This window comes from Adelges cooleyi, unplaced genomic scaffold (assembly GCF_023614345.1).
Source record: "Adelges cooleyi isolate 19-005CV unplaced genomic scaffold, UGA_ACOO_1.1 ACOO_flye_CR_arks_rails_tigmint_CR_PRNA_247, whole genome shotgun sequence".
NCBI lineage: Eukaryota > Metazoa > Arthropoda > Insecta > Hemiptera > Adelgidae > Adelges > Adelges cooleyi.
The window spans coordinates 10,801,108-10,923,441 of NW_026095912.1; the positions used below are offsets into that span (position 1 = coordinate 10,801,108).

Here is a 122,334-nt window from a genome sequence, read left to right on the forward strand (position 1 = left end):
AATTATAAAACGTATTATTTATTTGAATTGTATGTTCTGTTTAAACATTTTTTTTACGTTTTTTTTATAACTTGAAATTTAATTTATTCATCAAGTTCAAGTACCCTATTTCAATCCGCGACACAAATTCAACCCAGTTCACCTCTAAAAACGCTGTATACACTCTAGAGCCTAGTTCTGTCACCACGTTTCCGGTGACTTATTATTGAGATGTGTAAGGTGGACTATCGGTTAGGGCATATCGTCGAAATATATTTATTATATTAAAATATAAAATAAATGTATAAACGCACATCCACTAGCGTTGATACACGCAAATAATAATTGTAATAGCGGTGACTTTAACGGCCGGACGAACGTGCGACCGAACAGGAGACATGTTTTATTCTATACGCTTTAGTATAGACTAATAATTATGGACTAAGAACTAAGGTCATGGCATATGGTCATCATATTATATTGGTATGGCGTATTTGCGTGGGCAGTTGGGTGCATTGGCGTTATTTAAACATGATTCGGATGGTGTTACGGCGAACAGAATACAGCATAATATTATGTCCAATATGGTTTACACGGTGACGGCGATGCGGATTCGCAAAACGAGTATTTTTTTTTATTCAGAGGCGTTACGCAACGGTGACGTTATATTATACACGGCAAGGTTCTTCCTAATATGGCGTTCGCCTACGGTGCACGGACCGACAACGAACGGAGGCGGACCGTGTGGTAACAATCATCTCATTCGCAGCATTATTATTATCCGCGCGTACACCTATTACGACAACGGTACAAAGCCCCCCAAGGTAGAAGCCGTCGAACGGGACCGCGAAGAGAGCAAGGTAAGTGTCCGTTCTGCCTCCACCTGGTCCGCTGGTTTTACCTCCACGGCCATAATAATAATAATAATAATAATAAACTACAGTTCTTCTCGCGTTCTATCTCCAAATATTGCAGTGTTATTACAGCCGCGGAATGTCGAGTTAGATATTAGAATAATATAAAGGTCCAAATGGCCTGGCAACTTGTCCAAATCCTATTTTTTTCGGATCCATTCGGACGCGCAATGGCGTCCGTGTGATACGACTGATAAGAGCGGCTAGAGCGTACCTGTCGTCACGGTGCCCCGTTGTCTTGCCGAGTTGCCCGCATAGTACACACTAAAGCGTCTAGCAGTGTCCGCAGGTCGAATCACTTGTCGGTCATTGTGCGAAAACTATGATACTTACGGCTGCTTCCTTGTAATAGTTTGGTGATTTGGATTTTGGTTTTTTGACGTACCCGCCACGAGAACGGTAAGCAATACACTGCTTTTTAGCCCAAAACACAATATTATTACGTTCTACAGTTAATTAGGCAATAATGCACGTACTCAACAGGTGTGCATACTGATAGGATTCACGTTCGATTCATAAACTCTACACTGTTATTAGACCTATGCATTATTACTCGGTTACTTCATTTGGACCACTATCGCCAAAATACAATTTTTTTCTAAACCGTACTGCTTGTTTTCATCGTTCTTTTATTTTCTTATTAAGTGTAGTTTCAAGGTTTTTTTTTTTTTGGACGAAGAAATTTTGCTGTTCAAGGTTTAATATTGTTTAACGATGCTTGAATCTGTGTACCATATTCGTATTTAACTGTATCGAAGCGTATTTCTTTTTTTCTCCTTCACATTAAATATATAAAGTATACAAATTTACATGTCCTTACAAAAAGTATGTTATAATTATTTTGTTTCTACATAAATATAGGTAGTGGATTTTTTGCATCTACCAAATTTTATTTTACAGTACAGTCATTTTTGTATTATCATTACCGAATGTATAAATCACAATATAATGTAAATAGTTGTTACAAACTTTAATTAGTTTTGTTGTATTTTTTTTAGATATGATGCTACCGCGGTGTATTCTTCTGTTCTCAGTAAGTTAAAATAAAATTTATATTGACATTTTCATGTCTTAGCTCTGGTACATAACCGAAAAAACTGTTATAAAAAACTTGTTTTTCTAGTAGTGAAAATTTTTTTCACATTAAAATAACTTAAGTTTCTAGTAGTTTAAACCAGTACAATTGTAACAGTTTTATTAAATCTTGCTTAAAACTAAAATCAAGCCACATTATATAAAAATCTAAATACATTTTTTAGTGGGCAGTATGGTGCATAAGTGCTCAAGACAATACAATCAACGAACCATTATCAGGTAATTAATGTGTCAAGTATTTCGATTTAAAATTACTTCAATGTCAAGTGTTAAACAGTTATAACTTATAATTATTATAAGCCATACCTCATTCTTTGACTTACCTAATTTGTGGACAGATTGCTAAATACAATTATGTTTAATGAATACTTGTGATGATATTCATTAGATTTGCCAGTATAACTTTATACAAATGTATTCATGTTAAATCTTCAAACAAATGCATTTAAAAGGAGATTTTACTGACAAATTTTTATGGACAGACTAAATAAAAAACATAGTTTAAAACGGGTTGATACCCTTATAATATTTTCATAATTTTGTTAGTATTTATCAGTGAAGGAGTGAAAGGATAATATAATATTGCATTTTTGTCTCGCTGTAAACATTTTTAGGCTATAACACTGCTTCTTAGTGTTATCTACAAAACTTAAATTAACCACTTGTGTACGTAGTATGTTCAATGTCAAAAAAATTGTATTTATAAATTTATTTTTATACAGATTTGGATGATGACATGTCAAAAGATATTACAATAGAATGTAACAACAAAGAAATACGTGTAAATATTGACACAACATCAAAATCATTTACTGGAATCGTCTATCCCAAAGGATTGGCAAAAAACTCTAGTTGCATGGCTGAGTTTAATCATCAAAAAAGTCCTGTAGTTTACAGGCTACCATTAAGATCTTGTAATACAATGAGTACATATTTGGTATGTACTAGCTTATGGACTTTATATTTCGATTTTTTGGTTATTTATTTCTTATATAATTAATTTGTAAAATATTTTTAGAACGATGGTATTGTTGAATACTTTAACACAATAGTATTGCAGCCTCACAGGAAATTAGTGACTAATCAAGGCAAAGGTTTCCATATTCGTTGCAAGTACCAAACAAACGAACAGTCACTGACTAATGTAATGAACATGAGGTTTGTATTATTATTTTATATACCATATCCAAACCAATGACTTCACTTTTCAGATGTATCCATGTCTTTGCTATTGTGCTGACGTTTTGGACCTATTAGAAAATCTATCATCAGAGCAATAGTCACCATTCCATTGTCGCAATGGGTCCGAAACTTCAGAATCCAATCAAAGATATGAATACATCTAAAAATGATCAAGTTTATATTGAAATGTATGAAACTTTCAACACATTCAAATGAATGACGATTTGTAGCACTCCCGAAGAAACATCCATGGTTGAAGGAGCTAAAATGCCAACTTGTATTATGAAAATATTTTCTGGAAAAACTGTCAAGCCAGATGTCGCAGAAAACGTTAAAATTGGCGACCCGTTGACAATGGTTATATCAATTGACAGTGAAGATACATTTGGTTTGTTTATCACAGATTGTTTAGTTCGTGACGGTCTTGGTTGGGGTGATCAGCGCCTGATTGATAAATACGGGTAAACATATATTTGCAGAAAATCGTGTAATTCTTTTTTTAAAATGTTTGATACAAGACGTTAACTCATTAAATTTATATTTTAGATGTTCAATTGAAGATGAAATAATGGGTCAGTTTCAATATAGTGAAAACAAAACTACCGCTGTAGTTAATTTCCAAGCTCATAAGTTCCCTTACACAACATCAGTTTACTATCAATGCCATGTTCATCTTTGTACAAAGGCTAACGGTGGATGTGCTAATACTGTAAATCATCTATTTGACATTAAAAAAAATAAAAAATAATTGTATATTTATACATACATTTTTGTTGTAGCCACCAAACTGTAGTAATAAGAAACGTATACGCCGTGAAGATCAGCCAGCTGACGATGAAAGTCCGGCCACAATTGAAGTGTACAGTGGTCTTTATGTCAATGAAGCTGCAGATAGTGCCAGTCCTGAACAAATGGATCAAGTAGCAAGAGAAAAGGCAAGTTTCAATTTTTAGAATTCACTTAAAATATTCTTTGAGCAATTGATTTAGAATTCTGTTAATATTTGATTGATTTTATTATTGTAGTTAATAAAAATAAAAATAAAAGTCTGTTGCTAATATTTCTGAATTTAAGATTATAAAATATTATATTTGTTCTTGTTATAGATATCAGATGACCCGTACAGCATTTGTATTTCTCAACGCAACTTTGCCATAAGTATTGCCATAGCTGGACTCATACTCATGCTTTTGACTGTAATAACAGCACTTATATTGTTGACAAGAAGAAACAAGAAAACTCTTTCATCCAGTGGAAGTTCTGTTTACAGTGGACCTTACACTAACACTGCTTATAGCCACACTAGTTAGATAAGTAGAAATAGTTTTTTGTAAAAACAAATACAAAATATGTGGTGCTTTTACTAATACGTCATAACAAAAGTATTTTTTATATGGATACGTTTTATTTTCCTTGACATTTCGATGTCAGTATTTTTAAATTATGTACAGTTATTTTCCATTCAGGTTAGATATTTAAAAAAAAACATCTATTCGTAATATTATTTATTATAGACTATATTTTTATAAAACTATTTTGAATCGCGGACGTATGTATAAATTTAAAAAAAAAACTATTATCTATTATCAATCTAATTATTTTAATTTTGTGCTTGTATTTTAATCAATCGTCATACTATTTTTGTGACTAGAATTTCTCATATGTAATTTTTATCTTGTAATAAACATGCTTATTGTTGTCTGATGTCTTAATGGTGTACTATGGTATATAAGATTTTTTTTTCAATATTAATACCATGTCAAAACTGTGTCACAGTACAACCATAGTCAAGACCTGACGATAATGAAAACATAACTCTTTCCTAGGGGCCAAGTTGATTAATGTTAAAGTTAAAGGCGTTTAGTGCAGGTGATGGTTTGGGAAATCATTAATTAAATAGATATTATTTTAATTACTTTTGATCGTTATTTCTAGATTTTCTTAATGTTTAAGTATAGTTTAGCCTATAATTTTAGTATTTTGTTAAACTGTACTTAATTTTTAACACAACTGGTAAAAATAACTATTCCAGCGTTTTCATTGTTAGCTATTAGACAAATATTTGTGCAATATTTTATATAATTTAAATCATGTTAAATATTAGTGTTTATTATTGTAGTATAAAGTTACAACTTTTTCATTTTGGGTTGATAATAGAATAATATGTTTGCTATATTATATATGTCCTCGATTTGAATATTTATATTAGATTTAATTTAGAAAGCATAGAAATTATTAAGTAAATTGTATTACAAAGTTAAATGTAATTAATTAATGACTTTTTAACTGGATGTTTTAATAATTTCTGGTCAAAAAAATAGTTAATATATTTCTATTTACTTATTTATAAAAAAAATGTACTTATTTTTTAAAGATAAATTTTATTATATTAATACTTGCAATATGAAATTTCAGTTACTGCGTATGACAATTCATAATTATTAAAACCATTTCAATCTGAATAAATTGTATAAATAAAAAAGCTTTAAAATATGTTATCTCTGTAGGTAAATCATCAATTTTTTTTTTTTTTATAAGCCACTTAGAAATTGCAATATATTTGTTAATTTAATTATTATTATATTGCTTTCGTCAGTGACATTACAAAAAGTCAGTTTTAGAAGAAAAAAAAAATTATAATTAATTAGTTTTATGAAAATTTAGTTATTAGAGGATTAAATGAGAATGATTATGAATGAATTAATGATGGAATAGGTACATCTAGAGAACGAGCGTTTAGGAGATTTGAGTCAAGGGAAATATAGCCTAGTAAGGAAAAAAAGAGAGAAAGAGGTGTCTGTTCGAAATAAGGTTTCTACTGTATGTTGGTTTATTATGTTATATTCGATTTAATAAAAATACAAATGAGGCAGTAGAAACCTTTATCCTCTAAAAGAGACACTGAGGAATTCAAATGAGTTTTCAGATTTTTTGTCGTACCACTTGATATAAAATACGTAAGTTAAGTAAAAAATAGTCTAAATTATTACATAGTGTGTAGCAGTATAAAGAAAATAAAAATTGTATGTATTATGATTTGATTAGTATGTTACATTTAAATATTTCTAATTTTATTAAGGTACGAGTATATGGTAATGTTACCGGCTGCTAATATATATTTCTCCTAATTTACTGTTTACATTTTAGTAGTTGGTTATTTATAGTCAAATAATAATAATTACATGATCATAGAGTATTGTCAATATTTGCAATCTGGTTGAGAAATACTATGGAATTATTATGAAATGGACAAACATTAGCAATGTTTGTCTGTGATAGCATCACAGCTAGATAAAATAATAATAATAAGATATAGACATATTATATTGTAATATAAATATGTGCTATTGTACATAATTCATTGGTTTTATAATATTTTTTTTAAAATGAGTTGTATAGTTTTATAAAATTTAACATTTAGGTAGGGTTTTCTTCACTTAGGCTTGTATATTAATACATACAAGTACACAATACATATATTCGTAATGTCGACAGCACGACTTTTAATTTCTACTGAATAATGAATTACTCACGGTACTTAAAATCCTTGTAAATGTTCTTTTTCGTACAATTATAGAAATTAATAAAGAAAAATCGCTATTTAACTTTCAAATTTGGCGCATTCCAGTTAGTAGCGCCCTCTATGGTCGCTTGTAGCTTCCGCCAACGCCTCATTCTGTATTGACTTTTTGGTTTTTTTTTTTTTTTTATAAGCAAATGAAAAAACCATACAGGATGAGGCAAAAAAATAATCACACACACATCCAAATATCGTAAAGTGAATGCTCAATTATAAATCGTTTTTTTCACACAGACTAGATTTCATAATACTATAATTTGTGATTTAATCCCACGGTTAATAGCATTAACATATAAAGAAAGGTCTTCTTTATAGGTCTATGGTGAATATATTTTCTATATATTATATTATATAATTTAATAATATTATTCCTGGTTTAACCCTCAATTACTGTTTTTTCCTCGTCTCTCATTAGGGACTATTAATTTTCCCCTATCACCATCTCTTCCCTTCTCTCCGCAAAATTTTTACCAGAGTCTAGAAGGCAAAAACCTAACCGAAGCTGTATATTCTCTACAGCCGGTATATATATATTTGTATATATTATGTATTGTATAAACTATAAGAATACTGAATAGACATGTAAATCGAATGTTTGGAGATCAGGGGTTCTCGAATTATAAGTCCATTCACGGGCAGACAGATATTATGTTTTTAATAAATTATGTAATATTACAGACGGTGATTCTAAAATTCATGTAGGTGTAAACCTTGCATTCGTTGTTGATGTCGTGACCCCGGTCTTATCACACACGAGTGAGCGCTCGTTCACCGCTGTTATCTTTGTCCCACATGGGTGACGCTTTTTGTAAGTTATATGTTTTAACGTCAAAATCAGTATTGTTGGTCTACACCTAGTCAAAATCCGTCCATATTTAAACGTAACTCATGTCCGGCACACAATCGTCGCACCATTGAATATTGACAAACGGCCCGTGCCTTTGAACGGCTGTTACGAACGGCACATGGAAATTCAAAGGCCAACAACGTTTTTCTGTTAACCCTTAACCCCAATCGGGTTAGTGTAGAAACACATTTCACTGTTCGTCTAACCGTGTCTACACAATTAGACTGTGATTCGAATTCGCCAACACTGAACCAAAACTACAGACCGATGCCCAGCAAAAAGAGAAAATACAATTCGAGATTTCCCGCCGTAAGCATGCGATTTTACTTTGACAGTAACATTACCAATGTTTGACTAGTATATCAATTGGTTTTTCTTTTTTTACTTGTAGGGGCGCATTAAAAAGATCATGAGGATCGACGACGACATCGGCAAAGTAGCGTTGCCCGTACCCGTCATGATCTATATCCTTTTTCAACACACTGTAATGATGAATTTGTTATTATAATCATGATAGAAGATTTTTAGTGTTCACTGAGTCTCCAATGGAGTGATGCTGTTAAAGAAAGCAAAGATTAGGATAGTTACAATAATACGGATGTATATGTCATCGTCAACATGAAGTAGAATTGGTCATAATTAAGTACATGACGTAAGTACGAGCATGTATTAGATTGTAATCTAATATCGAGAAGAGAAAGATTGGAAAAATCCTCAAGGAAAGTCATAACAGCAACAGTAAAATCAGACAGTCTAAAATATCAAAAAACCCTTCAGGGATTATTGAATAAAAGTGATTTTAGAATTGCCAATAACATTACTTTTCAATGGTATATTTTTAAATTACATTGCGTAAATTGACTTAAAATGTAATAATAATAATAATAGATAGTATTGTAGTAAAAATATTATATTTCACATAACTGGTGCTGCTAATATTTTTATACTCATTTTGGTATCATTAGTATGTTTGAAAGTTTTTGTTTTGAATTATACCATGGTTAGAAGTTGTTTAATACAATTGTAACATCTCCCTCTGATCTATAAACTATATATTATGGAGAATTCAGAAGGCTGATGAAAAAATTGTACAGACAATTGACAAAACATTTAAAAGAATAAGATGACTTTAAATAATATTAACTATATCCAATTGTAACCTTTCTATTATATGTTACTTAAACTAGAATATGATTGTTGTAAACAATTTTATATTATTTTTATTTTTATTATGAAAGTTAATAAATTTCCTTAATGTCATGTTTACCTCGAGCAGTGGAACTCTTTGTATCGTCATTGTTGACCAAAGCAGGTAACATAACTACTCAAAGGAATGCCAAAACTCTAACTCTCACCCATTTGTGAGTATTTTGTTATACCTATTATACATATAAGTTTTAAAGAAATTTTTAAAAATCTATTCTTTATAAAACACTTTTAGAAAACAATGCATCTATGCAGATAGTCGCCTTGAATTTCTCAGAGAGCTCGTAAAAAATATTCCTGACATTTCTGAAGAAAACAATGACGGAAACACTGTTGAGCAATTTGTTATTAAAAGAAAACCATTTGAGAACAATGAGGACGATTCAGATGAAAAGTATGGTATACCTCATTATGAGTTCATAAATAGTCTTTTAGGTTAAAAATTAATACAGTATTATAAATTAAGAAATAAATAACTAAAAAAAAAATAATATAAAACAAAACTATTTGTACAAAGCAAAACGTTAAAAAAAAAAATTAATGTAAATCTATAGTAAAATGATAAAATAAGCAACAGTATTAATCAAAGAGATTTTAAAATTATAATTTGCTACAAATTTTATGAAATGTGTTTAAATTATGTAAAATATAACTTTTGTTTTTAGCCTGTTACTTAAACAAACAAAATAAACTGTGAGTTCCTTAATTGTAAGCTCTCTTTTATAAGTTACTTAATATTAAACATTTAATTATATTCTGAGCCCTATAATCCTTTAAGTTGAAACACGAGTTACTATTAATTATAATTTCAACAAAATGTTGAAATTAAAATATGTCATTAATAAGAAATTTGATAATGAATTTGTAATTAAAACCATTGAAGGGTGCAAACATAATGTAATGACTAAATTTCAAGTGTAAAAAGAAAATTATGAACAAGTAATTCTTTTTTTTAAATTGTTTATTATTTATAATTTTTATTCAACTTCCATACAAAATTTTAAACTTGATGATATTCGACATTTATTTATAGTATTGTTTTGTAATAAACAAAAAAGAGATATGATATGGACTAATCTTTGTTTTTTTAGTTTTCTTGTATTAAGTATAAACAAGAAAACTATTGTAGACACCTTTAGATATCTGTAGATTTCCTTAAATTAGTATGACACCTATAGTTTTAAACTTAGTCTTTATTCTGAAATTAGCAAAAAATTGGCGATTGGCAATGAAATTGCACTTCTGACATTAAGAGAAAGACCTAAATGGGAGATCCAAATATTAAATTATCAAGTTCATCTCGTAAAAGAAGGCAGTCAGCATGGGTTTTAGTTTTATAAAATATTTTTATATTGTCAGCATAGAGAAGGAATTGAGCTTTCTTAAGATAACTAGAAATAGAGTTCACAAAAAGGCAAAACAAGAGAGGATTCGAGTGTCCTCCGACTATGACTTGTATTCCAGAATAAATTTAAGATTTCTACTAGAGACTTACTCTTGATAACGCAAACATGTGATATGACCTAAAAAAAGCTGTTAAGTATTTAATTTTTTGCATACCAGTTTCTAATTCAAAATAATGATAGTGTTTCATCGCAGTACCCACAAGAGTGTTCCACTATTGTACCAGTGTTTTTTTTTATCTGAAGATATAAACTTCCAGTTAAGAGTTGTAAAATAATAGTTACAAATTATTTTAATCATGTCGTTTTCATCATTATTGCTATCTGTGATTTATTGACACTATACTAATAAAAAAAGAAGTTGGACTTTTTGTATCGAATTGATTAAGTTATGTAGTATCAAACTTGAAGCGATATTAACATAAGTTAAGTATTATTCAGATAATAAATTATATAAAACTTTTTTTTACTTAAATTAGTTTTATTAGCATTTTTTTTTTTAAGTGATAGATTATTATAGTATATTTATTAATTAAACTTTAGTTCTGAATGTGCACAATATTATTTAGTCCATTACACAGTGTAATAAATATCTTTATGTATTGCATCTGTATTGCATCGTCCTAGCTTAATAGTAAATTTACTTCTCTCATTTATGCTTGTATTTTAGTTATTTTAATTTGAAAAACAATATTTAAAGGTACATTCATATTATAACTGAATGAGAATGACAAAATGTAATATATTATATTTATTTATCACTTATATAATATATGTGTACCTAAGTTCTAAAAATATTTTCTTTTTTGTAACATTTGGCTCAGTCACCTTTTAAAGTTATTTTATTTTCCTAAGATGTTGTTGTTTAGTCTTTATAAAATATTCTTCACTAATTTTTGCTAACATTTTTCATTGGATTTCACAGATATTAAGTACAGATATATTATATATATTTATAGCTTGTATGTAAGTTATTGCCACAAAAAAATTAGTTTTAAAAGCATCGCATGATCATCTAACTTGAATCCTATTAAAAGGTAGTTGAATTTGTACGCATCGTCCTCGATCACTTTAACGATAAACCTTCTGTCTTGTCCAAATTATAATATACTAACATAACATTTATATTATTTGTTATCATATTATCAATGGCGAATTTTTTTTTGCAGATTATTAAGTTAACAGCAGTAGCAGAGTAAAACTATGCTAGTCAAATTATGGATGTTTGGCATACTAATTACGTTGTTTCAAAAAATCGTTTTGTAGATCAAAAATACAATGCGTAACATTTTTCTTTGTATTTATAAGAAATTTGTCATTGGTTTTTTTGTTCACTTTCTTACCAGACATTCATTTAATATCGTCCCATGGATGACGTGATATATTTATATTGAAAATTAGTTATAACAAGTGAAACATTTCGTTTACATATTATTTTCTATAATGTGTTCATGTCCTGTTTTACTCATTCCACGATATATTTTTTGTTTTTTTGCATGTGTATAATTATCAAGTAGGTACGTGTATTTATTTATTATACTTCACTCATCTATTTTGTCATTACCTAGCTCTATTATTCATTTTTTTTTTTACCTACAATTTTGTACGTGTCACGCTATTGTATATTCATACCTGTAAATAGTAAAGTAACAGGTTATGAATACTCTCGTATCCTATTTATGTATTAATAAATGTGATATTCGACGTTGACTTCTATTTTTTTTTTTTTCTAGTCCATACCTTTTACCCAATTCACTATAGTGTTTCATATGTACAAGCAACAGGTACAGTTAAAAAATAGTACTTTTTATTATTACTATAGTATTTTACACTTACTCAATTAATTATGATCAGTTATATTGTTTAATTGCTGTGTAATGCAAATACCTCTACTTTTTTGTACCCATAAGTGTGCATGGTAAAAATAAGTATAGTTTTCTAATACCGGTCATCGATGAGCGATAACTATAATTTGAACAATAACCTATATGTATTTTAGGGTGGCCCTTTTATGGGGTTTTGGTGAATATAAACAACTTTTTCTAATTTAATTATTATATTAGAAACTGCACACCTAATATTTAAAGTATGAAAAACGACTTAATTTTAATTTTGTGTGTGCAATTTTTCTTTTAACTTGTTCAACAAATATTTACATAATAGTGTGTCCAGTCGTTCTTGATCTATTGTGGACTGTAACTGTCTTCAAAACGCTCGTTTACAAGTAAGCTAGTTTACTGGCACATTCAAAAACAATTTTATTAAGTTTGAAAATGTAATTAAAACATTAAAACGATCACTTTCATTTAACCAATGTATTCAGTAATGTTTTATTTTAGTTAATGTTACTTAAATAGTCAATATTCCTGTGTAAACCATGTTATTTAGCATTTTAACAAAATATACCATTTGATTCTCAATACAACCACAAACCGCTTTCAGTCACGTTAGTTAAAAGCAATGGATTAAAAATATGAACCAATGAAATGAGTACAGAGTATACTTATCTACTACACTGGTGTAATGTTTTTCAAGTCAACCGAGGCATTGAAGGTGTTACTATGATTTCAGAAAAAAATGCATTTTCAATTTTATGATAACATTGATAAAAAAAGAAATATATTATATTTTCGGGAGAAAGTATATTTTTTGACCATTTTTCAGATATCTGCCTAAAAAAATCCTCGGGTGTGCCTTATAAGTCACAACTCACACCTGTGCGTACGCCTATAATTATTTTATTAACCCAAACTTATGCGCTTTTTTTCGAATACATTTTGGGCCTACAAATGACAGGCGGAGAGGGGTAGAGCTTTCCTGATTGACCCTACTTTTGTGAAATAACATAAAAAAACAAAAGGATTGTTCACTTTATAGTTCTATTATTTTATAATAATTCCGAAAGTGAGTAGTAGTAACAAGGGCATTTACAGTAATATTTGAACCAATGGGCATTCACAGCCAACTTTTAACTAGTGGTCATTCACAACTTACTTTTAACCAATGGGCATTCACATCCCACTTATAACCTACGGGCATTGTCTCATAGGTTAAAAGTGGGCTGTGAATGCCCAATGGATCAAATGTTGCTGTGAATACCTTTATTACTATTACTAGAGTGATTTATGACATTTTAATGGGCTTACATTTTTTGGTTTTTGTTTAGGCGGCGGCGTTGTAAGGAATATGAAAAACATAGAAACAAAGAATTAGTGGTCGGAGACGACATCAGCATAGTGACGAGCCGATGTCTGGCAATGGGCGGTGGGTGTTTGTGTCCCGTTACGGCAGACCCGACACTATGGGTACAGCCAAGGAACCGGAACAGCGAGGACGCCCTGCTCGCCCTGAGCTCGATGCGTTTGTTGTTGTCCACGTACCGGCGGCAGAGGAACGGCAGCTTAGTATGCCCGGCGGTCGAGGAGACCTGTCGTCGGCTGTTTGAGGACAACGGACGATCGTCCACCATCGAGTACCTGGTTAACGCGTCCACGGACCGAGACGCTTTCGTGGCTTACGTGGCCAGATGTGTCCTGTCGGACGTGTACGTAGCGTATTCGTGTCGAAGTTGGCGAATCCAGTTAACGGACAAACTGTGTGTCTCGTTCGCAAAAACTACAGTGGGACAGTCGGCGCTGGCCTCAACCGTGGACTTCTGCAAACGAATACTGGACGACAAGGGCGTTTCCGGGCCAGCACCCAAGTCCGGTTTTTGCGAACGCGCCGTCGTGCCCTTTCAAAACGGGGACACCGTCGACGAGGCGAAGATAGAACTGTTGACGGCTTTGCACGGACGATGGCCAAACGCCGTGGACGCCGTGGAGGTACAGATGAGGGACGACGGCAAAGCACCGGTCTTCGTGGAGTTCGCCAAACTATGGACGTCCATATTGACCGCCGTCGAGTCGACGGAAGCTGTTCCCGCCGACCATTACGGTTCGTGTTTGTTTCGTTTGCGGCGCGTGTTGTACGGGTCGGTTGGAAAAGCTCCCCATCCGGGAGCCTGGACGAACCTCGTACGGTTGTCGAGCGCTTGTCTGAGCTGTGGCCGGACCGCAGCCACCGCTGTTCCCACGGTAGAAGCTATCGTGGCCAACGTCCGGCCGTTGCTGTATCGGCTGACCAAAACCAGAAACCGGTTGCGAGACGACGAACGCCGTGGCCACCGAGCGCTGCAAGAAACCGTTTTGCTGGTGTTGAAGTGCTTGCGGGTCGTTTCTGCATCGGACCGGTCGGTCGACGAACCGCTCGAACTGCTCGACTCTTACATCAAGTCCACCGGCGAAGTGGACATTGCCGTGCCGTTCTGTCGCTGGGTGGTCTCACTGTTCCGGGACCACGACGACCTGATGGTGGAGAGCGCGCTGTGCGCTCTGGAAACTGTGCAAGCCCGGTCAGATCCCAAACCCGCGGCACACCTGAACCCATTCACGAGCTTCGCAGAGTTCATGTCGTGCGTGTCGTTTCAGTCGGACGTCCTGTTGGACTTCTTGATTTCCGACGAAAACACCTTGTTGCTGCGGTATATGTTGAAAATACTAAAGGCCATTTGCAACGACCCCGATGGGTTCTTCGAGGCCTGTACCGGAAACGCATTGGACAACATCATGTCGACACTGATCAGGCTGCGTCTGAAAATACTGAGCCTGGACGACAAACACATATTTCCGTACAAAATCACTCCCATCATCAACCTAATTGAATTGTGTGATAATTTATACTCTGCTCGAATTTGAATATTTTATTTCATGTAAAAGCTGTTTAATTATTTTTGTAATTAACGACCAAAAGATTAATATACATATAACATACTAATATACATACATATATAAGATATCTGTATATAAAAGATTAGCTTTTATAAAAATGAAATATTGTCAAGAAATAAGAGTTGAACAAACTTTAAATTATTTACCAACATATGGTATGACAAGAAAAATGTCATAATACAAATAATATTTCAGAGTTGAAATATGTCTGATGATTGTTCATTTGAAGTAATAACATATAAATCATTTATACGTTTTTACACATTTGTTTTGTTTTTAAATATTTATAAAGTGTACAATCAGTGAAAAACAATAACAAACAAATGGTTCAAATCAATTTCAATAATTTTAATAATAATAATAACACATACAATATACCTATACAATAAACATAAATTACTTCAGCAATAAAAACATTTTGTAGAAGTAACAAAAAACAAAATATTATATATACTTATTTATATATATGTATATAAAGTTTAATGTATAATCTTATAGGTTCCATAAAGAGAGATAGAGAGAAAGAGAGGAAAGTAGATACGCTCAACGCAGGAATAACTGTTCAGAGCGATAAATTTGTTCATGATCAAATAAAAATTATGCTTAAAAATCAATACCAATAAGACTATAAGTTTAAAAATAATTGAGTGGAAACGTAAATTAACAAAATCAACTAACATTTTTCAGTAATCATCATGGAGAAATAACTAATGCAAAGTCCATTACGTTTATGTAATATATATATAAGCTAAATATATATAAATGTATTTTACGTTTTTGTTTTATATAATGTATATATTTTAAAATTAACAACAATAACTGCTTTTGGTAAATTCAACTGTCTAATTTCACACTTGCAATGCTCGTCGCCGCCTGCGTTAAATTATGTATTAAGTCAAGACGCTGCATTTCTGACAGACTTGAGAACATTTCCATGATCACATCTGATGTAACTTCAGGCGTATCCTTTATAACATTGGAAAAAATAATTAAATACAATAATACATTGTTTTTAAAAAAATATGTAGTCAAACTTAATATCTTAAAATGTGAACATACATTAACAGTGGATTTGACTTGATTAATGACCGCATCCTTTCTAACACTCTTTATATTGTTTCCAATCAAAGAATCGGACACAACAGTACCCTCGGAATCGTCAATTTGACTAGATAGCCATTGTACGACGGCTTGATTATTGTCCCAAAGGTAAGACTAAAAAAAGCAAGCGAAACACAACAATTACTTTAGATCAAACTCAATAACAATTTTATAAAAGACTTACAGCTGTAGTGCCCTTATCTTCAACAAACCATCTCCTGAGCATTTCATAGGCAACTTCGTCGGGTATATTTTCGTTGGTGCGGGTGATAATTTTCTGGATTTGATTTTGCATCAATCGTCGTTTCATCCGCCAGTATAATACGTTACGTGATTTCTTCCATTCCACAATGTCTTTGATCACTCCCTTGCTCAACATACACTTGGGCGTGTCGTGCAGATCGGCAAAGTGCACTGCCACTTGATGGTAGATTGGCTTCAACACGGACACTCTTTCGGCGACGTTTTTCTCAATTTCTTCGGCTTCTTCAATGCTTGGGTTCAAATTGGCCTTCAAACTCAGTATATCCGTGTCGATTCTGTAAATAGACTTTAGGATGTCCTTTTCACGGAATTTGATCTCGACAATACCTTCTGGCTCTAAAACGCCTCCCCTAAACAACAGAGAAATTGAAAATAATTTAGAAAATGTAATATCGATATAATAATGTAATACAATAAGGCCTTTTTTTAGAATAATACTAGATTATTGATACGTTGTGTGATATTGTTACCTGCTGTCTGGGTCGGCATACATTTCAATGTGTCTAGGATTGATTGTGGTATCTACAACAGCCCATGCCCCTCCACGTAGCTCGCCGAACGGTGGAATATATGTAATGATTGGTTGATTATACTGTCTCAACTCGTCGACGATGTATGCACCGAATTTCATGATTTGTTCGTACATGTCTAACGATTAGACAACATAAATGATAATACAAAATAAATATACCATTAACTCGACCTTTTTTTTTTTATTTACCTTTCATTCCTCCTGAAAATCCTCTCCAGTTCGCAAAGATAAACAATGGTAGTTCTTCATGAGCAAAGTCTTTTATTGCTTGTGATGTTTTGTAAGCAGAGTCGGGGAACCATACTTGACCAGCTTGAGATACAGTCTACAAATAACAGTAAAATAAAATAATTATAATACAAAACGAACAAGCACGTTGCTTAAATTCATTGTGAACTTGGCGAGTCGTACCTTTGATTCAGAATCTAAATTGGCCGGATCAGCGGGTAACGTCACTTCTACAGTTCTTGTTTCGACGGCAATAACTCCGACTGGAATGCCTCCTAGTCTTGCTCTTCCGCATACGACAGTTTGGGCCCAAGGTCTCATGATTTCGTCCCACGATCCTTTGTCGAAAAAGCCTGATTCCCAGTGACCATCTATACCAACACAAAAGAATTACAGTTTGTCCATATTTACGCTAACAACCTAAATTAAACTGACTCGAGTCTTCTCGTCCGGCTATCATCCAACGAGGATCATAGGGAACTTTGGTTGGCACGTAATCAATGTCTCGTTCGATGGGATCCACCGACTTGACAATAGGTACTGGCGAGTCTTTTGTTTTTGGAATGTATGAGAGCCACTTCAGTATACGGTACACACCGTCCAAGTCACGGCTTTCGGTTTTGTGCGACACACCGTTGTTGTACATAATTTGAATACCACCCAGTTGATTGTTAGAAGCATATACTTCACGACCGAGAAGCTGAAATATTTATAATAAAATTAAAAATCATTTAACATTCTAAAAATAATCAGAATTAAAAAACGTCATAAAAAGAAAATTAATAACAAAATTACTTTGTTCAAAGCACTGTATCCTGTAAGGATAATGTGAGAGTTGTCGATTTGGATTACCCGCTGACCAAGACGTACGAGATAGGCTCCGATACCGATGGCACGGCAAGTTACCATTGATATGGTTACAATATCTTGGTAGGCACGAGACGTCTCACCTGCTATCATTCCAGCGAATTTCAAATTTTCAACACCGTAACCAAAATCTTTGCCTGTTTAAAAAGAAAATATATCAAAATTAATAAAACTCACAAAAGTACAACGGTGACTATATAAGATTACTAACCAATAATGTCAGTCAATTTGTATCGTGCTTCACCTTCGTCTTCAATCAGTTCTGTCTCGACAGAATTTTGACCAGCTAATTTACCGAAATCATCCGGAGTCAAGTACAAATATTTGAAACCCTACAAAGTAAAAAAAAAAAAATGATGTTAGTACAAAGCAGGATATCATAGAGTCAGATTATTCGTACTTTTTCGGGATCGGCTGGGTCATCCCATGCAATTTTGAACATGCCCTTGATTTCTTCGGCGAGACCAATACGAGCTCCACTGTTGGCTGATATATAGATACGTGGAATTTTTCTTCTTCTCGATTCTTTTGAAGCTAAATCGAAAACTATGTCTTCTTGTGGTCCAAATGAACCGATGTTCACAGTCAAATCATTGGCAATCACAATTATATCACGGCCGTTAGGATATTCTGGAGTGTGCATTGTGAATCTCCAAGCAACCATACCAGCCTAATAGGCAAGAAAAAAAAAATAAAAACATATATTCAATTTTAGGTTATTGTAAAAAGTAAGAAATTTGATTAACAACTACTCACAGAATTTTCACCAGAGAAACGTTTTTGTTCAATCAGATGATCGTCTTCAACGACTAACTCGACATAATCAAACACTTGATTGTTCTTTAAAACGCCATCTGCAACAATAGGACATAGTTTAACGAGGTATATAATATATAACTTTATGATGTTATTACCATCTGGATGTTCAGTAATGTACTCTTGCCACAAGACTTCGACCATTTGTCTGAACATATCGGGTATGTCATAAACATATGAAGTTCCAGCGCTCTGGGCTTGGAACCGTTTTTGCTGTAGGAAGTCCTTTGTAACATAAGGTGTAGAAACTGCGAGTCCGTGCAATGGTCCTTGCTTTGATTCATACGATTCAAACTTGATCTGTAGAAATAAAGATCACATCAGTGTTTTGTTGATGACGATTATAATGAAAAATAATTAATTAATTATTATTCTACGTACAATTCCCAACTTGGAGTCAGTTATTTCTTTGTACAGACAAATATCCAAGTGATAACCACTGCCGTTGGCAAGACTCAGACGGACATTAGACGTCTTTGAGGTTGGTGTCGGTCGAATTGTCATTCTGAGCTCGGCTTGGAGTACACGTAACTTCCATAGACGTGGTCCGTAACGCATTACCATATTCGTGACACTCTCTTTAATCTACAGAGAATGAAATTATAATTGGAAAATTATTTCTAGCATACATCAAGATGAAAAATTATAGGCTCGCTTACTTTAGCGGGATCCATAATGACAGTGGGAACAAAATTTAAGAAAATATGGTTACAATCTGTCCTGCGGGCATGTGGATGACTGAAAGCCACTTCTAATTCATCCATCGCTTCTAACAATACACGTTCACCTTCGTTTTGAAGGTACTCAAACGACGCTTCTTTAGTTATCAAGTCTTGATGTCTAATAATTGATCGAATGAAGAACCTATAATCAGTCACAACTTGACCCCTGGGCACCTATGAAATTAATTTGATAAAAATAAATAAAACAAAAAATTATAAAAATTAGTAATGTTAAAAGTAAAACAACTATTATCTGTTTGCTAATACAATATACAGTCAATGTTGAAAAAATAACTCACTTTAGCTTTTCCTAAGTACAGATACATTTTTCTGTTCGATGTAGGCAAAGCTTCCAAATCGTAGGTACGCATTCTATTTAATTCCAGCTGGAAAGCCATGCCAGGTTCCAAATGACGGTAAATCCTATCTTCAGCAAAGCTATCATAGTTTCTGTAGGTGAATAACTTGGGAAATTGTCGCCTATTAAAAGAACAACAGTAAGTATTAGTATTTATGAGTTCTCAACTTTATTATAACTGTTACTAAAACGGGCAACTGCATACTTGTTTAACGCCAAGAAAGTTAATCTACGGATTGATCGTTTTTTCAATTCATCTCGCCGTTTTTGACAGAACTCCTCGTACATCTTGCCAAGTTTGTCATCTTCCATATTACCAGTGTCTTTCATGGCTATGCACAATATATGACATGGTTCCATCTGAAGAAAAACAAAAAATAAGTCAAATCGTTTGTCGTCAGCGATGTTGATACGGATAATTTTTTAAAAGTATATAAATAAATACTTGTAGGTTTTCTTGAGGAGGACCATCGCCAAGAGACAAGCTGACATTAAGAGAGGAGCTCAATCTAGATTCACTGCCACTTTCCACAGCTTCAATGATTTTAGGAGAAATATACACTGGTGAAGAAAGGTCCTCCATTATGTCGAGTATTTCGTCAAAATATTGTTCAAATTGACTAAACGATTCAAACGCCGCCATGCAGCCAGTTCTTTGATAGGTAGGTATGTACGGGAACTGTGTTTTAGTAGGCGATTCCGGATTTTCAGGACCGTTTGCTTGAATTGTCTTGCTTTCATTCAGACGTTGACTACACACAGACCACATTTTTTTATAAACATAAATTATAAAATATTGTATTATATAAACTGAATATAAATTATTTCCTCACCGATTTGGATGGGACGACGGTAAAAGAAATTGGAAGTGTACTAATGGTATTTCACCCGATAGTTCAAGGTGTTGCAAGCATGTCAGGTCATATGATATGTAAACACGTCTTACGTAAACCTATGAATAGTTTTCGCATTACATAGTTTGTTTAAATAAACACCACTTTTATTTTTTTAATTCTCACCTCTAGTGCAGCGTTACACACAGCGCGGTTAGAGTGATAAAAGAAATCGTGAAGAATATCAAAAATAGAGGTTTCAGATTGAATAAGTTTTTGAAGATTTTCAGGATGAAAATCATGTCCATACATGTCAACAGCCGACAAAAATATAGATTCCATTTGGTTGTGTCGCAACTCATAGGCGGGTTGATGAGCTGCAATGAGAACCTATAAAATAAAATAGAAAATGTTACTCGAATGAAATGTGGTAGTATAAAGATTTTCAGAATTAAGAAAATCTAAACTTACTTGACGGGCTCGAAGAGCAACTCTGGAATGTTCACTGCGGTTTAAAGATGTCAATTCGTTCAGCGTAGCGGCCAACTCGTCAGTGAGACCGGGCTCGTTAGACCATAAGTGATCAATTAACATTGTAACAAGCATGTTTTTTTTTGCTACTTGTTTATGTGAAAATATAGTGTTAGTCACCGCGGCCATATCGTCCTTGTAACGGTCTCTCAATGCAGTGGCACATTTATCGTAACTTCCTGTAAAACAAGAAAGTATTAAGCTTCCAAGTATACTGCAAGTAAACTTATTACAGACAACAGCAGGCAAACATACCATGTTGAAATTGGCTTTCTACTTCATAATATTGCTTGAGCAGCTCGTGGACAGCAGACTTCATACGACCTCGAATTCCATTTCTATACCTTTGGACTAGTTGTACGATGCCTTGGGTTGTCTGGAAGAAACTGTCACGGTCTGTGCGTTTTTGTAGTGTTGCGGCGTGTCTAAAATAAAAAAACGATCATAAATAAAAACAACACACATTTTATATGGGAAAATAAGTACCCGTCAATGACTCCGGCTATTTGTTGACTAGGAAATTGAGCAAGTACTGAGGTGATGTTTCTTTCGTAAAGTTGTATAAGAGATTTGATTTTTTTATCGACAGGTTTTGGAATACGACCAGATATAGATGAGATAACTTCCTGAAATAATAATATATATTATATTCATTTCCTATATGGACTATGGGATTTCTGTTTGGGAAAAGTATCAAGTACTTGTAGCTCCAATAGTGGTAAACTTGGGTCCCGTAGAGAGTTCATGAATTTTTCAATAACTTCCCTCAAACGGCAAAGGTGATAAGGTTCTGGTAGACAGTAACCAGCGAGAATATTATCTAACATCGCTCTATAGCTGTTATGAACATGATTGAGATTTTCGTTGTAAATATGTGAAGTTCCGTCAAGTTCAGGAAACTGGCCTTTGTACTCGACAGCCTTAGTGACCAAAGATGGGTCGTCTAGTTCAAGAGTAGCAATGAGTGATCCAGCGTCAAGTACGGCACCGGGACGTTTGTTGTAAAATACACGACCATTTTCGGTCGCTGTCAATGTCATGACCATTTTCATAACCTAAACAGATACACAAAACCTGAATTAATTTTTAAACTCAATTGAAATGTAATTTAATCTCAGAAATTGATGCATAAATAACCTCAATTTCAGCGTAAGCTTGACCCTTTTTAACTGGACCACCGTCTTCGACAATGAAGCTTATCAATTTTCCGGCAGATGGAGAACGTAACAATGACGGATCATTTTCTTTTTCAAAAACACAAGTCTGATTACCGATAACAATTCTGTACCTGTCTACTTCTTCACGCATGTAAGTAGTAAAACTAGATCCATCCAAGGATAATAAAATTCCTTAAAAATAAAATATGTTCATTTTAAATTAGTATATGAGTATAATTTATTATTACAATAGATAAAAATAAAATCAACCTCCATCACTAAGTCGATGAACCTCGATTTCCTTGAATGATCCATTCATCATTAAGAAATATGAATTTAAACCAGATTTAGTGACTTGAACTTTATACTTGAATCCTTCATGAATCAATTCAACGGATACAATGTTATCTAGTGTGCTAGCGCTTAAAACCTGACCACTGTGAAAATTATTCAAATTAAAAAATAGAAATGTAATAACAAGAAAATATAAAATAATGTGATAGATAAACTACCGTTCTAAAGAAGTTTGGAAATTTTGGAATGCATCAGAAATTTTACGATCAGCAATATGAAGTCCACCACAAATAACACCAAGTAATACATTTGGTTTTTCAGACTGCACACGCTCGGCTATCAATACATCTAACCAGGCTGTATCGATAGTGTTGCCCTAAAATAGTTAACAATGTGAAATATCAAGTTTAAAAACATAACATATGTAAACGTACTTGGAAAGAATCGGTTTCGAGAAGAGTAATTAGATATTCAACAGTAGTTCTGAAGTCACCTCGAATCGAAAGTTCTTTTAAAGCAATGACTAGATTTCTATAGAAATAAAGTATTATTTAATTATGATTAAAACAGGCACTGTTATGTATAATCGGTTAGGTACACACTCTCTAGCTTGTTCTCGGTTTTCACCCCACGAGAAACAATGACCAAATTGAGAATCGGCAAATTCGTGCAAGCCACCAGAAGCAGCTACACTGAAATAACCCCACACGTTCTTCGATGAACGGAAGTTGAGTTCTTGTACGGTACCAGAACTGGGCTTGAATCCTATAACAGAAAACAAGTTTTTTAATGTACAGTTTGAGTTGTAAACAAATTTTAGAGTAACAATTAACGTCACAATTGATTACCTTCGTCGGGATTTTCACTAGTAATACGAGCGGCAATGACATGACCCCATGGATGAGGCTTGTGTCTAGGTGCATCAAAGTCAATGTAACTGTCACCCCAAGCGGATTCACTGTAAAGTAACCTGATGTCTTTAATGCAGTTCAGTGGCAATCCCATGGAGATTTGCAATTGAGCAGCTGGTAAATTCACGTCGGACACCATTTCTGTGCAAGGATGTTCGACTTGCAGCCTAGGGTTCAGCTCCAAAAAGAAATAATTACCGTCGGTATCATACAGGTACTCTACCGTACCAGCGCTGACGTAACCGACCATTTTAGCAATACGTACAGCAGCCTAAATAGAAACGAGAATGCTATTAGTACTGGATCGTTGTAGTTTAATCGTGTTCAATTAAAAAAAAAAAAATAGTTTATTACTCTCTCCATGTCTTCAAATACGCTGGGTTCTGCTATAACTGCAGGAGCTTCTTCAATGATTTTTTGATGTCTTCTTTGAATTGAACAGTCACGACCGAACAACGATATGGCATTACCATATTGATCAGCTAACAGTTGCACTTCTAAATGCCTGGCACACTTAGCTAATTTCATTATGAAAATTGGCGACCCGGGGACTTCAGCTTGCACCTAAACAAACAATATGATTTTAAATAGTTAAATATTATATGCACACAAATAAAAACCGATCAAAAATGTAGTTAACGTGTACGTATTAGATACCTGTTTGTAGGCTGCTGGGAAATCGTCAGGATTTTCTACTTTACGAATACCTTTTCCACCACCACCCTCACTAGCTTTTATCATAATTGGATATCCTATTTTATCGGCTGATACCAGACCTTCGTCAACGTTAGCGACACATCCTTTTTTGTACAATTCTGGTCCGATTTCTATCTTTTTACCAGAATAATGTCCAACCACATCTGCAATGGTACAAAAAATAATGTTTATACAAATATAAGACATAGAAACTATTTTTATGTTATTGAACACAATTAACATTTTACATACTTGAACCGGACCAAGGCAATGTGGGAATTTCTGCAGTTTGTGCGACAATACTTGAAGCGATTTTGTCACCAAGAGCAAACATAGCTTTTTCGGGCGGTCCGATAAATGCAATTTTGTTTTTGTCCAATAACTTGGGGAGCTCTGGATTTTCTGATGCATGTCCCCATCCGGCCCACACAGCCTGCACAGATCAATAAAATGATAATTAACAACCATTATGGGAGTATTAATTTTTTTAATATCAGATACATTACCTGAACCTGGGCTCGGATAGCTATGTTGACGATAAGTTCTACGTTGGCGTAATTGTTATTGTTTGTGCCACCGGGAACAGGCACGTAATGATCAGCCATCTTGATGTATTCAGCATTTGCTGAAACGCAATAGATACATGTTAAGATGAGATAAGTTCTTTTTAAATTAGTGCAGCAATCTCACCTTTAAGGTCTTCCGGTGTTACCATAACTACAAAACGGACGGCCCTTTCGTTTCTAAACATCTCATACGACCACCGACGGACAGATCGCATGCATTTGACGGCTGCAATACCATTGTTGGCGATCAAAACCTAAAATACGACCAATAGTCATGGTTAGCATAGGAATCTCAACTAGATTCGAGAATCTAAACTACATAAAATGCAGTCCGACTGACCTTATTTATGACACGCGTTCCTTTGAAACGTTTAACAAACTCCTCCGGTGTGCTTACACTGAAATCTTTTTCTTGTAGTCGTTGATGGATGACAGTACCTTGTGACATACTAGGCCTGGAATTATTTCAACAAAACGTTTAAAATACTAAATGGGATAATAATATTAGTACGTTTATATTATAAAATAAAATATTCGATTATTTTTTATACCTAAAACAACATACTTTTTTCATGTCCAAAGTTAAAAATATTTTTTAATTTCCTGTTTTCTGAATTATTCCTACTACGTAAAATTCTAAAAAAAGATACGATAATAATTTTATATTGAGTGTCCTACATATAGGATACTGGGCGTAAATGGGTTATATTTCAAAGTTTTTAACATCGTTTTCAGACAAACATAATTTTTTCATTAAATAAATTATTTATAAATATTTTACAGTGGAACAATTTTTTTTTTTTATATTGGGTTATTCCCTTCTGTATACATTGGTACTTTAAAGCATTGCTCAACATTAATTAATTAAAACAAATATCAGCAAGCTTTATATTTGCTACTTTTGTAGATTTATTAGCTCAGTATATATTCAAGGTACAAATTGTATAATTTGCGTTATTAAAAAAAAGATTCATTATTTATGATAATATAATAATTTAATATAAATATTTATCGGGCTTTCTAAACAGGATTACAAAAAAAAACCTATAATTACAACTACCAGATTTAATTGGAGAGTGTCTAGTTTATAGATAAAGATAATCATAATTGAATTAATTAATGTGATTGTATGTACACAGCACAAGCAACGCCAGTAAGGAAATGCAGTTACCGCGTAACCTGTGTCAAGCAAATAGTACCTCTGTCGGCTACTAAATTAACAGTAAGTACAGTAATTATGTACCATAAATAAGATAACGTCATGATCTGATCCCGCAATTTTATAGAATGTTATTATATCCGGTAGCGTTATTGCAGTGAAAATGATCAATGGATAACAATATGAAAACAAACATTATATACGGTTTGCATAAAACCATTTTGACGGTCGTTCTAAGGTTTTTTTATTTTTTTTTTACAAATATTTAGTCCTTGGGCGGTGTTTTTTTTTGCATTCTTTAAACAGTAACGTGGTCAGTTAGTATTTCATACCACACGAGTCGAATGAACTTGTATTTGTTAGTATTATAATCGAATAAAAAAATGGATTCAAAAACATAGAAATTGGTATGAAAAATACTTTACATATTTTTTAGTGTGTACTATCGTCAATAAAAAAATTCAAACAAAACAAGAGTTATCAGTTTACCATAACTTGGTAGATTTAAAAACCAAACAAAAGTCGATAACCTTTTGTTTTTCTTTTTAAACAATATATACAAGAGTTGACCATTATTGCGCTATAGAATAATAATAATTGATATGGACTATGGTCATTGACGGTCAGATCGTGTGTACCGACGTTAAAACATGGGCATACATAAGAAGGGGAAATAAAATAATAATAAATTTAAATGATTCATGTCCAAAAAAATGTTCACAAGGTCATAAAAACCATATAAATTATTAATGTAATGTATTTTGTCTCATCACTTGTCTAACGATGTGTTTTTATAAATAAAAGGTGAGAGTAACCAAGAGAGGTATTGGTTTCTCAGGTTTTAGCTTAGCCTTCGAACAATACTTAAATAATAATAATAATAATTGAATAATTTTTCAATTAAATTACGAATCCAGTACACTGATTCATTTTACATAGGTTTATTATATGTAATCGACGTCCAACGAGTAAAAAGCGATTTATTAAAATAGGAATGGCGTTAATCATTTTTTGAAATTCTGTTTTCGAAAGACCCGTGGACAAAGGGTGAACCTTACCTCCCCCTCTCTAATGGGTTGTCTTAGGGTAGAGGGTTTTCCAACACTGGATTGAACAAGAAAATAATTAGAAAAGGCCTATAGACGGGTGACAAAAACGGCGGAGAACACCAAGTTAATAATATTCTGCTACCCTTTGAGAGTCTATTCGTCTCCGCCTTCTCGATTTCAAACAAGATACAAGAAAACATCAATAAGACACTTCGAATACTTCTGAATGATGATGAAAAGAGTGGGAAGCTGATCTCGCAATTATGCAGTATTTCAATGACAATAATAAAACATTTGTATAAAAGCAAGTATACTTTAGTTAAAAATGTATTTGTTTCAATATTAACTTGTGTTCGCCTACTCCAGTTGAGCCGTGAACGAATAATTGATTAACCTAACCTAAACCCCCACTAGTTCAAGTTATTCCAACGACCTTTTTGAAAAACTAGCCTATTTAAAATATAATGAAGATAATATTTAGTAATTATTATTGTGTTCAATATATATAAATTGAAAACTGTTACAGCTACAAGTACAACACGATTTTTGAGTAAGAACCAAATTGATCCTTCAAAGCTGTAAGCAACTTGCAAAACAAAATTCAGGAATTTCTTATTTAGGAATATTAAAGTTTTATGGTGTATAAAAAACTGAATAATCTACATTAACTATTATATCTAATCTGAATTCAGCAGAAAAATAAAATATAAACGTTTTATTTTTCAAACGTACAAAACACATTAAAAATACCTACTACGTGTTTTTACATTTATGGAGACGATTTAAAAAAATATATATATACTAAATATAACCGTATAAATAATACTACGTGATTTAAATGATTAAATAGTTAAAATATGAACATAACCAAAATTAAAAAAAACCCACATGGAAATAAAAAGTCTTGCTAAAACAACTAATATTGAAAACACTATTTTTAAGGGTTATTTTTATCTGGGTTTCTTTTTAGAGGCGTTTTAATACAATTTCAAGGAGCGTGTTCATAACTCATACTATAAGCAGGGCCAGGAATTTTATGCATTCGCATGTTCCTTCATTTAAATTAAAGCCATTAACCAAACTTTACATATAATATACTATATTGTTGTGATGCATGACCGGAGGACTGAAGCATACTTCAGATTGTTTATTATGTACACGAATCACTGCAAATAACATGCATATTTAGTGTGCTCTCGACGACTAATTTACATGATAAAACATGCTCCCTCAGTTTTCATCAATGATTTCCAATAATATAGTTCTATACAGAGATTACATCGAAATTTTCAAGAAGATAAATTATCTACCATAAAACTATTTTGGTCAAATATGTAACTTGGGTCCCTTTCACAAATTCCCATTCAATTAAAGAGCAACATTTAAAAACGTGTTATTGCCATTTAAAAAAAAAATGTTTTTAAAAACATTTAAACATTTTTTGTTTAATACTATAATTGACGGGAATTTGATGTTTTTAATATTAGAACTCAAAACTTAAGTTTTATGACAAAAACTTAACTTAATTACTAAAATGCACTTCAAAACATTCTATTATGTATGTTCGCTTATCCATGTTAAAAAATTACTCATATGTTACAAAACTGTACTGTTGCCTCGTTTGTATATAGTAGTATTGGTCTAGTTATATGAATAACTCATGAGTTACTAAAGAAAACTATTTATAAAGTCTTATTTCATTTATTCATTCTAAGCCATTTTGAGGATTGTAATGTGTTAAAACAAGTTTTAGTAGTACTTATTAAGTTTTTTTTCATTAATATTTTAAGGAGTTTACATTGTATTAGCAACATTAAAATCAACCTAAAAAATGAAGAGTATTATCAATTATCTTGATACTGTAATAATGTAATGATATTTTTAAACCATTTACATAGGTAATATTAAAACTGTTTATATTGGGATCATAAGTTTTTAGGAATTATTATTACTAAAAATAATATAAAATCACTTTAAAACTTTAAAGTCACTTTAAATCACTTTAATTCTATGCAAAATTAAATAATTAAAAGCATTATAAAAAAATATATTATCGATTTAATGTTGTATAATAATAATAATGTGTAATATGTAATGAGCAGAATATTTAAAAAATAATAATACCTAACAGGAAAGCATAGACAGCTAACGGAAAACCCTATTACTCACTATCTTATTCGAGTGATACTTCGGTCAAGTGTTATTGTTGCTTAAACAGTCAATCCATATTGTGCATGTGTACATACAACAATACATAATAAGTGAAAACAACACGATTAAGACACTGACCATTTATTTTAATTAACCAATTGTCATTGTGGCCTAACCTATGGAATATAGACGGACATTCGAAAATGCAAGTTATAGTAATTTCTTCACCCTAGATTTTTTCGTTTTATAATAAGCATATTACAACTACAAAAAAGTAACAAAAATTCTACATATACATTTAATAATTTTGCAATTTAGCGTTAGATTGCCTTTATATCAAGAACAGCTTTAAAATTGACTTTGATTTAAGAGAAATTAATTGCACTGACAAAGTAAATAAAATGCAAATAAAAGTTGCCTGTTATAGGAAACTATTACAACAGTTATTTTAGAACTTTAATTAAAGAGTTTTAAAGTATTAGTCACTTAAAAAAAATACTTAAGGAGAGTATAGAACAAATTTAAAAGTAAAATTGATGTTACCAACATCAAGTACAAATTACAATAAGGATAAATATATTCGATTACTTTTATTACATAATGATATAAAATATAGAAAAAATATATCATTTTTGTTTGATATTATATATTGATTATTGAGTGAAAAGGCCAACGACATTTATTTTTTTATAGTATCTTTGGCCATAAAAAAAAATGTATTAAACATCAGTTTCTTATGTGAAATAATCTTAGCTTTCTGGAAAAAATATTGATTTATTTTTCGAGTAACGGAAAGTCTTTAAAATTGAGTTTATAATCTAAAAAGTTGGTTTTTTCGTGTTGCCTAAAGTTTGAGAATTCTTCTAATACTTTTTTTCTGTAAGCCTAGATAATTTTCATAAAATAAACATATTTCAAATTGGGTTCTCCATAAAAACAGTCAGAAAGAATAAAAAAAAAAAGAGGTAAAATTTTATAGAAAAGTCGAAAAAACGGAAAAACATATTGTTTTAATTATACATAATTTCAACTATTTTGATTACTGTGGTCGTTTTTTTCGTTTTTTGATTTTCCTATGAAATTTCACCTCTTTGTTTTCAGAATTTTTTTATAGAGAACCCAATTTGAAATTTACACATTTTATGTAAAATTAACTTCAAGGCAATCTGTATGGAGTTATAAATCTGTATGACACTACGAGAAATTATTTTGTATTATTATTTTTTTTTAATTTAGATAATTATTTTCTGCTTTTTGAAAATTAAATCATAGATTTAAAATCGATTGCAAAGTTTGTACTTCACAAGCAAACAAACAGACTTACAAGAAAGCAAGTTAAATTGCTTGTCAACCAGTTCTAAGCTATGTTTAAAGTTTCAAGTGTCTAGCTCATCGAAAAGTTTAAAATCAATTGAAAAATGTGTACCGAACAGACCAAAAAGCTAGTTAATAAAAACGTGGGATATTTAAAGCGTATATTTTTATATATGCTAAAAATATGAAAATTGTTAACATATTTCAATGTCGTTAGTATTTTTAATAATACGTATTTTGAATAATGAAATTTAAATGAGTAGTGTTTTTATCCATACATTGTTTGCGATAAAATTAGAAAATTATTTATTTAATATATTATATTAATAATTAATTTGACCATTAGGGCGGGCGTGTCCTTCTCTTGCTGTCTCTCCCTCTCCCAATGACGCCAATGCGTTTTACTGGATTCGCAAGGACATGTTTTGTATTAGCTCAATTTAAAAACTGGATTAATAGTTCGCCGTGATGGAAATATCAATATCATTACTAGCGTCTAACTCCTACTTTAACGGTAAAATTAATTTTGTGGAATCCGAAAATTCCACGTTGCCTTTGGGTAACAAAAATTAATAGATTTACAGACCAAATCCTAATTGGACGCGTAACTAACATTTGTATACCATATAACGAGGGGAGTGTTACGATGGGGAAAAACTAGACAGCGTTCGGTGTTAATAAGTAATTCCCAGAAGGTCATCAGAAGCTCTAAAATTAATGTACATAAGTCATCGTCGGCTGACTCGACGATAGTGTAATTATCGTTTTACACAATCATTTATTTTTATTATATACATCAGACTAACAGAACTCATTTACAACGCCAATCAGTGAAAATACACACCAAAACAATACAAAATAAAAAAATACAATTTCTGAACAGTAAAAAGGCCATGCATATTAATATATTATTATAATATATGATATCCTAAATTTTTTACATGCTATGTAATTTAAATAAATTATATTCTATTACAAAATCAACGGAAAATTAAGGTATTCATATTTTATTAATGTGTTATTTCTTCGCATAAGTTAATCTTGAATAACGTTGCCGAAATTACCATAATTCTGCTTTTTTTTTTATAATATATGCATATAGCTTGGTGGGCTTGGAAGGAAAGGACTGATATTTTGGATCTATCGAATATCAAATATTAAATATCAGATACTATATTTTCACAAATTTATAGAGATCTCGCAGTTGGTAAAACACAAACGGGCACTATTGATGATGGTTTGCTCTGATGTTACAATTAAGCTCGGCGTACGTACGATAATTGCATGCAGTGCACTGACAAAGAAAGAGAGAGAGAGTATTTATAATTTTACTTAACGATTTCGACGACCAACGATGTAGACAGCGTTTTTAATCGCAGTTTTATGACTTGTTAGTACAAGCGGAATACAAAATGTGGTTTACCCGTCACCGCGGACACGATGTATATCGGGTTAGCGCGATTTCCGTTCCGAATATATTACACATTATTTTGGTAAGTTTTTTTTACATATAATCTGACCAACCAACGACCTTTGAAACATTGCTATTACACGGTGTTACATTAACTTGAGGACAGCAACTCCGTTCGCGCTGTGAAACAATCGCCAATTGACGGCGAGCTGATCGAAAAACAGAGTGCGCTCTGGGAAAATGGCCACTGCACTGTCGGGAAAAACCACCCAATTCAATTACCCCCCTTTAACCGGAAAGAAAAACAGGGATAAGGTCCTGCGGGTGAGCCCAAGAATCTCTTAAGACAGCGACGTTCTAACCGTTTACTTGATCCCCGTACGATGGTAGGGGGGTCACTCCACTAATTAATTTATACAGCAAGTGAACGTACCCCGTAGAGGAATACTGAAAACTGTTTTTAAATGAGTTAAAAACATAATGTAATAGTATATAAAATAATTGTTTTTTACACTGTTGCGACACTCCGACGGTCCTTTGCGGATGGCGCCGGTGCTTACGTGTCATCTGTCCTCAGATTTTACTGTGTGTAAAATGTAATAGTCATCATCTATCAAATACTTGTATTGTTAACAGTGCAGATATTATATATTCGGCGCTACTACCAAACTATATCTACATAGGTAGTGTAAATTATTGTGATGATCATTCACTAACCAAATTTAACGCACGGGTTAACTAAGTATCTACTTGGCGGGTACTTTGTACGTGCGTTAGGTATAAGTGGAAGTCTATATAAAAGCATCCTTGAACTAAATCAGGACGGCGACGGCAGCACGTTCCTACGCTTATATAAAACTTATAAATAATAAATTATAAAACGGATCATCGTTGAAAACAAAACAAAACGAAATTTAAAATGTTATACGGTATAATAGTATATGTATAGTATCCACTGTATATATACATATAAATAATATTATATTATATATTAATATATTATATAATGTGTATTCTAACGCCGTCAACCTTGCCTTAGTATTGTGCAATAACACACCACACACAGGTATTGCGCGCGTAACAATAATTAAAACACAGCCAGCTCATTCCGGTCGGTTACACTTTAATACATAATATTATAGTAGGCGCTTTACACTGTGGTTATTCGTTTGGTAAAGACGCTTATCCCAAGCGAACACTTCATTTTTCGGTTGTAACGTTCTTGATTTTCATGGTGAAAAAACCCTTTAAGATTCTCGTTATTGACACAAACTAAGTGCGAGAATAAGGTAAAAATTGAAAAAGACATAGCGAGTAGAATATCATGCGTGATGGGGGGGGGGGGGGGTGAGGTGGGAAAAGGCAACAAGAGTGTTGTTAGACAAAAAAGTGTCATTTAGAGTAAAATAAATTGTATTTTTTTTTTTTATAAAACTGTAGTAAGGTCAGAAATGATTCGTGGAAGTGTTGAAAACCGAAAAAAAATGCAAAATAGAAGTCATCGAAATGACTATTTCGAGATGAACACGTACATGAGAGAAAATTTGGGACGGAGAGATTGTTTTTGGGCATATTAAAATAAGAGAAGACAATGACATAGTAAACGGGTATTAATGTTTTATAGAGATTTATTGTCCATTTACAGCGCAGTGCCAGCGACAGAAGACAATTGAAGGGGTGGGTGGATAAAGGAGTTGACTGACAATTTCAAAACTTTCTAGAAGGCAATATTTTAGTTAACGTATCCATTTATACAAAGTAATAATGCTATTTTGACAACACCATCATCAACTGTGAATTTCCGAAAATAATGATTCAAATGTTATAATATTTTGCTAAAACGTGTAATATATCCTAAACACTTTCATTTATTTGACAAAAAATGTTACTTGACACCTTTTACTCATTCTTTCAAAATTGTCAACCCTAAATAATGATGACGTCCAAAACAATAATACAGTTAATTTGGTAGTCAGGAACTTCTGTTATACTAATTTAAATATACGAACATTAATAATTAATTTTATTCAGCACCCAGCTACGATATCATCTAACCTCTTTAATGGTGACATTACAGTAAACATTAAAAAATATTTTTGTTTTTTAGTTTAATTTATTATATTTATCAAAATATTATTAGATTTTATTTGTGCGTTCTGTGAAATTTTTTTTTTTAACTTATTTCTGTGTTTAATCAGCTACTAAAGAGACAGTGAGCATTAAAATGTGAAATGTTTCTGTCGATAGACAGAATAATAATAATACAATTTTCCTCTGTTTTAAACACTTTTTTGAAATATTAATAAGGGCCTATTTTTTAATTATGCGGAGCTGAATTGTAGTCGTTTATTTCGTATACGATTTTAAAACATATACAAGACAATGACAAATTTGAACACAACGCCGAAGACTCCGTTAACGTTATTAGTTAATTATTACGATACATGATAATAATTGGAGTAGAAATCGACCACCCATCCAACGCTCCAGTGGCCTATTAGAACCGGTTTACCGAGCCTGGCAATATATGTATAATATTTTGAACAATTTGCCACTTTAACTACGTTAAAACACATTATTAATATATCGTCGCTTTTTTCGAAATGCGTGTCAAGACATACCGGTCTGCATAATTCACACAAACATGCCAATCATAATGTACTACATTTTTTAATCACGATGACTAGAACACTATATCATAGTTATGTACATAATATAGCTCCATAGCAGTCACACCAATGTAACTTATGCAAAATGAAAACTGTTTACAATATTATGTTTACCCGTTGCGGATAATTTGCTTTGAGCGCTAAAAACGTGCTTTGCGCTGCTTTTTTTTTTACAACATGAGCACATAATATATTATACATACGGTTTTAGCGCACACAAAGCTCACTCAGTATGATGGAGGGCACAAAGGTGAGGAAGAGGAGAAGCTCAAAGTGGTAGTGTGAATACATAAATAATATTAAGGCGAGTTCACAAGGGAGATTGGTCGTACAAGGGTAAAACTAGCAGAGCGCAAGGTCTACTAAGGCAGACAAACTCGTTTTCAAAATGCGTTCTAAAAATCGTCAACAATGTAATGATTTCAATACATATTATATTGTAAACCCGAGCTACCGCCGAAACGACCAGTCTGTAAATGTAGACAGTCAGATAGATCAGACAGACTATAATATAGAAAGATAGCTGCCTCGTCTCCATATCTAAGAAACCGTTACTGAATGCAAAACAGCCAACATTGAAATTTAATGTAAATTCGTCTGATCAACGTGAGATATCCTATTAACACGTATGAATAGTGTATTTTGGCGCCTTGTTTTGCATATGGCCGCGACTAGGGTCAATTTTTTTAGGGTGATTTACGAAGATTTTGATTATGACCTTCACGGTTGGTTGTGTTTGCCATTACTAAATTACTCACATCGAGGAATAGAAATTAAAATATAACAGAATCAATATTTTCAAAGACTTATTCCATTTTTGCTAAAGCAGGCCAAACAAACATTGCAACGACTTTGTAGTTTAGACATGTTTACTGCGTAATACCGAAAAAAACGTATGAGTTAGTTGTGAACATTTAAAGAAATTAGGTTTTTTATAATATCCTCTTGAGGTTCTAGTGGTTGGTGACAAGTTCTAGTGGTTGCTTCGGGAAACAAACAATAATGTGCTTTTGTCTCGTGTATGGGCGTACAGGCAATTTTCAGCTGTGATCACATAATTACATAAAAATGTTATACCGTCGATTACATTCATAGCGCATTAGGATAATATAATAATTATGTGCCTAAGTTGAATGACGTTGCGTTTAGACAATAAAAAACCAATTCGTTTTGGTTTTGCTGTCTCGTTGTCGCGCAGTTGAGGTTTTCCCCACGATCACGACCACTACAGTCATTAATTTTTTCGACCGACTGAGGTGAAACGGTTTGCGAGTAGAGAAATCGTTCAGGAAATCAAAAAATAGTGTAAACAATGTTTACCTACTATTGATCTATTATAGTTCTCTTCTTCTCGTGTGCTATCAGCCAAAAGAAACAAAAGTGATTGCAAATACTTTAAAAAAATGTAAGTGACAGATAATGCCAATTCGCATGAACGAACATAAGAATAAACGAATGTTTAAAAAATCAATGGCTTCTCAGATATTATCTTGTCTGAATGTAAATAAAAAAGTTTAGTCGCTTTGTTAGTTTTTCAAAAAAAAGAAACAAAAATGACAGTTTTTTGTTTGTATATGTAATATTTATATAATGTACTTAAATTTTTACATTTCAGTATTTTGATGTGTAAAAAAAATTATGTATGTATAACAAATTTAAAACACGTTGGTTAATACTTTATTTAAAATATAACAACTCTGCCTGTGAATCATTTAAATGAAGAGTATGTAATAAGAAGTGACCAACCTACTATCCTGTACTATAGACATGATTTTGTGTAGATTTTAAGCTTAATTTTTTATTTTATAAACGACAGAGATCAAACGCCATAACGTGATTGTATAGTACCACTAGATTTCAAAACAACGGTTTAAAAAATATGCATAGTCTTATTGAAACGCATAATAATTCGCTATAAATACGCCAAAATTAAAAACTTGCATTTCTATTTACGTAAAAACCAATTATGTGACAATACTGCGGTACGAAATCCGAGACCCACTTTGGAAATACACATATTTTACGGTCCAGATTTCTGGAAAGTACTCACTTCATGCCTTGCTTGAGGTTTTTAATGGACTTCCATTGTGCGATTTCGTGCGTGGTCGGCGGCCTGTCGTCGCCGGGATCGACGGACAACATGGACGACGACTGTAACATCATGCGGACAGGCGACGGCCCGGTCGGCGGCGACATGGGTTCCAGCTGTATGCAAAAACCGTCGTCGTCCGAGTCATCAGAAGCGGCCGCCGTGGTGTCTACGTTGGCCGCCGCGGTCGCCAGGTCGTCCGCCAACAAGAATCCTGTGGATAGCCGGACGCCGTCGCGGCTGTCGGCTGCGGCTGCGGCCGCGGCGACGGTGTGCAGTTCGGACAACACGAACCGCCTGGAGTTGCGGCGCTGCTGTAGCATACTCGATGGGTTTTCGGCGTAGAACGAATTTATGTAACAAACGAGCCCGGCTCAATACCAATGAATAAGTTATGTCTATAATGTTTGATGTATTGTAACTCGTCGGCAACTACTGTCCGTATTGGCGGTCGGCGGTGTCGTCAACGTCTACTATAAGGCCCGCGGTGCTGACGGTGGTGGACGTCCAAAGACGACTGAGTTGCGATGTCCGTTCGGTAACGACAAGCGGTAGTGGTGGCCACAACTAGGTGACGGCTAAGTAAGTCCGGTCGAGCAACGACGAACGTGCGTCTATTGGCCATTTCAAAAATAACATTCAATTATTTCACTTATCGGACCCGATCTCGTGTTTTGTTAAATTTAATAATAGATTACCTACATATGTTATAATAGTTAATGCCACACCAATGAGTGTAATAATTAAGTTGTATATTAATAGGCGTGTAATAATCGGATTTTACCTGCACGGAAATGAGCCATTATTCTATAATAGCTGTAGGCCTAGCCGGCGACCGGGTTTTTCAAGGAATACTAGGCGCGGGTATAAATAGCAGGGTAAAAAAGCGGCCGGGTCGGCCAAAAAACCGGAAGAAATGCCCGATTCGCAACATAAAATATTTTGACTGTAGCCCGCGAACAGAAGGTAAACAATGCTAGCTAAGTGTATAATATTACTGTCGTTACGACACGTTGCTGCTGTTTTCTGTTTTTGTTTTCAACGCGGCAGTAGGCCGACAAACATGCATGTAATAATAATAACAATACTAATGCTACACACGGAATTATTATTGAGCAACGGACGGACGATAGCAAGAAAGTGAACGGACAGTATGACGCGAGCTGAAGAGCCGCGCAGCGTGGACTGAAGTTTTGAACCGAACCGGCGACAGAGAAGAAATAAAAGAGCAGCGGCTGTTGGAAATAACAGATTCCCTCCACCATCGGGCTTGTACGCCGATTAAGCGGGATAAGTGACGTTCACTCAGTCGCGCACGTGCACGAGAGGTTCATGTCACTAAACGGCAGTCATCCGTCGTCGTCCCCTAAACGGTGTCCAATGGTCAAAGAACCCCCCCCCCCACAATCCTAGTAGGAGACCCACGCGTGTCTCAGGACGACGCCAGCCAGGTCTACACAGAGACCACAGTCCTTCTTTGGCTCAACCGAGTAAAAGTAAACTTTATCCCAACTCTTTAAAACAAACAAAACAATTTTTAAAAAATTGCAATAATACACACAATAAGGTTATCTAAAAAGGCGTGAAGTGAACGTAAGACGTAGGTAGAGACAAATAATATACTAATATAGTCGCACACCGTATAATTATTAATATCGATAATCATGCTGCTAATGGATATTCTTGACCCAAAAAACCAGCGTCTGTCGCCTTAAACTCGGCGACATCTCAATATCGATATTGTAAACAAATCGTTTTCTCAATAAACAGAAGGGAATGAAAAGCGGTCAGCGTGGCAAAACAAAAATCTGACAGGTATGCCAGCAACTTGCGACAACCATCTCCAAATGGCTATCGAGTTCCATAGGAGGTCTATATATTAGCTGCAAACCGGAAATTGTGCAAACTGATAGGTAGCACACTAGTACTACAACTATTAACCCGTTTAGTTTCAATACATCACGGTCACAACATCTTGTCGAGTGGTCGAGTATGTGATAACTCGCCAACAACGATATTATTATAATTTAGTATCAAAATAATACAATGCCGTATGCATAAATCAATGTCTAGTAAAAAGTACCACACTGAAAACGGCCGTTGTTAATTACAATTAGTGTGCAAACATCATTAAATAATGGCGAGAAAAACAATCCCAGCATAATATAATAATATAGTTATGTCAGGCAGTTTTAAACCACTATCTATTAAAACTTGGCACACACATTTGGTAATATAAGATCAGAAAATTCTAGACAGAATAATAATGACTAATTGAATCCTTAGAGGTTAAAATCAGGCATCTTAGAGGTTATTGTAAAAACCTATATTATTGATACAAAAAACAGATTTTCACAGAATCTAAACTGTCTTGGAATATGTTTTGCACAAGACGTAAAAATAATAATCGATTCATGAGTTTATTTTAAATTATTGTTTTTTATAATGTATCTCACTATATCATTACTTTCATATGGAATTTTCCCACAACCTAGTGACCGCCTCGATCCCGACGAGCTTTGTCCGCAATGAAAATAGAAGGACGTTTTCGCTTATAATAACCTCAATGTCAAAACCGGTCATAAAAAATGATTACTATATTAAACTAGTAATTTCCTAAAAATACTACGATTTAAGTTTTGAAAACACATTTAAATTGTTCATAACATTTACAAGCATGGGCGTCATTCGGTGGACGGGGGGGGGGGCAGGGACGACGCCACTAAATTCATATGATAGTAATACGCGTGATATACTGTTATTACTATTACCGCTATCCACAAAATTAAAACAATTATTTCTTTAATAAAAACCTTGCCTATCAACTGCCCTAAATAAAAAAATTTTTCGCCTCCCAAAAGAAGCGTTAAACCATATTTACGAACCACCATGAGAGATGTATGATGGTCATTGCAACTGAAAAGGAAGAAGCAAGTAGTACTGGAATTAAAGTGTATTCCTATGTATGCCTTATTTTTAAATAATAGTAATAAATAATGGCTTCAGCTAATTACTGATTTAACTGGTACACGGTTCTATGCGCATAGCTTCACAAAAAAATTCATAACTTCTACAATTTTGAAGTCCATCTAAAAGTTAAATACTCCAAATAAAATACAACTTAATAGGATGTGATTGTTTTCCGGTTTTAGTTTTAAAATATCCAAAAATTAGTGATTTTTGCAATTTATGCTACAAAATACACAAAAGTTCATTTGATCCTTTAAATTTGAAGAAAATTGGAGACATGACCTACAGTTGCGGTCGATTAGGCCCCATCTACATAAAACGGTCCATCGGAATTTCAAATTGGCCTGTTTAAAAGTTCACAAAGCTAGAAGAAAACTTAAAAGACGCCTCTGTTTACAAGGTATGGATCGGAGCAAAATTTTAAAATTATTTTTAGTATTTTTAATGAAATAGTCTTTATGTGAAGAATTGAAAATTTTAAAGTTATTTTATGTTTTTTTATAATAAAATTAGTAGTCACGAAATTGCAGATTAATTAATACTTTTTTTTATAACTAACATAAATAATTTTATCTTCGATGTAAAACTAAGAAAGTATTATTTTTTATTTTTTACTAATTTTGAAAATAAACGTGGCATTTTATTTAGAATATAATCCAATAGTTAGGATTAGCGTCCTTGGGTAACGTAATCGAGGAATTTTGGTGCAAGTCCGCTGTAACGCGCGTGGTCAATGTGAACCTGCAATTTTTTTATTTTACACATAATGAAAACTACAATCAAGGACTCGAAGGCCAAGGTGATGAGTCGGCGGCGTGGGTTTTTAACTAACGTTCAAGACATCATACTAAAACTCATTTCACATGGTCATCCGAATTGTATTTTCAATATAAATTATAATCATTTAATAGGTTTTATACATTTTAGTCAAACATTTCGTTATATTCATAATGAGTGGATGTTGTGATGAAAAAAACCCAAACCCATAAATGTACCTCCAAAAAAACCAGGAATTCTGTCAACTCTGTAAACAAACTTCAAAATACAATATAATTTATTCTAGAATAAATACAGTGTCGTTAAAAAATTAAACCAAATTCGCAAGAATGAAATGTTACTTTGGTATCCAAATATAGTAGGTTAATAAATTAATAATATTATAAGTACTGTACACAATCATTGAGTACATTATTAGTTATTACGTTTAATGAAAGCGTTACAATTCATAATTATGTAAATCATAAATTAAAACAAAAAAATGGATCATAGGTCGATAATCATCGGGTTAGACGACAGAAGATAAATAACATTATATTGCACCTTTTTCCCACCAATCAGTCTTTACACACAAAATGTCATAATTATTATTGAGAAAATGTATTAAAACTGGATATTGACCACGGCCACGTTTTCAGAACTTTATTCTTGTTTTAACAAATCAATAAATTTTGTAAAAGTTAAATAAAATATGTATAAGTCAAACTTCCTATTCAATTAAAAACACTTAACCAACAGGAATCGAGTTGGATAATGTAATGATAAATTCTGCACATATCTGTTTTTTGCGTTCATTGGATCATAAGAATAATGATAATTGTATCCCATTTGTAATTAAATTATAAGTAGAACCTCAAGGGCACCATTGATGTTAACGCCCTTACAGTCCAGTAATTAGATCGTTCTTAGGGCTACCGAGTGTAAACAGAAGCTGTATTTCACGGTGAATAATAAACTAGATTACGATTTTATATTTAAATATATCAAAATTCAATTAAAGATTATGTCTCGTCTAAGACTTGAAAATAAGGACTAGTTTTTTTACTTTGAAGTTTTACCATTTAATATTTTGATAATTTAAAACAACACTCTTGTGTCTAAACCTTAAACAAAGTCTTTGTGGAACACGACTACAGGTATTAAAATAGCAATATATGACAAAATTTTACGATGACAAATTTTAGTTTTGCCCATTAATTTAAATGTATTTGCAGAAACAATTTAAAAATAACTTACACGACTTCAGTACTTTATAAGTTCAAATTTTGTTTTTCTATCAAATATATATTAACTAAATATATATTTACACTTAATATAATTAAGTGTACTGGGAGCAACGCTCTTGGATTTTTAATTTCTCAAGTTAATGAAATAGACTAGTTAATAAAGTTTAGTTTTTGTGTTCTATACCAATACAAAAAATGTATTAAAAAAAAAAAAGTCTTTAAAAATACTAAAAACTGAAACAATCAGTTTTTTACAAAACATATTTTTCCAAATATATATATTTTTTTTAGATAAAAACTTCCTTTTCCGTTAATTTCTGTTTTCTTAAATTTAGATATCAAATTTCAATAATATTTAGACTAACAATTAATTTTACTACCGCATTAATGCCTAATATTATAGGAACTCGATGATTTTTAAGGTTTTTGAGATTGTTTAATCTAAACATTTTTTAAAATTCATAGGATAGAGTTGAGAATACTTTATTGGCAGTTAATTATTTTCAGCTGTTTATCCTAGCCTTTTTGACATTTTATGCCTTTACTTTGGTACACAACCGGAAAAATCGACTGTTACCAAAAAACTTAACGGTCCTTATATATATCCTTATATCCTCCCGTGGATAAAAAATGTCTCCCGTGGTTGCGGACTCGTACGCAAGCTGTTGTAAAGGGATGGGTTATGTTACTTTTTAATAATGATTTTTCTACAAAAACAATCTCTCGCTTTCCCAAAAATGTAGATAGAAAATATTTTCTAAGTTTTTCGAAAATTTGGCGACTTTAACTGTACTTCTATCGAAGGAGTTTTAATAATTTTAAAATTCAAGGCATTAATTAAGTTTTAAAAAATAATCTTTTTCGTTTTTTTAACCAAGTATAAAAAAAAAACATGAAAATAAAAAACCTTTTAGAGAGGACATAATACAAGTATTTAGCTTTCTATTAATACCAAATCATGTTTATGATAAGAGATGTTTACAGAATGCTAACTGTATTTTTGCACAAGAGACGGCAAATGTAGCGTCCACTTAATATACATTAGCTTTCATTTTTATTAACTTATTTTTTCAGACGGAAAAATAAAAAATGTAATACTTCAAATATATCGTGGAAATCGTTGTAGAAAATTGTTTTTATAATAAATAGTTATTTTTAATAAAATAATCGTTAACAAACTGTCAAATTTATGCTGTGTCAAATGTCAACCTATGTTTTAAACAGCTAGCTTTTTTATAAAGTTGTTAAACATATATCTATATTCTATATCGTAACAGTTTATTACTTCAGGTAATAACACAGTTCCCTATTTTTCTCAATCTAGTTTTTTTTTTCATTTCTTAAAATAATTTGTTTCATCTATTGTAGAAGTAATTTATCATACAAGTACAGCAGTTTTCTTCGCAAATAAATTAGGAATTAGTTAAAAATATTTCAAACCCATAAAACAAATATTTAAGGGAAGTATCAAGTTTTAATATATCAAGGTTTTCATACATTTTATTTTCTGAATTGATGCCATTATACTTTTTTTTATCGACAAAGAAAAATATTAGTTCGTTCCTCTTTTTCTACTGATTTTTTTTATACATAGTAGATTTGTTTTAAATTAATATTTATACCGCTATTTAGTAGCTAAAATAAATTTAAAAATCTCAAAAAATTAGAAAAATGTTTTTTTACTCAAAAGAACATAATGTCACAAGAGGAACAAAAAAATCTTTTTTTTTAACTATCCTAATATATATATCATATACTAAAAAAATGTTTGTTTTTCGGGAATGGCGATAAAAAGTGGTGTGGCCAGAAAACAAACAATGGGAGTGGGGGTTTTGACAAAATGTATTTGTATTGATAACTATGAATTTTTTTTTGACGAGACAGCAATGAAGCTAACGGCCCGATTTGCATTATAAAAAAAAGGTAAAGGGGTAAGTATTTAAAACCTCAAACCCTCGCTCCCTGGCTACACCACTGCACGAGCTAAGCTAAAAGCTATTAAAGTAAAATCATATTGTGTACCTCAATCTTTTCCTCCTCTCAGTCAAGCCGAACATGTCTTTGTAGGAGCTGTTGTTGGCCGACACACCCATGCCCATCCTGGTAGATTCCTTACCGTTTCCCTGGGGAAACGAATCGGTGTTTTCATGTTTCTCCTCTTCCAGGGCTCTCATCAAGTCACCGTTGACAAGCTCGGCGGTCGGTTGGTCGGCACCGTCCTCATCGCCCACGATAAAGTTGACGCCGCCACCTGTTGTGGCAGCAGCGTTAGCTGTTGTAGTGTCGGTACTCATTTTGTCATTTACAACGGCGCCTTCAGAGTTATTACAATCTGCGTTCTCTGCAACAGGATAAAAAATTAAAAAATTAAAAACATGATACGGCTGAACAGATTTATGATTAATCCGAGGAGTTATTTATATGCGTGACTTTTTTGTAGCTCGGCAGGTTTAAGGTTTTACCCGAACGTGTGCCGAATACAGATCAATACCATATGACAAAAACAGTTCCATACATGAACGGCAATAACACATAATAATAATAGTAATTAATACACGAATGGGCTGAATGTAATTTAATACTTTTTAAATGTTTGTATACTGTATAGCCCATAGAAAACAAGACAAACGGAGTTCAGGAACAAAGCTTAATTTAGTAGACGACATTAGTTAGAAGAGATTGGCAGAATAGAATCTACTGCCGCCAATTGTTTTAAATAAAAAATCATAGTATAGATTTTTGAAAATAATTAATATCTTACACATTATATGCAACATACAATTATTTTATCAGCTATAAAAAACAAAGTGTAGGCCGAGTTTGGGAACAAAACTGCGACAATCATTGATTTGCCTACCCTTTTGTAGCATATATCCATTGCTTTGCATATATAAGGCTACTATTTAATATGGCCACACATCCCTGATCGAGACGGCCTTCAAAGAAGCATAGCGCACCTTATTAGGAAATACAGAGTCAAATGGACGCAAAACCGTGTAAAAAAAATTGAAACTTAATCAAGTATTAACGGATACCCGAAAAATCAAAAACCTAGTATTAATATAATAGTATTTCATAGGTATTAAAATTAACTTAGATAAAGAATTTTTTTTTAAACTTTGAAGTATACATGTTCTCCAATATGACTGATAAATGCTAAAAGCAATTCTGTAAAAACATATGATCACTGGTTACCAGTACAAATTTAAATTAATTTTTTTCATACATACAAATTAACAACAAGTTTTACTAGTATTTAACCTTGAGAGTAATGTCAGAGTTAACTTGTGAGTTAACAACCCAGAGTTAAAAGTTTATAATTCCATTTCATTCATTTTCCTAAAAAATCCACTATTATTCCCTTAATGCAAACTTCAAAAAAGGACACCTCCTTTTTTTAAAATTTATTTTTTGCTGTAATTACTTATAAACCTTTTAATACCTTATACATATATATATATATATATATATATATATAATATAATTTATAATATAAATGATTATATAATTTTGTATAGCAGAAAGTTACATTTAAATTTTACTTCATTCGTTTACAAATCATATGACTCATGACCCTTATCAAATTAGATAAAAACAAATAAGGCTGACATTAGTTTTGTATTTTTTTTCTGTATAACACATACTAAACTCTAAAGGGAACTTTCGGGGATAGGATCTCGACGACGTTTCCTAAACGAAAATGTTATTTTTACATATGTATAATGTACCGTCAAACGGGCCAACTTGGGGCATTATGGGTAATTTGGGGCATATGTGTAAAAAAATATACATTAAAATATAATATATTTGACCAATGCCCCAAATTACCCATAATGCCCCATGTTGGTTCGTTTGACCAAATGGTATGTATTATACATACATATGTTTATATATTAAAGGTTCAAAACACTAAAATGTCAAGTTCGGAAAATAATGCCAGTAAGATGGTGTCCGTTTCTCTGTATGCATTCAAGAAAAAATCATACACCGAGATGTTACAGAGTCCTGTATACACGATTCGAGGAATGCATACAGAGGAACGGACTCCATCTTACTGACATTATTTTCCGAATTTGAGATTTTAGTGTTTTGAACCTTGAATGGCATATTATGTACTCTACGTTTTCCACAATAAACATTGAAAATATTTTTTTTAAACGTATGTGAGAGTTATTTCAAATTTTCCCGTTTCCCTGGCCTACTCTGTAGTATAAAAATTGTGTGAAAAATTTGTTTTAAAAAAAAATGGAAATACCACAAATTCATGTGAATTTTCCTGCGCTATTGTTAATAGCAACGAAGCGAAGACAAATCAGAGAATTTTAATAATTATTAATTAATATGAATACGTGTAGATTACAATAATCGTGCAAGACCGATTTAAAAAAAAACAGCTATATTGGCTACTGTGTATCTTAGATTTTATGGTGATGACTACAATAAAATTAAATGTATATGTATTGTATGTTATATTAAATTGCCATCGCAAATCTCGAAAATCCGGATTGAAAAGAACACCAATGCAATTAGTTATTAGGCGGCTTGTGACCACGGACGTAATTTTTACCTCATCGTTCCGGTTTTTTTTATCGACCATGTCAAGGTTAAATAAAATCGCTAAGGTTAATTAAACTTCTAAGAATCTAACTAGTTTAAGCCTAACACAAATAAATATTCTCCGACGGTTTCTATTACTAATATAAAACATACTTAAAACAACATCACTAGCAAGTGACAATAATTAAATTTCCATATTAAAAACAATTTCATTAATGACAATTTTGAGCGAAACTCGAACACGGTAGAGAAAGTAAACGTCGTATTTATTTTTTTATAAAGTCAGTCTATTAGAACTTAAAATACTAAAAATCGGTAAAGCTCAACCGCAGATATATTATTAAACCATACATCATGAAGAGGAAATTATATTTTCAGATATAATAATGAACATTTGTTTCAAGAACAAAACCTAAGGATGCTTTAAATAATTTATTGTATATAGATTAATATTCAATAGGTTTAACTTCAATGTTTTTTCCAAATTTCTAATTTTTTATGATAACTACCTAGTGAAAACTAGTCTATCCGGACTAAAACGTCTTTATATATTCTAATACATTCTCGATACAAGACAAGTTTAAAAAAAAATTAATAATACACAAAAAAATGATTTTTTTTCAACGAAATCGTTAAGTTACCTAACAGTTGAACATTTATTTCTGTTTACTATCCATATAAAATAATGCAAGGTCAATATTTAATTAATACAAAATAGTAATTACTATATTACAAATTTTAAAACAATAGTTGGGAACAAAATTAAATAAGGCGCATTAAAAAAATGTATTCAGGTACCTATTAAGATATTAATTTTTTTTAATTTGTGACTTATATACTCTAAAAGTAGCAATTCTAGACAATTTTAAACTTTTATTATATAGTCATTAGTTTAATTGTTTATACTTTGAGAGTTCTGTGGTAGTATTATCAAATTTAAAATTGACCTCTATCTCAGGTCAATCAAAACTCAAACAGCTCGTGTCCCTCGGAGGGGGCACTTAAGTTATAAGTTTAAACGGAAAAACGGTCGTCTGGCCGTGGGAAAACGGCAGGGCAGACCCATGTTGTTGGACTTGCGTGGGCAAAGTTAATAGGACACTGACCTGGTGTACGGTATACCTCCGGTGTTTGCGAAAGTTCGGGTTGTTTTGACGGTTCCTCGCCGCCAAAAATGAAATCTCTTACGTTACGGAAAATGGTGATAACTAATTGGTACACAGCTATCAATATCGAATATATCATAATACGATTACAATCGTTTTCGTCGGACGAGACCTTCAACGTTGACCGGCATGATCGACGCGCGATTACTGACTATTATAGTAGCTGTAGCTGAACACTTTAGGAAATTTGAATATAGAACGAATAATAAAAAAAAAAAAAAAACACTGCACAACACACCTGGCGACGGTAGCGGACTAAATGAAATCCAATTCACACCCTTATCAGTTTATCACTGACGAGCCGTCGAACAACAGCCGGTTGCGTGTATGGCGGGAAGCGAGAGGAGGAGGGGGTGTGTGCGAGAGAGATGGAACGCGTCAGGCCGGACGACCGACAAAAAAAATCAAACCCACCGGTTTAGAATAGGGGGAAACAAACAAAAAACTTTAAATAAAAACTAGAAAAAAAAAACATAATATACGAATTATAATAATAATAGTAGAATCTATTATACTCGATGGTTTTCCGGGTTACAGAGATTGACGGTAGAAAAATTGAACGGTAACGGCGACCGACGACAACGGTTACTACTTACTACTGTGTTAAACAACACTCACAAGACATTGATGAGTTCTATGGGCCGCAACGCGCTGAACTTCGAAATTTACTATGCCGACCAGATATAGTTATATACAGACTATAATAATATAGTAAATAGTAGTAGTAGTAGTAGTAGTAGTAACATACTTAACCAACACAGTACGGAGCGCACAGCTTCAAGTTATTACATTAAATGTGTACACGTAGGCAAAATTACATTATACCTAATGTTTTTAGTACAAGTATTATTACTATATATCATGTATCTGTGTAACGAAGGTAAAAAACCTGATGCCGTCGCTTTAAACTAGAATTTATTAATAATACTAATATAATAATAACGATAACGTGAAAAATAATAATATGCGAATCGACCTTGCGAGCACGCTGCTGTGTGCCGGTGGTGGTCGTCCGCAAGACGTCTGACTCGTTTATGACCGAAGCTGTTAGCTTTGAGGTTAAAGGATTTCCAGTTTACTATTAAAAAAAAAAACTTGTCCTACTGACGACTGCCACCACTGAGCTAACTTTTGACATTTGTGCATAAATCCAATATATGGAATTTGTCAGAGTGGAAATATAAATCTGTAATATACAATAGGAAAATATAAAATAAAAGAAGCTAACTTTTTAAAACATTTCATTTTTAAACTTTTGGTACTTGTTAAATATAGAAAATACACTGGCGGTGTAAAGCCCACAGCAATGAGATCTTTACCATTGAGATCTTTTTTAGGCCCGACTACTTGGAGGTTAAAGTGAATACAAATCTTATACCGAGTTTTCTAATAATTGAGGCTTCATCCACTAATGAGCCTATACAGATTAGCATAGAGTACTGATTTTATTTTTCATTTTCAATTGTAATGTATCACATTTAACATAACGAGTGCTACAGCCCTCCTATTTTATTAGGTTAGTTTTAAAAAAATATATAAACTAGAATCTGATACTTTCCACGGTATATTAAAGAGTTTTCGTTGTTTTATTATGCATCTACAAATAATGGGAAGAAAAGAGTTTTATCTCCTTCACATTATACTTAAATTTATGGGAACTATTTCAAATGTAAAAATTATAACTATCACATTCTAACAGTTATTTAAGTCAGCATTTATTTATATAAATTAAAAATAAATAACAATTACTGAGTATTTTGCATTGCAATTTATCTCGAACGTCAATAGCTTTTATTCAATTTTAGGCTTGGAAATTATTTCAGTGTAAACACTACACATGGGGCACGCTGAAATAATAAATAATTATTGTTAAAAATGTATACAAAATGACTGATTAATTTTGTAATTGATTATACTCTTTTTTTGTTTTGTCGAATTTCTCATAAACAACACCATCATAAAAACAATAACGTAAAGTAATGTTAAAGTTGATCGACTCGATTATGGTTTTTTATATTTCATAAGAGTTGAGTTGATAAAAATTATTGGTAAGGAGTCGAGTGTGAAATTAGTTGGTTTCTAATTCGTACACGTTAGTTCTATAATAAAAACAATTAGAAACTCGTGAAAAAAGTTGAATGAATAAATCTTATCTTGTACGTCGAGTTTAACTTGTAACAAATTAAGGTCATCATGGTGTAGGGTAAAGTGAAAAATGGTACATTAATCATAATCGACTTAAGTTATGCAATAATGTTGGTTACGTTAAGTATTATAAATAGCAATATTATTAATAGTATTATTTTATCACGCTTATATTACGTTTAAAGATCACCGATTTAAATGTTAAAGCCTACCGCTGTAATAGAAAATTATAGTTTATCTAGGCGTTACTTCCTTTGTATTATACAACCCTTATTTGATTTTCATTTATTCTAGAAAAATAATTGGGTTATAGCATGGTTTTTGGTATTTATCAATAAAATATAAGATAGTGTTTATACTACTTCAGCCGAATTCCGAAAGGGAAGTTAAGTACAAATCAAAAACATGCGATAAATTTAACACATCTAGTTGTATAAGCATATTATAATTAACGCGAATACTTAACGGTCCACCGAGAACTTGAAAATGAGACAGAGATAAAGACAACACTCGACATTTGTAATCGAAAAATTACCAGCAGGAGAGGGTTGGCGAGCACAAACAGACGACGATCAATAGGTGTACAAAATATAAAGGCAGTTTTCTCTTCCACTGGATTCCTTATAGTACATTATCTTCACGGTATTCTTGTTTTGTCTTAAATTCTTAAAAAAAGTCTCTTAACACCGCGCACTTCCCTCCCTCTTTGCAAAGAGTTATAACGAGAAGAAAATCCTTGTCGAGGAGCGCGGCGGAAATTGTAAGTAATTATTCAAGTTTTGAATAAGTAAAATTTACTATATTTTAATTTTAAGAAAAACCGCCGAAGCGTAATTTTCTCAGGCTCGTTTGAATCACATTTAATTAGATCGACCCGTTGATTTGATGAGGTTAAAACAGTAAAGGACGTCTATTACATATAAATATTACATTACTAACTAATCGATTATTATCAAAGAGCGGGGCGCTCTTTTAAAACATTACGTGCGTGTATATATATATATATATACAAATATATATAGATGATATATTTGATGATAAATGGAATATGTATATATTTTTTTACATAATAACATGCACAGAATAAAATATGTCGACCGATAAGACACGGCAAACCGATATTGAACCGTTAAATATATTATAATACGTTACCTATAATGTCCGACTCATAATACACATGTATCTATATAACACAGACCATTCACATAATATATTACACATACACCTATAGAGGACACATGCGACAAAATATAATATGATAACCGATTCACCGGAGCACCACTTTGGTTCGAAGGAACACGTCGAAAACTAAACCTAAGTTAGTTGCCGCATTAAAAACGTATATGTTTGACCTTTGACACGACGACAACAATTATTCAACTGTGACTTACACGCACACACACACACAAAGTAGTAAAACTAATGGAGTTGCCGTACCTAACGTTCCACAAGTAAAAATTGAATATTTAATAACCAACTCTATCGTTGACTGGGTTATGTGTATCTGGTTCAAAAACTCGAATTTGTTATCTTGAAATTGTTTTCCATAAAATTTAAAACGCGTTTGTTTATTATTCACCTATATATGTAAAGTGTAAACTACAATTGCTGAATTAACGTTTACCTAAAAAAATAACAATTCGGAATCACTTTAAAAAACTTGTATAGAAAGTAATTTTAAGTTCATAAGGTGATGCTTTAAACTGTCGATAAAAGGAAACGTATAAAATGTCGCTAATACGGGTTATTAAAAGCAAAAATAAGTTATAGATTCTTTTTTGATACATACAGTTACGGTCTTAGGTAAAAAAAAAAAAGCTGACTGTATCAAAATCAATACAATATAATATTTTAATACGATTGTTTTGTCAAGCGGAATTGGATCCAAAATAGGTTGAGGTTTAGAGTTAAGCCTAAGAGCGAGTAAATGCGACTTAACTCTTTGAATAAAATCTATGTACATAATATTCAACCGTTGCCAACGTTTAGAAAAAATACATACGCGGTTATAATATTTGTAGCTATAAAATGTTATTATTGTAAAATGTTCTATTTTTTGAAAATTATTCAAATTATTTTTACACTTAACAACGTCAACTGAACAGTTAATAGTCAAACCTGCGAACGAAAATTAAATCAAGATAATCGTGTCATAGTTCTTATCATGTACGACTGCACATTCATTAACAACAAAAAGTACCTGCCTAAAACGACATACACGTAGAAATAGGAATTTATATTAAATATAATGTCGTTTGAAAACTAAAATGTCTAAATTTTCTATACAGAGTTAAAGTTTCTGAAAGATAATTCTATTCGTGATCATTTTTCTTTTTCGTTACTAAGAATAACTTTTAAACAATAAACACAAAGGAGCGTTTTTTTAACAATGTAAAGCATATTATAACAGTATGTGAAAATAATACAATCACATTTTACAACAAAATTAGATAGGCTCTTTTTGTTTGAAAATTTTTAAAATCGAACTCAAAATTCACAGTTTAAATTGTTATTTTTTCAAAGTTTTCTGTGCTATTATACTGTTACGGGCTACCTAACCTTTTATAACTAGTTACACATTTAGACTATAATAATATCTAAATAAAAAAAACTAAATCTTAATGTTATTTTAATATATATGATTTTTATTTTCATATTGATCATTAGTATCGACAGCTACGTACATCAGCTTACTATTATATACAATGAGATGGTGAAAAATTATGATACTAATACTAATTACTATGATAAAAATAATAGAACTTAAATTATAGTTAGTAAGGTACATGGGTATCTCTAATGAATTGTATGGTGTAATTATACTCTTATAGTCTAATTTCCTATATTCATCTCAAATTGTCGGTATTAAGTGTTTCCATCTAAATAAAAAAATAGGTTTGGCTAGAAGCGTATTACAGGAATTTGTTTTCAGATATCTTCCAAGATTTGACCAAGGTAGATAATCCGACAAAAGTAATTTTTCACTTTAATTTCTAAGTTAAGTTCCTAAGTTATATTTGATCGGCCCTAGACATTGATTAAGCAACAGAAACTCCTCTAAATATTCGATTGATACTTGATAGTCATTACTTATTTTCTTGTACATTTTTAGATTCCCGGTTTGGCTAATTAAAAATCGTTACTTTGATCTTATTTATTTTAAACCATTTATTTTGCCATCTATTAATTTTTTAAATATTTTATTATTTCAATGTGTATAGTTTATTAATTTTTGGCACTAGATTTGTCTAATTATATCCGTTCTTGCTTTAACGTGGCTTATAATTTATTATATCTCTATTTAAGATCATCTTTAATGGTGATTTTAAATAGGAAAATAAATCACAGGTACCTTTGAGAGGCCCCCCGGCTCCCACTTATTTTTTAGTCAAATGATTTAGACCACGGTAAGATAAGGTTTGAGTACTACAATGGGTTGCTGATATTTACCAGAAGTATTAAAATATAACCTACCTGATAATTAGTAGTTTAGTTATTTTTCCTTGGTCATTTTTTATTTTACTACCGTTTTTCTTAGTGATTAAAGCAAAAACAACCAAGCCGGAACGATTTCTTAAAATTTGTGTTGCAGAAGAGATAATTCAATAAAAACATCTTTTTCCTTTTTTTTTTAATGAAAAGAGCTTTTATTAATAAAAACCTTGTACAATCGCCACAGAGTAGACCAAAAGCTTATAAAATTACTAAGGGAAACAAGAGCGCTCGCGGGTGAAAATTCAGGAGGGGGCGCCTATGATTTTGTAATAGATTTTACAAATTTGGGATATTAGTTATACATTTTTTTAACATATAGCCAAGGTAGGAAGGGTAGTTGTCCTCTCCTGCCCTACCTGTGGTCGCCCTTGAAGGGAAAGCTTATTTATAAAATAATAGTTAAAGTGCTAGCGATGCCCTCGTCAATTCGTGTATAAAACTTTTACTAAGTTCAGGTTAGGGTCATCCACGCAATCGCACAGAAAGAAGAATTATTATCATCGATAGCGTGCGTGACACAAGCCTTCCACGAAACTTATTTAATACAATTAATATGAATCTAATTTTTTTTATCGAATTTCTATTATTATACGTAATAATTTTGTAGAGAAAAATCGATTGGAGTGTGGGAAATAGAAGATATGGTTTTGGACAGTAAAAAACTAAAATAGGCGGGGTAGTCTATATGTTTATTTATCTCAACCACGACCTTCGCAGTTTTAAACTATCTACCTGTACACACATTGCGTATATTGGAGTAAATTGCACACCAATAAAAGTTATCAAAGTTCATGTGAATTATTTTAGTAACAAAATAATACAAATAATGTAATATACGTTGTATAAATATAATAGTGAACCTTGTAACCTGTGCAAGGTTTATATTATCTTAAGAAGCCACTGACACGAAGATGTGTATGTGTGTGTGTGATGATACACTGTGTATTTTTTTATATTAAAAAATTCAAATAATTCAAATGATATTCAGATACACTGTCAATGTCAATATAATTTACCTTCCCTCCGGGACAACCGCAAAGAGGACCGCGATAGTGTCGCACCTATAAATAAACAAACGATTGAAGTCGATGTAAAAAGTCCAGTGTTATTTCAATTTTTCAAAAACCTTACAGAATTGTATTGTTTCTGCAACATACAATCGGTCGAGATGACAGTATAGGTTGATATTTAATCGTTTTTGTTGTCGTCAAATGAAAAGAAAAAGAAAATATGTCGGTACTTAACACTAATCGACTGTTAAGCGTGATCATAATTATTAGCATTATATTTTGAATATAAATAATCAATGTCATTAGTTATCGGAAAATAAAAGGTACCTACGTCATTCAATCGGACAAATAAAATAAAAACATTTAAGACTGATAACACTTTCTATGAGTAAAATAGATTAACTCGTTAAACGACCGAACAGTTAACACCGTGATTCCATTAAATCGATGCACGAACGATAACCTGCAGGCTCAGGGTCTTAAGTATCTAAAGTTATATAGTAAATGCGTATAAGTACACAATTATTATATTTTTACCACCATTTATTTGTTTACAAAACCCTTTTTCTCCATCCTCAAGCCGTAGCCTGAAATTGAGTGCAACTTAAAAAAGTGATTTATAAAACTCAATTATAAAAGTGTAGGTACTAATAATGTATGTTATTCGGAGAAAACCTAATGTATCCTTATATTATAAATGCTTCTTTTGAATTATAAATAGGTTCTACGTTTAAGTTTTATCACAAATATTTCTAAGAAGTTAATATCGAAACTGAAAAAAGTCTTAAATTATTATGTAAATGTTGATATTTCAACTTTTGGGGGATGATGAGCATTGGTTGATTGCCATTCCTCATAGGCTCATACATTTTAAATGTTATATGCAAAAATAATGAGTAATAAATATACTTTAAAATCATATTTACTAATAGTCATTAGACTTTTGTATCGGCAGTATTTTGTTTTACTTAAATAATTATTTAATGTTAAATGTATAACCACAAAGTTATTTTCGGAAAATGTAGATATTTATCCAAAATAAATTAAAATTATCAAGTAAAAATTGCAGTGTAAAACGTAGAAGCTTTTTTTTATTATTTTTTAAGGAAAACCCTTTTTTCATATTATGTCTACAACGGTTATGCATTCTACATGCAATTCTACAAAATCCTTTCAGAATAAAGTTTTTATATAATCGTTACATTTATTCGTGTTATTTTTTTATACCTCAACTCCATTTTCTGTATTATAAAAATATGGAAAATGCAATTTTAAAAACAGATTTATCAATATAAATATAACTCATAAAGTACTAATAACTTATTCTTATTGTAATACATTTTTTATACCATTCGTCTATCACTACAAACGTGAAAATATAAAAATCTGTACTACTATTTAAATAATTTACATAGTATGTAATGTAAATTATGTAAGTACACTTAAGAAAAACTAAGTTAAACTATCAGTTAAAAAGCTTACGACTATAGATTATTTTTTCTAAAAAACAAAGAATTACATTTTTCTAAAATCTATTACTATTAACATTTATACATTTTGAATTTTAAAGAGTATTAAAGTCAATATTTAAATTTGAAGCACGATAGTATACACCTTAAGCCTTAATTTTTATTTTGTGTAAAATCAAAAATAAATTAAATCTACCACGAGCTAAAAGATTTTTAAATACAAAATTACACTTCAATTTAAATTTTAAAACATTATTTCTGTTAAAAAGCCACTGACTTTTAGATCTATATAAGTCAATATAGGTTAAAAAAAATTACATTACCCATTTCAAAGGAATTGTCGGGTTTCCTGTGTATCCAGTTAGATGTTATTCCGTTTTTAACTTAAATCACGCACATTGAAAACAAATTATAAAAAGTACACCACAAGCTCAGTTGCGAATTTGTGTTACTAAACACTAAAGGTCAATAATAATAAACGATAATTCACTGACTTTATCATGCAAACCGTAGAGGTCGTGAAGGAGGGACTCAAAGTCACCCGATTTATCAGTTACGGCCAGTGAACGGATTAGGTGTTTCATTTTTTATGACCTCAGAGTAAACCTTTGAATGCAGATCATAGCAAATCGTTATTTCTTATTTTTTTTACAAGCATAGTCACAGTTGAATTATAATATATTTTAGAACTACATTAAAATTAAATTAACTTTTAATGTTAAAAGCATACCTATTGCATATAAAAAAATTAAGAATGTATGGTCAAGAATTTTTTATTTTAAATATAACGAAATACTAAAAGTTATTTTGGAGATCATTACTTAAGATTTTTTTTTAATTGTGCAACAAAATATTATAATTTGTTGATGATAATTTATCGAGATATTTTAATAGCATATAAATTGTATTGTAATGGTATACTGGTAACTTTTAAAGTTTAAAAACTTTAAAAATAATTGTTCTACAAATGTAATTTAAATTTTTTTTAGGATAAAGAGCAATGCCATTCACGAAAACCTAGAGTATTTACTTACATCAATTAAATACTTTACAGTTGTTTAATTTTAAAAGATGACGACCACCAATGGTATGGGGAAGTAAGACTTTCCTAAGTGAATGTGGGATAAAAAACAAACACACTGGGTTCGAGGAGGTCACAGGTTTTCAAAAATACTAGCTGAATGTGACCAAATCGCTTTCAAATAAACGCTTCGGTGCGAATCTGTAGATGGTAGAAATATAAAAATCAATAAAAGCATGGTAATGACAATAATGTGCTTATAATTGTATTTTAAGTATAAAGGTTGTTAATATTAGGGTTGGTCTGTCTATAATAATAATTTGTTACTGCTGTAACTCATATCGTAATTAACAATATTATGAAAATAGTTTTTAAATACCTATGTATTGATTTACTCACACATAGTGATTGACTATAGTCAGTGTAATATTTCCCTTTTATTTGGGTTTTCTTAAAGAGGACGCTAGTCGTTACCGACCCGTAATTTGTAGTATAAAGTAACAATAAGGTTTGCACAAATGAATGTTGTAAAGGCTGTAATAGTTCTAAATTCAACAATTTTCATAGAAAAATAGAGGAGAATATTATCTATGCTGAACTGAGGCATTTTTGTATAGATCGAATATTTTTTCTGTGAATTTTGAGATTTTTGAAAGTTGTAATTTTTTCTATAGAAATAACTGAGACTGACTAACAAAAAAATATAGTAACTTATAAAGAATCCTCATAACTGTATTAATAAGTATACACTATAATATTAAGTTCTAAACAAACATTTTGCATAAAATTACATTAACTTTATCCAAATGAAATGATTTGTCTATCGATATTTGAGAAAATTGTATAAGTCTACTCACTCTGCCTACTCTAGATTTACCTAGTCCAAAGAAAATTCCATACAAATGAATATAATTAAATTTCAGAGTGGTTTTTGTTGTTTTGAAAAAAAAAAATTGTTAATTAACATTATCGTGTAAAGAATAAATTGTGTAATGAAAAATAACTCGTTAAGTTAATGAGAGTTATTACAACTTAATAATAAAATATACATGTTTAACTCGTTAATGCTCAGCTTTGCTTTTCTGAAAACCCGTCTATTTTCTCCGCTATACGGAAAAACATTGAATTATGGATATAATATGTTTTTCGTTATTTCCTTAAATTAGCTACCTACCTAAATAAACTCCATGTAATCAATGATTTGAAATCCACATTCAATGTTGTTGGTATAAAGTATAGACAAGAGATCATTTTAGTTAATAATTCGACAATAACCGGTCGAAAAATTAAAATAGTTTAGATTCACAGCCGCGAACAAGTCGCGCGAAACACGCTAGATTTGTTTGCCATTGATTGACATTATTTCACGACATAAAAAAAAACGTGTATCAAATTTCGGTTGTGTGTCCAGCTCAAAACATATCAAATCAATGTATTTTGAAGAGGTGCGGGCTAGGGAAGTTCAAATCTTTCTATTTATACACTTCTTCGGGCTCTAAAAATGTTAGCAACCAATTAGGCACAGCCTACGAGTAACTTTATTAAATTTTACCGAAACTCTGATGATATATTCTAGTAGAGTAGTCTATGATATAAAACCTTTTTTTTTTGTTAAATGGCAAGCACGTCTCGCCTATCATAGTTATTGCAGGATAAAAATTGCCCTTTTAATGAAATACTGCAAATACTTGGACTATAAATAATTAATATATAATTCACACAAAAAAATTTACAAAAACGCTTAGAAATTGTAATTGATATTGAGAAATACCTTTTAATCGAATTCCTCAGAACATTGGTAACTGTTCTCCTCCCCTCCCCCAAACACACAAAAAAGCTTTAAGACATACCAACAATGGTCGGTTAGGAACGTAAACAAAATTTTTTTTCGCAATGCTTTTGTGTAAACATTGTTATGTAAATTCGATTAGACTATATAATTTCTCCTATTGTGTACTTAGTTTACAAATAATAACAAAAACAAATGATCTGTTCCAATTTTTTTTTTTTGGGATTCCAGTATACTAATGTTGTTGTAATGTACACATGTAATTTAAATTGTATACATATAAACAAGACGCCAGAGTGGAATGCGACCACTATATTATTATATTCTACTGGTCTGTTCTCTTTGCTCGCCTTGGAGTTTATACGTGGTTATAGTATATTTTGAATGCGTTGGAAATCTGAAAGTTGTTCCAAATTACTGCGATATACATTTTGATTGGCGTCACGCACATTGACATTGAAAAAAAACTCTTCGACACGCAATGTTTTGAGTGCCTTTATCTACTACAATTGTAGTATACCTTAACAAACAAAACTTTAATTTGGTAAATTTACTAATTGTAGTCTAAGTAGAAAAAAATTGGCCGCCGATCTCAGGGAGTATGATAATGTCACTAGTTCGATATCATAGACCTATAGGCTATAAAAGGTATACCTATTGATAATAATAGGTCTATGTTCGATTTACTTACTATTAAGTAATCCTATATCACTTTCGCTATTCAGGCAGGATTAATTGAACGCAAACTTTGCAAAGGAAAACAAACATAATATATAATTACATTACATCCATTAGAACCGATTTTAAGCCTGTACACTTAGAACAACACTATCGTAACGTTTTCGGTTTAAAATTTGTTAATGATAATTTTTTTCGCAACGGTTTTATTAGGGGAGGGATTGAAAGAACATTTGAACCTTGTTAACAATGTTTACTTTTTTACTTTATCTTCATTCACTGATCGGAAGTGTCAATAAAACTTTCGGCGAATACGAGTTTAAAGTGGCTTACATAATTTAATGAATATGTGAATCATACGCTCTCTAGAATGAGTATGTTTAAAAAAAAAAAATCAGTGTACGTCCGACTTGTGTGTAATAATTTATTGCTATGTAATTTATACCTATATACGCGTGTCCGATTCACATTACAGTGTTATTTCTATACACATTAACCATTTGTGTTGTACTCGACGTGTCTGGTAGTTTTTTTTTAAGTCCAAAATAGTTACTTTTATGCGATCCACTAACCCAATTTCGCATCATTCGGTCCCGCAAAAAAATGTCAAGTGACATTTCCCGCTTTTCTACATTCTCGTCAAGTGGAAATGCGCGTTTACTTAATTCCGAATACAATTTAAAAGTCTTCGGAAAGTCCTCGTTCGTCATCATAAAAACACAATGGAATAGATTTATAAGAGAAAACCCCCACACGAAAATCAGCTGATGGGTCGTAGCTAGGCAATAAAATGTATCTGCAGTCATAATATTTAATTGTTAATCAACTACAAAATGTCAAATGGATTTTAATGTTGGTATAGGAGTAGTTGTATTCATCACTGTTTTACTGTACTCCACTTATTACATTTTTAATTCAAAAGTAATGTAACTAATTATATAATTTCACTGATTAAAGATACCCAGTAAGTTTGTTCAATTATTTCAGTGTAATGGTGTTATGAGCCATATAGATTTCACTTTTTTGGGAAACACAAATAATCGACTATGGTCAAACAATTACTATAATTTGGACAAAGTGAAAATGAATATACCATTGTAAATAATTTTATAATTTTTACATTAATGTGTTGCAAGCCTTGGGTAAAAATGCAAACATTTTATATATTATTTGAATAATTTTTACAGTGCTTTAGTCCATTTATCAAATTTGGTAGTTTACAAACAATTGAATGAATTAGGTAAAATTCTCAATCAATTGAAAAACGAAATAATATTAAGTAAAGAAAAACCAATACAAGTGGTGAATAATAATTCAAGTAAATTGCACGCAATGTAAGTTATAAATATTTATTCAGTTATCCAAATATAAGCTTGCATCAACACATAAGTATATTATATATTTTATTTTAGAAAAGTCAGGCAATGTTTATTAGCTCAACAAACTACTAATTTACCAACAAAAAAAAATCAACCATCGATTTTACGTCCAAATGCAGTCCGTATTATAAAGGCAATAGCATTTTTCTACAAAAACATGTAACCAAAAATGTCAAAAAACACAAAGAAAATTTTAGTTATGTCACAATCTTTAGTGAAATCTATAATGTTTGTCCATACAATTTTTTAAACAAATATATTTTATTAAGAAAAACAAACAATAATGTTTTACCGTTAATATTTATTATGATCAAATATTAAGAACAACAAGTGTGTTTTATTAATATCCTAGAATTATTTACACATACTAGTATACTAGTTTTATAAAGTTAAAGTAAATAGGTAAGAGAGATCAACGTAGATTGATTTAGAGGTAGGGGTAGACCAAAGAAGTGGGTAGATGATTATACTCTATTCTAAATAAGAATAAACCATCGCAGAAACTAAAACGTGTTACTACTGGCTACGCAGGCAAATTTCATACTTGGAGAGAATTTGGTTGGCCAACCCCATTTGTATGGTAAGTAAGCAAAAAAGGGTTTTTTGTAGAGTCACTATTAAAATATAATAGAGCTGACCAAAAGCTCTTATCTAGACTTTTTTCTAAAAAAAAATGTTCTAATATATAATGCTGATATAAAAACGATCACCGATTCAATATTTTATTTCTACAGATCAAAGGAACGATATGAAAAATCCTTCCTATTGGTTCATAACCTGATATCCAATATACCTACAAACTGATATAAATCATGTAACATATCAAAGCATCTTGCATTTTTGCAAGGTCGATTAATTAACTTCTAATAAATCTAAAAATAGCATTATATTTATAACTATTATTACTGCATACACACCAATATCAGTCGACATTAATACAAGTTATTGGTTTTGGCTCGGCTCTAGAAATAAATGAAATATAAATAACTCACTGCAAATCATTTTAGTTTATAGTTAGTATATTTAGTTTAAACATAATAGTATTTAAAGCTACTTTCAATTATTAAGTAGCATTTTTATTTATAAACTTGTTGAAAAAATGAATTAATGGACGCCAATAAATAAAATATTTTACTTAACATTTTGTTACCTTAAATTGGACACTTTAATAAGGGCCTATAGGAAATTTGCTTCAAAGTAGTCTCCCCCCACGGTCAAAGTTCTTTAACATTAATTAGGTTTTTTTATTTTAATCATACATAGTTAGATTTGTATAGCGTGTTCAGGTAAACCTTTTAGAATATTTTATTAACATTTATATAATACAACATAATATGAGATTTAATCTACCTTATGGATACAGTCCTAGAGTTTACGGGATCTCTAAATAAATTCATTATTTCTCTTTAAAACTTTTACCCAAACAAGAACCTAGCCAGTTTTTATTTCCTGTCTGGGCAACATTAGTAGTTTAGTGGTTGGCATTTTCACCCAGGATGTATGTTACAATACATACTTAATCAGTCAAATTGAGACCACTAATTTATTTTATATAAACAGCTTTAGCAATTTTAATTTTAATTTTACCAAAATTAATTGTAGCTTAGAGATTGATAACATAAATTATGTTGGGAGTCGTTTAATAAGAAAAAAACCTGATTCTATGTTAACAAATGTCATTTGAGAACAGAATTTTAAAATCAAAAAATACAAATTTGAACCAACAGCATGATTCACCTTTTCTTAATACCTTTGCCATATTGATTATTATACACCACATATTTGAATAGACCGAATAAAATTAACAAGTTAAATTAAAAATTTAAATTAATTCAATACTGATCAAAACATTAATAATATTGTTATAAATATTGGTATAGAAAAAAATGTACACAAAAAGATCAAAGTCTGAACTTATTGTTTTATCTGAAGCATTACCGTAGGTGTTTCAAAAGTCCAACATTTAAATCAACAAACTAAAGACCAGCACATTAATTTGGTAAGTACTAAGTTAGGAGAGATTTTGAATGTAAACACTTTGTTGACAATTATTTTTTAGTATTGATCATTGATTAACAACTAATTACATGTTAATGATCACGTATAATTGACCAATGACTTACCTGAAGGGTAGACTTTTTCTTGATTCTTTTGTGCAATTTTCTTTTAGGATCTGAAGTCAAGTCAATTCAACTTTGTTTCCGTTGGAAGAACACGTTTAACATGTCGTTTAAAACAACTGTTGGCTACTTTAGTTTGACGAGTGAAATTAAAAAGGACATACAATCGACGAACTGGACGAATGGTAACGATTTAAACATAATAGAACGAAAATAAACAAAACTTAAGTTAGGTAGTATCAACTAGACAGGATGTCTACAACGTACAACTAATACAAGACATGCTAGTCAATACACCATAACAAAAAGTTGAACTTGAGAAATAAGAAGATTCATAACCTCTAATCAATCGGCGGCTACGGCGGCGGCCACCACTACAACGCAGCAACTGTGATAACCATGAAAAATGATAAGGTGAACAACGTTCGGCATAATATTATTATCAGAATCTGCCCTCCAACCCGCAATTGTTGGCCAATAGACATTCCAACAAAATATACCAGCACCGTTGGCAATGATGCCTACCAGTAATTTGGTCCAACGAGCGACATTAAGACGAATGGACAACACGTTCCCGTGTTCTGTCGGCCCTATAATACAAATTGGTACTGTATATTATGAAATGTGTAATGAACATAAAAACATTACATTTTTTAAATAATTTTGTAGAAACACAACTTGAGGAACGTATAAAAAATGTTATATTAATTAAGAGGACGCAACTCCGTCCATTTTTAAGGAGTAAATTATAGGTAATTTTTTACAAAATATTAATTAAGAGTTTGAACTATGGTGTAAACTTCTAGTTACAGTATTGAGGATACTTTATTGATCGCCATTTTTTTGTGAGATTATCACAGTAATTTTTATAGGACAAATTAAGATTTCCTCCCTTTAAAACTGCTTTGCGCGGGAGAAGTATGTGTAGACAGTATTAACAGTAGATTTACCAAAATTTAACAATGTATACAAAAGAACTCTGTCTAAGGGGTAGCTTTATTTTTCTTCTTTTATTTATACTTAATATTTGTTTATAAACAACTAAAAAAGGGAAAAAATTAATAATTCTGAAAGTGCTTATGTTATCAATAAACTAAAAACGCTACCCAGTAGACAAAGTTCTGATCTATCCATTGTAAAAATTGTATACAGTTACTGTAAATACCGCCCTCACAGTCGCTATCTTGTCCCCCACAAAACATTCTTTTGCAGATAATTTACGGGTGGGTAGCGTCCTCTTAATAAAAATAATTTGGCCTATACAGTGCCGTGCTCACTTTCATTAACGCCCTAAGGCAAACATATTTGGCCCCCATATTTAACATGTGTTCATATTCCTTTGGCACCCCTAAAATTTGTATCATACTAAGGTACTCCTAAGCTCCTGGGACTCACATAATTTGCATTTTGTACTCAACTGAAAAATATTTACTAATTTAAAAATTTCACTTTATTATTACAAATCTGGTAACTCATAACATAATTATCACATAATACATTTTTTTATACAATAATTTTAATGCTTTTTAGAAAATCTGGTATTTTTTAATTAATAATTGACGGGCATAAGCGTAAACAAAATCATGTATGTATAAAAACAATTAAATACTAACAAAATATAAGTATAAAATTGAATGCTTGTGGTTCTCGTTTTTGGGAAGAATTAAAAGAGTGGATACTTAAATTGAACACGAGACAGAGGCGTTATTAGGTTAATGATTTGACAATTTAAAATTTAATTCTGCCTTACAGCGATGCTAATATAAAATTTGTATCACACTCACCATAATAATTATAAATGTGTAGGTACCGACTACTGTATAACATACATAATATACAGAGTAGACATGAGAAATGTAAAAAACATCTAAAAAATAAAATTATGACACACATTAACACAAAATCAAATAATATAAAAATATTTACCTAAGTTAAAACTATAATGGCAATCAATTATTATGTATTAAATATTCATTATCATTCCAAATATTCTATAGTTTTAAAGGAACATAACTGTTTAAAATTAAATATCATTACAACATACATAACATTCATATTAATACAAATTGTAATAATCATTAATATTGTTAACTAAGCAATGCACTTAATGCATCAAAAAATCGTGGTCGATCTCTGATTTTTAATTTAGCAATGGACGAGTCAAAATAATCCAACGTTAATTCTATATTTGTTTTATTAGCTGCTTGTTCAAATGCCTTTCCAAAAAAACTAAAACATTATACAAATAATTTTTAATAGTTATAATATGTAAATTATTATTAAAAAGAAAAATTTCACACTAATAACACCTAATTAGCTATTAGTAAAACTGATAATTCTGTGAGTCTCAAAAATAAAATTATATGATAAAATAATACACTTAACTAAGAATCAAGAACGTTTTTCAACTTTTTTTTTTTAATTTTGTACAAAACATCATACAAGAAAAGAGTCTTTGTAAGTTGTAAACAGAATATTTATTGGATACACCAATTTATGTGCATCCTTTTTATTTTCACTATATTTAGCTAATATGTAACTCTTTCTTTCTTTTATTGATTTTGTTACTACAAACCTTTTAGGCATTGTTTCTGTAATAGGAGGAATACCAGCCACCAAACAAGTTTCTTCGCTAGAATTAAGCGTTGCCGACGCAATTAGTGGTAAACGTGTAGCTTTGGCTTTACGAACTGATGCAACCTGAGCTCTTAGCGCAAACGTAGCCAACATCGTTAAGCAATGTGGATTTGAGTAATGCTGAGAATGTAACGTACCCTAAACAAAAATATAATTAATATAATAATAAGTCAAATTTATTTTCAGTTTTTAATCTTCTTACAAGGCATACAAGCTATAAAAAGAAATAATACTTTAATTAAATAAAACATACCTCTTGCACAATAAAATAGTAAAAGGGTCCTGCTGAAACTATTTGTTTCATATCTAATGCAGCTTGTACGTGTCGGAACATATTAGTGAGTATCCACTTTGCCTTTTCTATTCCTTGATCCAATAAGTCCTTTTTAGACCTATAACAATTAAAATTAAATGTAAGTGGGTGTGTGTATACATATAAAGTCTGTTCCAAACATGAACGTTCCTGCGTAGAGATAAAACTCGCCACACCTGGCTGTTTCGGCGCAAATAGAAATGGTGAGTTTCTGCTTTGTTATTATTTAGAATAAAGTATAGTTTTGTCAACTCACCTTGATAATGAATCCAAGGTATTATAGAAACATTTAATTGTTGATATCTCACATGTCTACAGAATTACAAACATTTACAAATAATTGATTAATTATTGAATTTAAAGCTAAAAGTACTTCTTGGCAGCGTAGCTATTGGCTACGACCTGTGCGACTACAGGTCGACACGGGGCCAGGTAGTACTCATAGCTGGAATAATCAATAGACTATGGAAACAGTGTACAGGTTAAATAATGTCTTACATTGGTTTCTAAAGTAGCAACCATTGAGTAAACATAATCAGCACACTGATATTTTGTTTTAAACCCTTGTAATAACATGAAAGAAGGATATGTCATTTGTAATAAATTATGAGCATTGGATATTTTTTCCATCATACCATAAAACTGTTTCCGTAAACTCAAATCCATGGAGTAAAACATTTGTCGGCTTTCAGACAACGGTAATCTAAATCATAACAAAAATAATGTCTAAATCATACAAGATTCTTCTCACTCATAATATCATAAATTTATCAATTTCATACAATTTAAACACTTTATAATTAAACTGAATAAAAAATAACAACCAATTATTATTTGACTCGAACTGTTCTTTAAAAAAAGTACTAAAATAACAGGCAATGCCTTAAGTTTTTTATACTTAAAATCCACTATTCAAATTAATTGACTAATAAAATTTCAGAAGTTTTAAACATTTTATTGTTGACATTTTAATTGTGTCTAGAACAACTTCAAGCTACGCAGATTTAGTTACCCAAGAGAAAATGTGCCTTAGCTTTAAGTTCACCAGAAAAAGATAATGTTTATTAATATTCTATACAAGTAATAAATATTAACATATTAATACCCCATTTCTGCTAATATTTGCTGTAGTCTCTTTTCACCTTTGATAGTCCATAGTTTTAATGAAACTGCTGTAAACATGGAATATCGAAGACTAGATTCAATAGTCCAATGTCTGTATAATGCCAATAACAAACTGTAATTTTATAAGAAATTTGTTGTATGATTAATTAGGTAATTATGAAATAAATATAGTATTAAAAAAAGCACATAAATTACTCTTTATCGGATTCAATTCGTAACTGGGCAGAAAAATTAATTGGTTTGGTTACTGATGATTTTGATATATTTTCCTTATTTTCATGATTCAGAGTAGACTCGCAAATACGACCAATATGGCCACCAATCACTTCTACTTCTTTCAAGTAACGCATACGTTCTGTTTTACCTAAAATATATTGTTCGGTCACACCAACTATACCCCACCTAAAAATACATACATAAGAAATATTAACAAAGTTTTTTAATTATATTTAAATAAAAATTACAAAACCAGGACAAATAAAAAATTTTAATGGATAAATTCAATAAATGTTTATACTTTTTAGATAATAGCTTCGATGTTTACCTGACAAAAAACTTTTTTTACAATAATGTCAGAACCCTCTATATTTTCTAACTAAAGATAGATCTAAAGTGTAGCTTTTACATTTAAGAAATAACCAAAAAAAGAAAATTGGGGAAAATTATACTTTGACCCTTGTAAATTTTTAGGTTGCTGTCAGTGAATCAACAGGATTTTGAAAATATTTTCATTAATTATAATAAATGGGTAACAACGGTAATATAGACAGACTATCAACCCTAATACCTAAAATATAATTTTAATTATATTATTGTCATTACAGCGCTTTATACATTTTTGTTTTTCTACCATCTACAGCTTAGCATTTAAGTATTTATTTGAAAGTGATTTATTACTATTAAATTATAATTATTTCTGTGAACTATGACCTCCCCCATCCCAATATACTCCATCCCCAATTTACACAAGCTAAATACAAGCTTTAATTATTACTAACAAGATTACGTCATTTCAAAAATGTTTTATTTATTTGTATTGTTCTTAAATTATTATAATTATTGATAAATGTAGAGTAATTAACAAAGTGTTACATACTGACCATAACAAGTCAATAGATTCTCTATGCAACTTCCAAGCAAGGTCAAACATTAACATTGCACTCTGAAAAAGTGTAATAATACAAAAAAATGTAATTAAATTCAACATTTAAAAAGATTTGGCAAAATTATAATTACCGAACGTCCGTAATATGAGAACTGTGAATAATCAAATAAAAGCTTCTTTCTATTTTCTTCCCATTTCCTAATTTCTTTACGTCTTAATAATACACTTTGATCCAGTTTTCTTCTTTTATTTTGTTGTTCTTCAATACTGGCATCGTCATCATCATCATCATCATCTTTTGGATAGTCAGAAAAAGTTTCTTCCTCCGATGACTACAATATATCAAAATACAAAATATTTTATTTATTACATAGACATTTATGTTTTAAAAATATGTTTTATTCACCTCATCTTCATTAAATATATATTCAAATTCTGGAATTTTTTCATCATCTTCAGGTGGTGCTAAAATCCTAATCTAAATATTATTTTGGTTAGTTAAATTTTTTTTACCATATTTAATAGCATTGTGTCAACTAAACATTATTAAGTGATATTTTACTTGAAAACAATGACATTTTTGCTTAGTTTTAACTAATTTCTTATTTAATAGACATAAAGTTAAATGATTATATCAATTTTGTATTGATAAAACACAGTTATATAATTTTTAAATTATACAAAATAGTTTTAAGTAGTATATTAAGCCATAATAAGCAAACAATATGTAAGGGCCATATTCTTTTTATAACAAGAGCTAAAAAAAAAGTATACAAAATTAAATGTTGAATAGATTATTAAGAAAACTATAGTTGTAATCATAATTTGAATTTATGGACATTAAAATGTATAATTTTGTTTAAAAAAAAAATTGGTTCACTTGGCTATTAATATGTCATTTAAAAATTTTTATTGGTGATTATTAGAAATATAGTTGAATATTGCCATATGGCGCTTAATTTAAACTTTTATGCTTGTATTTTCAAGCAAGCAAGTTTATATTGAGCATGTTTTCACCACGCGACAAGGATTCAGAGTAATAGTGTCAACCTAACATTATTACAGGTTACGTGGCTACTAGTATCTCATTTTCTACTAGAGTTGTTTATACTTAATTCTTTTCTTATTCTAATGAATATTCATTATACAATGCAAAATTCTTTTTTATAAGAAATGTTAAGAATTGCTTTCAGCTGATCGTCCATAGTGTTAGACATATCATACCTGTGAACTACTGTAAATGTTACAAACATCTGTAGGTCTATGACTATCGACAATGAAAAAAATCACATTATCTTCTGGTTGTAATATTTCAACAATATCTGACGTACCTCCACAATTAATTAGGATTACATGTTTAACCTAAATATTAAAATAATTTAAATACTGGTTATTTTATAATAGAGAGTACTAATACATTACATCAGCTTTTTGTTCATCATACTCTCTTTTCAATTCCGTAAGCGTTTTGACAGGTACAAGTATATAAATAATGTTATCGAAGCGTAAAATACATTGGAGTATTTTCACAGCACAAATGGCATCCACATCATAGTTTACCAGAATTAATATTTTCTAAAACATAAAATAATATACTTATTGTTAAATTAAATAGTACAATTAATAACATTTTATTTTTTTACATGCCAAATGGTATCATAAAATAAAATATTTCAGAGTAATTTTTAATATAAATTTTAATGTAGTAAACTTTTTTTTAACATCACTTTACAAAGTTTAAATCACTGATTTTATAAAGGGATATCTTAAGAAATGTTTGTGACCCAGATGTATGCTGGAGACAATATACTATAGTTTGTGAAATGCTCGAGATTGTTTTGGGTCAGGTATGTATAGAGAGAAAATGATAATTTAATTCGGATAGCACATGTAAATCAATTAGTTTAAAAAAAAAACCTTCCACTGTAAATATCGAGATAGTTTGATATATTTTAGAAATGCCTTCTTGAGGTAAAACTAGACTGGTATAGAAATAAGGATTGAGCTTATAATAAAGAAGAATAGTATAAATGCAAAAAAATACTTTTGCACCCATGAGATTTCGTCCACACTCACACTTAGTTTTAAAATAAGTAAACAACTCACATTCTTTGATATTATATCGTAGAAGCCTTTGACTATATCGTCAACAAACATTTTGATCACTGAAACAATACCATAAAATTATTTTGATACAATTTTAATAATACGTTTGATTTAACAGCATGGCTTCTACTGGTAAAATTAACATTTATTAAGATCAAATAAAATTGTCGTGTCGACTGAAAGTAAAATTTCTAGTATTCATTTATCACGCATAACAACTGCAAACAAATTGAAACACTTTAGATTACCTATTTCACGTTTCTATATTGGTGGCTATAAAACGAAAATTTTACAATAATTTATTGCTGTTTTTAGTGAACGCCGATTATAATATAATTAATATTACTTAAGTCTTAACAGCACCGAGACGAACGTTAACAGTTTAAAGTTTAAATTTATTAATTATACACCTTGTCATATGTAACAGCTGCTGATGGGCGGCTAATAAACTGCTAAGGTCTTGTAAGTTATTATAGACCTTGATAAGACCATTGACGGAGGGTGGATGGAGGTGAAAAACCATGGAAAAAATGTCACTTGAAATCGAATGGGGATGTCTTTTAATCCATGACATTTTTCCTCCGACACGGTTGCTTGCATGACATTAAGAGCGGGAAAAGGGATCCAAATCGTAGATATCCAAAATGTATATCTAATCATAATGATATGTTTATGTTTAGAGAACGTTCAGGATGCCACTTAAGGCGCGTTTACATGGTGACAGTAAATGGTGATAGTTAATGTCATGACAGAAACTGTCGTCGTTTAAATTATTCGATAGTAGTTACAGAAGTGCCCTAAGCAAAAAAGCCGTAATTCGGAAAAAAAAAATATTTTGTAAAAACCCGATTCAACAAGTAAAATGGTTTCTTACTTGTTTTAAACGGTTTTAAAAAATTTTTCGAGTAACGGCATTTGTGCTTATGAGGGCAGAGTACTGTCACACTATCTAGCCAAGTTAGATAGTACTGTGGTGGTAGTATTGTCGTCGTGTAAACGGGCCTGCTGCAGTGAACAACAGAGCAAGGCAAGTTATTCGTCCCACAAGAGAGCATTGAAAAATTTTAAAATTAGTATTAACCATTAATTGTTTGTACTAATCAAGATGTTTAATACATAAATTAAATGGATAAAACCATTCGTTTTACAACTGTAAGTAGCGCTTTTTAGAAGAAATCCCATATTACACTTTTACACGAGACCTGGACCTAATATATATATTATCCATCAGAGCGCGCTATATTCCATGACGTGAACGATCTCTATGCACAGAATTCTGTTTTATGGACCAAATTCAAGACTCAAGGTTCAATCATCAAGGTTTATAGAGATCAGAGTAACAGCCTTGGAAAAAATTCACTGGTTTCCGCAGAAAGATCTATCTGCAGCCGTGACATAGATTAAAATATATATTATATGATGTAGATCCAGCCATATACTTTTTTGGGCACGAACCTAACCATGTATTCGTTGTGTCCCACGTCCAAAATCGTTAACATAACGATTGCACTATTCCATATGCTCACAGACTAAATCATTTTCCTAGAAGATATCTTCTAAGGTCGTGGATAAAATTAAACATATTATATCTGCGAACTTCCTATTATCTATTTAATAATCTGTGCTTTGGACTAAACTACTTCGTTGATCCTAATATCTATAGACCTGTAAAAAAATCTGAAATTAAAGAGAGATCCGTGCATCAACATTGTTAGAAAATAATAGAGAACGTCTGGGAATCTCATAGGATAAACAGTATAGGTTTATGAATTATTATTAAAACGGGTGCTTGAGATCCCTCGGTTTAGTGACACTTCTATACATTTTTATAATTTATTTATTTAATTATTTATTAAAACCAATGAGTGTTATAACTTATGATTAATATTATAATTATGTGAAATTATTATTTCGTATTAAATTGTTTATAATAAACGGCAAACTGAGAATAATAGACAGCGCTGCTATCTGGTTTTTTCAAATGCCAACGGTCCGTTTTGAATAATAATATTTCAAAAGGATAACCAATAACCATTCCTTCACAATTATTATTCGAAATCATGATTTACAGACATTATAATATTATCATCAACGAGTGCACCTGTGTTCTGTGTCACCTTAACCGTCCGAATGCTATACTCATATTTCATAGGTTAGTGTTCGGTGGAGGGGGGACGAATGGTTATCATAATATAATGTTATAGCTTATATGGGATATAAATTATAATGTAATACCTCGGGTTACAGCTGCTGCTGGTGTTGTTGTATAATATTATGTTCGAATGCTTTGAATTTGGGGCAACTGACAATGCTAACGCATACCTATTATTCAACGTTGATAATAGTGAAGTGAAATATTAACGGTCGGATAACAAGTGTATGGATAATCGATTTTAGTATTATTTTTTTCGAATTTCGAATAAGTATTATTGTTTAGCTAAATGATCTCAACAACAGTATTTTAATATTTTATTGAAAATCATGAAGTGTGCGCATTTTGTAATGCAATTCAAAACAATATTATATTTCTTTCGATAACGATTTTATAATTTTAAATTACTTTGAACGTTAGCGGTCTTCATGGCAGAGTATTCAAACCTATCGAATTTGCCTACTTATACACAATTCCGCGCTACGGAAACTGTGAGTATATTATATTGTTTTCGTCTAATTTACTTATAGTCCAGTCTATGTGTGGAGTAATTTTCTGATGAGAACTTGCCTCTGACAACACTTCCAGAAGGGAGGGCTTTACATTTTTTTAAAAATTAAGTACCTACGTAAGCCAAAATACAAATAAAATAATAATACTTATAACTTTTTTCGTAAATATTAATTATTAAAAATTTTCGAAAACATTTTTTTGTAATGATATATTATTATTTGATAGTTAAGTTCATGTAGTCAGTAAAGTCAGTCAAGTTTTATTTTTAATATTATTTATTTGTATATATAAAATTAAAAACACCCGCAAGGGGTAGTAAGTACAACGAATAAGAATAAGTTAAGTAAAATAACTAAGGATGTAGGTAAACAATTATATAAAAGGAAACAAAATTAATTGTAAAACATAATGCTTATAATAATGTGATATGGTATGAACAGCAAAAATGTTATGTGGTTTGAGAGTGATATAATATAAGAGAGGTTCGAGTGATATAATATAATATGTCACCTGAGTTACTACTGTCCTACACTCTACCCTGCAGTATATTTTATCATCCCCAATGGTTCTTATTTGTTGACATTTTGTTTAAGACCCTAACTGTTGATATCAATCAACTTGGTATAGTCAGTTATTGAATATTTTCTATTAATACTAACTTTTTTTTTTACTTGTTTATAGTGGCAAAAGTTAGTGGAACACTTTAGACATGGCATGCCGTTAAAATCGCATCGCTATCAACTTTGGTTTAAAGAAAACTGCTTTACCGGATATGAAGCAGTGGAATGGATGTTTAACGAAGCTTCTGGTGGAAAATTACAATATTTGTTCAATAAAGGAGTCACACGTCAACAAATTGTGGCTTTAATGAATAAGTTCTATGAAGCCGAAATTTTCAAAGCTGTCAATTCAAATATAACAAAATTTAAAGATAGATCTGAATTATACGAGTATGTATTCATAATAGACAATAGTATCTTTAAATATGTATTAAAATTATATATACATTTAAAAAGAACTCTTAACTTACGTTTGTATAGCATTGATTTTATAATTACAGATAAGCCAACTTTTAATTTAAATGGCATTGGTTAACTTGCATTCAAGACGGTTAAATGTAAATATGTGGGCACACCTCTTTTCTATGTTTAACCCCCTTGAATGTACAATAACCACTTTCATTATCATCAATAGAATAAAGTATTTATTAATGATAAAATCAGTATTTATAATCTGTATTTTTGAAATGCAAATTAGCTAAAGAATTCTCAGCCAAAATGAATGACTGATAGATTTGAAAAAATTTTAAATTACTACTTTTGAAGTTGTTAGTATATAATACAACTTTTTTTTAGATTTGTGTTATCAAAGAATGGTCATAAGGGTTTAAGTAAAGGCTCTGTACTGTCATCACTAAATCTGTTCCTTATGAATAAACCACAATCATTATCTCCTCAACCAACAAAAAGTGAAAAACTAATTTGCAGTCATAGAATGAAATCATACTCTATGGAAAATGTAGCAATGAATACATATTTAAATGAAAATAATAAAATAGCAAATTATGTATTGAAGAAGTAAGTCACAACATAATAGAGGATTAAAAATTGTTAAGATATGTATGTAGAAAAAAAAATTGTTCTTTTTAATGTTTTTTAATTGACATAATTAAGAATCATAAAAAGTATACTTATGTTGATAATTTATACTAATAAGTAAAAAAATTTTAAATCTATTCGAGATTAAATGTCTATATTGTATTTGAATTTTAGATACTTAATCTTAAAACCAAAATGGCTATTACAATATAATTTTTCTGTTCTTGTATAATTTATTTTTAATATTTTCAGTTTATCCATGATACTGAAAAGTTTTAATATGGAAGACTTTTTAAACCTTGAAAACTTAAACAAGCAATGGATCATTTTAAATATTTACAACCCGAGAAAAATGATGATGGATTATTTCCGCATTGGGTCAAAACAGCTATGGATAGTTTAACAATTGGTAAATTTATTATATTTATAGTTTTAATTAATTTAGCGAATTATCCTATTTTTGAAAACAAATCAACAAGTAGACTTGTCATATCATATACTAAACAGATATTTTGACAGCTATTAATTACTTAAAAGTAAATACATTTACTTACGCAGTTCAATATATCATAATTCTATTGTAGATAGAAAACATAGTTTTCACTATAATATGATATATTTTAATTCGAGAAATGTTTAATAAAACATTTTTTTATTTTTATTATAGACACAGAAAAAAAAGATTGTGCTTATCCTGGATTCAAAGCTGATGTTTACTCTGTAATCAAGGATTATTTTTTAAATTCTGAAGAACCACTTATTCCTATATCATTTTACGAATTATTTATAGCCATTTTGGTTATTGTAGAAAGACATGATCATTTGTGCAATAACAAATCAAAATCTATCGAAAACAACAATAGCTGTGATACAGATAACGTTCTTCCATCATCTATATCCAATTGGGAAACTGAATTCGCAGATCAATATACAAATTTACAAAACAAGAGCTTGGATAATTCGATGTATTATAATTTAACATCTATGTCTATTAGTAGCTGCAGTAGCGCTTCGTTTTATGAATCATGTGAAGCTGAACAAAGCAATATGGAACATAAACCCTTGAAAAACGTATCCAGATTTTCAAAACCGAAATTATACAGGACAACTAGTTCACCAGAAATATCAGGAAAAACTAGATCTTATTGTGAAAGAATAAAGAAACGAAGACTTAATCGTGCAATATCTAACAACTCAGTTTCTTGTAACAAAAGTTATGACATGAACGATGGTTTCTATTCTGACAATTATGGTTTTAAAAAAGAATCTCCAGATTTTTATAAAAAAGTTTGTCCATCTACTTCAGGCTATGTTAATTTTGGGCTTTTTCAATCTGAAAAAATCAATGATGACGATGTAAAAGATTTTGATTTGGAGATGGCTGTATCATCTATTTACAAATTAGTGGATAATACCAAAATTGACAATAGACCTAGTAAAATTAAACCGTTTAATGGTAATATTTAAAAAAACAATATATCTTATTGAGCCTTCTAAATGACTATTAATAAATCTATATTTTATAGGGTTAAATGATAAATCTGTGCATTTGGGGATTGTTTTGTACCGGTTGTTGTGTCTTTGTCTTCCTCCGTTGAGTAAAGCAAAGTTACAGTTTTTCCTCAAATTTGTTTCTAGTTTGTCAGCTGCTTACTCCAAGGTAATTAAATTTTATAAATTATCATTAACTAATAAAGTTTTATCAAAGTAAAGTTAATTATTCTTTATGTTGAAACAAAATATGGTACAAAAATTAATTATTTTTTTATCAAAACACATTTCAAACATTTATGTACGTATAAACATTATATTTTTAGATCTCTGAAAAATTGTGCTGTGCTGTGTTGAGACAAAACATCAACCAATTCGATTACGATTGTTTGGCCTCAGATGTTGTGAAGTTTTTGATTCATAATCAAAAGGCAATATTTCTACCTGTAAACACTGATCAAATTTTATCTGAAAAGTTCAATTTACTAGATAGTGAAGATGAAAACTTTTATAATGTAAGTATTTATAGATATAAATTAAATAAAGATCATAATATAATATTTTGATCTAGTATATTAGTTAAAATTGGCTTATGTCGTGTGCAATCAACTATTTTGTATTTAAACGTTAAAATTAAAAATCATGTTTGGCACACACTGTTAAAGTCAAGTTATTTTAAATAAAATTTACTTGAACAATGGTCTAATTTACTTAGTACCTATATTATCTAAACGTCAATATCAAATAGTTGTGTTTAATTAAGATTTTCTATTGTATTTTAAGGATAATGTTATGCACTATTGTCAACGGATATCAGACAAAGAATTCGAACAGCATAGAAGTAAAGAATCCAAAGAAGCTCTTGTTGAATTATTTGATCAAATTATCAACAGTGACACTATGTCGACCAAAGAAAAAAATAAACGCATCAAAATGGTATGTAACTATTTACAACTTTACAGCAGGCACATTTTTTGGTAAACGATTTGATGTTCTTTTTACAACAACGCGCTTGCTTGAATATTATTTATTACTTATCATTATTTTTTATTATTTTTATAACTTGAGTTGTACTTTTAAAATAAATTGTGTGTAACCTAATGTATTACTTTTGAAAACACAATAAATAAAATAAAATTATACAACCTTTGAAAACAATGAATGTATATCAACACCAATAAAATTACTAAGCAATGCATAATTAGTTTCAGAAACTGTACCCTGATGTTTACCAGCTAAGATCGTCATTGCTAGAAGAACCAAAAAAGAAAAATTTAATGCAAACCATACAACGTGGAAATTTGATTAAAAACCTTAGAATATAATTTATTTGTAACCTTTTCTACTTATTTTATAACCATTTGATGAGTTAATTTTTTTTAATATTTTTTAATAGTTGTATATATAATTAAAACAAAGGTGCTTACAAAACAGTGTTTAAATGTATGAAACCATACATGTCCATTATTTTTAAGACGTGATTATTTTTTTAAACGTTCTAATAGATATTGATCTACAAACAAAATACAACTGTTTGTTCCCAAGCGTGTCTAAGCATATTGTCTAAATACTTAAATATATAGTTATTTATTAAATTTTACAAACTAAACTAATTTATATAACATTGTTTTATACGGATTATTTATGTATTTTTCTATATAATATATTTGAGTACCTACTACCTAACAAGTTTAAATTTTACTTGTTTAGAAATACATTATTATCCTACAAACCATTTGTTTCCGAATAAATTGACGTAACAATATTGTGTATAGTAGAAATCAGCTCAGTCCTAGGCATATCTGGGCTGGACTGTAATATAGTTAAGTCCTGTCACTAGCTACAATTTTTATATTTGGTTTATATTCTAGGTTATACTCGATAACTAGTTGGTCTGGTCTGGGGTTAAATTTTAACAAAATTAATCATAGGACGGTTAGGTTCAGGTCATATTTTTTTTTAATATTTGGTATCTACATTCGTATCTAACAAATGTGGTCAATGTGTGTTTTTTTTGTTGTTTGTAACAAAACCGGCAATAAGTGAAGCAAAAAAACAACCCAGTTTGGTCTAGGTTACAAAATAATATTTCATAGATTTGTCTGGACTGAATAAATATATTATAAACTATATTACATATGTTTTTATTTTATGATGATCTTGTACGGTTTGTTTACCCCTTACAGTTATGGTGTAGTGCATATAGACATCAAACTCTATGCTCGAAATATCATATTTGATTTCTTCAAACTGCGAAACAACCTTTCTGATTAAGATAGAATCAATTATTGTAGAATAAATGGAAATAAAATTTAGTATCGAAGTGTAAAAAATATTGTTGAAAAGTCAAAAACATATTTTAAGGAAAAAAACAGTCCGGATAAAGTACCAGTTTCCAGACAAAATATACTTAGCTAAATCCACCCCCCCCCCCACCCTTACCGAATACAGTGGCAATATTAATTCCTATCCCGTTTTATTAATGACATAATACACTATTTTAGAGTAGGTACATTTAGTCTTGATCGACTCTGAAAATAATAATAATGAGTTATGATAGCAGACATTAGATAACGTTGTGGACCGCACAGGAAGTGCACACAATAGGGGAGATCGGATCTTTTTTCATGAGTATTATAAACTCTTAATTGATTTAATAAAACCTCCTAACACATGTAACGCATATGCCCCAAGTGAATACGATGGAACAAAAAAAAAAAATAGTATTGTATTTCACGACTGGCTGGAATTCATTAATATTGTTTCAGGAAAATATAATAGTAATAACGTTTGTCTTTCTTTTGACGTTTAACGGCTGTGCTGCAAAGTGCAAGTGCTGACTAAAATCTAAACAAACATTTTTTACTCAGAAATTTCGATTATTACCTAATAAAATGTTAAATGTTTTGATTGTTAATTATAATAATTTGTTTTAATAATTTATCACATTTCTATTCGTGAATCTTGTTCTTCAAAACTTCTTTCTTTGCACGAGTACTGGCGCCATCTGACAGAGTGCATGTCAGTCATCAACTGAGGTGTGATAGTTGTGTGAAAAAAATAATATTGTCCTCTTATCATCGCACGATTTTGCAGTAGTAAACACAAAACAATATAATCCAAAGGTGATACAAAAACGAGTCATACCTACTCGCAGTAAATGATTTTTCATCGATTTAGTACGTTTCAAATTTCAATTTTTTCGACCGCTGCCGAAGTTAACGCGTCAAACACTTACCTGTGGCATACAACCAAAAGCGAAAAAAAAGTGTTGTGCTTACAATATGTACTTACGATTGCGGCACACAATCGTCTGCTCCATTGAAGTAGCACAGAAATTTTGATTTCTTAGGTACGTCTAACCCTCGTTTGAATGTGTACAATATGTATTTAATAGTAAACCGATCTCAATTGTGTATTTATCACGAACGTAGAAAACCATTGACCGTTTGTCGTGGTTTTTTTGTTTTATCAATTTGTCGTCTGTGGGCGGTCAAATCCAGTTTTGCCAAAAATTAATACTGATTTGAATCATAATTTTTTTCTGGATCTAAACTTTACTACGGTTGAAATCGGTTACAATCGGTTATAATCCTTGTCATTCAATGTACTCGAATGGAAGCTTTTAACGTAGAAATGCGTAATGAAATGTCAGTTTTAATACGCTATATAAAATATTGTACACTGGTACGTTTAAACAGACTATTCATTGTGTTCATTCAGCTATGTCTATTTTTATAGTTTTCTCACTTATTATTTGTTTTTAAATTAATGCTCACCACAACAAAATATAATGCATTGTTGCTGATATTGTAGATTACAATCCAATAGATTTTGTTTATCTTAATAGCAATTTAATTATTAACATAAATGAACTTTGGATTCTCTTAATTACTTTTACTATCAAAAATAAAACAATAAATAGACTAGTATCTATTAACTATTAATTCATATTGTTTTCTTTTTCAGGCATTTTTCTTTTTACAATCGAGTCATGTAATATCAAATGCGTTGATCAAAATCAATTGATCTACATTTATAATTAGTTTATTATTATATTTATATTTTTCAATCTACACTGACAATGGCTGTTCAATGTTTTGATCCAAATAACAAAGCGAGGTAAGCTTACAACTTTGTTACTAAAAATGTCAAATGGTCACCATGAAACAGAAATTAATAGCCTCCATCCTCATGTAAATTGTTGTTTTACAAAAAAGGGGTGGTGAATAAATTCATGTAGATATCAAATAAAGAAAATCTGTTTTGCAATTCAAACTGTTTTCATGTTCTGTAGTTGATAATCACGTTTGTTTTTATAGTTGGTATTTCGGGCCAATGTCTCGTAATGAAGCTTCAGACTTGTTGATGAGCGAACGAGAATGTGGGACATTCCTTATCAGAGACAGTCTTAGTATACAAGGAGATTATGTTCTATGTGTAAGGTAAGATTGTCTACAAACTGTGTTGGTAATTATAACCTATATTACTACAATTATGCTAATTTATAATCATATTAAAAAATTGAATAGTTACAACTTTCTAATCTGTTGGCGATAGTTGGTAAAATTGTTGTATTTCGTTTGAAATATTATGTCAGTTGCTAATCCTAGCTTACAGGGATTTCCAGCTCTAACCTCGTACAAATTCTGATAACATAATGAAAACTTATCGTTGTGGTATTCAGTAGCGAGGTGAGTCTTCGTTACTGAATACTATAACTGGCTACAAGTCAGGAGGCAATTAAAAAATGCTTGTTCTCAAAATTCGTAAACAAATATTAACTTTGATGTGGAGGTGAGAAGGTTTTTACAATGGTTTATTTTTGAGACAACCATAATATCACCTATTACGAACCAATTTATTCATACAGCAAATCGATAAATCAGAAATCAGTATATAGATGGTTATTTAAACTGATATACACTGAAGACCCAAGGAAATATCATTAATCCTTTCCCCTTGAAGGATTATAAACTTTTTCTTATTTCGCGATTTTATCATTTTCAGTCAATTATAATTCTTGAAGACTTGTGACATCCCTGTCATTATACAGTCCATTGTCCCAACTCTACTGTACTGTTTTTTTTTTTTTTTAATTTAAATGAAAGTTGGTAGATATTGTTTCCCATGACATATTGCTGCTAATAATATATGTTTAATTAAGTGGATACATTTTTATGTTTTTGTAATTTGTCTCACTAAGGAAATGTATTGTGTTACAGAGAAGATAGTAAAGTTAGTCATTACATCATCAACAAAATACAAGATAACAATGAAATTAAATATCGGATCGGCGATCAGGTATTTGATGATTTACCTTCACTATTAGGATTTTATAAATTGCACTACCTTGACACTACGCCTCTTCTAAAACCTGCAGTTAAACCAATAGAAAAAGTTGTTGCAAAGTACGATTTCGTCGGTAATGTAAGTATTTTTATTTGAAGAACCACTTTAGTTCAATCTAGTAGAGGATTGGGGAAATTTTCGGATGACAAAGACAAGACTTAGATATGAAAACTGCATTCAATAATTTTTCCAAATTTTGTTGTAATATTAACAGTTATTGAAAATTAAAATAAACTTTTCTCAAAATCATATGTAATGGACTAAAGTGGTTCTTCCTCCGGTCTTTATTTTTATATTTCTGAATTATACAATTGTTTATTAATTATTAATTAATTAATTAGGACCAAGATGACTTACCGTTTAAAAAAGGAGATATTTTGACAGTTCTTGTGAAGGATGAAGAACAATGGTGGACAGCTAAAAACATGATGGGTCAAATGGGATCTATTCCCGTTCCGTATGTTCAAAAGGTTAGTTTCTTTGTTATTTTTTTAAAATAATAAATTGTAGTTACCATAAGTATAAGTAGCCAGAATTATTATTTTAATCAAAACATAGTCAGCTACAAATCTCATAAAAAAAAGACATATAGCGGGTATATGTTGAATTGTTAATTAAAAAAATGACTACAACTAGAAAAAAGTTTTTTGACCGTTTAATTAAATATTTCACTATTTGTTTAAAAAAATTAACAAACAGTTATAACAACAAGTGTTTAAGGGGAACGGAAAGCGCTATTTGCTAAGGGGCAAAGGATAGGCAATATTTGACAAAAAATGGACGCTTTTTGTTCCTCTTAACCATTAATGAATTATCTCATATATTTGGATTATTTAAAAAAGTTTTTTTTTTGTTATTAGTATGACGGAACACAACCACCGTTACCCGTAAAGGACAATAGTCAGATTCCTGGATCTAACAATGAATCGACATTAAGACGATCTAGTTTACAAGTTTGTACATTTTATACATGGCTAAAATAATTTTATTCGTCAATTATAAGTGTTGTTTAAATGTTGAAAATGTTTTTCTAGAAAAAATTACCCGCTTTGGCTAGGGTTAAACAGGTACGCGTACCAAATGCTTATGATAAAACGGCATTGAAATTGGAAGTTGGAGACATAATCAAAGTTACAAAAACAAACATTAACGGACAATGGGAAGGAGAATTAAATGGTAAAACTGGTCATTTCCCATTTACACATGTCGAGTTTGTGGATTCCGAAATCAACGATTGCATGAGTGAAAGCTAACTAAATAATTTGTCTATTAATTTTGTCTGGTTTTAAAAGATTTTAGAAAGTTTAATTGAAAACAAATTGTAACCGATTACATATGGTAATATAATTATATTTTATTGAATTGAACAAATCTGTAACCATAAAAATGCAGTGTTTTATTTTCTTAAATTAAATTCAAATCAATATATGTTGTAAGGCTGACAAATAATTTTTTTTAATACTGTTTTATATGAAGCGTGTTATACAAATTAGAACATATATGTTTATAATGGTTTATATTAATTGTTTAATTAGAGAATAAAAAAATGTATACAATTTATTTTATTAATTAACATAATATTAAATTGGTTTGTTTTTTAATTATTTTGTTAGATGTACAATAAAGTAAATAACTGGCAACTAATATAATTTAATGTATTTCACATTTTTAATACCCACTCAAAAAACGAAGATCTTATTCACTATAATATAACTATAAATTATCATTACATTACAATTTAAAGTTTTATTTAATAATTTTCCTCTATGATTACCAAATACTAAAACTATGATTAAATTGAGGTATTTAGAATTACTTAATAATTTAAGTACTCATTAAAATAAACAATAATTTTATTGAAAAAAAATATTTTATTATAAATAATGATATACAGAAATACTTAAAAAAAACGATTTCTTTAAACTTGAATAAATCAACAAAAACAATAATTAAACAAACATTTTAAAATTCAATTATTTAACTAACAATTTTCTAATGCAGTTTTTTAATCATTATAAGTTTAACATATTGTTTTTTTTTATAACATAAGTAACTAATTTGAATACAATATAAATAATAATAGTTAGTTTAATAATGGCAACTTATTATGAATTTTACGAAGCGTGAATAGAGTAGTAATACTTAAGAACCCAAACCAACCTCAGTGTAATTATATTTAGAAAACGTGCAAATATTTATAAGTCAAACAAAGTACAATATTATTATTTTATACTTTTTAATATGAACTAATTTATTTGATTAAAAATTCTACCAATTATATTTTAATATTACATTTTGTAAAGGTTTTTTTTTTCAATTTATTTTTATAATTTAAATTACATTTTTAAATGGTTTGGCACAAATAAATTCTAACATTATTAGAGAATTATGATTAATGAAAATATTGGGGTCCTATAAAAGGAGAAAATGTTTTATAAATAGATTAATTCATTTCAATTTGTTTTAAGAGAAACATTTATACAAATTAACTAAGATTGTATTATATTATTTTTTATATTTGTATATTAATACGTATGATATTTTTTTTATTAAGTAGATGAACACTGGATTCAAACTATAATCAGCATAGATGACAAAATAAAAAATGTATTATACTGTATGACTACTAGCATCTGTGGGCTAATTTCCAATATCCTCGGGGACAGTCAAGCCCATAGCCAAATCTTCTTCCTCTAATAACTTGACAACCGTCTGGACTATACGACTATGCATCTGAAAACAATAAATCATATTTCATTAGCTAGGATCATCCGCTAATCGTCGCCATATAATAACGGTATAATTTGTAAAAAATATTCCATACACTGTTATTTGGTAATGTTTTATTTTTGAGGAATTCGCGATAAGCCAACGTGAGACACAAACGTATGTTTAACATTTTTTCTAAGTCGTTTAAGTCAGCCGAGAGTTTAATCCAGCCATCCAAGGCTAATAGATGGATATGACTTTGCATTGATACATTTCTTCCCGTCAAAAACAGCAAACGTATACATGCGAGTACATCTATGAAAACAAAACATTTAATCCTAGTCAAAATAAATAATTAATCAAACTCTAGGGGTACCGTCTATTTCTATCGTTCTGATGCAAGGTGTAATTTGCATCGCATTTGCAAACAACAGAACAGTCAATGATGATATAACTGAGCAGTTCCTCATACGTTTTCTACCGTGGCATGAACACAATTGTTCAAAAACAATCCATTTGGACGGCAAACTTCCGAAGTTGGTTCCGTGCAAAACACTAGATCCGTGCAGTAGAACTTCGCTCATAATCCTAATGATATATTATTCAGTTTTTAATTTCGTTCAGAATATTGTAGTGTCATTTAGAGTGAAAAGAAAACGGGCGTTATGCATTGTGAGAACGTTGAAATAGATCTTTATAGTTAGATAGGTACACAACTAGTGGTTTGGGAGAGTGAACATAATATTGAGATAGGCTTGAAAAAAAAATTAAACAGAAATGGCAAAGGGAAAGTGATGATTTAACTATCAATTATTCACCTGGTTGTAAAACTTTCCTCCGATCTTGGTTCTAGCATGGACAAATTTGGATAAGATCCAGCCAACACACAAGCTTTAACCGCAGCCCAGTTACTTGAGTTTGTGTTAAAATCTTTTAAATCGTCCATCGTTTGGATGAAATTTAAATCTTTTAGTTGAGTTAGTAATTTGTATCGTGTTTTTTTTATTTGATCTATTACCGTCGGACATACAGCTTTTTGTATCTCTTCAGAAATATTTGGTTTAGTAATAGCCTACAATTTGTTTAAATAACCACGTTTTAATAATTTGTACAATCAATGGGTACATAAATAAATAATACAGATTTTTTTTGGAATAAACTAAAATATCACGGTTGATTAATGAAAAATAAACAAAAATTACCTGGTAAAGACGAATAAAAACGAAATGATCACTAAGAGTGTCTTCAGCCAGATTTTTACAAATGGACCACACTTCTGATGTTTTCAGGTTCAGGTTGAAAGGGTATCTGTATAATTACACAAGGTTAGGTACACGTAGGCACTAGGTATAAGCTTTATGTCCGAGATCACATCGAAATGTTTGCATTACTCACTTGTTGGCTAAAAAACTAACTATAAAAAGTACGGGATCGATGCATTTTAAAAACAATCCAAATATCAGTATTTTGGCATGATGCGGTTCTATTGACAAATCCAACAACATGTACCCGAGGTCGGTTATATTCTCGTTAGTGTCCATTGCTTCAATTGCCTATAGCGAGCAAGTATTAATATGATGCTCAAGTGATTTTCTAAACAGTATTTTACGGTTCAAGTGTTTTTATTTACTTTTAAATAGCCAAGAGATTTTTTTACAGCGTGATGTGAAGGTGGTTCTATAGCCAACGATAGGAAATCTTCAACTCTCATACTTCTAGCGGCTGCCTTGGCCAACAGGCTTAATTCCTACAGACATTCAAGCTCAAGTAGTAACTATTTTTTTTTTTACAAATATTACATAAGCGTATCACTGGAGTATTACTTCTAAAGGTATCATTTTAATTTCAGGCTCATCGTAGTATTTCATATGTATGAAATCTTCTAGCGTGTAAAAACAGTAGTATTCGCCTGCACATAATCGTCCTGCACGTCCGGCTCTCTGCATTGCACAACTGTGCGATATTTGTTTTGAATGCAAGGCGTGGCTTCGTTCAATAAAATTAAACATAGGCTAAAAACACAAAAAAAAAAAAATACAATAGTATGTTATGCCTCTGTTGAAGTATCAAAGAGAATCCCTGTTTGCGATGCGTGTATCCCATCCAGTTGTTAAGATATTTTAAAAATATTTTTTATCATTTCAAAAAACATATTTTGTTGGCCAGAAATTTAATGTTTCATAAATATTGGTTACAAAATGAAGAAATAGTAATTATTAATATTATACATTTAAAAAAAAAATTATTAAAGACATCCAAACAATATTTTGTAACCAACAATATTTGTTAATTGTAATCATTAAATTTTTGACCGAAAAATAATTATAAAATATTAAAAATTGTTTTGCCAAATAAGATGTTACTTGTTTCACTTTGCCTGAATCAATAACATATACAATGTCATTAATTGTAACACTGGTCTCGGCAATATTCGTAGCCAACACGACTTTGCGATATCCTTCCGGTGCCGGTAAAAAGACTCTTTTACGATCGTCCAACTAAAAAAAAAAAAGAAAAACAATGTAACAAAATTCAACAAAATTATAATTTCACGATAATCTGGTGCATACTATTAACGAGTGTAATTTATAAATTTCGATTTTAAAGTTATGCTTTTTAATAAGATCTTCGGTTATAGCGTTTTCTACTACGGCTATATCGGAATATCCTGTCAAAAACACTAAAATAGAACCTTAAACAAAATGTACAATGTTAATAACTCAATGATCAATAATTTACGGACAACAGCAATTTTTTAATTTCTAATCTCACCAAATGGTTTGTACAAAATCAGATGTCTAATAAGGTGCGTTGTCAAGTGTGAATCAATGTGACCATGCAATATATCTTCCTTATACAAACCCAATCTTTGCATTTTATCCAATATTACCGGAGGGTTATTAGTTGGTACATAATTGAAATTTTTAATCATATCACTTATTCGAAAATGGTTTAAACTGGCTGCCAAAGCTGCTGCACTTTTGCTGGGGCTAAAATTATTTTGGATTGTCGGGTCTGCCCCCATGTGTAGCAATTGAAGAACGTACTCGTCAAGAGAATGAATAACAATCGACATTAACAATGTTACACCTGTAGAAGTATGCTAGAAAAAAAAATGTAATACAATAATAAATAGAAAATTATATACATATTTTTTTTTATTATTAATTATGCAGTCTGTTGAACAATGTAGTACATAAGCATAAAAGATGTAATATTTACAAAGGACAGATTGACAGAGTGAAAAGGACTTTCAGTGGAGGAACTTTGACAGTGTTAATTAAAGATATTGTTTACATTTTTTTATTTAATGAACTAGCAAGTCACAATACAATCGAATTTTTCATCTTTTTTTGTAAGTTGCTGCCAATACTAGTTATTGATGAGTGTTCAGATTTGAGAGGATTACGAGGATGACTTGTTCGGTTTCTAAAGCATTTGTAGTTTAGTAGACCAGATAGGCCTTAACAGTAAATTATAGGGTAACAGATTGGTATGTAGTTTTCTACAAATTAGTAGCGGGCGAAGAAGGCGAAATCTATCGTTGAGTAATCTTATCTTACTAGTTACGTGAGGCAGCTTAGTAAGTTGACGATCGATGATGATACCTACCGAGGTACCGCACGGACTGAGCATTAGGTAGAAGCCAGTGGTTAAGAAATAGTGTCAGACAATAGACATGTTCCATGACAGGGTGTAAATGTACAATGGATGGACTTGGCTTCGTTCATTTTCACACTCAATTCTTTATACTAAGTTTCAAGGAGACAGAGGTGGTCTTCGGCATAGGTAGGGACTAGAATAGGGTCAGGATTGCTGGATATTATTGCTTTGTCGCGGTTGTCTTTGTGAGTTGTGGTTGGCTGACCTGAGATAAATAAGTTGAAAAGTAGAGGCGCGGTTACTGCACCTAGGGGCATGCCTGCATTTAACTTTTCCAGAGGATAAAATAGTAGAACCCACACGTATAGAAAAGTATTCATAATCTTAGTAAGATTTAAGGGTTTAAAAATTGTGACTAGATTAGAATAGTTTTTATCTTTATAAATTATAAACAACTAAAATCCATTACTTGATAATTAACAGGTACGCCTTCCGTACGTATGTAGTGATATATCATTTTATTAACTTCAGCAATATCTCCAGTACGCCAAATTTTTTGTAAACATTCATCTAATTCCGGTTTTAACCATTCTTGATCATGACTCAATGCAGTATTCTAAATAATTATTGAAGTAAACAATTAATAATTTTTTTGTTATATTTTGTTATGACTATTAACCCGGAGCGGTGTCGTACCAAAAACTTTATTAATGGTTGATGAAATTTGATTAAGGGTTAATGGTTGGTCACATCAATCAATACAAAAAACTGTTGGCCAATGACACCTCTGCCGGGTTAAAATTAATAAAAAGCCTAAAAAAACAAGACTCTTCTATATAATTTCATACCGGAATTATTGTAAGACGCATATTTTGAGATGATTCAGTCGTTCTTTCTGTCAGGTTATTGGTATCCGGGATGCGTTCGGTTGGATTATTTCTCAAAACAAGATCAATCATTGTTGGCGTTGAATAATTGGTCCTAAAAACAGATGTATTCAACAGTGTGTGATAATTAATATTTCTAGGTCTTATAAAAAACAAAGGTTACAATAAAATATACTGAAAAAACATAATAAGAAATACAATTGTTTAATATGTTAAAGATATCATGTTATTAATTTTTTTTTACGAAGAATTAGCAAATAATGTAATTTTTTAATTTGGATATGGTTCGAATTGATTGGCCATTAGCTGGATAGTTGTTGTATATACAAAACAACTTTTAGAATACAAAACATTAAAGAAAAATTATATGAAAATATTTTTTATGGCTTTTAAACAAATTTGCAGCAGTTTAAAAATATTCTAATATACAGTTATTAGGTATTTCCCTGAAGTTTTTTATTTGATACATTCTGTTATAAATAAGATTAACAAAACCCGGAAGTAAGCTAAAAATTTGAAAAACACTTAAATAAAATTTTAATTAAAAATATTATTTTGCATAATAGTTAGGGTTTTTCACAGCATAAATACAAGCCTGTTTCAGTTATTTCAAACTTCCGGGCCGTACTTATCAACTTTTTTCCCCCAAGCTTTAATGCTATTACACTATTTTATAAATATTATACAAAAGCAAATACAATTATTGTTAGTTTAGCTTACATATCTAGAACGTCTTCTAAGAAATATTGTTGCACTGGGAAAAGCCTTCCATTAACTACACAAAATAAAAATATTAATTAATATTAATGTAATTAATGATACATGTATACACAAATATTAAATGTATTATATCCCAGACTTCAGACAAGTAAAATGTTTCATAACATTTTAAAATATTTTACAAAATTTTTTTGGTCTAAAATTGAATAAAATTTATTATTTACAAAATCTTGATTGAGTATTGCTATAATATATTGATAACTATCCGAATATTTATGGATTTAAATTTTTTTTTATATATTAAAAAACTTTCTATTGACATAACGAAAACATTTTATTAGTCTGCCGACTGAAATAAATAAATAATGAACCGAGTAAATTGTGCATTTCATATAAATTATAATAATAATGATAAGCCATACATATTGTGTATTATAGTATTTAATGTATACTTCAGTAGTTGCAATGAAAATGTTTTAAACTAGAATGACCAAACTAATTTCTGTTACTATATTATAATGTATAATAATTAATAAATTGTAGAAGATAACCGTTTTTTATGGTCTATATCAGCAAAATAATTGAAAATAAGAATCGCAGGATGCAGATATTGTATACTGCTAAAAATATCGATACAACAATCAATAGAAGTAAAGCAGACGTTTCTATTCATTCGGCCACCCGTTACCACTAGCCCTAGACATGCTATCCGCAAAAAGGCCCGTTACAATACTGTCTTAAGGCTATTATAAACAAATACATAAACAATTAGTGTGTAATTATTATTGTTCACCTTGCAAAACGGGGCAATCGTAAAAGTAAGATGAAAACAATCTTATATCTGCCGATGCAGACATAAGAATCAGTTTCAGATGTGGATATCTTGGCAAAATCATTCGCAGCGCTACCAGCAGAAAGTCTACGTGCTTAGTACGTTCGTGGACTTCATCAATAATTATATGTGAAATGTTCATAAACATGTTCTTAATTGGTTCATTGTCGTTTTGATGATGGATTACAAGTGCCCTGGTCAGAATTCCAATCGTGCAATAAGTTATTGTTGCGTTACTTCCGAGGCTGGATCAAAAAATACAATGTACCATAAAAAGTCATTAAAAACGTTATAGGTTAAACTTTACCAGCTTTGGAATCGAACTTGATAACCAACGCTCGTTCCGATTTTTTCACCCCGTTCATTAGACACCCTATGTGCCATAGATATAGCGGCTATTCTCCTGGGTTGACAACACACCACACGACTCGGTCTCTTTGTCGTCGCAGAATGATCAATTATCATTTGTGGTACCTATATAGTATACATCACTAAATAATACTTGTATTTTAAAAATTATATATTATGTATGCACACTTTAAGTATTACCTATATGTACACCTAAGAAATATTAATAAATGTAAAAGAAAAATTATAACAAATACTATATATTATTTATACAGGGTGTAATGTAAAGTTCTAAAATAATTTCAGATTTGAAATCGCGAGAAAAAAATCTTGTTGATTTGACATGTAACATGATTTTTTGGTATCTGGCCACACTTGCGTCCACTGAGTGGCCACTTAATGGCCGGCATGTGACACATCATTTTGGGCTAGAATTTTATTTTCAATTCAGTGGTGTCCTTAGTATTATTTTATATTAAATGATGTGTCGCATGCCATATGTTGGTTTTAGTCACATGCCGGCCACTGAGTGGCCACCCTGTGGACGTATGTGTGGCCAGATATCAAAAAATCATGTTACATATCAATTCAACAAGATTTTTTTTTCGCAATTTCAAATCTGAAATTATTTTTTTCGTAAGACAATTTTTTAATGAGATACGAGTTCTATTTTAAATAATGTTTAAATTTTAAAAAAATTAATACCATTTATTGTACACATAGAGCATCCTGAATGTCTCATTTGATGCTCGGTAAAACTTTACGTTACACTCTGTATATATTTATACAAATAATACAATATTATAAGTTATTACTCTTTTAAGATATGCATTTGTCTACCTGAGTGGTTTTTCCACATCCAGTTTCGCCACTTATAATTATTACTGGGTTATTTTCAATTAATTGAATAATGAGTTCATTTTTTTGCATTATCGGTAACCGCATTCTACTACATATTAGGTTTTTGTTGCTGCTGAGCTGGGGTACAACCATAGGCAAATGACTCATAAACGGAAGGGTCGTTTTACTGTCTACTCAAATGTATTAATAAGTATTAATAATTAGTAAAACGATTTGATGAGATAATACAATTATATTTAGTTACCGGATTGTTGAAACGGAGGCATCGGATTTGACACTAGTTGCTCGTTCATTACCGTAGTCGAAGGATTTTCACGACAGGCTTCTGTCATAATTTCTTTGGAAACGGTAGATAGTTCAACAACAGCAATGTCTTCTTCCATTTTTGTGTTATTTTTAGATCACCGTTTTGCAATTTAGATAACGCTTATTTAAAATAAATGCATGTAATTAAATAATTTTATAATAAAAATGGCAAACCACAAACGGTGGTCCACTTCTTCGACTGAAGTCGTTTCGACAATGGCGGCTACTGAGCAACAACTGCTGCGCCAGGTGCTGCGCCGGGTGCTGCCCTGGCCAAATAAATTGGGTCGCATAAGCTCAGCTTAGATCAATACTTTTGTACCCCTCTATCTTATATATATATATATATATATATATATATATATATATATATATATATATATATATATATATATATATGTATATATATATATATATGTATGTATATATATATATGTGTATATATATTTATATATATATATATGTATATATATAGATAACAAGTACCACACCCTTTTTCCAGGATCCGAATCTCAAGATGGTGGCCGTCGTCTGAAATCCCGGCCACCCTGCTCCCGGGCCAGAACTGCCACTGTAAGCGCAACGCAAAACCACACATTTTGCAAAATATAGATGTCGCTGCAAGATAAATCAATAACAGCTAGTACAGGGTGGTCGGGACATGTGGTAACGGGGAGGTCACAGATCTACAGGAATTATTATGAGATAACTATTGTAAAAATGATAAAATCACTTTTAAATAAACGCTTCGATGCGAATCTGAGAATATTATAGAAGGTTCAATCCAGTATCAACCACATATCTGTTGATTGTTGATTCACTCACACATTGCAACCGAAAAAAACGACTACGGTCAGTGTAATTTTCCCCTATTTTTCGGTTATTTTCCTTAATAAAAGAAAAGTTTGACTGCAGATTTTTAAGAAAACTGTACACCTATGTTATAGGCTTATTCTAGATCTACTTTCGGTCTAATTTTCAGATCTAAATCTCTAAAACTGCTTGAAAAAATAAAATAAAGAAGAAATGTCTATTTCTTCTAGGGGAAAGGGCGTACGATATTTTTTTGGTTGGTCAATATTTATCTGTAGTACCTACTATATTTAAATACTGTACCTTCTCAGATCCGCATCGAAGCTAATATTGTATTCCTAAAAGGATATCACACCCTTAATTTGTTAAGGAGTAATAAATAATGTAGGCAATTATTTAATAGAGCTTGTATTCTGGTAAAATATCCTTATCATTTATCCATTCTTGTTGTACAAATCTGTTATAAATCTGGTATAAGAACGGTTTATACCGTTAGCGATAAACTCTCAACATTTTGTTACTATTTTTTAGCCAGAAATGTAATTTATAACAAATATTTTATTAATATTGCATTGTAAATATTTCAACAATACCTATCAGCGATATTTTTAAAACATTCAATTTCTGGCCTAAAAATGATAGATAGTAAATTATTATAAAAATTGTTTGTCTAATATTGGTGCACGTTATTTTAATAATTTTAGAATATTCAAACTGTTGTTTTCAAATTAATTTTGTCTACGGCTTACTCTGTTAATTGATAGTTGAATATTCCAATAAGAAATCACTAAGATTTCAGTTCCTTAACTCAACTCCAATTATTTCTTCATGAATTTTCTTTTGCATTTTATTAACATGGGAAGTTTAAAATTTTCATTTCAATTCTTACTTGAAAACTATCAACATTTTTTTTAAAATTTGAAAAACAATTATTTAAAAAAAAATAGTCTAATAAACAACAAAAGCTAACAGTCCAATAAATGCGAGTCAGGGGATGGACTTTTCTAAGGGAACTTTAATTACATTTTGCTATGGGCGATTTTGGATTATTTAAGTGAACTTCTAAGAATTGTAATACTGTGTCTGATCAGACAACTTATGTAATGAGTAGTCCACTTAGTATTTTTTTTAAATTAAGTTGCTTATATATAAAAAATAACACTTATATTGATAACGTAAGAATTTTTAGAAAGAAGCACAGTTAAAAAAATGTGTATGCCTAGACCAAACAAATGCATTTTCAACACTATCACATATTTCTAATTAATTATCATCTCTAAGCCAATTTACATACACACTCATTTACTACCGTACTATAAAGGTGAAAAAAAATGTTGAGATAAATTAAGATTATTTTGTAATGTGTTTTAAAAATTAAAAGCATTAGTTAAAACCAAATTTAAGAACTCTTTATTTCATTATTTAAGTAATTTGAACATATACATTTATGGAATAAACAATATAGATTATTTATAAGTTGTTCTACATTCCAAAAAAACTTAACTTATTTGTATGTTACATATTTTTTAATATAAATATTGTTTTTCGTTTTATATTATATATTTTATCATAATATAATTGTTAATAACTGTTTGCTTTAATATTTTGAAATACAAACATTGCCAAAAAAGAGCTGAAAACTTTTTCTTAGGTTTTTCTAAATACTTCATATTGTAATAAACATACCGATTTCCATAATTTATTTTCAGTTTTATTAAATTTATGAAAAAAAAAAAGTAGAGAAAATTCTAATGCACACGAAACGTATAACAGAAATTTAGCTAATTATCTTATATTATATATTATGTATATTTGTATTTTACTTAGTTGTAACTTTTATAAACCAATTACTCAAATTAATTGTTGAAACAATGACTAAAATTAGAAATATTATTTATAAACTTAAATATTAGCTTTTTATATTAAAATGTTTCGCGCTACAATGATTAAATACAATATTCGTTAATATTCTTCCACCATTTACAAAAACCTAGTTACAAGACTGCAACTAAAACTAAGAAATATTATACATAATAAATTTACATAACTGTTTGAATAAAATGAACAACAATAAAATGCATAGATAAATCTATAATTGTAGACTAAATAATTAATAAAAATGTTATGGTTTTAAAATTATATATATATATATATATATATATTTATATGTATATTAATATATATGTACAAGAAATAGGGTTACTACAAAGACACAACAAATTCAAAATGTGCTAAGTTTTTATTCCATTTATAATATTGTATTTATGATCAAAATTATATTCCAAATATTTTTCTTACAAATATGAATATTTAATAAGTAAAATGTATGAAAACATGTTGCATAGGTACTTAAGTTATTTGTTTACCACTTATGGGAACATATTTATCTCATGCAAGTTTTGTAACACAAAATAAATACAGTGTAGAATTTTAAAGATAAAATTGTTTTAAAGGAATATACAAGTATTTATATATTATAGCAAGGTTATTAATTAAACAAAAAAATGCATGTAATATATATATATTGGACAGTTTCATTAGGTATAAATTATAAATCAGTAGCTAATAGATATAAACAAGTTTATTTATATTAGAAAATGTTGATTGTGGAATTGAATAAAAAAATATATAATAATAATAGAAGTAAAAATAAATATAATTTATAATTTAAATTGTAATAATAATAATAATAATAATATATTTTTGAGGGGAAAATAATCCTAAAATATATATATTTATATAAAACTATATTTTAATTTTTAAACGTCATTATTAAATACAATATTAATATCCTAATAAAGGAAAAAAAATAATAGCTATTACTGAATATTGGCCATTCCAAATTCTAAGACCAAAATACATGCACATAAAAGCTGATTATAATAATAATAATTATCTCTTTAAATATAGGTAATATAACCATACATATATTAAATGCAAATTGATTAATATAATTTTGCGGCTTAATAATTGTACAAAGCTATATAGTTTAATAGATAATTAGATGTCAATAATCCAATTGAGAACTGACTTCATTTTATTATATCACTTGCAACAGTTGCTCAGACTTCTATTAGGACCCTCTGATTCAACAAGACGTCGACCTTGACCAGCAGTGTTTGACGTTTCATTCTTTGGAAGTTTTTCAGCTGTAAATAATATACAAATGTTAATCTTTGTCATATATTTTGTAACTAAACATCAATCAGTTTTTACCAATTGCTTTGAAAATTTCAGTAACATTAGCGCTAGTTTTCGCTGAAGTTTCCATAAACAGCAAGCCGTTGTCATAGGCATAGGTTTGAGACTCATCAGTCTGGACGCTCCTCATATTATTTAAATCTAACTTGTTTCCAGCTAACGCTATAACAATACCCGGAGTAGCTTGTCGTTGAAGTTCCTTGACCCAGTTTTTAGCTCTTTCAAATGTATCCTGAAAAAAAAGTTATAAATTAATAATACAATGAAATTATTAAAATAGATCAGCTCAAATAATTAGTACAATAAGTAATTACTTGATTAGTAATGTCATAAACTACAATAGCTGCTTGGGCACCTCTATAGTACATAGGTGCTAAGCTGTGGTAACGTTCTTGTCCTGCTGTATCCCAAATTTCGAATTTTACAGCTACATCGTTCAGATGAATGGTTTGTGTGAGAAAGGCAGCTAAATTTCAATAAATAAGCTGGTTAAAACTATACATATGATCTTTAATTATAAACAGAAAATTCTTTAATTGTTTAAACAATCTAATATTATAGAAAGCTTATACTCAATAATTTATTGTTTGTAATAGCTTCAGCTTTCATTAAAATAAAATCAACAACAAACAAGTAATCAATTTTGTTAAATACTATAAATAAATAAAGCATTTAAGAAGTACTTATGATCAAGTAATTTCTTGTGCATTATCATTTTTTTAAGTGCATAATAATATTATTGTAAACACATTTTTCATCAACAATTATATTTTAATGTTTCAAATTATGTTTGTGTTCGAGTAGATAAAATAAATAGCAAAATATTTAAGATATGAACATTTTGCACAGAACATTTTAGATTAGGTACATTGAAATATTACACATGCAGTAATAATAAAATGTATTATTATAATTTGTATAGTTTGTATTTTCTAATGGACCATTTTTATATTTTTATCCAATGAGAAAAAAATTTGTAAATAAAATTAAAAATAGCGTTTATAGTTTTACTTTGATAGTAAGATAACACATTTAATTACATTATAAATTATTTTATTAGTCTTGTGTGATTTTTCAACTAAACCTATAGATACTCAGTTTTTAGTTTTTATACAATGTTATCATTTTTTTATGTTTATAGTGTATAAATAACTGTTAGTAATTTTTCTAGAAAAAAAAACCCACAAAATATTTTGGAAATTGGATTCATCAGTATTAACAGTTATTCTACATCGCAGAATATTCTAACCATATTTTTTTCCCAAATCTTCTTTTCACCTCATACATTTGTTTATTTGTTAACATGAATGTTTTTGAGCTGGTTTCAAAAATTATTTTAAGTAATCAAATTTGCGATAACTCGCATGATAAATGGCTGATTTTGGCGTTTTTACTGCGACTGGTTCATGGTTCTATCCCTGCTTGTGAATCTAAAACTTTTTTCATTTCTTACAACCAGTTATTCTCAAATTATAAACTAAAATGATCTCTTAATAATACTAACAAAAAAATGGGAATTACGAGTCATTGATAACATGACGTTTATTTAGGCAGGTAGCTACACTAAGGAAATATCCAAAAACTTATTTTTAATGATTCAATATTTTTCCGTATAGTGGAGAAAAGAAATGATTTTGTCTTCTCTAATTCTCTTCAATTATTTTTGCATCCATAATTGATATTTTTTTTGAGTAAAAAAACCCTTTACTCGTTTGATGTCATCTCAATATTACACATATTATAATGGCCACACCCTTCTGTTTTTTAAAATATTTGTATCATCATCATTTTCTATTATCACTGTTAGCTCACTACACTGCTTTCACTTAATGTACACACACATTATTATTATCATTAACTTAAAATTAACTTACCACCAATGGTGCTCTCTTGATATTCATGAAATTGACCCTTCACAAATCTTAGCACTAAACTAGATTTTCCCACAGATGATTCACCCAAAAGTACCAGTTTAAACTGACATAGTTTTCCTGGAGTTTGACCATTTGGACGTTGAGGTACTGTTCTATTGGCCATTTTGTAATATTAGAATCTGAAAACGATCGTTAATAATAATTCAATAAAATTGGAAAACCTAATGTTAATTTTAATATATTATAATAATTGTTATGAAAAACAATTTTTCACAAAATAAAATAATAACTTTGTGCGAGTTATAATAGATTAATTTCTATACTCCGGACACTTTAAGAAGGTACCTCGTCGACTCATTAGCGACCGGTTTCCACCTCACAACATCTTCATAGTTTGGCACCGCTTACTGTGCATACAGATACGACCTAGGCGGCGACTAACGAGTTGTTTTCCACCGCGCAGGTAGCTTCTTAGAGTGTTTGAAGTATAGCACATACATCGTAAATTTTAAAGTAAAATTTTATTAAAATTATTGTATGCTTCTAAAGAAATAAACAATGAATAAAAATCTTTTTAAAATGAAACTTTTGCAACAGATATACTGTTAGTAAGGATTAAAGAATTTCAAAGGTTATTATGCTCAATTAGCACCCACCAACGTAAGTCATTTACCCTGAATAGCACAAATTCAGCATATTTAGAAGAAGTGAGAACATAATAAATACAATTCTGTACATGGATCAATGAATATAATATGTATACAATATAATATTTAACAATTGAATTGGTTCATTTATTAATGATACTTTAAATGTAGAGTAATAACTAAAAATTTTAATAATTCCTTATTATAGTTTTCTTTTTCCCAATCAATATTAAAACTTAAAAAATGTTAAACTAAAAAAAAAAGCTATTACCGAATTGAGTAATATTATTGTTATGACTTTAGTTATTAACATGGATATATAAGTCCATAACTTTAATTTTAAACTATCATATGTACAAAGATCTAAAAATGAATTATATACAAGTGACAAGAACACAAAAGGACCAGTGCTGTGAAATTACCACCCAAGATGAATTTAACACAGTATTAATATAAATGGTAATTATCAGCTGGAATAGTAACTTCTGTAATAAATACAACCATTTAATGAATGCTGTGAAATCTATTTGTAAACTAATAATTAGTCAAAATAGTAGAATTGAAAACAAAATAAAAGGAACTTCTAAATATATTTTTTAATTAAGTTGAATAGGCACTATTCTGTAAATTGATATGGTCAAATAATTAATATCATTCTTTTTCAGTAATAACAATTTAATGTTTTTTTTTATATTTTCTTAAGAGTTTCTTTGCCAATTGACCTAGGTTAATTGAGCCAGTAAGGATAAAATAGTTATTTTCGTCTGTTCTTTTTTAATGTAAAGAATCATTTAATTTATAACATAAAGCTTAAAGATTGCTTAGAACTTGTATAAGTAAAAACAAAACAAAAATATAATAAATTAAAATACATAAATTAAAAAGAAAATGTAATCGAATAATTGAAATAAAATTATTTTGATATGAACTTTGTAAAGATTTGAGTAATTGTATAATATATACATAAATATAGGTTTTTACAAAATTTGTACAGTATAGCAAATAATTTAATTGTAGTCTATGTTATAACAACAGGCACATTATGACATAATTTCTGATTTAACTGGTTGTATGCTTAATAGGCGTTAATAATATATAAATAGGTGTACAAAATATATACATTTTTTTTTTTTACCAGTCATGACTTCTAGTAAACCCAACACATTATGAAAAAATTATTATCTCCTTATACTGACCCTATTAAGGCCAAGGGTTTGGATAAAATTCCAGGCAAAATTCACATTACTCTATACTCATTGTTCATAATGAGACTGGACTCTGAGACACAGAGTACGAAATGTGCCACACCCGACTATGCCTGTGCAACCGAAAAGGTGTTACCGTCTCTGCACAAGTCCGATATTATATTTAAACAGAGTATGGACAAACACTTTTTTTGTAAAATCAAATGTCTCCAAGTTAGGCAATCATTAAACACACTAAGAATAAAAGTTCAATTCAAATGAGTTGTTGTCACTATAACAAATATAAATTTATTTTATTTTAGTTAGCGAGTAATATGTGAACTTTGCTAGAGGACTTTATCCAGACTTTGATTAACATAGCACTCATTGATCCTATCACATTTAAATCTCATTAAATTAAGTAGGTTCAATAATTTGTTTCAATGTATTTATTTATAGTTATATCAGTGTGTACATAGGTGGGTATTAACGATGGAAATTTACTATCAAACACTTACGCTCTGTCGGATACGATACTAGTGTGATTTGACGTATTCAAGACTCGTAACATGTATGATCGAACGCGAGATGTACTTGATGTGTTGCGGAGCGCTTGGCGTTTCAAATCCCAAGGGTCCAGAAAAATGAAATAAAAATTTTAAAATAACCGAGTACACACAAACAAGTTGTTTGATGCGAAATAGAATAACATTAAAATAACCGTGCCAATTGATAAGAAACGCGGGCGGCGGATCTGGGCGGCCTAGAAAAGTGGTTGATATTGGGAGTGGATGTACGTTTTAAACGAGAGGAATCATTAACTCGGCGGCTTACGTCGTGCGTATGTACATTTTTCCAAAAAAAAAAAAAACCCCGGAACGAAATTCAGTACGGCTGTTAAAACTCTGCACTCTGCGCGCAACACTAAAACATTGGCATTTACTGACAGACGGAGTTTACTTTAGATAATAAAATAACAACAATCAAATAAAATACGTATTGCGATATTGCGTGAAATAAGGTGTTACCGGATCGTCGCGATAATGACGAATCACAAACGCGTGCGTGCGACTGACAGATCCCGTGAGACAATAAGTGAATGAAAGAAAAAAAACAATACTACTGTTTTAAATGTTTAAAAAAAAAAAATTAAAACGCACTTACTTGATTTTTAGGGTTTGGCCGGCCGACGGTTTGTGGTGTGTGCGAACGCTTTGAACGGCGTACGGGCCGACGGGATTAATATATTTTTATTAGGCGTATGCGTATGTATATGTTTGTTATATTATATACAAATTGTTATTTGTTAAGTGCAATAAAGACTTTTTCAAAACGGCCCGACAACAATAATAATAATATTAATATAAATACAATTTATGTATATGTATATATGTACGATGAGATTACAATATATACCGCGTACGCCGTACGGTATATAATATCTATATATTTGTATTGTATATATATATATATTATATTTGTGTACACTAAACACACATACAAACACACTATTGTACACGCGCACACTGACAATATCTAATCACTAACTCAAAAACTGCATATAATATAATATATAGATGTACACGGTACAAGGGCTGTACGACTGGTCATAATATATTACAAAAAAAATGGTGTGTGTGTGTGTGTGTACTAAACTGTAAATGGGATAAAGAGCGGAACGCACAGACAGTGCCGTAACATTGTCAAAATTGAAATGTTGTTGTTCCAACGTTTTTATGTGACCTTTTGCATTAGCCGAACCGTTTCTGATATCGACTATGTTATTATAAACATAAATTAAACGAAAAATTCTTCAACACATGTATACTAATATCTAATGTTATTGTTAAAATATTGTGGAATGCAGATTGTTGTTTTTTTTTTTTAATTTTAATGAACTACACCAGGCGATACTGTTGAGCATCAAAAAATCTTATCAGTGATCACGATATTACTTTGTTGGTGATTCGATAAACACTGGAGTTGAATCGTCAGTATTTATGCAGTATATTTGTTGTATAATAATTAATAACTATTGCAAAATTATAATAAATAATTACTATTTTGAAACAAACGAACGACGTCGCTCTTAATGTAACCATGCCCTGGGTTTACTTTTTAGAGATTTGAATAAGTAGAGAATATCATATCGGGCGAGTACAACTTGTTCCACATATTTCTTTCTTCCAATGAACATTTGTTCAACGTTTGGAAACTCGTGTTTATCTCTTAATATGTATGTCGATAGACGAATTTATGGTATATTACAAAACAAATAGGTATGTCAACAACTTGTGTTATCAATTTTTACAATATGGTTGTCGGTTTTCTCCGTAAGAAATATATGACCGCCCTAGAAACCCGCAGCTATTTCGCGATTAATACAAATTGCTGGCATACCTGTTTATTTTGATTTTTGTCCTACAGATAAGGACTAGGTCTTACCTCTGTTATCCGATTTTTAGAGCGAACTAATAGGTTTAAAGTTAACATTAATTTTTCCTTCACGAATTGCCATTTATTTTGTGATAATATTTATTTAATTTGTATATGATCAGTTTAGCAGTTCTACCTTCTAAGAATGCAATAAAAATATTATTTTGTCTGTAATAAATCTCCTTTGCATTTATTGCCTTAATATTACATTAAAAATATATTGCATGTTTAAAACTAGACTTAAATTAATTAATAATATCACGACATTAACTAATAAGTAATAACGAAGTAATGCATTTTTTCTACATATTAGATTTTTTCAATTTCTTTTACCTATAAGAATTTTAGTTAGACTTTGTTAGTAATATATAATTATTGTAACTTAACACAAAACTACTGCACTTGACGACTTAAACCCCAAAATAGAGTAGGTACCCAGCGTAGAATTAAAAAATGTATATGTATTTACATTCAATATCGTCTACTTTAATAACAAGAACATATACATGAAAATAATAGTTTTAATATTATTTTTTTTTACAATTATTATGAAACGCGTGTCGTTGAAAAATTTTGTATTTCATGTGTTTACTATGCATTTTCCATGATATTAGAATGTCTCCTGGTTTTAATTGTTCTCCTTGCCGTAAACACTAGGTATTTTTGCTGTTTTTGGTGAAATCTTCAAGTCATTTAACGTTTTCTAAAAGAATTATCAATATTTAACTTTTTGTTATATTGACCAAAAATTTTTAAAATATTTTGGCAATTTAAAAGAATATCTATCATGTTGTAAGTTGAGCCATTGCTTGCGTTTACAACTAGATTATTTTTTAATTATTCACTAATTTTCCCAGAAAATAATTTCAATTTTGTTATTTATTTAAAAACATTTTAGTTTATAGTATAAAAATGCAAATTTTACTAACGAAAAAAAGTATCTAGAACTATTATATACAACCCTATTTTTTTATTATTAATGTATAAGTACTAAGTAGTAGGCCTAACCATTGTTTCGTCCACAGGAGGATAGGCACACTGTGATACCGGAAAAAACCCGGTAGGGCCTTTCTCGTGGGCTCTTTTCTTTTTTAGGGGAGACTCGCTAATCATAATATAAATATTTTAAATGTTTTTAAGTTTTATTTTTTTTTTTATTTGATTGTAGTAAACCTACGTGATGATAGGATATTAAAGCTCTAACAACCACGTTTCCACGTAAGACGTGCTTGTATACTTTTAAGCTATCTTTGCATCATCTCTATTTCATTTTAGCTATCTTTGCATCATCTCGAAGTTGCCAAGGCAGCTACTGGGATCGGTGCCGGCCGAGACGTCAGAGTATAATAAGTGAGTTATAATAGGAAACAACGATATCTTAGATGTTTTCTACTTGTAAACTTTGTCTTTTAAATAATAACAATTAAAATCTTAATTTTAGTTTTAATTTGTATTTTGTTTATATTTATGTATGAATACATAAAAATAGTTAAACATAATATTTAACCTCATAAATTTGAAGTGTTTCCTTTCTTCCGTTCGAGATCGTCGATAAAATTAATATTGTTGTAATCACCTTTAAACTGGTCGAAAACCAGTCAAAATTGTAGAAAAACTTATTCTATAGATACGGTTCTGTTAGGCTTAACTCAACACTAGTTGGCATCTCTCCTCTCCTTTACAACATCTTGCATTAGTAACTAAGCTACTGATTTGACTAATTATTATTTCTAATACATCAATAAAATATCTTCTAAATACACTGTTCATTTTTAATTTACTTTGGATGATTGATCCATATAAATCGTCCAGAGTGAACCGTGTATACGCGGCTTTAATGTTTTCATTTTATAAAGGAATGCAATTTTATTAGATAGAAAACATAGGCGTAATTGTCTATAAGTATTTTAATCATGGATGCTACCTATAGACACCCCAGAAAATGTTTTTCTTGAAAATTGTTTTTTTTTAAAACGTAATTTTAAAAGTAACGGTTTATATAAATTACTTATTCTACGTTAAAATATTAATGTAATTCTAAATAAAACCAAATTCGACGGTCCTTTTAGCTTTTATGAAGAGATCCTAGCTACATAGGTATTTTACTTTGAAAATATACCAATATAATATATTGGTATATTTTTATTTTTATATTAAAACTGCCTATAGGATGTGAATTGTAGAAATTTAATATTGTGGAGATTTTATTAGGAATAAGTGCCTCAGCCTCCTCCCAAAAATAAAATATCTAAATACGCCCCTAAGTGTAGTTATAGACGGGTTATAAAAAAATTACTATGTTCAGGTAAATATGCCTATGCTACTAAATTGAGGTCTAAAATGAGAAAATTACTCGTAGACCCATTTAAAAAAATGGAAAATAGAAAATACAGGTGAAGACTGAAGAATAATTTGTATCAGATTCCTATTGTTATCAAATCTTGTTCCTTGAAACCCCTTGTCCCCTCTCGCCGACTAATTGCACAAGATGCACTACTAAATTTTAAATTATATCAATCTACAGTTTTAGGATACGGTAGCATTAATATTACTTCGATTACCTAGTCCTGAGTCCACTTAATCGTGTGAGTTAGTATTATTATATTTAATTGGGAATATTATTTTCCATTGGATACAACACAATCTAGTGGTCAAATATTATGGTTAGTAGTTAGTACTGAGGACATAATATTTGAGTTCAAACACCTGATAAATGTACCTTGCTCGTACATACACTACACCATTGCGGTCATGCACTACACTAGTGTAGTATAATATTATCACTCATTACTCATTTAGTGTTTAAGGATACACTGGTTGTATATAACAAATTATGATTTTTTTTATTAAAAAAGTTAGAACGTTTTTGTAATCTTTTTTTGTTCAATTAAAGTTTTTTTCTAATAAATTATTCAAAAAAATACCTATTTCTAGACTGTAACGTAAACATTACTTTATTATAATTCTTGAAATAATTCTTTTCAAACAAACGAAAGTACCTAATGGGTTTTTATTTATCACAAAAAACTAGTGTTTTTGTTAAAATCATTTTTAACTATTATATACGTGTAAATTAGTTCCTGAGTTTTTTTTTGTATAGATTAAAATGGAAAAAACCACTATAGACGCGTTTGCTGTTCAACAACTCCGTGTACCTTATTATCAATTTTACATTAGTAAGTCTAGTAGTAATACCCACTTTTCATGAAATTGACCTAGTTTTTAGTGTACTATAATCTTGCCCAACTTATTTAGGATTGAGTAACCTGAGGCAAGGAATGTTTTGAAGTATAATTACCTATATTGTCAATGCAGTTTATCGTATAATGTATGAATCTACTAAATTACCTGAATACAAATTTTAATATGATTACGTTAAGTACTGTTTTTATTTTAATCATTAAATCATTGATTTAAATTGTGCTTTACACAAAATATTTCCTTAATTTTAAAACATTTTAAATCAATTAGTGAAGACACTTGTGACTAGTTTATTTTCTTGATTGTTTTTATAATTCAGATGTGTGCCATGACCTTTAAACATAATATGATAAGTCTGCAATTAGCTAATTTATGTAATAATATTTATCTATTATAATTTTTTAGTCAATCATTTTTATTTTTTTCAATATTTTAATTGGTGATTATTTTAATTGTACAGTTTCAATATATACGTTATGATTTATGGCACACAATGTAGTCATGGGAAGTATAGTCTATTATTGTTTTAAGTAACTAATTTTTATCCTGTATTAGTTATTTTTTTTTTATACTTGGCAGTACTAAATTTATTGGTTTTATATGCACTTTTACACATGTGATTTGATTAATAACATCTTAAGTTGTTGCTAAATTGCGTGCTATAATTTTTGTTTCAGAAATAATCAACTAGTACTTTAGCTTATGTTAATCCAAAAAATATTTGCATTAGTCATATTATTGGAGGAAAAGATACAAACGATATCATGTCTGAAGTTGTATCGTTTTCTCCCGATATGATTGTGAAAACTGAATTCAATGTATCTGTTGGAAACAATGATGATAACTCCAATAATAATTTTGATGAAAATGGTGATGCAGAAAACGATACAAGTGGTTTACATTCCAATTACGATACGACTTCAGATGGAGGAACCTCTGTTCATCGATGTGATAGGTGCGATAATTATGAAACACATAATGAATCCAATTTAGTGTCACATATAGCTACTTGCCAAGGAAATGAAAGCAATAATGATAATGAATCGCAAACAAATCGTAAATTGTTTGAATGTGATATATGTAATATGAAATTTTCAAACGGAGCTAACATGAGAAGGCATAAAATGCGACATACAGGTGTTAAGCCTTACGAATGTAAAATATGCCAGAAGAGATTTTTTAGAAAGGACCATTTAGCCGAACATTTCACTACTCACACAAAAACATTACCATTTCACTGCCCAATTTGCAATAGAGGTTTTCAGCGTCAAATTGCAATGAGAGCCCATTTTCAAAACGAACACGTAGGACAACACGACATGGTCAAGTCTTGCCCACTTTGTAATTTCCGTGCGAGTTCTATGAAAAGTTTACGTGTTCACTTTTTTAACAGGTTTCAATATTTTTTTATGCCTTTCAACAATAATATATAAGTAGTAAATATTTTAATGAACGTTTTACAATGCAGACATGGAATCGACTTGGACAATCCTGGTGTTGGAATGATGAATTCTACTTCTACAAATAATTTGACTGTTGACTTCAATAGTGGCAATATCAGTAACAGTGGAGCATGCAGTGACAGCGGAGAATCAATTAGTGGTAATCGTTCTGAAAGCAATGCTACGCCACCTATGCATTTTCTTACACCGCATGTCGAGATATCTATGGCAGAACCAAATCCACTAGAGTGTTCGTCTTTTATTTCCCCACCTGTAAGTAAAACATGATTTTTTTTTTCACATTTCTTTTCAGTTCACGAATAAGACTTCCTTAATATGTCAGATACTAATTTTTATACTTTAATAATAATACTCTGATATGTTTTTTCTATCTTCATCATCATCAGCTTAACGGGCCTTTAAGGCCCAACTCTTTTATTATGAGATGATGGTTTCTAGATGGATTATTTTTCTATTTTACAATTATTAAATAAAAAATAATTTATCAACGCTTCACTAGTATATTACATATTTTATTTTAAATAGGATAGAGTTTTTACTGTAAATCATTATAAATTAGAACGTGTTGTTATGTTAACATATTACACATTTTTTATACATTCAAATAATAGTTATGACTTAAAAATAATTAGACATTTTACTCTTTTTATATTTTTATGACACCTTAATTAATATTTTATTATTTATTTAAATTATTTATACTAAATTAAAATCATCTATTGTTGTTATTTGACTCTTTAAGTTAATAAAAAAAATAACATATATGACACATATTGATGTTAGCAGAAATAACTTTAAATTACAAATTGAAGTTTAATAGTTCTTAATAACAATTATTTTCAATCGGATACAATTTTTACCTAGAGACATTGTTTTTAAGAAATTATATATACTATATTTTTCGTGACTTTAAAGTAGTATTAATTGTTGTTTTGTACATAAGTTATTTATTGGTTATAACTTTAAAAAGTGTGTAACAAAAATGTAGAAGAGTATTTAAATGTGACTACAGATTGTAACTCAGAAACACTTAATTTTATTTCTTTAGTTACACTTACTTGGTGTGCACTACAGCCTGTAATACAACATTCTCAAACTTAATAACCAATTATTTCTGTCATAACTCCTTGCTAGTTAGCGTATAAGAATGAATTTAAAAATAAATTATAATTCTATATGTAGTTTATTGTTTAACAGATTTTTATTAGTAAAGTTAATTAACTGTTTTTTTTACTATGTTTTAGATTGTTGACAATAGCGTCAAAAGAGACAATGTTCAAAATGCCAACAATGAAGAGGTGGTACTCGCCGATAACGATTGTCCAAATTCTCCACAGTCTACAGATTCAAATTCAAACTTAACCACTTTACCAATGTTGTCAGGCAACACCAGGCAAGAAGGTGAAGTAAGTACCATTACACCGTCTGTTTCTCTGATACCAATAAAACAAGAACAAGGAGAAGAACCTTCGAGAAAAAGCAATTTAAACGCTAGCCATAATGGAGAAACTGAATCGGGACGTTATCAATCGGCCGCAAATTTATCATCATTAATCAAACTTTCTCCATTAAAATCACTACTGCGTGATGAGTTTAATCGAAAAATAAATTTAATTAAAACACCCGAATCATCGCAACCACCTAATAACGACCCAAATTTTTGGAAATGTATGGCTTTTAAAAAAACACTGCAGTGTTCATTTTGTGGTATCGCATTCCCCGATCAAACCCTTTACTTCCTTCACAAAGGGTGTCACTCAGAAACAAATCCTTGGAAATGTAATATTTGCGGAGAACAATGTAGCAACGTGTATGAATTCAATTCCCATTTGTTAAGCAAAAATCATCAATGAATAATGTTTAGTCATTCATTGCTACTGATTGCCTTTTGAAAACAATAAATCTCCTTCAGAAATTGTTAATACTATAATTTAAATTTTTTTTGTGTTAACAAAATTTTAAAACTTATTGTTACTACAAAAAAAATTGTGTATTGAAGTAATGGTTCTATCATTTTTGTTGGAAGTAATTATTTCTTTGAAACATAAAGTTTAACCAAAAGCATTATAACTTCAGTATTATAAAAACACTGTATAAAAATTGGTGTTCTTAACCTGTATCTCAAAATAACGAGTTACCTAACATACTGTGCTGTCAGTTTATCTTATTTATTTTATTTATCAACTTATTAAACATTCTATATTTTATACAAATTTTAAAGTATGCTATTATGATTCTTTTTTTAGTATGAATACTTTTGTTTTAAATTTGTAATAATTTGCTTGATATTTTTCCATGTTTCTTTTGTAGAGTGTTTAATGTATTGTTTGCTACTGGATATTCAAACTAGTTTTTTTGACATTAAAATTTCTCTAAAGCGTACTTCTTTATTTTTTTTTTTTTTTTGTTGTAATTATTATTTACTTAATTGACTATTTATTTTATATATAATTACAATAGTACAAATATAATTTTTCCTGGTATGAAAGTTGTACGTTTTCATTTATAGTCACTATAAAACATATTGGTATTAATATACCTACCTATTTTTTTTTAAAGGACAGTTGACAGTTGACAGTTTTGGGTTTTTATGTGATTAATTTCAGATTAGTTGTTTTTGTTCAAGAGTTTTCTTCTTTTTTTTTTAGTTGTATAAAACAATTATTATTATTTAGTTTTTAAGTACCTATTAAAGAATTTGATAAAATTTAACATTTTACATAGTTAATTGACTAGTATTTATTCATTATTTTTATTATATGAATGTTTATTTTACAAACAAGTTATCCGTCCAATGTGCCTTGTCAGTATGTAAATATAAGTAATGTTATTTTTTTCATTTAATTATTTAAATAAGTATAAAATAAGTATTTTATTACTTGTTAAAATCTTAATACCAATAAATATTAAAGCAATGAATAATAATAACTATAGAAATGAAATAAATTGTATTTTAATGCAACTAAAGGATTGCTCATAAACGTAATTTGTACTCAACACATTATTGTATTAAAATTGTTGTTTTCCTATGTATACAATTTGTATGTAGTTCACGTGAAAATAAATGTTATCTTTGAGACAACACTCTTTGTATGTTATAAAAAAAAGTAAAACCGCTATGCAATTTGATTAGTTTAATATAATGTAAATTATAAAATATGTAAATACTTAATTTGGTCCCAAACATTCTTTTAAGAATATTTAATAGTTAATACTACGGATTTCAGGGTTTTATTAATAATAAATTAGGTAGCAATTTTTTTTTTTAACCATGCACTTTATACATTTTTTTTTTTTTTGTCATGTAACTATTATTATTAATAAACAAGTTAATAATACCAATGTTGAATTAAGTAAATATATTTTATTGTATTTTAATTTTTGTGACTATAATGTGATAAATATTAATAACCTATACAATTTCTAACTTAACAATAACATGTAAAGTATTTCCATATTTTTTTTTTTAACAAAATTATGTTGTGTTGATTATTTTATTTATATATAAAATCTACGTAACTATCATATTGTTTATTAAGTGAATATCATTTGCATTAAGTACAAAACGTGTATTATGTGATTTTCAATAAGTGGCTGTAAGTTAAAAATGATAATAAATCCGTCCAATAAATAATGAACTTATTAATTATGTATTATTAAATGTCGAGTTATGATTATTTGTAGTTTAATTTGTTTTGAAGTTATCCACAAATTATAACAAACATTGATATAAGTATAAAAATATTGTTCATCATGTGCGTGGTGGGTTACTTTGAAGATATTTAGTGTACAAAATAAATATTCATTTTGGCTCCGTAAACATAATTACAATTGATTGTATCGAGTATCATAAAATATAATTACCCAACAATTTTGGAGGTTGTACAAAGAAGTATAATATATTTACATAAATATTATATAAATGGATACAAATTGTAAAAATAATAATGTTTACTTCAACTAACGTACAATAGAAATTCTCATTTAATAAACGTAACAATAACTAAATAACCAGCAAAACAAAAAACTATTATTTCAATTAGAACTACACAAATACTCGGTATATTCAAAATTAGTTAACAAAACACTTAAGTATACATTTGAGGTATTTCATTAAAACAAATATGAACTATTGTTGAAACGTGCATTTATTTATTTCCTGCGTTGTTTCCGTTGTGTGATTGTTTACTCCATGATGGTGGAAATTTAATGACTAGTACAGTGATGTTATCCAGAGATCCTCTATTAAATGATTGTAATGTTAAATATTTTGCTCCATAAAACGAATCATCAATATGGTGTTTAATGCATTCAACTGCTTCTTCATTGGTAAATGTATCCCATAGGCCGTCGGACGCTAATACGATGAACTGAGGGTCATGATGTGATAAATCAAAAGTCAAGACGTCAGGATCGGCAATAACATATTTATTTTCTTTTAATGGATAATCTCCTAGTGCCCTCGATGTAGCTAAAACACCAGCAACACGCCAAACTCCATTGAACGATATGAAACCTCCAGCGTCTGCTATACGCTTCTTTTCTCGCATCTAATTAAATAAATTATTCAAATCACATTAGACAGTTGACGTGTATTGATACAATTTAATATATTTAAATTTTGATGTTGGAATTATTGTTATTATTCTCGACTGTAATAGGCAAAATTAAATAGAATAATACATCATTTATTTTAGACTAATAGAAAATAGTCTTTTAGTTTCTGTTTATTTATTATTTATGACAAATTTATAATCTTAGTAAATTAAAGATAAATTTTCATATACAGTAAATAAAAAAAATGTTTATTGTATTTATGAATATTAATGTAACTTAATAATTTGGAGAAAAAAAGTTTTTTCTTAAATAATTTATAATTTTATATAAAAAGCGCACTTCAATTAAAACAAATTATACAAAGGTCTCAAGGTTGAGCGATCTTGATTTTGATATCAACATTGCTCTATATTTACACAAACTGCAAAGCATTTCAATAAAATTATAGAAATTTTAAAATTGTTAGACATTCAAATAAATAATAAATTCAATAATCAATACAAAAATGTACTCATAAGTAATAATAAATAAATTGCTTAATAGAATTGAACACATTTTTGTTTATTTATTTTTATAATAATTTTGTCATAAATATTAAAATTATTAGATAAAATATAATATTTATCGTTTCATTTAGATAAAAAATTATTCAAATAATTCTCAAATCTGATTTAGATTGTACAACACTTACTTGTTGTGGTTTATGATCGAACGAGAGAGGTATAGCGTTTCCCTTCTTATCGCACATAACACCTCTAGAATCTCCAACGTTGGCAACAAACAATGTATCGTTTTCAATCAAAGCAATAAGTGCTGTACTTCCTGAAATACATTTAAAATTAAATGTAAAATATATTACTTAATAAAGTTAAGATTTTATAACTAGTAGTTTGATCTTTTTCCATTGACTTAACTATTTTTTAAATTAGGAAGTTTCAAAATTCAAAATTGTAATTATTAAAACAATTGCTGTTTATTCAAAACTATAGAATCTACTAAGAAAGAAATAATGTTTTTTTAAGATGCCTTACTCATTAAAAAATTAAACATAAGCAATGATAGAATTATTAATAGTGACCTGCAATATCATAAGTACGCTTTGCCGTTTCAATTAACAACTTGTCAGCCGCTAATACTTCATCAATTAATAATTTTGAGAAATTTATACTTCCATCATTTGACAAGTACGTGGATGGATTTATTACTACAGTATCATTTTCTTTTGATGCCTCAAGTTTTAATGAATCCATTTTTATATTAAAACTTAATCTGCCCTTAATTGCACTGTCGTCTGTAAAATTCATATGTCTGGCTTTCAAAGCCATCAATCCTTCTGGTTTAGTGAGTTTTGGCTTCATCTGTGGAGTTAAGTTTTCTGGTGTGTTTGATATTAAGGATTTATAATTATCATCTGTATTGATATTTTTTTCGTTGAGCAATTTTTTTATCTCAATTACTTTGTTCATAAGATTCGGCATTAAATTAGTAGTTGCGTACTCCGCGGCAAACTGGAAAAAAAAAAAATAAATTAGATTATATTACATTTAAACTTGTAGATTTATCATTATTTTAACATTAGATATAATAGTTGATACAAATATGGCATGAAAAATAATTTCAAAAGTATAATAAGCAGATTTCACTTTAAATGGTAAGATCTATAAGAAGCTCAAGCGAATTATATAGGGCTACTAGAAACCTCCTCAATAAGAATAATGAGTCGGAACTAATTGTGGGCCATTATAGGACCAAGTCATGTAAGGTTTCAATTTTCTTGTAAAAAATACTTTTTTTTGTTTTTTCGTGTACATTTATAAAAATTTAGTTATATAATACTAGATTTAGACTAAATATTATATTACTGTTGACTGGTTACAAAAAGCATCTATTTTTTAGCAAATCATTTTTTATATTATAAACTTTTCAGTTAGCCAATGTGTCATTATCTCATATAGAAAACATAAACAATATTGAGAGGGCTACAGGCATATTGTTTTTTATATTTTGGTGGGTAAGCCCCTATTTTCCTCCATAATAATAAGAATAAAATATTAAAAATATATTTACTTCTCCACCGTGTCCATCAAATATAGCAAATAATGAGATACCAGTATCCATAATATTAGTTTTGATAACATATCTGTCTTCCATTTGTGAACGTCTTCCTTTAATAGCGTATAAAGCAACATTTTTTCCATCAAAGGACCAATTTTTGCTCAGTGCATCTTTTTCATCTAGCATTAACTGTTGAAAATTACTGACTCCAAACGAATTGATACCACGGTTTATTTTTTTTAGAAATCCATTCATATACTGATAGACATTGCCAGTTAAAGCAAATAAGCAAAATATTAACGCCAAACATAATATTGTTTCTGGCTTAGTTAAGTAGAATCGAATGTAGGTCCACATGTTGCTTAAGGTAATAACTTTAGATTTAGCCGACAATATTTTAGATGTAAATAATTTCACATGTGACAAATAAACTTGATATATAATTTTGTCTTCGACTAAGTCATCCATTACAGTTGAAAATATATACTATTACTTACCACCATATAAATATGTATATATATATCAAGTTTTCAATAGTCCTGAAAAATAAGCAAACGACGTTTTATTTTCATTCTACTATTATTTGATTTCAAACACATGTTAATAAAAAAATTAATTTTATCCAAGAAGAAATGTTAAAATTTGTATTATAAAAATATTATTATTCGTTAATAATTCAATGCATTATTACAATAATACTTAACAAAAACAAATTATAATGTAAATTGCTGCTTAACAAAATTACTCATTTCAAATAATGTCCTGAATAAGTTTTTTTTTAAAAAAAACAGGAAAAAAATATCTGCTTGTATTAAAATTAAATGATTATCATAAAAGTACAGTGAGAATGGAGTATATTAGGACAGGGGAGGTCACAGGTCTAAGTTGTTATAACTAAAAGGGATAGTCACTTTTAAATAAACGCATCAATGTGAATCAGTAGATAACAATAAACGCATTAATTTGAATCAGTAGATAACAGAAAATCAAAAATCAATGAAAGTGCTGTAAAAGTCATAATGTGCATATAATTATACTTTGGTAATGATGGAGGATATAATTAGGGCTCAAGTATAAAGCACCTTACAGATACGACGATTTCTGATCTATAGAGTAGCTACACAGAGGAATTAGTTCAGCAGATAAAAGATACCAAGGATTCAGACACAAAAATAAAATAAAATTAATACCCATTATTGTAAAAACAAAACCTTTTCAGCTACACAACTAAGCTAAAAATGAATCAAACATATAACAGTTAGAATTTAATTAATATGGTATAAGTAAACTTGTATTATACAATTTTAACTATTCATTAGTCATAATACATATATGTTAAAGTTAGTTGAGAGGTGAGAGATCAATGTTGCAAGATGATTAAAAACATGTGAAATTTGTTTGGTCAGTGCCAGAGTTAATGTGTTATTGCAAGAAAGGTCAGTGTTAATTTGTGTCTACTTTAGTGTAACCATAAACATTGTTGTAGTACAATATAAAATAGAAAAAAATTGACCAGTAGGCACGAACTTGTGGAAACTCGCACAGACATACCGTCAATACAACACTCAGCTTTGGAAAGATGTAAACACAACGTATTGCGGCAGAATAAAACAAGGGGTGATTCGGATTAATTAAGCTAGTGGATCTTGTTGATGGATTTTGTCTAAGTTTAATTCAGATAGACAAGAGTGGACTGGTTGTATTGACATACTTATAAAATTATAATATGTTGTGCATCATATCAAAATGGTAAAATATATGTTCTGTTATAGTATTGTCCGAACTAGACTTAGTGCTTTAGTGTGAGTCACAGCTCTACTAGAGTTGTAGTCAGCTGTCAATTTGCACCTATGGCTCGATAATGGCATGAAGAATAAAACAGTTCACGGCTAATTATAATAATAACACACACTGCAGTTTGCTAATAACACATTTTGCGGGTAGTGTCAACTTGCTATATTTTACATAAAGCTTAAATAATTTAATGTCACTGGCCAAGCTGAATCGATGTTACAGAACAGTATATTTTTCTCGATACATCGAAAAATAACGATACATTTTGATATAATATGAAGGTCACATGGAGCATTCAATATAATGTCTAAAATAATCCAATAAAAAAAAACTAATTTGGGAATGTAAGACGTGTTGAAGACCGATAAATACAAAAGCATTTTTAGTTTGAAAAATATAATTTTTTAGGCCGACCAAAAATTTCTCACCAGTTATACACAATATATTTTATATCTATACCTAATTTAAGATATACACAATGATACTTACACTTAAGTACTTCATGTTAGTGAACATTATTATTCGTTATGTGATCATGGATATAAGTATAGCATTAACTTGTTTCTAAGCGGGGATTGTTAAAAAGTATAGCAAAATAATTAGCAACTAACAAGGGGGAAAAAAATTGAACCATTTAAATCACTTATCACAATGTTAGGATAACCAAAGTAACTGGAAGATAACAGTACTGTTTATATCTACTACAATCACCAGATCTTTACCCTACTTAGCAATTTACCTCCATGCGCATTGCGCCGCTGATATCAAACATTCAAACCTACGCACTACGCAGGTCGCAGCACTGAACTCAATAATATATTAATAATATTACATAGTATAATATATAAATATTGAGTTCAGTGGGTCGCAGGGTCTTATTTATTATTTTGGAGCTTTGAGTTTTGGCCTTCTTATTAAACTATTCAAAGTGTTGTATAGAAATTTAAATAATAGCTGTAATGTTCATTGATTTATTCTAAGTACTCTATATAATATACTCTATAGTAAATACTATAATCTATATGAGATGAAGTTACGTATATATATAGTGTACCTTTAATAAATAAAAAAAAAAATAATAATTAATAATAGAATAAAAATAAATAAATATTGTTATTTCCTTATTAATTTAGATGCTCAGAAAACACTTGCTAGGTAAAAATAAAACAATTTTTAGAAATGCATTAATAAAAGTATAAATTAAACTAAAAAATATTTTTACTATTACATTTATTCGAATAAACCCCACATTTAATTTCATTTCACATTAAATTTTTATTCGAAAATTGTAATAAATAATTTCAATTACTTTGATTTTCAATTTTTTAGTGTTGTTTTTTGTTATTTTATTAAACTTTTCTTTATTTTTGAAAGTTGGTACTTTATGTAAACAGATATGTCCATGTACATTAAGTATAGAGCCTAAACTTGCCAAAAAAAAGTAGAATTTTAACTAAGACCACTCAACGTGTTAATTAGTTCGCTCTATACATTCTGTGAAAATGTCATTTTCAGAACAAAAACTGAATTAGTATATGTAGTCTTATAAATCAGTTAACGCCGGAAAAAAAACTTAAACTTATTTGGCAAAAGTTACAAATGAGATTGGCTCATTTAGACCAAAAGGTACAGAATATATAACGTATTCAATATTCGCTCACTATTCATATATAAATTTTAATCACTTTAGTAGGTTAATGGTTAGTAAATACTATAGGTTACACTAATACATCTTACATGGCTGACCTACTGACTGAGTATTTAGCTAGCACTTAACAAAGTGGCATTGCTATCTTTATAATTTATTACGATTTATATATATATATATAGATAAAAAAAATGCTACAACAGTTATATACATCAAACCAAGAACAAAATGATCAATGGATTAAGCTGTTTTGAAGAAGATTTCACCTCCACAAAAGTTCGCCGAAACTAATCTATATTTTTAAGACATCAAAAATGGTTCGTTACACAACTTGAAATTTGCTTAGTTATTTGATGTTTTCAAAAAAAAATTCAAATTCTTGACTTTCAAAGTGAAAATAATAATTATTAGTTTTTAATCTATCACAAAGTATTTAACGGAAAATAAATATCAGTTACAGTATTTAAAACTAAAAGTATCAATAGTTGTATGCTTAGGGTAATCAGTAGCATATCATTAGGAAACAAATGATAGAATTCATGGAGAACGGGTATGCCATGGGAATTCGTACACTTATAAAAGTATTAAACATTCATATTATCTGTTTTGTAATAAAACATAATTCACATATAGGAATTCTATTTTATCAATGTATTTTTGACGATATTACAATATACATATTTTAAGCAATGATTTTTTGTAGCCTAGACAATTATTAAATACGATTTTATTTGTTCTTACTTCTTATGCAATATTAATGTGAAAAGCATTTAGACGGTCAAGCAGACCAAATTTTTCAGTATTGCTTATAAAACATAATATATTATTATTATAATATACATAAAAATAATATAATAATGTATACCTTATTGAAAAAGGTCAACAAAAAATTAACAACAACAATGATACTACAGTACGAACAAATATCATAATGGTTCAGGAGTTTTAAAAATAACATTTATTTTCTTCTGGTCTTTTTTTGTTGAATTAAACTCGCTGTTTTCTGTTTCGTTTCTATAAACATAATATAGATTTTTCATGGGTGAGATTAATGATATACAACTAAATAGTTGTGTACTATTTACCTGTTTTCTGACCACATGCCATGTTTATTGACTAGTAACAAAATCATTAAGGCGGGTAAATGAATTAAAGAAAACCTGAAAAGCTTCCGAGAAGTTTTACTATCAGACTCTTGATGAAACTTCCAAGCTGTCAATCAATTACCAGTCATTAGCATGTGATAATTTGAAATTGTTAATGGTTCAACTCACCTAGGTATATAAAATAGGCATTTAATGGTGCAACAGCTATTGAAAAATATACATTAGTGAGATCGCATAATGGAGCTACACTACATAAGCCGAATATACTGATGGTGTATCGCAATGCTGTTCTTCTACACAGACCTGCAAAAAAAATAAAATGAGATTGTTCAAGGCCAAAGAACTTTGGAAAAAACTAAAACCTAAAAACTGTTACCTGGATTTGTAACCGCCATCATTCTGTAACCGGCTCTTGAATAATCTGGTCGTAAATTCCAAGACAAAGCATTGAAATGAGGAAATTGCCACGCATACAACAAGCCAGCCAATAATAAGCCGCCAGAATCAATTATGCCGCCGGTACAGCCAGCCCAACCCATTAATGGTGGAATCGCACCAACTACATACAATAACGAAACATTTTTTTTTTTTTTTTTTGTAAAACAGGCAGTTGTCAAAAGTCAAGTACACTAATGTCAATTATTTACAAAATATAACAACGAAATTGTTATAATTTGGTACATAAACTATTAGGGGTCCTAATTCGATTACTTGACCTCCGGCACTACCCATCGCAGCTAATATGTTGATAAAAGTAGTAGCATTATTAAACTATATACATATACATATATATACTTTAGTACCTATTGAACCGATCCAAGTATTAGCAATACTAATACGTTTCATGGGCGTATAAATCGATGTGTACAGAAATAAATTTGCTGCACCTAAAGCAGCTGATACAGGATTTACTCCATAATACAATGTGACTAAGCCCAATGATCCACTTACGGTTGCAAACATAAGAGCATGTAATGGTCTACAAAAAATAAAAAATATCAAATTAAAAAAATAATTGTTTAAATTTTATTATTAACATTTGAAAAGGCAGGTTTAATAAAATTATAACTGTATGGTACAACAAAAAAAAAAATTATGTCCTTGGATTTTTTTTTTTAAACTTCTTAGTGAGTGCTCTGTTGTAAATAGCACAATAGTTTTATTTATTAACAGGATAACTAACTATTAATTAAGGTTAACTTACTATGATATTAATAAATAAAAGCTTGTTAATTTATTAAGGTGTATGCCATAAACATTATGGTTAAGTAAATGTATTAATACTTAATAAATGCAAGATTATTACCACATATTAGAATTGTTGTAAATTGTTTAACGCACAACTACTCTTATTAAAGCTAATAGTGTGTCTGCTGGAATGTTTTAACTATAAAACATGCGGTCAATAGCTTAAATCGGCTGTTCAGATCATAAATAATACTATTCAATTGACAAATAAGATAACGAGTGTGTAAAAATTTTACTACACTGTAAAATGATTGAAGAATAAATTTATAATTTATAATGTGTACTTTCTGACAAATATTTATAATTGACCATCATGGTTGTGCTGCCTAAGAATAAACACTTTAATTTGACACACTATTTTTTTTTATTAATAAAATATACAAAAACCTTTGTTTTTTAGTATAATTAGTTTGTTATCAATCACCATTAAACCATTATAAAATATTACCACAATGCAACAGTACTTACGATAATATGCCTTTGACTAATACTCTGTTTTTTGTTCTAGACATTTGAGAATCAAATGGAACTTCGTGGTATTGATTAATAGAATTAGCTGCTGCAGACACTAGACCAGTGCCAGTACAGCAAAGTACCATTGTAGCTAGATCGAATGGAGCGGGCGCCATCGTATAGCCAGCTAGAGTTGTCATTACCACTAACGCTAAAATAGATTATAAATTAGATTGTAGAAATAGTTATGTAAAATACACATTTATACATACACGTCAATCGACTTTTAGATAATTTTAAATAATGAAGGTGTAAGTCTTTGATATTTATTTTCGTTTCCAACCATTTTAGTTTGTCAACACTCTTGGCATCGAGGGCAGGATCTGTTGATCGCAATGAGTCTGGCCCAATGACAGGCAATATAGGTATACTTTTATCAATAAGAATGGCTGAAGGTGATGAGTTTGGTTTCACTGATGACTGAGAAATCTACGAGTACAAATTAGGACTTAATACAATAACGAAAGGTACACTTCAAAAATAAAAAATACAATATTTACTTGACGGACAAATTGGCACGCCATACATTTGGACGCATCGATATGATTTTGATAGAGAAAACAGCATTTTGTAAGATATCTCAACCGCATAATATGAAAATTAAATTAAATAAATTTACAAATTTAACGTTTACAAATGTTAAATAAAAGTTAAAACTAAGCCTAAAGTCTAAACGTCAAGTCAAATGTTAAAATTTGTAATCACAAATTAAATGAAACCTAATCTGTGATAAATATACGTAATGCCATTGGACAAGGTCACTCGTCTCTTCACTTATTCTTATCAATAAAACAATTTAAAGTTGATAAGAGTTCAGAGATAATAGATTAGATAGTAGATAGATGAAAGATCATGTTCACGCTTATAGACATGTTATACGAATATACGATACATAATACATACACAGACCTATAAATATCAATATTCTTTATAGGTCTATGAATACATATACATATACATCATATATTATAAAATATGTCTATGTTCCCGCTTCACGGACTACATGTATTTTAAAATTTAATTAATTAATTTTAAGTAATGAGTTATGACTAAAAAAAAAAACAAAATGTACCCAACTGACTTTTAAGAGTAAAAACATACACATATAATGGACAGGATTTCGAATCAAATGGGAGTGACCTAAAATGTAAATTATGCTTGTTTTCAAAACTCATTCATGTCATACGTGAAAAAATTAATTACATTGAGCAATCATTTTTAGAGCACTATATATTATATATATATTCATTGTAAATGATCACCTAATTTGTGTGCTATTTTTTAAATGCCTCAGATTTGTATGCCTTATAGCAAAAAAGTGAAAAATAAATCTACAGCTTTTTTTTTTTTCTCGGACGATGCAACATTTTGTAAATTTGTTATAAAAAAACCTTAAGTTAACGGCTTTGTTACTTAATGAGTATTACATTATTAAAATTCACTGAATACACAAAACATTCACCGGACAATTATCACTTAAGTGTTAAATTTTTCATAATTTCCTTAAACAAATTGTTTTTAGGTAGGTACCTAACCAAATTACCTAGCACGAGGAAATTGAACTACGCCTGAAGTCTGCTAACAAAGCGTGTTTCGCTATGGTCTCGTTGTTAATTCTAGATTACTGTCCAGAAATACCAAAGAGAAACTGTGCACAAATTATTTAAGACCAATTATTGCTACGTACGTACATCCCACGAGATTACAGATGCAGATGACACTGCAATACTTTCCCCGGGTAATGACCCTGAAGTAACTTCCAATTTTCTTCAAACGCACTTAAATATAATTTAAAATAAATGGAGAATTAAAACTAATCCTAAAAAATCATTATATGTTCCTTTTATGTTTAAAAAATCCCATTCGTCCCTCCCCAATTCCAAGGAATACCTATCCCGATATCTTCGGAAGTCAAATATCTTGGGTGTCATACTCAACAAACTATTAAGAGGATTAGATACCGGCGGTTTTTAAGTCAAAACACATAATTTTTTCTATGAGCAAAAGCCATTTTAGTTAATATAAAAGTATATCTTTTGTCCGTCGCACAGGCCGAACCAGTGATCCAAATTCCGATTACTAATCTGAAAACAGGTTTCAAAATTTGAAATTTTATAAAATATTCAAACGTTTCTTAGTCGTAGTAAGAAAAATATATCGAAAAAATAGCTTGTAGGATCCCAAGTAAACTTCATAACGAATTCAAATCTGTTTTCAGATTACTAATCGGATCACTGGTTCGGCCTGTGCGATGGACAAAAATAATTACACTATTATATTAACTAAAATGGCTTTTACTCATAGACAAAATGATTTAAATTAAAAATAATACCATGAAGCCTGTACAAATTAACCGGTCAATTAATTGACACGGTCGAAATGTATTAAAACCACTTTTTTCTTAAATATTGCCTATACAAAACTCCTTAAAAATGGTCGGTATCGAATCCTCTTAACTTGGGGCCCTCGCATAATATCTAAAAAAAAAAGTCCTTAACAGCAGACTCCATTTACTACGACTAATCCTTAAATCAAAACTAGCTTTCCATACTAAGATTATAATATACAAACTCGAAATCCCTATTAAGGACTATTTGGGCAGCTATGCAATCTAAATTTGAGGATGTGGCAAACCATCCCAACTTCGTACCTTACGGCTTACAGTCCTTCCAATCCATTACTCTACGTATTATTTCTTCCGCCCCATGGTATGCATCCAATTGCACATTTCAAAACGTCTTACCCCGAAGATATTGGGTGTCGAGATTTATTAATCTAACAGTTTAAAAATTAATCTAATTAAAAATAATTAGGAAAAAATCACGTTGGGTTCTATCACTGGATGACCTTCCTTTTCATATTTTATTACGGTTTTATTTTTTCTATATATATACAGTTAATGTTACTGTTTGCTTATTATGCCTTGTAGCATAGATTGTAAATATTCTTTAAAAAAATTTTAAATCACTAAGGTTATACGTAAAAAAAAGAAAAACCGTGCTACGCGTTCTAGTGGTAATTCGGCACGGCGCGGCGCGGCGTCAAGAGTGGAGCTCTTTACCCCCCGTTGCCTCTTCCTCAATAACAGCTGCGGCTGCGGCACGGATTTACGTCCGAAATAGTATGGATCATTTCCTATACCATCTATGTTTTTTTATTACGGTCAACGACCAACATTTACACATACTCCGTTACAGATATTATTTGTTTTTTACTGATTTTAAATTTATAATTTCTATAGATACACTCAAGTTTTCCTTACGACTTAATATCATATAAACTAGTATATATACTCTAAGATTAATTGTTATAGTATATAGTACTGCTTAAAAGTTAGAAGAAAGTTTAAAAGAGAAATCAGCGGGAGAATGATTCGCGAATAAAAAAGTGAAAAACTGTTGTTATCTAAGAATCAAGGAATTAAAATTAAATAAAAGAAAT

General features: G+C 30.1%; 11 protein-coding genes and 1 long non-coding RNA gene across 20 annotated transcripts; 6 read left to right on the top strand and 6 right to left on the bottom strand.

Annotated features, from left to right (window-relative positions):
• The first annotated feature begins 979 nt into the window (after positions 1-979).
• On the top strand, positions 980-4,566 carry LOC126836885 (cuticlin-4). The gene is made up of 9 exons (XM_050570567.1): positions 980-1,292; positions 1,892-1,926; positions 2,153-2,207; positions 2,711-2,925; positions 3,007-3,146; positions 3,401-3,631; positions 3,717-3,879; positions 3,950-4,105; positions 4,277-4,566. Exons 2-9 carry the CDS (start codon positions 1,894-1,896, stop codon positions 4,478-4,480), a joined length of 1,197 nt encoding a protein of 398 aa, XP_050426524.1. The 5' UTR covers positions 980-1,292; positions 1,892-1,893; the 3' UTR covers positions 4,481-4,566.
• A 2,397-nt stretch (positions 4,567-6,963) lies between these two features.
• LOC126836874 (uncharacterized) lies at positions 6,964-15,004 on the top strand. Its single transcript, XM_050570543.1, has 6 exons — positions 6,964-7,072; positions 7,429-7,906; positions 7,989-8,061; positions 8,865-8,958; positions 9,039-9,197; positions 13,373-15,004. The coding sequence occupies exons 2-6, from the start codon at positions 7,865-7,867 to the stop codon at positions 14,940-14,942; spliced, it is 1,938 nt and encodes a 645-aa protein (XP_050426500.1). The 5' UTR covers positions 6,964-7,072; positions 7,429-7,864; the 3' UTR covers positions 14,943-15,004.
• A 298-nt stretch (positions 15,005-15,302) lies between these two features.
• On the bottom strand, positions 15,303-62,833 carry LOC126836545 (acetyl-CoA carboxylase). 6 transcript variants are annotated; one of them, XM_050570058.1, is made up of 37 exons: positions 62,499-62,833; positions 43,689-44,007; positions 25,192-25,306; positions 24,976-25,105; positions 24,792-24,910; positions 24,538-24,718; positions 24,247-24,449; positions 23,944-24,153; positions 23,527-23,860; positions 23,281-23,443; positions 23,113-23,209; positions 22,897-23,054; positions 22,655-22,821; positions 22,365-22,576; positions 21,929-22,282; positions 21,714-21,853; positions 21,483-21,652; positions 21,168-21,406; positions 20,883-21,086; positions 20,697-20,815; positions 20,309-20,615; positions 20,069-20,223; positions 19,805-19,985; positions 19,443-19,679; positions 19,165-19,368; positions 18,882-19,083; positions 18,724-18,821; positions 18,368-18,637; positions 18,179-18,299; positions 17,896-18,104; positions 17,536-17,800; positions 17,284-17,471; positions 17,062-17,197; positions 16,811-16,988; positions 16,261-16,690; positions 16,035-16,190; positions 15,303-15,941 (listed from the first exon to the last, which is right to left on the bottom strand). In XM_050570058.1, exons 2-37 carry the CDS (start codon positions 43,958-43,960, stop codon positions 15,810-15,812), a joined length of 7,056 nt encoding a protein of 2,351 aa, XP_050426015.1. In that variant the 5' UTR covers positions 43,961-44,007; positions 62,499-62,833; the 3' UTR covers positions 15,303-15,809. The 6 variants fall into 6 exon arrangements, with proteins under 6 accessions (XP_050426015.1, XP_050426014.1, XP_050426017.1 ...); XM_050570057.1 differs by lacking the exon at positions 62,499-62,833 and adding an exon at positions 55,832-55,973; XM_050570060.1 differs by lacking the exon at positions 62,499-62,833 and adding an exon at positions 50,687-50,819.
• Positions 59,996-60,573, top strand: LOC126836546 (uncharacterized). Its single transcript, XR_007685340.1, has 3 exons — positions 59,996-60,093; positions 60,184-60,330; positions 60,409-60,573. It is a non-coding gene; the product is annotated as an uncharacterized LOC126836546 (long non-coding RNA).
• A 1,132-nt stretch (positions 62,834-63,965) lies between the features above and the next one.
• Positions 63,966-70,420, bottom strand: LOC126836462 (cell division control protein 45 homolog). 2 transcript variants are annotated; one of them, XM_050569912.1, is made up of 15 exons: positions 70,030-70,420; positions 69,782-69,840; positions 69,098-69,250; positions 68,900-69,037; positions 68,082-68,153; positions 67,807-68,007; positions 67,671-67,732; positions 66,766-66,972; positions 66,551-66,682; positions 66,081-66,148; positions 65,944-66,008; positions 65,702-65,757; positions 65,386-65,524; positions 65,071-65,270; positions 63,966-64,724 (listed from the first exon to the last, which is right to left on the bottom strand). In XM_050569912.1, the coding sequence occupies exons 2-15, from the start codon at positions 69,830-69,832 to the stop codon at positions 64,583-64,585; spliced, it is 1,686 nt and encodes a 561-aa protein (XP_050425869.1). In that variant the 5' UTR covers positions 69,833-69,840; positions 70,030-70,420; the 3' UTR covers positions 63,966-64,582. The 2 variants fall into 2 exon arrangements, with proteins under 2 accessions (XP_050425869.1, XP_050425868.1); XM_050569911.1 differs by having other exon boundaries at positions 65,944-66,148; positions 70,030-70,419.
• A 1,544-nt stretch (positions 70,421-71,964) lies between these two features.
• Positions 71,965-77,136, top strand: LOC126836553 (DEP domain-containing protein 1A-like). Its single transcript, XM_050570077.1, is given in 10 exon segments — positions 71,965-72,424; positions 73,128-73,396; positions 73,802-74,023; positions 74,297-74,385; positions 74,388-74,453; positions 74,712-75,500; positions 75,571-75,704; positions 75,862-76,050; positions 76,319-76,471; positions 76,741-77,136. Coding segments are annotated over 10 exon segments (2,094 nt in total). The 5' UTR covers positions 71,965-72,361; the 3' UTR covers positions 76,861-77,136.
• Positions 77,137-78,638: 1,502 nt separating this feature from the next.
• LOC126836863 (adapter molecule Crk) lies at positions 78,639-82,433 on the top strand. Its single transcript, XM_050570522.1, has 7 exons — positions 78,639-78,887; positions 79,505-79,657; positions 79,858-79,980; positions 80,761-80,965; positions 81,229-81,357; positions 81,748-81,840; positions 81,922-82,433. Exons 2-7 carry the CDS (start codon positions 79,620-79,622, stop codon positions 82,138-82,140), a joined length of 807 nt encoding a protein of 268 aa, XP_050426479.1. The 5' UTR covers positions 78,639-78,887; positions 79,505-79,619; the 3' UTR covers positions 82,141-82,433.
• Positions 82,434-83,133: 700 nt separating this feature from the next.
• On the bottom strand, positions 83,134-91,197 carry LOC126836862 (3'-5' RNA helicase YTHDC2-like). The gene is made up of 18 exons (XM_050570521.1): positions 91,092-91,197; positions 90,827-91,017; positions 89,946-90,112; positions 89,600-89,883; positions 88,807-88,861; positions 88,048-88,180; positions 87,669-87,815; positions 86,369-86,699; positions 86,167-86,288; positions 85,960-86,094; positions 85,420-85,608; positions 85,227-85,343; positions 84,992-85,149; positions 84,799-84,904; positions 84,415-84,668; positions 83,973-84,184; positions 83,712-83,911; positions 83,134-83,620 (listed from the first exon to the last, which is right to left on the bottom strand). Exons 1-18 carry the CDS (start codon positions 91,177-91,179, stop codon positions 83,528-83,530), a joined length of 2,982 nt encoding a protein of 993 aa, XP_050426478.1. The 5' UTR covers positions 91,180-91,197; the 3' UTR covers positions 83,134-83,527.
• A 2,989-nt stretch (positions 91,198-94,186) lies between these two features.
• LOC126836823 (ras-related protein Rab-5C) lies at positions 94,187-100,454 on the bottom strand. Of its 2 annotated transcripts, none has more exons than XM_050570478.1 (5): positions 100,037-100,454; positions 97,042-97,220; positions 95,482-95,633; positions 95,183-95,399; positions 94,187-95,115 (listed from the first exon to the last, which is right to left on the bottom strand). In XM_050570478.1, the coding sequence occupies exons 2-5, from the start codon at positions 97,202-97,204 to the stop codon at positions 95,012-95,014; spliced, it is 636 nt and encodes a 211-aa protein (XP_050426435.1). In that variant the 5' UTR covers positions 97,205-97,220; positions 100,037-100,454; the 3' UTR covers positions 94,187-95,011. The 2 variants fall into 2 exon arrangements, with proteins under 2 accessions (XP_050426435.1, XP_050426436.1); XM_050570479.1 differs by lacking the exon at positions 100,037-100,454 and adding an exon at positions 99,391-99,941.
• A 3,697-nt stretch (positions 100,455-104,151) lies between these two features.
• On the top strand, positions 104,152-109,241 carry LOC126836559 (zinc finger protein ztf-16). Of its 2 annotated transcripts, XM_050570086.1 has the most exons (4): positions 104,152-104,484; positions 105,187-105,902; positions 105,978-106,224; positions 107,217-109,240. In XM_050570086.1, the coding sequence occupies exons 2-4, from the start codon at positions 105,274-105,276 to the stop codon at positions 107,823-107,825; spliced, it is 1,485 nt and encodes a 494-aa protein (XP_050426043.1). In that variant the 5' UTR covers positions 104,152-104,484; positions 105,187-105,273; the 3' UTR covers positions 107,826-109,240. The 2 variants fall into 2 exon arrangements, with proteins under 2 accessions (XP_050426043.1, XP_050426044.1); XM_050570087.1 differs by lacking the exon at positions 104,152-104,484 and having other exon boundaries at positions 107,217-109,241.
• Positions 109,242-109,505: 264 nt separating this feature from the next.
• On the bottom strand, positions 109,506-115,058 carry LOC126836560 (protein phosphatase 1L). The gene is made up of 5 exons (XM_050570088.1): positions 114,868-115,058; positions 112,597-113,123; positions 111,608-112,037; positions 111,221-111,351; positions 109,506-110,522 (listed from the first exon to the last, which is right to left on the bottom strand). Exons 2-5 carry the CDS (start codon positions 113,050-113,052, stop codon positions 110,121-110,123), a joined length of 1,419 nt encoding a protein of 472 aa, XP_050426045.1. The 5' UTR covers positions 113,053-113,123; positions 114,868-115,058; the 3' UTR covers positions 109,506-110,120.
• A 1,646-nt stretch (positions 115,059-116,704) lies between these two features.
• LOC126836568 (protoheme IX farnesyltransferase, mitochondrial-like) lies at positions 116,705-119,610 on the bottom strand. The gene is made up of 8 exons (XM_050570104.1): positions 119,394-119,610; positions 119,106-119,322; positions 118,849-119,044; positions 117,936-118,111; positions 117,509-117,691; positions 117,301-117,435; positions 117,112-117,238; positions 116,705-117,040 (listed from the first exon to the last, which is right to left on the bottom strand). The coding sequence occupies exons 1-8, from the start codon at positions 119,481-119,483 to the stop codon at positions 116,953-116,955; spliced, it is 1,212 nt and encodes a 403-aa protein (XP_050426061.1). The 5' UTR covers positions 119,484-119,610; the 3' UTR covers positions 116,705-116,952.
• Positions 119,611-122,334: the final 2,724 nt, after the last annotated feature.

What these genes read in the sequence shown, in the direction of transcription:
- LOC126836885 (XM_050570567.1), top strand. Translation starts at nt 1,894, where the DNA reads ATGATGCTACCGCGGTGTATTCTTCTGTTCTCA. An exon ending in ATACAATGAGTACATATTTG is followed by an intron (nt 2,926 to 3,006) that starts GTATGTACTAGC and finishes AAATATTTTTAG; the next exon opens with AACGATGGTATTGTTGAATA. An exon ending in CGCCTGATTGATAAATACGG is followed by an intron (nt 3,632 to 3,716) that starts GTAAACATATAT and finishes TTTATATTTTAG; the next exon opens with ATGTTCAATTGAAGATGAAA.
- LOC126836874 (XM_050570543.1), top strand. Translation starts at nt 7,865, where the DNA reads ATGCCCAGCAAAAAGAGAAAATACAATTCGAGATTTCCCGCC. An exon ending in GCCCGTACCCGTCATGATCT is followed by an intron (nt 8,062 to 8,864) that starts ATATCCTTTTTC and finishes TGTCATGTTTAC; the next exon opens with CTCGAGCAGTGGAACTCTTT. An exon ending in ACTCTAACTCTCACCCATTT is followed by an intron (nt 8,959 to 9,038) that starts GTGAGTATTTTG and finishes AAACACTTTTAG; the next exon opens with AAAACAATGCATCTATGCAG.
- LOC126836545 (XM_050570055.1), bottom strand. Translation starts at nt 47,468, where the DNA reads ATGATATATTCGATATTGATAGCTGTGTACCAATTAGTTATCACCATT. An exon ending in TCCCAGCAGCCTACAAACAG is followed by an intron (nt 24,154 to 24,246) that starts GTATCTAATACG and finishes TTGTTTGTTTAG; the next exon opens with GTGCAAGCTGAAGTCCCCGG. An exon ending in ATTTAGATTCTGAATCAAAG is followed by an intron (nt 17,198 to 17,283) that starts GTACGACTCGCC and finishes TGTTATTTGTAG; the next exon opens with ACTGTATCTCAAGCTGGTCA.
- LOC126836462 (XM_050569911.1), bottom strand. Translation starts at nt 69,832, where the DNA reads ATGTTTGTTGACGATATAGTCAAAGGCTTCTACGATATAATATCAAAG. An exon ending in ATATATTTAATGAAGATGAG is followed by an intron (nt 68,008 to 68,081) that starts GTGAATAAAACA and finishes GATATATTGTAG; the next exon opens with TCATCGGAGGAAGAAACTTT. An exon ending in ACAGAAACAATGCCTAAAAG is followed by an intron (nt 64,725 to 65,070) that starts GTTTGTAGTAAC and finishes ATAATGTTTTAG; the next exon opens with TTTTTTTGGAAAGGCATTTG.
- LOC126836863 (XM_050570522.1), top strand. Translation starts at nt 79,620, where the DNA reads ATGGCTGTTCAATGTTTTGATCCAAATAACAAAGCGAG. An exon ending in GATTATGTTCTATGTGTAAG is followed by an intron (nt 79,981 to 80,760) that starts GTAAGATTGTCT and finishes ATTGTGTTACAG; the next exon opens with AGAAGATAGTAAAGTTAGTC. An exon ending in TAAGACGATCTAGTTTACAA is followed by an intron (nt 81,841 to 81,921) that starts GTTTGTACATTT and finishes ATGTTTTTCTAG; the next exon opens with AAAAAATTACCCGCTTTGGC.
- LOC126836862 (XM_050570521.1), bottom strand. Translation starts at nt 91,179, where the DNA reads ATGACAGAAGCCTGTCGTGAAAATCCTTCGACTACGGTAATGAACGAG. An exon ending in CAAGTTCGATTCCAAAGCTG is followed by an intron (nt 89,884 to 89,945) that starts GTAAAGTTTAAC and finishes TTTTTGATCCAG; the next exon opens with CCTCGGAAGTAACGCAACAA. An exon ending in ATTCAGGCAAAGTGAAACAA is followed by an intron (nt 85,609 to 85,959) that starts GTAACATCTTAT and finishes TTGTGTTTTTAG; the next exon opens with CCTATGTTTAATTTTATTGA.
- LOC126836823 (XM_050570478.1), bottom strand. Translation starts at nt 97,204, where the DNA reads ATGGCCAATAGAACAGTACCTCAACGTCCAAATGGTCAAACTCCAGGA. An exon ending in TTTATGACATTACTAATCAA is followed by an intron (nt 95,400 to 95,481) that starts GTAATTACTTAT and finishes CTTTTTTTTCAG; the next exon opens with GATACATTTGAAAGAGCTAA. An exon ending in TGAAATTTTCAAAGCAATTG is followed by an intron (nt 95,116 to 95,182) that starts GTAAAAACTGAT and finishes TATTATTTACAG; the next exon opens with CTGAAAAACTTCCAAAGAAT.
- LOC126836559 (XM_050570086.1), top strand. Translation starts at nt 105,274, where the DNA reads ATGTCTGAAGTTGTATCGTTTTCTCCCGATATGATTGTGAAAACTGAA. An exon ending in CGTGTTCACTTTTTTAACAG is followed by an intron (nt 105,903 to 105,977) that starts GTTTCAATATTT and finishes TTTACAATGCAG; the next exon opens with ACATGGAATCGACTTGGACA. An exon ending in CGTCTTTTATTTCCCCACCT is followed by an intron (nt 106,225 to 107,216) that starts GTAAGTAAAACA and finishes ACTATGTTTTAG; the next exon opens with ATTGTTGACAATAGCGTCAA.
- LOC126836560 (XM_050570088.1), bottom strand. Translation starts at nt 113,052, where the DNA reads ATGGATGACTTAGTCGAAGACAAAATTATATATCAAGTTTATTTGTCA. An exon ending in TTGATGGACACGGTGGAGAA is followed by an intron (nt 112,038 to 112,596) that starts GTAAATATATTT and finishes TTTTTTTTCCAG; the next exon opens with TTTGCCGCGGAGTACGCAAC. An exon ending in GCGTACTTATGATATTGCAG is followed by an intron (nt 111,352 to 111,607) that starts GTCACTATTAAT and finishes AATGTATTTCAG; the next exon opens with GAAGTACAGCACTTATTGCT.
- LOC126836568 (XM_050570104.1), bottom strand. Translation starts at nt 119,483, where the DNA reads ATGCGGTTGAGATATCTTACAAAATGCTGTTTTCTCTATCAAAATCAT. An exon ending in ATCTAAAAGTCGATTGACGT is followed by an intron (nt 119,045 to 119,105) that starts GTATGTATAAAT and finishes AATCTATTTTAG; the next exon opens with CGTTAGTGGTAATGACAACT. An exon ending in TTAGTCAAAGGCATATTATC is followed by an intron (nt 118,112 to 118,848) that starts GTAAGTACTGTT and finishes TATTTTTTGTAG; the next exon opens with ACCATTACATGCTCTTATGT.